Source organism: Oryctolagus cuniculus, chromosome 10 (genome assembly GCF_964237555.1).
Source record: "Oryctolagus cuniculus chromosome 10, mOryCun1.1, whole genome shotgun sequence".
NCBI lineage: Eukaryota > Metazoa > Chordata > Mammalia > Lagomorpha > Leporidae > Oryctolagus > Oryctolagus cuniculus.
Genome location: NC_091441.1, coordinates 117,804,631 through 117,926,526, shown reverse-complemented (window position 1 = coordinate 117,926,526; position 121,896 = coordinate 117,804,631). Strand labels below are relative to the sequence as shown.

The following is a 121,896-nucleotide window of genomic DNA, read 5'->3' as shown; positions in this document are numbered from 1 at the left end:
TTTCTTTCCATGTTTCCACAAACTTTTGAAGTCCCCTCTCACATTTGGAGGTGATCAGCATGCGAAGAGGTCACAAGGGGGTGGCCCCCAGGCTGGCATCAATGGCTTTTGATAAGGGAAGGAGACCCGGCAGGTGCACCCGCTGTATCTCACTAGGGGCGCCGTCTGCCCTCTGACGATGCAGCAGGAATACATCACCTGGCGCCAGGTCCCCAGCTCCGTGAGCTGCAAAGAGCTCTGTCGCATTTTGCAGTCCCGGCCCCTTGTTACAGCCACACCAAACGGACCGTGATTCGCACGCGGCTCCACATCCACGCCTCGCCACCAGCTCTGCTTTTTTAGGGCGATTTTGATTGACAACTATCTTATGAATTATGTTTTCCCCATCACCCCAACTGACAGGCCATTGTTTTGTGCAAGCACTGCTGAGTCTAAGAATTATGATGGCCTGGGAACTGACCCGGTCCTCAGTTGAGGGAGAAGAAGTAGGTGGAGCCAGAAGCAAAGCTCTCACAAGGCCAGGTTGCCCACGCGTGCCACCGCCTGGTGCAGCCCCTGGAGCTATTTTCTGTCACGCTGGGGATGATTCTCCTGTTCTTCACATTCCTTGAATAAGGAAGCCCCCACACTTTTAGAAGTCCCCTGTCCAGAGATGAGGAGCCCAAGGCACAAGGGCTTGGGGGCCTGGTGTCGCGGTCGGTGGCTGAAGAACAGCACTGCCAGGTTCCGGAGAGGACCCCTATGCCAGCCTTGCTGTCCCAGGCCTCTCCCTGCTTTCCTTACGCTAACTGCAAGCCTCAGAGAACGTGACCGAGACCCAGGACCGTCCACAGCGGAGCCAGCAGAGGCGGCTGTGCTATGGTCAGCTCCCAAGCCCATACCTGCTCCTGCATGGGCCAGGGGCCTGCTGGACACACGCTAAGGAAGGTGCTGTCTAGAAAGGACAATGTGGGTTCAAGGAGCCCCAAGGCAGAGGGAGGCGCCATGAGGTCACAACAGCAGGGAGCAGGGAGCAGCCCTCGGCCTGCAGGTGCCATCACCACACTGCAGGGCACTGGGGCTGTGGGCTGGGGACACAGCCACTGGCAGAACGTTCCCCGGGCCAACAGAAAGCGGGGAAAATAACACACGCCCTCCACAGCCCCACCAGGCCTCCCGCTTGCTGAATCCAAGGGGAAGACAGCACAGGAGGCCAGCACAGAGCCCGGAGCCAGCAGGGTCTGAGAGGCACGTGGAGGACGTCCAGAGCAACTGTCAGAGGTCAGGTGTCCTGCCCCTCCCGACCTTGTCCAGACTAAGCCTTCGCCCTGAAGCCAGGGCTCCGAGCACCCGAGCACCCCCAGGCTGGGAGTGGGGCCCAGCCACTGCGGAGGCCTCGGGCAGCCGACTCCACGCAACAGAGCTCCCGAGGTCTCTCTGCGAGGAGGAGCAACTGTGCCGGCCACCTGGGCATGCTGTGAGGCCTGGACTCTCAGAGCCCTGGTGACACAGAGCAGGTGGGAGGCCCGGGTCCACCACCTCCTGCTCCCCAGGCTGGGGCAGCCCCAGAACCGCTGCAGCTGTAACCAGGTGGGAGAGCCTTGCTCACACACACGCGGAGCGGCCAAGAGGACCTGGCGACCTGTGGTGACTTCTTTCAGCACCAGGGCTGCGATCCCACTGATGCCTCAGAAGGGGGACTGTGACCTCGAGGGACCCACTGCCCCAGGATGCGGCCAGAGTGGGAGGAGGGACTTCAACACCAAATGCCGCACCCCAAGAAGTGGCAGAAAGCTTACTAAAACAGACCCAAGAACGGGGATGATATCACATTGATTTTCTAGTCTGTAGAAGAAATTAGTGTGAATTTGCAGTTTAAAACACCCTCCTTTACCTGGGTTCAAAACCTGGCTCTGCTCCCCATCCCAGCAGCCCCTGGGAGACAGCAGGCGACGGCTCCAGTAGCTGGAGTTTCCCGCCTCGCACGTGCAGGCCTCCCAGCTCCCAGCTGGAGCTGAGCCCAGTCATCGAGGGCATCTGGGGGAGTGAATACGTTTATACAGATGCTCCTCAGCTTAAGTTGCATTAAGTCCTGAAAAACCCATCGTAATTCAAAGTCAAGAACGCACTGACAGCCCCTAACCTGCTACATGTCACAGCTTCGTGGCCCAGCATGCTGCCTGGCATCAGAGAGAAGATGGGACAGCCCCAGCCCCAGCAAACACACAGCTTTGCACTGGGAAGTGTGGTGCCCACTGCACGTGGGCCACTCTCTCACCATCGTACATTGAAAAATCAAAGTCAAACCATCGGGTGTCAGGATGGTCCATACCTGCATGGACTGGAACCGAGGACACGACCAAGCCAGGTCCTCCGCTCAGGGTCCTGGCAGACCTGAATGCAGGTGTCAGGGATGCAAGGTCTCCTTTGGGTTCAGGCCCCCTTCCAGCTCCCATGCTTGCTGGCAGAACTTACTCTCTCTCATGTGCACAGACCACTGCAGCTGCTTCTGCAAAGTGGCAGGTCCACAGGGAGCAAGACGATGCTCTTCTCCAACTTCCAGGCCCCTCCTCGCCATCTGACTGTCAGCTGCCCTCAGGCACACCTTCCTTTCTGAGGAGCTTAATTACTTCTGCAAAATCCCTCCGCCTTTGCCTAAAGACAAAGGTGGGGGGAGATCCCAACGGCTGTGGCATATCCCACTGATTGGTAACAAGGGGCCGCACAGACTCACGGGAGCAGAAGATCCAAGGACCTGGGTCTTTGCAGATCCTCTTGGAATTCTGCTACAACAGCGGGAGATGGAGAAGTGGACTTATTTTCGACGCAGATGAAATGAAACACATGACGCTCACTTATGCAGAGACTCTGAGACTCAAACGTCTTGCTCAAAACACCAGCTATCTAGATTTCCTTGTAGGTCATACAGAGAAGGGGACAAGGCCACTGGGCCACCAGGCCTGATGTGCAGGCAAATTCAGCACACACGTGCAGCAGGTTCAGAATCAGGACTGTGGTCTCCTGGCCCATGGTGATCTCACAGCGGGCAGATTCCCTCTGCTCACTTCCCTGCCCATCTGAGACTGCAGGGCAGGGCACTGCTGGGGCCCAGCAACCGTGGTTTGTTTTTAACCAGCTGTTGTAGTCTCCAAAGAGATGGAGAAAATCAGATATTCAAAAACTGAAGCAGGAAACCAAAGAAATTTAACTTGTGAACAACAAAGAAATTTAACTTGTGAACATACAAGAGTATTTTAAAATGTTTATGAGTAAATGAAACTAAAAGATCAGTTTATTTTGGTGCAAAAACAGCTGGAAATCCACGCATTTTGTTTCCTAACATGGATTTCCCGTGAACGTTTGGAGGGTCCTTCACATCCATGGATCTCAAACCACACCAAAATAAACTTATCCTTTAACTCCACTTTTGAAAAGAGATTTATTTATTTATTTGAAAGGCAGAGATACAGAGAGGAGAAAGAGAAAGAGAGAGATCTTCCATCTGTTGGTTCGTTCCCCAAATGGCCACAATAGCTGGGGCTGGGCCAGGCTGAAGCCAGGAGCTTCTTCAGGGTCTCCCACGTGGGTGCAGGAGCCCAAGCACATGGGCCATCTTCTGCTGCTTTTCCAGGCCTTCTAGCAGGGAGCTGGATCAGAAGTGGAGCAGCCGGGATTTGAACCAGCACCCACATGGGATGTCAACAACGCAGGCGGAGGCTTCACCTTCTACACCCCTTAATCCCACTTTTTTTTTTTTTTGACAGGCAGAGTGGACAGTGAGAGAGAGAGAGACAGAGAGAAAGGTCTTCCTTTGCTGTTGGTTCACCCTCCAATGGCCGCTGCGACTGGCGCGCTGCAGCCATTGCATCACACTGTTCCGAAGCCAGGAGCCAGGTGCTTCTTCTGGTCTCCCATGCAGGTGCAGGGCCCAAGGACTTGGGCCATCCTCCACTGCACTCCCGGGCTACAGCAGAGAGCTGGCCTGGAAGAGGGGCAACTGGGACAGAATTCGGCGCCCCGACTGGGACTAGAACCTGGTGTGCTGGCGCCACAGGTGGAGGATTAGTCTATTGAGCTGCGGCGCCAGCCAATCCCACTTCTAAAGTACTCTGATACATATGGTATAAATGATAGTCCAAGTTGATACAAATCGAAACAATCCACTATGGGGTTTGTAAGGATTTCCATCTGTTGAAGTATACTGTGTGGCCCATGGATTATTTATATCTGCCAAGACTTAAGTGTTCCCTGTTTGTAATGAACACAGTTAGGTTTTGTAAAATCATAAGCAATTAGAATCCATCCCTCACACTCACACACGGACACCAGCTGGGCCATGGTTGCTACATTGTAACAATAAAAACATCTTTGTGAGCCATGATTACTGGGGATTTATGGAAGTGTCTGGCACGAGACCGAAAGGTCTGAGTTCAAGGTCCTGGCCTGCCTCCTTGTAGCTCTCACTGGGCAGACCAAGTGTGCCTCCCTGCACGGGGTTTAGACACATGATGGCGCATAGCAGATGAATCACTTCTCAGAGCCCAGCTTCTCCATCCCTGCACCTGACCAGGAGGTGCTGTTCACGGGCGCCCGGGGTTCTACGAGCACCTCTTAGAGTCTGTGCCGCGAGATGCAGTCAATCAAACAGCATCACACCCCTGCGTAATAGCCCATCACTGCTGTGTCCCATTTGGTAGCCACCAGCAACACACGGCTCCCAAGCCATCTGCAACGGGGCTGATCTGAATGGAGCTGTACTGAACGGATAAAACACATGTCAGGTTTCACCGATGTCATGCAAAGGAAACAACCTAGAACATCTTCATTCTCTGTGTCCACCACGGGCAAGCACAACGCCACGCAGATGCTCTGTGAGATACAAAGTCTGCAAACGAGGTGATGGCCAAGTTCAGAGTCCCAAGCATGGCTCATAATGCGTCCCACGTGGAAGGCACTGAGGGGTCACGTTCCACCATTCTCTGAACAGAACTCAAATGCCTGAGCGTGGCTCACAGCACCCAGGGTGACCCTGATCCCTCCCTCACACCCAGCCCAGGCCCATGCTGGGGTCTCTGCACCCATGACTCCAGCCTCCTGGAATGTTCCCTCCTCGGTGACTGCTCAGCTGACTCATTCTCCTCCTTCAAGCCCAGCCCGTCACACCCTCAGCTGGGCCTCCCAGGACCACCTGATCCAAAGCATGCCACCCGGTGAGCCCTTCCCCCGCCATGGATTTCTCCCAGGTGCCCCCTGCCCTCTTGAGGACCTCATCCAAGTACCTGGTCACCTGCTGAACACTGAGTCCCCCACTCGAAGTATACAAGGGCAAGGACCTTCCCCATCTCATCCAGTGTCATATCCTGCACTCGGGGCCCAAGCCATAGCCGTTCCTCATCCAGGGTTTCCTTCCTTCCTTCATTTATTCATTCATGAATGGAGAGGAAACCACGCGCGCAGAGGCAGAAGTGCCGGCCAGGACCCGGCCAGGACCCAGCCAGGACGGCGACAGCAGCCGCAGCGTCTGGCTCCAGGTGCTGCCTGTTCCTGGCACCGTCCTGCATGATCCTGGCAGGGGGGATCTGAGATAGCATTTCAGCTCCCCTCCCGCCAGCCGCATGACCTTGCACAAAGCCCTTCACTGTTCACAGTCTCCATCTTCTCCGAGACCAGGGCTGCCTTAGACGTCAGGCAGGTGAGAGCTCTGTCACCCAGGCAGCCCCAGCGGTGGGTGTCTTCTCCAAGGGGAGGCATCCTTCTCATGCCCTTGGGTGTCACCCCACCTAGCACAGGGTTGGCTTGAGACCGGTGCCCAGACTGCTGGGTGGAAGACAGGATGCTAGAAACAAGCCCCAGGAGCACACAGCAGTGGCCCTGGGGGAAATCCGATCTCTCTCCCGTTGCAGCCTCCAACAGACACCCCATGTCCTTCCCAAGAGAAGGGAGAAGGACCCAGAGCTCCAGTGAAGCTGAGGATCCTGAACAGTCCCAGGTTGTCACAGCTTGTCCAGGTGTGCCCAGGTGTGCCGCTGAGTCTGTGACTATCAGACTCCTGGTCTGTGGGTTGAGTAGGGTATAAAAGGCCACGGTTGGGGCCAGCACTGTGGCACAGTAGCCTATGTCTCCTATGTCATCCCATATGGGCTGCAGCTCATGTCCTGGCTGCTCCTCTTCAGATCCAGCTCTCTGCTCTGGCCTGGGAAAGCAGTGGAAGATGGCCCAAGTCCTTGGGCCCCTGCACCCACATGGGAGACCTGGAAGAAGCTCCTGGCTCCTGGCTTCAGATCAGCCCAACTCTGGCTGTTGCGGCCATCTGGGGAGTGAACCGGTGGATGGAAGACCTCTCTCTGTCTCTCCCTCTCTCTGTAACTCAAACTCTCAAATAAATAAATAAAATATTTCTTTAAAAAAAAAAAAGGCCACAGTCAGCATGGAGAGCTGGGAGAGGCTTTGCTGTACTGCCAGCAGGCGTGTGCTCCCTACTCTCTGCAGGTCCTCCAGACAGGAGGCCAGGGCCACGCCCAGCCCCACGTTCTGACAAACAGGCTCAGGATCTGCAGACCGCACCTGGAGCCAAGGGGAGAGAGAGGGGCAGGGGAGCTGTGGGTTGGCACTACACAGTGTCAAAGTCAACAAAATCAGCAATTATTCTCCGCAACAAGGATTTCTCAAGACGGGCAAGGAGGGTGGCTGGGGCAGGAGTAGGAAATGACTTCACGGGGAAGGCTCTCGCCCATGTGTGAAAGGCACAAGGCTGGCCTTTGTGAGGCTCCTGGCTGCTGTTCCCACCGCTCTGAAGTAGAGGCTCGGAGCTGGCCAGGCGGCCCGTGCGGCGCCATTGTTCCCAGGACTCGCTACTGAAAGGGGCATTCACACAAACCCCGCCCACGCACGGCCCTGTCAGAGGTGTGCACGGGACCCGGCCGCACCAGGTGCGCCACGGCACCACGTCTGCCCGGCTCACCTGACCCAAAGCCGGAATGCGACCTCTGGTCACTCCACAAACGCAATCCTAGCCTCTGTTGTGTAAAGGGAGTGGGGCTATAGCGAGCAGATAGCAACACGCACACATTTATATAATCGATTAGAGAAATCTGTGAAAAAAGAAAAACAAGCCAGCTGTCGCTGGAAAAGGTGTCTCTGGGGCGGGTGTTCTGTGCAGCTGGTTACACCACATCCTGAACCATCACCAGTTCAGCGTCCCGGCTGCTCCACTTCCGATCCAGCTCCCTGCTATGCGCTGGGAAAGCAGCTGAAGATGGCCCAAGTCCCTGAGCCCCTGCACCCACAGGTGAGGCCTTGATGAAGCTCCAGGCTCCAGGCTCCCGCCCGGCCCAGCCCCAGCCATCTGGGGAGTGAACCAGTGGATGGAAGCGCTCTCTGGCTCTCCAACACAGGCTGGCTGCGGAGCCTGGGCCCACCCACCACGCGCTGTAAGAGCTGTGACATCACAGGGTGCAGGGCCAGGACCCTGATGGAAGCTAGCACGCCCAGGCCGGCGGGATGCCACCTTCTCTGCAGATCACCAAAATCCAAGACTGCGGTGGACAACGCCAGGGTGCCCCGCCTGATCACCGCCCCACCTAGGGGTCACTCCGAGACCACGGTGAGAAGCGGGTCCCCAGGGTGTCCTCTGGCTCGCGGGCCAGAGAGAACGCACCTCAACACCACGTCAAGACAATACAGCTAGAAATCCAACCCCACTCCGGGCTTCGCCTGTCCCCTCCTGGGTCCACGCACCTGCCCCTGCGCCCCCGGGCCGGGGTGGGCAGGGGATCCCGGCTCAGCCTCTATTTCTGGACGCAGCATCACTAAAAATACCTCGGCCCGCGCATTCGGCCACGGCCCCTTCTGACCCAGGCGGACCGCGGCGCCGGAGGAGGGCGCGGGGCGGGGCGGGGCCGGCCGCGCTGACGTCAGCGCCGCGCTGCGCGGGGGGGGCTGCGGGGGGCAGCCTCGCGCTACGATTGGCTGGCCCGGCGCGGCCGCGCGCGCGGATTGGCCGGCGCGGTTTTCGAGGGAGTCCCGCTCGCCGATTAAAGCGGGCGCGGCGCCCTCTGCGCGCAGAACTCTCCTCGCGGTGTGAGCCCGGCCAGCGATCCTACGTCCCCTGCCCGGGAAGATGGCCAAGGTGGCCAAGGACCTGCGCGCAGGAGCTCAGAAGGTGAGCGGGGAGCGGGGTGCTGCGCCGCCGGAGTCTTCTGGAGGTGGAGAGGAGGGGGCGCCGGGACCCCGCTCCGCTTCGTCGCTGGGTGCGGGTCTCGTGGAGCGCCCTCGTCCTCGGGGAAACTTGTATTTTGTGGCCCTCTGGGGCCAGCCTTTGCCTCCGGCTCCCGACGCCCGGAGAGGTGGACGCTGCGGCCGGGGTGCACCGCGCTGACCACGGGGTCACAGCTTCTGCCGGCTCCGCGCACACAACCCCTTCTTTACCTGGTGTCGCGTCCCCCTCGGAGCCTGGAAGGTGGACGCGGGTGGACGCGGGTGGATGGCTGCAGGAGGGCGCAAGCCGCCCAGCGCGCACGTACCCCACCTGAGCGCATGTTGGGGCGGGCACAGGCTGGAGCCCCGGAAGGCGTGGGGCTCCGAAGGGAATGTACCCAGGGAGTTGGGGTTCCCGCAGGCAGCGGTGTCATCGAAGCCTCTAGCGCTCCGCCCCTGGGCCGCGCCCCCTCGAGAGCCACTTCTCCTGCCCTCAGTTTCTTTGCTAACGCGAGGGTGACTGCCACGGTGACACTGTGGCCCCAGCTCCCAAAGCAGCCACTGCTAAGTTCTGATTACAGCTGGGGTTTGGTCCTGCAGGGCCATCTGCCACTACCTGTGGGGCCAAATGAGAGAGAGAGAAAGAGAGAGAGAGAGAGAGGTGGAGAGACAAGGTCAGGATCAAAAGCACACACGCCGGCCACTTGGCGGCCTGGCACTGCAGTTGTTCCCTTCTGTTGATGCCTGTCCCAGGGCCCTCCCCTGCCACGGATCCACCCAGGCAGGTTTCATCCTGGCCTCTCTGGAATGCACCGTGCCCCTTGCCCACTCCCGGTGGGGTCACGTCATCTCCCCATGGAGTCTAGGCCTGTGGCCGGGCACCGGGTGATGCCGGCATCATGTCCCTCCATGTTGGCAGGAGTCCCCCTGGCTTGTCACGGCTCTAGCACCCCAGCGGGTCACCTAGGGTGTCTGTCCACTTGTGGCATGCGGAACTCGTGAGACCTGTGTGTCTGGATGGCCTCCCCATCCCAGGCAGAGGAGCGGAGCTGTGGTGTCCTTGGAAAGGGGGTGAGCAGGGGGCACTGGGAGTCGGAGCTGCTCGCTGGCTGGCTTGGGAAGCGACACCCCCAAGGCCTGCCTGTGCCTTGCCTGGACGGGCCCTTGTCCTCCTTCTCCTTTGCACAGGAGACTGCAAGGATTGGATTAGGGGTGGGGCCTGCCCTTGTCACTCTCCATTGCCCACTTCCTTGGCACTGAGACTCACCTGCAGACTTAGACAAAGAATGCAGTAGGTACTGACGTGCAGATTTTTTTTTAAACACCTCTGGAGAAAGTAGCAGTGAGCCAGAAGATTGCCACTTTGTAGAATAAGTGGTGTCTTCTGCTGTGGCCCGGGAGTGCAGTGGAGGATGGCCGAAGTGCTTGGGCCCTGCACCCCATGGGAGACCAGGAGAAGCACCTGGCTCCTGCCTTCAGATCAGCACAGTGCGCTGGCCAAGGCGGCCACTGGAGGGTGAACCAACAGCAAAGGAAGACCTTTCTCTCTGTCTCTCTCTCTCACTGTCCACTCTGCCTGTCAAAAAAAAAAAAAAAAAAAAAAAGAATAAGTGGTGTCTTCAACTAGCAGTCCAGGGAAGGGAGCAGCTGACACCCCCCCCCCCCCCCCCGCCGTGGGTTTTAAGTGTGCTGTGTGGGATCAACAGCTTGCTAAAGCGGTTTCATTGTGTGTTTACTTTTTGAATCTCCAATGGTGGGGGGGGGGGTGGATTTTTTTTTTTTAATAGCATTTAGCCTCTGGATGCATAGTCAGACTTGGAGATTTTGAAACAATTTCATAGACTGTCAGAGCAGCAAGCGACCTATTTACAAAATGAGAAACAGCTTCAAACGGACCCTGTGGCCACTGCCCAGTGCCCAGGGCAGCCCCAGGAGCCCCCAGTAGCTAAAAAGTCATGAAAGCTCTTCAAGGGGAAGATGAGAGCCCAAAGTCAGGGCAGCCCCAGGCAGGCTGAGGGACAGTCTGGCCCAGAGAGGCAGAGATTAGGAACAGCTCCCGACCGCCCTGTCGTGAGCTCAGCCAGGGGCTCCCAGTGGCTGTCCTGGGGCCATCATTTGTTTTTCTGGTAGGAAAGAGAAGTTTGCTAGCACAGAGCGTTCTCTGGGAGCCGTGGAATGGCCAGCATTCCTGGGTGAAAGAGGGCCTCGAAGGCCAAATGCCATTTCCCTTGCTGGGACGAGCCACTGTCACGGCTGCATTCTAGTGTTTGCTAAGAATGCTGGTGACACAGACAGGCTGCGGCCTCGTGTCTGGATGCAGATCTCGGTGCCCGGCTCCTAGCCGTGTGCACCCCAGCGAGCTGGTGAGCGGCCGAGTCTGTGCGCCGGCCTCTCCTGAAAGTGGTGGAGGCGGCACCAGCTTTTTGCCTCCCAGAGTGGCCGAGACAGTTAGCAACCTGAGTCTGTAAAAGGCTTGCTCTCGGGGGATGCTCCCAGGGTCGTCCCCGGTGATGTGTGGGTGCTGGAAGGAGCCCTGTTTACAACTGTCCCATCTGCAGAGCACCCAACTGTCTGTGCCCGAACCTAAGCCAGCGGCCCAGCCCCGATACGCTCGGGCAGGGCCCAGCGACCCGGCCTGCCTTCTCCACCCCCACACACAGAACCTGCTCACAGGCATCAGGGGCCCTTTCTGAACCTGGGGGTGGAGAGACGTAGGCCTGGAAGGGGCCTGGAGCTGACTGTCACTCTTGAGGTGGGGACACGGAAGCCCAGAGAGGTGACCTCCTCGGGAGCGGTCACTGAGAAGGGGTGTCGACGCCTGCTAGGCTCTGCGGGAAGCCCTGTGCATCAAGGAGCCATTCTCAGGAATTTAGGCAGGCCCAGAGCAAAGAGATCCACAGCACATGTCTCCTGCCTGCGTGTGCTGCCCGGTTCAGCCCCACCCTTCCCCCCAGCCGCCCAGCCTTCCTGCCCGCCAGGTTAGTCCCACCTCTTGTACTCAGCTCTTCCTGCCTCCGCCTCCAGTTCCTGCACGGTGCACAGCCGCGGGCACGCTGCCCGGGTGAGCCGGTCCAAGATAAACACAGCTCCTCCAGAATTGTCCTGGGCTCCCTCAATCTTGAAACATATTAAGCTGTCACTTGGGGACTGTAACAGCCAAGGCGCTGGAGACATGCCCATAGGTGTACGAGCCCTTGGCTCCAAAGAGAGCCGTGTTTAAAAGAAGGGGGATGAAAAACTCTCCGTGTCTGTGTTAAAGGGTCTGCGGAAGCAGGTGCTACAGGCACTCCCTTGTACATGGCAGGTCCTCGTGCAGGTGTGCAGGTGTCTGAACAGGTGGGGCCGGAGTCACGGTTAACTTTCACCCGGGTGTGGATCCCTGGGGTGCCAGGGCTCTTGGGCTCTGATCTAGGGTCCAGTCGCAGCTCCCCTGCACATGCGCGCATGGCAAGGTGGGAAATGGTTTTGGTCTTCCCCTCCGAGAGAACCGGGCAGCCCCTCTGTCCACGTTAACTCTCCAACAGCGGCCAGGAAGGAACAGAGTGAATTCAGCAGAGACTGGGCCCAGGAAGGGGGTGCTGTCACGCAGGCTGCTGTGGGGTGCCCCTCCTTCACATTCCAGCCAGGAGCGAAGGAGGGGGGCAGCCGTGCGCTCCCCAGCAGAGACGCTATTCGCCCCGGGAGGAGAGCCACGCTTCCGTTCCCACTCACATCCAAGACAGTTTGTGTACGGCAAAGCAGAGACTGGCCCCAGTGAGTCACAGACCTAGGGGGCTCTGAGTGTCCCCAGCGTGCATCCACAGCCATGTCAGTACTAAGGACGCGTGTGTGGCAGGGCGACTGACTCACCGCAGCAGCGGCTGGCTGTGCACGTGGGGCAGGTCACTTCCCTAGGAAGGGGCAGAGTTTGGTGAGAACCGGGCTCCCATCCGCCTCTGTCCCGCTGGCCTCCCCTTGGCAAGAGGCCATCTCTCAAAGAGCGAATGATTATGGCAAACAAAGCCCAAAGCTCCACGCCCCTGGGAGCAGGCAGCAGAGTGGCTCACCAGGACCTCCCCGCGGGGAGTGACAGCCGTCCCTCTCCCTGGTCCTTTATTTGGAAACATCACCCCCTCTTTTAATCTGACAACAGCAAGAGGATTTGGCCACCAGCTGCCCCGACCTCAGCAGGTGCGGGACCGCCAGCCCCTTCCACGGGAGCCCCATGAGCTGACGGCATTTCTGCCCCTCCCAGGAGCATGTGGGGTGCCCTGGAGCACAGAGCGGTGGAGGCCTGCGAGACTGTTCTCCATCAGACGTTCATGGGCAGAGTTACACAGGAAGCTGGGTCACATGTATCAGCCATGCGGACATATTTGATAAGGAAGCTGTGTTGTCACAAAAATAGAACCGAGCATCTGATTATGGAGCTTTGTTAAAACACAACTTGCACACTGCTTGGCTCCTGCCGGCTCTTTTACATGACAAGCAACTGCCTTCCGTGTTTCCCCAGAAGGGCTGTATTTGTTCTTACATCCATTATGCACGTGGCTTCTGCCCTCCGTGAGGACAGCGTGTTTGGGCATCGGGAGGACACAGGACAGACGCGTGACTGCTCCCTGCAGGTTGGCGCCCTCGGCGCTGTACAGGAGCATGCAGGTCGTGGGACATGGAAAACACCCCAGCTGAGCCTCTCTGATCCTACACCGGCCCCTCCCAGCTGGGCCAGAGACAAGCAGTTGTTCATCCAGAGCAGAGTGTGTTGGAGAGGGCTAGGGGCACTGCTGCAGCTTCCCCCCGGGTCAGCTTCTCCTGACTCGCCGGCCTCCCAGAGGCTGCCCAGCATCCCCAGGGGCCACAGCACACCAAGCTGGGGAATCCTGCCACCCACCGCCAGCCCCAGCCACGCCGCGGAGTATTGCTAGAGTCGCCCGCTGTTCTAGAACGGACTCTCGCGAGAGGCTGATAGCGAGTCCTTTTACACAGTCACACATATTATCCTGACATTTGAAAAACAACCCTGGGGCTTCCAGGAAATTCTGGGCTGGGCTGAGCGTGGCCTCGGACTGGGCATCTCTGCGCACCTGCTCACGCCTGACTCCGGGGGCCCCCAGCTGGGGCAGCTTTAAAAGACAATGAGGTTGCTCAGGGCAGAGAGAGCAAAGGCTGCCTTTGGGTGTCCCTGTTGAGAAGCACAGAGGAGCGTGGGTTTGTTCGTGGATTTTTCCCCCTCTCTGGGAACTGTGTAAGATCTCTAGAGACAGACGCAGGCCGATCAGTGTCTAACAGAGCTGAGCAGGGTCTTGCAGTCTCCTGCTTGTTGGGGCTGGGACTTGAGGCAGGAGGATACTTCTGCAGGTCTGGGATATGAGTGGGTGGGGCCGGGAGCAAAATGCACAGACAGCATCTTTTGTGAATGAAAGAGGCGGGCGTCTGCTCTAGCGTGTCCCGACTCTGCGCCGGCCTTGAACCTCAGCAGACCAAGTAAACATTCTGGCTGTGAACTGGACTTCGGCCACAAGGTTCAGGGCTCCTGTGGAGGCGTGGTTAAACACACAACACCTGCAGGCACAGAGGTGTGGTGTGACCCATGGTTCCACCATCGGCCGGGCCTGTACACTTTGCCCAGGGGCCTCAGTCATTCGGGCCTCCAGCCCCTCATCTGCAGTTCTCATTGGAACTCAGATTGTGCGAGAACCGGTGTGTGCTGCCTGGATGTGCAGCGCGTGCTCCAGGAGCGTTCCTCCCTGCTGTCGGGGTGTCTGCCCAACAGCACTGCACGGCCGTCCCACAGCCATCGCATGCTGGAGCGTGAAGACCTAGCTCAGGTTCCCTGCAGCGCACACAGTGCACAAGATACTCAATGACAGCACCTTCTCTCTGGCGCTGAACGTGGACTTGGCCACAGCCACGCTCAGGCCATGGGGGCCTGCTCGGTGCCCTTTCCAGGGCAGCCCTCCCCTCACCTGGTGTCAGCTGCTGACACGGCCTCACTCGTGGGGGACTCGTTCTTGCTTCTCCGCGTGGGGAGTATTTATCTATCTAGTATTTATCTGTCGTTTGTGAGTGCCGAACACAGGACAAGTAGGGAGCACTTGGGTCTGACCTTCAGAGTGGTGGAATCTGTTTATCCTAAGGCAGGAGAGAGACCACGGACAGTCACTGTGTCCACTGTGCCCCATGCTGTGTCCTAGCCCCACCCCCGACACACACGCCCACCCTCGGAGCCATGGCCCAGCCCCACAGTGAAACAAGGAAGTCAGGTTAAGAGTTCTCCTCCCAGGTAGCACATTTCCAACAGAGCCCTGGGGAAGAAGACAGCAGAGGCAATGGGTAGAAAGAGGCCCCAGGCCAGGAGCCCTCTGCCAACTCAAGTCCCACCAGTAATCAGTACCCCCTACCCTAGCCTCTTCTCACAGAGCGGTGGTGGTAGACCAGTTGTCTAGACTGAGCAGGTGGCCTGAGACAGCTGCACATTGTGGTGATGGTGATTTTATATATATGTGTGTGTGTGTGTGTGTGTATGTGTATAGTGTGTGTGTGGGGGGTGGTGCTGATGTCACAGACACCAGAGGACGGGGCACACAGCAAGGGCTCCTGGCTGACGATGCCCTTAACAAGAGAGCATCTATTTGGGCCGCATGACTAAGTGGCATTTCTCGGTACTGATGCCTGAGACTGCCCACCAAGGTGACTGACAGGGGACACCTGCTGGCTGCAGAGTTGGAAGAAAGGGGGGCCATCTCCTCCCAGGACAGAGCCGCCGCCGCAGCCAGCCAGCCTCAGGGCCCCCCCCCACCCCCGCCGGTGCCCCTGTTGAGGGGATGCAGCTGTGATGGGGTCTGTGGGTCAGCTCTGGGGGCCTCTCTGTGCTAGAAGTATAGGAGGGGAACTCTGTGGGAATCGCACTGGTGGATAGAAGAGAGGGTTTGAACCAGGGGTCAGGGCGCAGAACTCAGGGTTGTCAAGGAACTCAGTGGTGCGTAGTCTCCACATCCCTCCCTCCCCAACGGAAACGTGAAGTTTCCCGTGACAGTGGATGAAGGCCAGGCTCCAGGAAGCCTCCCGGGTGTTTCCCAAGCATCCGCTTATGGAGCTGAGCACCGCCCTCAGCACGTGACCAGACCCCTCCCTGCTCTGACGTGACCCTGCTCGCAGCCCTGTCAATTCTGCTCCTTAATCACATAAAGGCTGTGGGGACTGAGTTGCAGAATGCATTGTACGCCAGTGTTTGACTGTTGGTGCCCTGTGCAACTTCATCTTCTGCATCCAAAACTCGGTCCTGAGAAGAGGTACATCCACGGAAGACAGCCAGAGGAGCCCAGACACTCCCATCCAGAGAAAGCTTTAGCAGTAGCATACACACCTGCACACACATGTACCTACGTGTACACACATGCACCTGTAATAGAGACCTCAGGCTCTTACAGGCAGCACACTGGTTCAAATCCCAACCCCGCCACTTACATCGTGTTCCTCCAGTAAACTGTATTTGCTCTGAGCCTCAGTTTCTTGGTCAATAAGATGGGCCTAAACGTTGCTTCTTAGCATAGCACTTGAGGTAGAAGGAATGTATGCTGAACAGAGTTAGCGTCACCATTGAATAAGCTCAGGAGAGTAACATGGTGAACAGAATGGAAACTGTATGTTAATGCCTCCTGCTTACTCACTTCTCTCGTGGCCACCTTCTAGAACTGCTCTTGCCCGGTGCATTTATTCGATTTTGCACCAGGGACTGAGCTGGGAAGTAGAGACACAGAGGAAAGGAACCCGGTTGCAGGAAAGCAAGAAGCTACGAAGTCATCAGAGAAGCACTGTGGTTTGCGGACAGGCCCAAGGTGCAGGAGGGGCTGGGGGAGAGCGGGAGAGGGGCGCTCGATCCCACCCCTGGGGGCGTCATCCAAGTGTCCCCTGAGCTGTTAGTCCGGGTGGCGCCTGGCAGACCTGATGGCCGCGGGCTCCCTCCCATCCGAGGTCTCACTTGGGGACCACCCTCCATCTTGGGGTGTGTGGAGAAGTACACCAGAATGCACACCCCAGGTCCTGTGTCCCTGAGTGTCACCTTTGAACTCAATCGATCATTAGAAGGAAAAGAAGCCCCGAGGCGTGGGGAGGGCAGTCAGCCTCTTGAGATCCAGGAACTGGTTAGCAAGAGCCACAGCCTCCCGTCACAATGGCCCTCGCGCCCAGTTCCGACCCCAGCTCTCAGACTCAGCCTGAAGGCGCCCCACCACCACCACGTTTCACAGCAGGTGGAGCTGGCCTGAAACCCACCTGGCCCTGGGTGATCGTTCCTGGTTTCCGTCCTCTGCATTAACCGGAGGAAAAAAGACCCCAGGGCATCCCTGTGCTTGCAGGACCTGAGGAAGGGGTGAGGTTGATGGAAGAGCTCTGCTCCCTCAGCCCTGCCTTCCGACCCAGCCACGGGCCCAGCCGTTCCTGGGGAGGGCCACACCGGTCGTCACGGCCGCTGTGCCTTCCCTGGACCTCCTCCTGCTGGAACTGCCTGCCCACTGCACATCGCAGCAACCGAAGTTCATTTTCAAGGGTGCAAAGGGCCTTTGACAGTCTAAGTCTCCCAGTGCTGGTGCACAGAAAAACAGGGATTAGAATTCTGGTCTCAGAGGGTTTTTAAGACTCCGTGTTGCTTCCGGAACCTTAACATGGGCTCAGGCTGGGCGGCAGGGGCCCTGAGGAGTACTCACCACTCCAGGAGGGGTGTCATTTCATTGTTAGAAAGCTCACTCTCATTTTAGGTTAAAATCTCTCTCTCTGCGTCTTCTTAGTCTTCTTATTGCTTCTTTGGTAGGCTTAAGCCTGCATTGGCCTCGTAAAGTCCAGGTTCCACTCTACCTGCTAAGTCACATGGTAGGTCACAGCTAAGGTCAGAGCATGCGTTTCTTGGGTCACTGCCCACCTGCTGGGGGGCCTGGCACCAGCTGTTGGCCAAGCGAGCCAGACACTGCCAGTTTTCTGGGATTCGTGCCAGCCCCTCCATTTAGACAGGGTCTGTCCCACCCCTTCCACCCTCACCCTGGTGGGAAGGCCACTTCTGTGCCACCCAGCTTCCTGCTGCTCAGAAGTGGAAGATGTGGCCAGAGACAGGGAGTGGGCAGTGTGAAGGCATCAAGAGAATCGCAAAGCCCGCTCACACACACCGGAGGAGCCAGAGCGTTCCCCGCACAAGGCACCTGCCTTCCGAAGACAAACAGAGAAGGGATGGACTCGGAGAAGGCTACAGAGGCAAAGAATAACCTTGGTACTGACAGGAGATCCCAAGTTTAAAAACAACAACCTGCAAAGGTATTGTAGCTCATTCCCACACGGGGCGCTGGAACCATCGGACCCTGAAATTGTGTCCTGACTTTTCCATCTAGTGGGAGTGCCCCATAAAACTAGATATGACAGCTGGCCCCCAAATGAACTCAACTCTCTTTAAACGATGCCCCTGCGAAGGTGGAAGGCCATCGAGAGAGGAGAAGTACTCACAGTTTGTGTTTCTGACAAAGGCTCACATGCAGAACGTACAAATGGCTCCTACACAGCAACATAAAGAGCTAGGTTTTGAAAACTGAGGCCGGCGCCGCAGCTCAACAGGCTAATCCTCCGTCTAGCGGCGCCGGCACACCGGGTTCTAGTCCCGGTTGGGGCGCCTGATTCTGTCCCAGTTGCCCCTCTTCCAGGCCAGCTCTCTGCTGTGGCCAGGGAGTGCAGTGGAGGATGGCCCAAGTCCTTGGGCCCTGTACCCCAAGGGAGACCAGGATAAGCACCTGGCTCCTGCCATTGGATCAGCACGGTGCGCCGGCCGCGGCGGCCATTGGAGGGTGAACCAACGGCAAAAGGAAGACCTTTCTCTCTGTCTCTCTCTCTGTCACTGTCCACTCTGTCAAAAAAAAAAAAAAAAAAAAAGAAAAGAAAGAAAACAGTGAGGCGCTGCCTGGCTGATACACACAGGAGGCGCTGCTCAATCGGAACACGAGGGGACGGCGAATGCTGAGGACGCCAAGTGCTACAGAGAATGGGGAGCCCCTGGAACCCACACTCGTCTGGGAGGGCGCCCCATGCCACAGCCATGTTGTCTAACTGTGTGACAGCTCCCGACAGAGCCAATGTGCACCTGCTCCATAGCCCAGTGACTTCACATCTGGGTAGCCAAGTATCCAAGAGAAAGGAGCATGGATATCCACCAGGAAAACCATCAGCGAGCATATTTAGGGCTGTTTTATTCCTAATGCCATTGAAATCTCCCTCAACAAGAGAACGGAAAGGAAAAATCACTTTAAATTTAAATAGCTTAAGAACTCTAGCATGTGCAACAGCATGAGCAGCCTTAGCCATGACAGACAGAAGTAGGCAGAGCATGCACGCTGTGTAAGTCCCTCGTCTGGCATTCAGGGCAGGAGGAGGTATCGGATCCACGGTGACAGGGAAGCGTGATGGCCGTCCCCCTACGACGGGCAGTGCTGGGCCACGCAGGGGCACACAGCGACTTCTGGACGCTCCCAAGAATCTCCCACCTTTGCGTGGTGCTCCCGTGGGTGTGTGAACTTGTACTGCAGGTGCACCTCCCCTGGAAGACCCGCCCACACAGCATCTGATGAGCAGCTGGAAAGTACGGATCATGAGGACAGCGGGGCTGAGGACCAGGCTGCTTGGTGCAGCCTCGGGGGTGTCTCTGTGATGGAGACCCTGTCCCTGGACACCCTCGCCGGCCCCTCAGTTCGCCTACTAGCTGCCTCTGTGACCCGTGGAGCAAGATGAGAGCTGGGGGTGCAGAGCCAGGTTGCGACAGGAAACGGAAGGCAAGCGAGAGAGCTGCGGAAGCAGCAGCCTGGCCAGCCCTCGAGCTGGGCGTGGCCACATCTGACCCACAGGAAGACCCTCCTCCCCAGCGAGAACTGCAGGCAACAGGCCCCCATTCCTGCCCCCGCTGCAGCCCTGACCTGGCAACACAGGGGCCTTAGGACAGACTCCAGCCATGTCCCTGGGCTGCGGAGGCCGTTGGCCTGGCCCAGAGAACCACGGCAGCCACAGTCAGCAGTGCTGATCCCCGAGAGAAGTGAACTGGGGGCCGGCGGGAAGCTGGCCACTGCGCGTTCCAAGGAGTGCGAGCTCAGAGCATGATCTGTGTCTCGGGCGTGATGAAGGTTGAGAGCAAGCAGGGCCAGTGGAGACGCTCCATGAGCCACGTCCCCCCGACTCAGGAAAGCGCTGGAATGCTTGCCAAGCACACACCCTTTGAAGCACAGGGAATTCTGAGCAGGCCGGGCCCGGGCGCGTCTCCTTATCCTGACGACTCAGGGCCGAGCTCCCTGTTTCAAAAACGCTTTGCATCAGCACCTCCCAGTTCTCTGCAAGTTCAGCCAAGTCCTTGACACGGTGCTGCCCACACCACGAGGAAGCAGCCGACCCATCTGTCTATGCAGAGTGCTGCTGGGAGGAATGGCTTTTAAAATAAGCTGTTAAAATGTGGATGGTCCAATGAATCACCTGAGTTCTGCTCTTTACCTGGCTAATAGAGAAACTGCCTCTCTTTTCCAAGCATCCCCTACTGCTCAGAGCCAAGACACCAGCAAGGCCAGCCCTGTCGTGCCCTTGACCATGGGGGCCAGCATGGAAGCCTTACTCTTGCCTGGGGCCTGCCAGCCACTCTGACCCAACCTGAGCCAGGCCCCAGGCCTGGTGGGGCCTCCCTCTCTCCTCATCTTTACAACCAGCCCATTTTGTAGGTGAGAAAACTGAGACTCACAGGGGCAGGTCATGTAAGTTGCCATGGTTACATAGGTAACGATGGACAGGAGTCAGATGCAGGAAATTCAGCCCACAGCACCTCCCTCTGTGTCTGCCATGTTCTCAGTGTGCGGGAGGTGAAAGCTGTGAAGCTGGTGTCGTGACACTGCACAGAACAGCAGCCAGGGCTGAGGTCAAGGCCAGCAACCCCGCCTTGCACAGAACTCCCCTGCGCCCTGTCTTCAAAGCATTCCCAGGGTGGGAGTGCTTCTAGAAGGGCGGTGTTCAGCACAGCGAGTCTGCAGAGCTGAGTGGTGCTCACTGCTGGGCCAGAGCTTTCACAGTGTCGACTGTATGTGTGCAATTTCCTGGTGACTCTCGCGAGAATCACCTTCCACAAGGTAAAGAAGCCGGCGCTCCCTGCAGGGAGCCCCTCTCCCCACCTGGGACGCCCCGTGCCAGGGGTGACACAGACTGGAAGGGGGGTGCTGGGCTGTCCAACGGCAGGAAGAGCATTCTTAGCAGGTCTGGTGGGCTGGGTCAGGGACTGGCTGGGCGGGGCTACCACCAATGTAAGGGAGCCCATGGGTGTGCGTGGTCGAGGCGGCCAGGTGACAGGTCCATCGCCGGGTTCAGAGAGAGCTGCAGGGAAGTGTTGACTCCGTGGGCGTGAAGTCAGAGGAGGGCAGAGAGCCACTGTGTCCACCATGGAGCGAGAGGAGGCAGAGGAGGAGTGGCCGGGGGTGCTGGGTGACAAGGGACCCAGGAACCAAGGGTGGCTCTCTCCTTCTGCACCCCATTAGGAATCAGCGTCAGAGACGGGTCTTGAACCTGACAACTTTGCCGTGCCAGGAAGCCGGCTAAAGCAGCTCTCGAAGCGTCTGTTCTCGATGTTGCTCTAGGCACTGGCAAGAGGAGCTTCCCGCCCAACCCAGAGGGCCCGGAGCCCCTCAGAGCTCAGTCCAGCAGGAGGGGGTCACAGCACCAGTTCCCTACACAGTTCAACAACTGCCATCCCAGTGGGAGGTGCAGGCACACGGCTTCCTGGGACCATCTGTTAGGCAACGGGAGAGAGAACGGATCCAGGTCAAGGGCGCCGCATTGGGGCAGGATCAGGGGCACAGCAGATCGAGCCGCTTTGCCTGGGGTGGGCAAATGGTCAAACGAGTGATTCTGAATTTACTCGAGAGAATTTTCTGGAGAGAAACCTGGCTTGTGTGGTTCCCCTCTTCCCTTTGAGGTGTATCTGGTGAGCTGCAGGAGCCGGGCGTTGAGAGTGGGCTTTTTCCACGATTGGTCTCCCGCTGATTGCTGTGCCACTCAGCGGGGGTGAGAAAGCTCAACCTATGCACAGTGGGGCACTTTCCATTCTGGAGTGTGGCTTTCCTCACCGAGAATCTGCCCCTTTATAGTCAGTACAGCTGCTTTTCTGCAGGAATATTCAACAGGAAAGGGTGCGATCTTTGAACTACAAAGTGAGTTTAGTCTTAGTCTTAAAAACACACGCCAGCAAAAAGGAGAGAACAGGGGAGACATTGTGGCACAGGGAGCTTGTTTTCCAACCAGCAAAGCCTCTTGCAAAAGGCGCAAGCCTGAATCACAGCTCGCGGTGCACCAGCCAGACGGCAGTGCTGGTTGAAGTGAATTCCTGCCCGTGCACATGCGTGTGTGCGTGTGTGCGCGTGCACGCGTGCGCAGGCTCCATCGTCACCCACACTCTCCGCATTTGGATGTGGGATTCCTGGCTCGATGCATTTGCACAGGCTGAGCCTGCAGAGCATTTAGCAATGCTGTCCCTTCACACAGCCCATTTCTTGTCAAGACTCAGACAGGCAAGACTCAAAATCCTCGACTCGGTTTGCTCGGCTCCCCCGATCCCAGAATGAACTCCCATAAAAGCGTGTTATCCTTGGAAAGATCCGGAACACTGCACATTTAGAATTCGGACGCAGACCAAGTGACATTCTTAGAGGACGACATTCTTGGGACATCAGACTGCTAAAATGCAGAGAACCGTGGAAAGCCGGGGGGGGGGGGGCGGCCTGGAGCTTACCGCTCTGCACTTGAGGATGTCCACGAAATCCAAGTGCCATGGAAGCCATTTCCAAGTCAAACTTGCAGGCAGGAGGCCTGGGACAGCAGCAGCTTGAGCAGGGTGAGGGGAGCAAGGAGTCCCCAGGGGACTTCATGTGCCCTTATCTGACTTCCCCCAAACTATTCAGTCCATCTGCAGATAAGACTCCCCCGGGAGGTGGCTAACTTGGGGCTCAGCGTGGGGCTGGGGGCAGAACACAACCAAGAAAGAAAAGGATGGAGTTGGCACCGTCAGCTGCTGCCCTCGGGGACCCTGTGTGGTCATAGAAAGTCCAGAAGTGGAAGCAGCCGAGAGGACCTCCTTCCACCGATTAATAAAGTGTCTCAGATAACGAGAAACCCAGGCTATTCTCAAGATAAAACCAAGTAGGGCTCTGCCCCCGGGGCCGGCTGTGTGCGGGTCTGCCTTTGCACACGCCACCGCTTCCGGAAGCCTGGGCAGCATCTGTCGCTAGTTCAGAGACAGCTGGTGTCTGCGGGAAATCCCAGCCCAGTCTTCCGACTCCCGCCACGGCAGTCCAGCGGGGCCTCTCACGCTCAGATCTGCCGGCGTGTTGCGGACAAGACGGCGCATAAGCACGGGTTATCGCGAGGGGCTGGCGGCCGCACAGTCTGGTGCCCTCTCCTCGGTCATGGCCACCCTGGCAGCCAGACGCTCCACAAAGACGGCCTGCACTGGAGGTTGGCCGAGCGCAGGAGCCTTGTCCCCGCTCCGCGAGCTGCCCGGCTTAGGATCCGAGCCATCTGCCTTGTCCCCTGCTGCTGCTCCAGAGTGAGCCCAACCTCGGCACCCTGGGAAGGCGAGAGGTGGCTGCGGCGCCTCCCACGCTTCCCACGTTCCGGGGCTCCTGCTGGGGGATGGAGCCCAGCTGTGTGAATGAGCTCACGGCACTTCTGTGGCCCCTCTGTCCCCTGTCCCTTGGGCCAGGCCTTTCCAAGAGTTGCAAATCCTTGAAAAATGTACTGATTTGAGTCTTATCATCTCTCAGTCTATCTTTCAATTGCCAAGTGCTAAAAATATGAAAGTGAAGTCACCCGAAAGGCAGACAGCAAGGAGAAATGGGGGCAGATAATCCTGTCTGGGGCGGCCCAGCACTCGCGGGGTCTGCTCTGTGATGCCAGGTGACAGCATGGGAAGGGGACAGCCAGGGGACTGCGACAGCAGAGCATCCCTGGAGTGTGTGCACGAGAGCAGACGGCAACAAACCCCGCTTCCTTGCATAGTGGTTTTGTGCAACACCTAAGGTATCTGCGTTGTTTAATTTATAAATCAGGCACGGCAAGAGATTGACGTCAGCAACCAGTAATACAACAGAGCGGTTGTAACAAATCCTGGAACACAAGCACCGGCCTCACTACTCTCGGGCCCCGTGGCTGTTTGGACCACGGGTCACTTGAACACAGCACCGTGGTACCAGTGTGTGTGCTAACCCCGGCAGCTGCTCATGGGCAGGCAGTATAGATGCTGCACGGCTGAGTGACTCGTGTCCTGGGTAGGGCAGGGTGGGAGGTGGCAGGGTTTCAGCACAGACTACTCCGAATGGCATGCGCTGTCAGGCTTAGGAAAAGCTTCTGGAGTTTTCCATCTCCTGCTTTTGGACCATAGTCGGCTGTGGTCCCTGAAACCTTGCAAGACGCAGCTGTGGACCGGGGACGAGAGGGATGAGGATTTCATCAGGACGTGCCCAGCACATAGACGGCAGACGCTGGGGTGGGGGGTGGTGCTGCCGGTGGCTTCCCCACACTGGCTTCCCCCTGGCCCTGCCTACAGGCACCCAGACTTTTCCAGAACCAGGCTCCAATCGGTGACACTCAGCCACCGGGGGTGGGGAGGGAAGGCGGAGGCGGAGGCGGGATCTTACCCCCAAGAAGTCCACTGCAGGGTCATTGCCAGGTTAGCCTGGTTTGTCCACAGATGACGTGCACTTCGGTGGTCTGCACTGCCCACCCCCCGGCCAAGGCAGGGCAGAGAGAAGTGTGGGGAGGCAGTCGGGATTGTTCCCTAAAGACTGGTCCCCGGGGCCTAGGAAGATTTCACACACAAACTGTCTAACAGGCAGAACCACCGAACGCTGCCCCGCAGTCCTGCCCAGGGAGGCCCTTTTGCCATCAGCTCAAGTGTCCACCCATTGTGTTTGCATCCTGTTGCCTTAAATAGGGTTGATCTTTAAACAAAGCCATGTTTCCGTCTGTAGAACTCCGAGCAGTCCACCACGGGGCTAATCTCAGTTTGTTTAGTCTGTGTGGTTCTATCTCCATTGCACAATCCGGGGAAGGAGACCTCAAGCGAAAGGACTTCACATCCACGCTTGTCCAGGCCGAGGGACAGAAACACCCAGGGGGCAGCCCCAGGGTGGAAGCTGCAGATGTGGGGACTCGTGCATGCACACACGTGTGCACACGCACGAGTGCACACACACGCAGCTCGCTAGAGCCTCTGTCATCCCACAGCCAGTGCAGGCCAGGTATGTGCTGCTCTCTGTGAGACCTGCACGGCTGTAGCAGGCGCTTGACACAAAGTCACTTCCACAGTCAGCTTCCGGGCCGTCACAGCTCAGATGGTGGAAACAGGGGGCTCAGATGACGAGCGACAGTGGCCATTGCTGCTGTGGCCACCATGGGAGGCCAGCTGCATTAAGGCTAGGCAGGGTCCAAGACAGAAGCCCCCAGAAGGGGCAGCAAGTGGGAAAACAGGGGTCTCCGGGCCACGGCCTGTAGCCCTAGCGTGGGGCAGCGGAGCGGGAGCCGGAAGCCGAGGATGAACAGAAAACCAGTTGTGCTCAAAACATCGGGAGCCCAGGCAGGCAGTGCTCCCTCCTTCCCACTTCTGAGATGACACCCATGAGGCCCAGGAGCAGAGGGCCCGGGGGAGTCCCTGGGTGCCCCGGCCGCTGCCTCAGTGGCTGGCAGGCCTGGGTCCCGTGCAGGAAGGGCGGCCGGGGCAGAGTCCACGGGGTAGACGGCGGTGGCTGTGCTGCCAGGAGCTCATCTCACGCCTCCCTGGCGACTCTGTCCCTGCTCTTTCTCATTCCTCAGGTGCCTCCAGCACTGGCAGGCGGGCAGGGCCCCGGCCACTCCCCCAGAAGACTGTGGTTTTTAAGAAAAAGCAAGAATGGAGGTGGCTGCCAACCACAGGGGTCTCATGTGTCCCCAGGCCAGGCGGGGTGCCTCCATCCCAGGGAGTGCCGGTTCCAGCTGGGGCTCCAGGTGCCCTGTGCTCTGGGCAGGATGGGAATTACTGCACTCAACCAATCAGGCAGGCACGGGCCAGGGCAGGTGCGACCAGAGTGCAACCCGCAGGCCACAGTCACACTTGCTACAGGAGGCTCCTGACAGAGTGCGGTGCCTAATGGTGGCAGCCAAGGTTTAAGTGACAAGCAGCGTCTGTACCAAGATGTGCAACCTGAGGTTTCAAAGGACGGCCACACAGTGAGCTCCGCTAAATGGCACGCCCCATCACCACCACCACCACCCACACACACCCTGTGTGTCTGTGGCAGGAACGCTGAGGGTATAATTTGCAGAGAAGTTTGGGAACCACGGGCAGGGCCCCTCGCTACTCAGAGTATGGTCCCTGGACCAGCAGCAGTGGGAGGCCAGCAGGGCTGTGCAGCGTCAGGCTCGCCCCAGGCATGGTGAGCCAGTGTGTCTCTGTGCTGGTCCCAGGTGAGTTTTATGTCCGTTGGCGTCTAGCTGGGGAAGCATGACCCTCCCTGGACACGCAGGGCAGGCCAGACCAGACGCCCTGCTGAACCAGTCACTGGCAGTCGGCTTCCTCCAGCCCAGCTCGGGCTGCGCTGGGGATTGTCCATTTTGAGTCAGTTCCGAGACACCTGCGATGGCCTCCAGGTATCTGGAAAGCACTTGCTGGCTCGGAGCGCGTCGGTTCAGTTACACTGCGGATTTTAGCGCTGGGAGATGCTCGTGCAGACTCAAACCCCAGCACTTCCCTTTGGCTCCTGGGAACCCCTTTATCAGTAGGAAGCCAGCTTGTACTGGTTCCCTTGGCCCCCTTGGCCTTGGAGTTTTAGGACTGCACGGTCTCCACCCTGGACACCAGGCAGTGGGTTACCCTGCAGCTGATCCCACTCGTGTCTGGTTGTCAGAATTGGCTGCCAGCCAGGTCCCGCTGCAGAGCCCTGCTTTCAGAGGTCTGGGGTGTGGCCAAGACTCTACAGCACTCACAGGGGCCATGGCCCACGACTCGGATTCACTTCCTATGACCACTGCCGCTCCATCCACCCTTGCAGGCTGTGTACACTGTCATCTACTGGGTGGAGCAGGATTCTGGGTCTGAGGGGCCGTGGGTGTAGACCCTGCTTCACTGTCCCCCAACCCACAGATGGAGCCAAGTGGCCCGGTGCCCCTACAGCAAGGCTGAGCATATGGGAGACTGCCTGGGGACAGGCAGGAAGTAACAGGGTCTGGATTCCAGCATCATGAGTGTGTGTGACGTCCTCAGTAGCTGGTTTTTCTCGTGAGCCAAATGCAAACCTCCTAGGATCGCCGGGGAAACCAAGCAAGATGGGGCTGGGAACACATGTTGTAAACTGTGAAGTGCGGTGCCCGGAGTACAGCAGATCCGACCAGAGTGCAGCTCTACAGAAACGCTTTCCTGGTGCTCATCCGGGCTCCGCCGCTTCCGGGGGGGGGGGGGGGGCCCTCAGTTCCCTCGTCTGAAAATAAGGTTCCTGCTCTCATAGGGGCCCCCGGGACCTTAAAGGAACTGTGGTAGAAATGCCAGATGATGGCTATCGCCGTGGGAAAGAGCAGCTAGTTTTGCTGAAAGAGAACCGGAATCATGGTAGACCCCGAGGCGCTGGCCGCAGCCCCCAGCCCGGCGCCGGCCGCGGTGCAGAGGGTTCTGCCGGGCAGCGCTTGTCTCCTCTGGCTTCAAGGTCTTTCCTGGCCTGATGCACCTCCTGGGCATCCTCGTCAGCCAGACAGTGACTGCTGGACCGCTGGCTACTGTCGCCAGACTGCCCACTATCACCTTTCCACCTCGTTTCCAGTGTCTGGATCATTCTCGGCAGTAAACATTTCATTCTACAATCTCTGGACCTCACAAGGCACCGGCAACAGCCCCAGTGAGGCCAAACAGGCAGCGATGAGCCATTCTTCCGAGGAGGGAACCATGGGAGAGGAAGCTGACCCAGCAGGGAAGCCCATGTCCCGCGAGCCCCACGCCCACCCACAGCTCCACACTGCACCACTGGCGTGAGCCCCTCAACATCCATGCCCCGGTGCCGCTCTCGGCAACAGCTTCCCCTGCAGCAGGTGCTCCCGGGAGAGAGGAGTCCCAGGATGGGGCCCTGCCCGTGCACCCCCAAGGCCTCCAACCACAGTCCTTCCAAGTCCCGGCCTCTGCTGGGCGTCTCAGCAGTGCCACTGAGCCCCATCCGGCCACCCTGGGGCCAAGAGAAAGCATCCGCGCACTCACTCCCCGGGAGCAGGGGCCGGAGGGGCTGCATTCTAGAAGCTTCTTCCCAGGTCCCGGCTCCTGGGTGGCGCAGTGCCGTGTGTCGCAGACAGAGCCCACTGTTTATAAACAGCGCCTCTCGTTTGGCACCGTTTCCGGCTGAGGTTTTCCCCTCCTTGTTTTCTCCATGTGAGGGCCGGCTGGGCCCGCCTGGCTGCCGAGCGACGCGCCTGGCGTGGAACGGGACCGTGCGTCGTGTGCGACAGCCAGCCTGCTGGCCCCCGGCTGCCTCTGCCTTCCCAGGCCATGTTTCCCTCCTCCCTCCAGCAGGTGAGAAGCCGGGGTCCCCGCGGTGCTGCCGGCACCAGGCGGAGTGCAGTACCCCAGGGCCTGGGAAGCCGGACCCTGCCTCCTCCCTTGCCGGGGCGCCGCCCGTGGCGCTCGTGTCCATTTACCCTGCTGATGGGGGCAGCTACGAGGGCCAACAGCTTGGCTCTGCCTGGCTTTGTGAGTGCCTCAGCTAATCCAGAGCTCATGTGGGCCTGGGTTTGTTTTCCACTCTTCATCCATCTGTTTATGTACAAGCGCTCTTCAGAAAGGGCGTGGAGAATGCATGATACCAAGAAGCCGTGAGTGGGTTGCAGGAATTTTTTTTTTTTTGCAACCAAATAAACTTCACGTCTCAATTCCATTTTCCACGAGATTTCGGAACCCCCACCCCCACCCCAACGCCTGCGTGAGACGAAGCAGAGACTGAAAAGCAGGCAAGACAGATCCCGGGGCCCCCCTGGAATTCTGATCCCGGAAAACGTTTCCTAAGAACCATCAGTCCGGGGTCTCACACACTGCCTTTCACAGGCAGGACCACAACATATGGTGCATAATATATGCACACAGCACCCACCGCACCTCCCTGGAACCTCGGCAAGGCAGGGCGGAGTCCGCTGGTCCCCAAGGCGCAGGTGAGGGAACAGAGACACCCCAGGCCACTTGCAGTCTGGGAGGGGCGGCGTGAGGGCTGGCAGGAGGGCCACACCAAGCCTGGTCCACAATGGGTCCCGTCCCCCGGTCCACTTGGGGTCGGTCGTGTGTTAGAGGGGGGTGGATCGCAGCGCTCGAGGTGTCGGCGGGTCAGAGGGCCGGGTCTGCCGGCGGAGGGCCATGAAGTGGTGCTGCCCGGTCCTCACAGTGACTCTGCACACGACGCCAGCACTGACCGGGCATGGACATGAGTGTAACATGTGCCTGCATCCGGGTGTCTGCAGCACGGCTCTCACCCCCCGAGCCACGGCTGTGCGTCCACACAGTGGCAGGGCAGGCGTGGAAGAGGAGGGGGCTATGAGGAGAGTTTGCGTTCTAGGCCTGGGTTTGAATGCTGACGGCGACAGCGAGGACGGCCCCGAGTGTCACCACCTGCCTTCTCCTCTCTCCTGAGGGAAGAGGGGCAGGCGTTAGGCACTAGTAGCCCTGCCCCCACGGCGCTGCGGAGGGCCTGGCTGTCGTGCTGGGCTCCTGCTCCTGGCTCCAGCTCCCTGCAGACGTTGGGATGTTCAAGTACTTGGGTCCCTGCCACCCACAAGGGAAACCGGGTTTGCATTCTCAGCTGAACGTTGCTGTGGCCCGGTTCCAGCCCCGTGGGCATTTGGGGAACGAGCCAGCAGATGACCTCTCTCTCTCTCTCTGATAGGTAGGTAGGCAGATAGGTAGACGGAGAGCGAAGAAAGTTGCCCCCTGATGTTCTGAGGGCCGCCTCTCCGGGCTCCCCATGTGCACGTAGACACCTTCCACTGTGCTTCTGCAACCCGGATGCAGGTAGTAGCACTGCCCACTTACGCTACGGTCTCTGTACCCATTTGGCAGATACGGAATCCAAGGCTCCGTTGGCCCAAGGCCAGAGAGTTGAAAAGCTGGATTTGGAATCCAGGCCTCTCAGATGCCAAAGTCTATGGCTTTCTTACTGCACAACGGGCAGTCTCTCTTGCTGCACACCGACCACCCCCAAGGGCACGAGACGCTCTGCATGTCCCCCAGGCTCCACTAGGGCACACCGGAGTCTCCTGCTGTCTCCCTGTGCCTGGGACACAGTAGGTGCTCACAGAGGGACATGCATCCTGGTGTACGTCGCATGAAGCGCTTGTTCCGCCCGCCTGCAGGTGGATCAAGCCCTGCCTCTGATCAAACTGGGATCAGTGTGTGTGCCTGGACCAGGGTCACGTGGTGCCTGGACCAGCTCATCACCACTTCCACCCATAGTGGACATTTAGAGTGTGGGAGTCCCCTGGCCAGCGGGTGCACGCGCTGCCCCACAGTGTCTCCAGTTTTAACGTGATGTGAAGTTCCTGGGGCAGGTTCTGAACCGGGAGGACTGAGGTGGGGCCCACAGGCCGGCATTTCCTGCGGTGGCCTCGTGGCGATGCCGCTTGTAGCAAGAGCCCCTCCGAGAGCCTCCTGGGCTTGAACCGAGTGCCGGCGAGGGCTCTGCTCTTGGCTTCGGCCGGCGTGGGAGGGCTACAGCGGCTGCTGCTTCCCAAGCAGAGTTCACGTGCTCACGGGGCCGCGCCTGTGTGAGCTGCACTTCAGGCTGCGACACTGCGCGATGTGCACATTTGTGCCCGTGGCTTTGGTTTAATCACAAGTTATCAACCAATCGGGAATGAATTCCGGAGAGAAAATGCTGGAAGCTTCCATGGTGCTGACAGGTTAAGGTGGGGGAGAGGCAGCCGATCCACCGGAGCAGCCAGCCGTGGTGTTTGTGACAGCTCTGGAGGCTGGGCGTGGCCACCACGGAATTTTTACTGGGCAGGGTGAGGCCGCAGTGCCCGCCCGCCCCGTGGCTGCCTTCCCTGGGTCCTCTCTCTGCCCCATCCACAGCGGCCGTGGACGGCTCTTAGCCCTGTGAGCCCCGCGCAGTCCTGAGCTGGCAGGCCGGGTCTTTCAGAGGCCGATCATCCCGTGAAGACACTGGGAAGGCAAACACTCTCTTCTCTACCTCCCCCTCCAGATGCCCCTGGGCCAGCAGCAGGCGGCGAGAGGCGTGGCTTGTCTGAGATGCAAGGGGTCGTGCTCCGGCTTTGAGCCCCACTCATGGAGGTAAGAGACTCCGGCAGCCACTGCCGGCCTTGGTTTCTTTGCTGTGCTTTGCAGGAACCCTGGTCCTCCTGAGCTGGGCCCGTGGAGGGTATGTGGGCAGCGGCAGGAGGTTGGGGCCGTCGGGGGAGGCTGCACAGCACGGGCGCTCCTCCTGCCAGGCCGCGCTGAGAAACAAGAACAAAGTCTGGCGGAAGCAGAGTTCAGAACCATGTCTCAGGTCATAGAAGGCAGCTGGGTGGAGGCCACCAAACCCAGCCCAGCCAAGACCACTCGAGAGAGATGCGGGCGAGCCTGAGCTGGACCTGGGGCATTCAAGCATCGCTGTCTGTCCGGGGTGTGGTGCACAGGGCTGGCTGCCCCTCCCTGTACCACCATCCCTGTGGGTGGGTTTTGATCTGAGTGGCCCCTGTGCAAGAAGCAAAAGGCAGTCCACGCAGGGCGCCTGCGGCCAGGGCTGGGAGGCCCGAGTGTGCAGGAGGGGCCAGGAGATCCACAGCACATGGATCCACAGCCGGGACGAGGCTGCCACACTGCTCAGGCCCCCAGCGTCCGTGTGACTGGCACCCCCAGAACTGTGTGGGGCAGCCTGTGTGACCGTCCCCTGCACCCCGGGCGGAGGCGCCTTGACCCCCAGGGCCCCGGTGTCTGCCACTTGGGCACTCCGAGGGGCAGCACGTTTGGGAGGGGTCTTCTCAGAGCTGCTGACCTCCACTGTGTGAGATCGCAACTGCAAAAGGAACTATTTTTAACAAAGTTTCTATTTGATGTGCTTGAAAGGCAGAGGGACTTACAGAGACAGAAGCAGATTCGCAAATTCTTCACTCCCCAAACGCCCACAACAGCTGGGGCTGGGCCAGGTCAAAGCCAGGAGCCTGGAACTCTATCCAGGCCTCCCGGGTGCGTGGCAGAGAGCCATGTGCTGGAGCCTTCTCCCGCTGCCTCCCAGGGTGCCCTTCGGCAGGAAGCAGGGTCAGAAGCAGAGGTGGGACTCGAGCCCGGGCAGTGCAGCCTGGGATGTGGGTGTCCCAGCCAGCATCTTAACCACTAGGGCACACGCCCAGCTGTCAGGCTGTTTCTGCCCTCCGGTTTTCATGCCCTTGGTTGCCAGGGAGATATTTGGGTGCCTAGGGTGCCAGCCAACCTGTCTAAGCAGGAGTCCCCCAGCACATCAGCCCAGGGCAGGACCTTAGATGTCCAGGAGCTGCTTCCTCGTCCAGCTGCACTGGTGGGAGGTCAGACCTGCCTCAGGGCTCCGCCGGGTCCCCCCCACCCCACGGGCTTCCTGCCTCTCCCGGCCCAGCTGTGCCGCTCACTCCTCACATGTAAACACAGGCGCTGGCCACCACCTGTCTCCCCACGCCCAGCTCCTAAAAGGGCCAGGCCCGCAGGGTCACTGACATCAGTGACGTGCCTGGGTCCAGGCACAGGAAACGTGTCTCATGTCGGCCCTGCGGGGCTGCACGGCCAACTTCTCAGCTGTGGGCTGGCACGGGTCCTGGGGAGGCTGCGTCTCTCATTTCTCAGCCTGTAGCCCACCAAGCGTGGCCTTGGCCGTGAGCCTGCCAGCACGTTCCAGTGCCATGTTGTCCGTCAGGGTGCTCAAGAAAGACGTGTGACCGAGAGCCACTCCCTGTGCCTCCCCCCAAGGCCGTGGGGACCTGGTCAGGCTCCAGTCCCCTCTCCCTCTCCCACCCCAGGCCGTCTCTCTGCCTGCTGCCTGAGGCTTTCCAACCTCAGCACAGGGACCTGGGGATCTGCTAATGCTAGGCCACGCGGCGTAAGCTGTTCAGTCCACCCGGGAGCCAGCAGGGGCCTCCCTTCCTCCCTGTCACCATCAGAAATCTCTCCAGGCTGCGTGGGGCATGGGGAGAACCCCCAATATGCACCAACACGTGTGCCCCGCAGCCGTTCCCGGCGTCATCTGCCCACAGGTGCGAGGCTCCTGGCGTGGACGAGGGCAGGAACTGCTGGCTGGGATCCATCACCCCCCTTGCTGAGCCTCCCCCGAGCTGACGGTCACTCCCGACTTGCTCATTTACTTAACAGCTGACACTGCACGCAGTGCGGCATCTGGGGCACAGCACAGGGAACTCCCGTACCTAACCCCCAGCAGCCTGGCGCCCAGTGCTTGGTTTTACGGCTATCAGAGAGAAGCATTCGCTCTCTAGGGAGCCTGAAGCTGTCCCTCTCCCAGCCCCCAGCAAAGCCCTCCAGGGACCCTGTCTGCTCTGCGGGCTCCCTCCCCCAGCCCAAGTCTCGGGAAGATATGGCCCCAGTGCACTGAAACTTGGGTGCTTAAAAGCAGCTGGAATTCCGAGGCCCCTAAATCTTGGGGGATAAATCCAGTCCCGCTCAGAGCAGGGGTGAGCAGATGGTTCTGGTAAGTACACTCAGCTCTGGCACCCGGCTCCCGGAGCAGCCACAGACAAGACGAAAGCGGGTGGCCACGGCCGGGTTCCGACGGCACTTGGTGGGAGCAGACCGAGGGCTGGGCGCAGGCTGCAGCCGCAGGGCGTCTCCAAGCTGGTGAACTGGCGATGGCCGTGCAGCCGCTCCTTTACCAACCACAGTGCCACCCCGTACCTCCCGCGGGCACACAGCTGGCCCGCACAAAGGCAGGCAGTTTCCTGGCCCGAAGCCTTTTCATCCTTTGCCGGGAGTACAGAAGCAGGTCCGGGAGCTTGCCGTCACAACAGGGGGGAGCCTCTGCCTGTCACTCGCTGACCTTCCGTGTCCGCCCCCAGGAAGATCTGCAAGTCATGCAAGTGTAGCCAGGAGGACCACTGCCTGAGCTCCGACCTGGAGGACGACCGCAAGATCGGCCGCCTGCTCATGGACTCCAAGTACTCCACGCTCACGGCCCGCGTGAAGGGCGGCGACGGCGTCCGCATCTACAAGAGGAACCGCATGATCATGACCAACCCCATCGCCACGGGCAAGGACCCCACCTTCGACACCATCACCTATGAGTGGGCTCCCCCCGGGGTCACCCAGAAACTGGTAAGCCGGCCGCCTCCCTGCCCAGGTACAGGTGAGCCGAGCCGAGGCGGCAGGAGGGCGGCGCTTGGTTATGAGGTGCTGACTAGCTGGGCCTCAGTTTTCCTTATCCATGCAATGGGCTCAGGTGTTCATAGCAGTGCTGAGGGCCTCCCAGCTCGAGCCTGGGGGCGTCGCACCTGCCCTTCAGAGCAGAGGTTGCTGGATCACTCACAGTGCTCAGAGCACTTGTCTCCATCTGCTGGGTTCCCCTCACAGTGGCTGGGAAGAGCCGCGGCCAGCCTATAGTGGCCGTGCCCTCCACTCCCTAAAACCCGAAGCTTCTTACTCTTCTTAGAAGGGAACGGGAAGCTGGTGTCCAACACCTGGAGAGGAGGTCCCAGCGGTGCCGGGCAAAGAGCTGGAGAGGCACTGCACGGGCCTGGGGCGGGCACATGACTCACACGGGCTCTCGCCGTGGCTGCTCCCCGGAAACCCTGGGGCCATGGAAGTCCCCATGCCCAGGCCTCGCCCCAGTGGACTGCACCTGCAGCCCCCGTGCAGAGCCTGTGCCCTGGCCCCGAGCTCCTCCAGCCCCACTCTGCTCAGACGCCACCTGGGGAACTCACACAGTGCAGCCAGGAGGCTTAGGGATGACCTGAGGCTCTGCGGCCCGGGCCACACTGCAGTGGCAAGGACTGGGTGACTCCTGCAAGCCCGTGAGGTTAGGAAGTCCCGCAACTCCAGAGAGCGGCTCAAGGGAGTCCTTTCTGGAAGAGGAGGAGGGCAGTCCAGGGGGCGTGGGGTATTCCCATGCCTGTAGGTCTCCCTCACCCAGCATGGAAGGACACACACTCCCTCCTCATGTCCCGACACCGGCCTCAGGGCCTTTGCATGTGCTCTGGCTTCTGCCAGCAGTGTCCTCGCCCTGCTGTTTCCTGGCCATTCCAGTCCCCAGCAAGCTCTCCCCAGCCGCCCCCTGTACACACAACCCCACCACATTTTCCCACCGATTCTTTAGAAGCTTTACTAGTGCAGGTCTAAGTGGGCGTGTCCCAGAGAAAACCCATCCAGAGGCGGTGAAGAGGCCAGGGTTCCGCTTCCTGGGTGTGTCCTCACTGAGAAGCAGAGAGCGCTGGTGAACAGTTCCCTGCGCTTTGCTGAGCTCGGCCTCTGTGTGTGTTGGGGGGCGGGGACTGTTTCATAAGGGAGCCAGAAGGAATGATCCACCGCCCTCCCGAGCATGTGCAGCCAGGCGGGAGCTGACCACCGAACCTACCATCCGCCATCCCGCCCAAGCTGACCGAGGGCTGGGAAACCCCTTCTCGGTGGAAGCTGGTGGCCCTGAGCCGGCTGCTCACTCTGTCTCAGGCACTATGCACACTCTGGGCATGCTAGCAGCTTCCCTGCAGGCCCATCTAAGGGCCCAGCACTCTCAGGAGGGCACTGCCTGTGGAAGGAGGGGAAACTGAGGCTCACAGGGTTTGGAACAGATGACCCACCCACGTAACTAGCACAGCCGGGTCCCGAACGCAGACCCTGTGTCTCCAAAGCCCGGGCCCTCCCCCCAGGCTGGGCTGGCGAAACTGAAGGGGGCCAGGGAGGCAGGAAGGAGCAGGTACCCTGGGTTAATGGCTCTGGGGGGACGGCTTACAAGCACGGGGCGGGGGGGGGGGGGCTTAGCCAGGTTTGGGAGAACAGGAGTGAGAAGAAAATAAGAGGGAGGGCAGCCAGCATCTCCCTTCCCCATCCTATCCATGCCTCGGCCCTCCCCAGGAATGGGGGAGTCCTGGCCCTGGGCCCAGGCTGGTGGGGAGCCCACATCAGGGGCCACTCGCTCACACCCCATACCCTCCCACACCTCTGCGCCTGAGAGATGGTGTTCCATTCAGAGCAGAGGCAGGCAGCTGAGTCACGCCCACACCCCTATGTTGCCATCCCCCTCCCAAGGCCATGCCGTCAATGCTGATGGCCTGGAGGGCCGTGTTCAAGGGCATCCCGAGAAGCTCATCGAGGCTCACTTAGCAATGTCTGTCCTGGCTGGGACTAGAAGCCCAGCCAGGCAAGACCAAGCAGCACAAAGCACACACCCACCGGTGGCTGCCGGAAGTCTTGGCCTCAACAATGGCGAGACAGAGCCGGCACCCAGCCAGCTGCACCAGGAACACGGGGCCCAGGGAAGGAAAACACCCTTTCTCCAGTGCTATGGCCAGGAATCCGTTAGCTCTGCAGCTACAGACACCCAGAGCCAGCCCAGGGCCGTGGACGGCTACAGGCTGCACGGGGTCAGCTGGTGCCAGTCAAGCCCCCTGCTCCTGGTTCCCAACCTGCCCACCAGGCGTGGCACTGAGCAGGCAGAGGTGCAGCCTAGACAAATGGCAGGAAGCAGGAGGCTGCTTCCGTGGGCCCCGTCCTGCAATGACAACGAAAAGAAGCCCCAGAGACCGGGGACACTTTTCCTCTCTGAGCAGCACCCATGCCCTGTGGGCAGAGGGAAGAGCTCACTGCCCATGTGGCCGAGGTCACAGTGGCTCTGTGCCTCGGTTTCCCCTGGGGGCAACCCCAGGCCTGAGGTTCCTTGCAGCGTTGTGCCATGCACAGCCGCCCTCGATGTGAGCTCCACAGGAACCCAGGGCACCTGCCCCTCCCCCTTCTCTGAAGCAAAAATTCATTGAGCACAAGGCCCAGGAGGTCCACAGTTCCACCCCCAGGGGTCCTCGTGCCTGCTCCCCAAAACCAGACGACTGGAGCTCAGCACCTTCAGTTTGTCTCAAGTTGATTCCCACAGTTCCAGAACGAGTCCAGCCCCAGGAGATTCGGGGCAGGCGGGTTCCCAGCACTTCGGGGTGGCAGGGGCCACTGGGCCAAGGGGCACCAGGCTGGCTAGGGGCCAGGGTCAGGTGCAGAAATGAACACAGCCATGCAGGACCAACAGTCTGCCTGTCACAGCTCCTTCCTGTCCCTAGGGGTCCACGCAGGGACAAACAAAGCCTGCTTCCAGGACAGTTACGTGTAACCGACTTCACACTCGGCTGTCACGTCCACGTGGAAACGCGATGTCGATCCCACTCCTAGAAGGTTCTTTTGTGCCCTTTTAAAATGCTGAAGGCTGAGATCCTTGATGCCCATGGTGATTTCTCTTGCCAGTGCTATCTCAAAGCAACAGCTGTGGTAGTCTCCCCCCTCCCCCAGAACTAAGAATAAGCAATAAAACACCACTGGTTGTTCCCGGCCTGTGGAGGGTGCCGTGGCAGATACAGACGGGGTCTCTCTCATGTCAGAACCATTCAGGGTCACACCCTAGGTTCCAGGTGGACTCTGCGGTCATCCCTGGTCCACTGACAGCGTCTCCTTCCCACCTCCTCCCCAGGGAATGCAGTACATGGAGCTCATCCCCAAGGAGAAGCAGCCCGTGACGGGCACTGAGGGCGCCTACTACCGCCGGCGCCAGCTCATGCACCAGCTCCCCATCTATGACCAGGACGCCTCCCGCTGCCGCGGACTGTCCGAGACCGAGCTGCCCCTCATGGAGGAGTTCGTCAAGCAGTACAAGAGCGACGCCCTGGGCGTGGGAGAAGTGGCCCTCCCCGGGCAGGGCGGCTTGCCCAAGGAAGAGGGCAAGCAGCAGGAGAAGCCCGAGGGGGCGGAGCCCGCCGCGCCCACCGCTAACGGCAGCCTGGGTGACCCGGGCAAGGAAGTGGAATACGTGAGTGTCTCCCATGCCTGGGGTCGGCTGGGGGCTGCGGGGCGGGATGGCTGGGCGCTGCGTTCACCCACACAGGCAGGCAATCACACGCACCTGCTGCCTGTTCATGCCGGCCCAGGCAAGCCGACATGAAGTCAGAGAGCACAGATGCACGTCACAGCTTAGAGGGAGGCTGCCTCACTGTGCCTGGGGCTGAGCACAAACTTGGAGGCAGCAAGGGCCAAGCCAGCCAGTGAGGAATGAGAGGAGGTCCCAACCCTTCGGGCGCTTAGGAAAAGATGGGACCCCCGCCCCCATAGAGGCGTGAGCAGGTGCACAAAGAACTCTGGGTAGGAATAGGCATGGTGCAGTCAGAGACCCACTGACAGCGTGGCCCATCAGGGTTGGTGAGCTGGACAGACAGGAGCAGGCCTCCTGGACGGCTGTGCCATCCCCCTAACCCCAACCATCAGTCAAGTACCCATGCAGAGTATTATCCGCCAGCCCCAGGCCATCAGAGGGCGCTGTCCCCAGGGCAGGGAACGCCCTGGGCTGAGGACTTTATCGTAGGGGCAACAGCTATTTAAATCCCGGAGAATTCCAAACTGGAAGAACTCTGTAAGTCACTGGGGCTTTGCCAAATTGCCATTCCCACGAGGGAGGTTCTGATTTGAAACATGTTTTACCCTTGAGCCTGGAACTGGGACAAAGGCCGCCCGCGAGCCTGCCCTCCAGGGAGCTTTGGGAAATGCGTGCGACACCCGGGAAGCATCTAAAAGGCTCCGGTGACAGCCAGCGGCATGCTCCCCAGCAGGGGAATCAGCAGAGGCTCTGAGGGAGGCAGCCTGGTGTGAAGCCAGCTTCCTCCCTGCCCAGCCTCAGACCTAGAGCAGGAGCTGACCATGCTCTTGGTGCAGACACAAGGGTGTGGACTTGTCTGTCTCTGAAGCAGGTGTCATGGATGTACACAGTAGGTGCTCAGTAAATGGCCTGCAGGGGGTCAGGGTCCAGCTCCGCATTTGTTCAGCTCCTGCTCTGGCCCCTGGATGTGACACATTGCCAGGCTCTGCGTGGTGTCAGCAAACCCATTCTGTAGGTGAGGAAGCTGGGAGTCAGAGAGACTGGGTCCCTCTTCTAAGACCCCTCAGTTCCAGGGGCAGAGGCTGAACCCGGCGCTCCTGCCGTGAGCTGCTGAGCCACAGAGCCCTGCCCTTACCTGACTGCTGGGCCGTGTCCTCCGGGCTCCCAGATGGGCTAACAAGCCAGGGGTGCGTGCCCCTGCAGCCCTGCCGTCCCCATGGGCGGTCACAGGCAGTGGACTTCTGCCGGCCGCCCCGTGAACTTGAGCTCCTCTTGTTTCTCGTAAAAGGGCCATGTGGAACAGTCAAAGCCACGCGACAGGCAGCAAGGCTGACCGTTGGCCTGGCGCAGGGCAGTGGGCCCCGCGAGGAGGCGTTCGGGCATTCAGTGTGAGAATGCAGGGGTGTGCAGGGAAGAGAGACTCAGCCCAACACCTGCAGGGAGGAGAGGGCAGCCTGGGGAGACCTGAGTCCCCATCATCACTGCGGGGTGTGTGTGTGTGTGTGTGTGTGTGATCGTGGGCGTCACTCTGGGCAGGCCTGGACGCCTCGGTACCCACCTGACAGTCCTCACCATCCGGGGGTGTGAGCAGCCAGGGCCACCGTGGGCCACGGAGCTCGGAATGGGATTGTGGCCACTGTGTGCTCACTCCCAGTCCACACTCACTGCAGCCCCGGGTACCCCCAGCAGGCGGATGGTGGCGAGGTGTGAAAGGTGTGAGCAACACTGGTGTGAGCAAAACTGCGCGACTTTCTTTAGAGCAGGACTTGTCAGACTTCACTGGGCTCGCACAGCGGGTCTCAAAGGCTCGTCCACTCTTGGCCGCCCCTGCAAAGCTCCCAGAGGGCCAGCAGGTGGTCCTCACAGGCCCCAGAGCCCCTCCGCTGAGCCACAGGGGCTGTTCCGTGCAGCAGACCTGAACAGCCAATCTGCACGCGGCCCAGCCCCAGCCCCAGCCCCAGCCCCAGCCCCAGCCCCAGCCCCAGCCCCAGCCCCAGCCCCCAGGCCTTCAGAGAGGCCGGACAGGCCTGGTGACCCCCCGCCTGCCTCAGAGCAACTTCCTGCAATCAAAGCTCGTCCAGGCCCGGGCTCGGTCTGCCTGCATCTCTGTGGCAGCCGTGAGCGGGGCTGTGGTGTTACGCCCACTTCCCAGAGCAGGAACCCGAGCCGCAGGCAGGGGGACCGGCTGGCCACTGAGCCGCGGGGCTCCGATCCAATCCCAGCTCCCTGGAGCCTGGCCCGGGGCCGAAGCCGAGCGCCCCACCCTGCCAAGGCTCGTGTGTGCTTGTGTCTGCCGGGGTGAGGGGCGCCGCACGGAGCCATCATGCCTTCCTAAGCGTGTACCAAGCCCTCTGGGGGGACGCCCCCGCCACATCCCGCTTCTGCCCACGGAAGGCTCCCCCAGCGCCCTGTGTTTCACGCCAGGGTCTGTTCAAAGCCCTCACTGCCCACCTCCCTCCCAGACGCCATCTGTGGTCCTCACACTCCCCCGGTGTGCAGACGACGCTTACTGGATATTTTCTCGGAAATTCAATATTGAGATTTCCCCAGGCCTAGTCCTCTGCCCAGGAATTTCCGCCCTTCCCCACGCAGGGAGAGAGCCAGGACACAGCAGTTAGGTCCCTCAGCTCGTGAGTGTCTGTGGAGTGCACTGGAGAGGAGGGGAGGTGCCCCTTGCAACAGGCGGGCAGCTGTGTTCTGGGGCCGCAGATCCCACAGCAGGAGGCCTGGAGCAGTGTGGCTCCCGCACCCAACTCCCTACAATAACGCAGGGGTGGGGGATAGAGGGGCTGGGGAGGCTCTGGTCCCCACCCTCCCAGCCCAGGTCTGCCGCTCACATGGAAACTCCCGGCGGCTGGCGGCTGGGCCGACACAGGGACATACTTGTGGGCGAGGGACGTCCAAGGCCCTGTGCGAGCAGATGTTTGGCTGTGGGCTGGGCCGGCTCCCTTTCCTGCCAGCGCCACTGGGGAACCTAAAACCACAGCCCCTGCCCGGCCCTCCCGGGTCTGCTCTTTCTGGGTGGAGCTGGTGGCACACGGACAAATGCGGGGCGTGACAGCCCTGCTCTCTAGCCCCGTGTCACCGTGGCTCCCGGGTTCCCCGGCATCCGCCAATTTCTGCCTTAAGGGTGGAGACATATTGGGAGGAGACCTTTTTCCAAGGAAAATTCCCTCTAGCCCACTTGGGACGATATAAATACTCTGCTGTGCAGCCACGTGGCCCTCACGAGGGTCCTCCCCGCACCCCCCCCCCCCCCCCGGAGTGTACCGCCTAATATCCAGCTGGCGAACTTGGAGCCGGCTGGTGCTGTGTGTCCAGGGCGATCAATGAACGAGCAAGGCTCCATGGGCGGGTCTGGGCCGCTCCGCAGAGCAGCCGCCGTAGCAGGGAAGTCTCCAGAGAGAGCATCACACTCTGCACTGTGCTCCATGGAAGCCGCTGTCCCGGGGCAGGCGGGGGCTGGAGGGAGCCCCCGGCCAGATGCTGTTTGCTGACCCTTGAACCCAAAGAACCGTGAACAGTCGTTTCGGCCTCGCGCTCACCAGTGCACTGCTGCCGCGTTTTGCTTTGCGGCTGCAGGTGACGTGGTCACGAGGAGAGAGTTCACGCCGGGCGCCCTGCCAGAGTCTGCCTGTTACGCCGTGTAAGCCCAGGAATTTTTGTACCAAGTCTATCATCCCCCAGTGAAACAGTGTTGCCATCTACCTTTGTAGTGGTCACAGCCAGAATTATTTTTTTAATTGAAATGTATTTCAGATATGGTAGATATTTGGGGGGGGGTGTCTGTTTCCCTGGGGAGCAGGGTGTACATCGGATTAGAATATAAAGTGTATTTCCTGCCTCGGATCACCGGGCCCCTGCCCAGGAGTGGGATGCGCCTTAAGACTCCGCCCTTGGGCGTGGCCAGGCAGCGTGCCTTTGTGGGAGGAGGCACAGGGCCCTCTGGGATGTGACCGCCCCCACCCCGTGGGCACGGCGAGGGAGGTGCAGCCGGAGACACCTGCCCTTCCACCTCGCAGAACAGCCCTGAGTTAAGAGCCTGCCCAGGAAGCACCAAGCCAGGGGCTTCACCACGGAGACCCCGCAGGAGCCAGGGCCTGACAGGCGTCACAGATGAGGCTCTCACAGGTGGGCGACGGGTCGGCGGGCCGGACAGACAGGCAGTGCCAAAGCCAGGACCCCAGCCCCGGAAGCCAGCCTGCACGGAGGACAGCTGAGGACGCCTGCAGGCACATGAGGCCAGAGACAGAAGAGACAGCAGCAGTCCCGGGTCTGGGAGGGGAGTCATCCCCACAAGAGGCGGCCACAGAGGCTGTGGAGAAGCCGGGTTGGATGGCGGCCAGCACCTGCACTCAGGGCCATGCTTATGTTTACGGCGCCGCCGCAGCGAGGCGTCCACGGGTGCTCTGGGTTTAGACTGGCCTGGCTGTGGATGAGAACCCTCCAGAAGAAAAGCAAACAGTACAGCAGGGGAAGGACCCCCGGCCGCTCCGGCCGCTCCCGAGACACAGCTCCTGAGTGAGCCACGTCGGGCCTGCATGCTCCCTGCCGCCCTGCGTCTCGAGGACACGCGCGAGGCCTGGAGTCTTCCCGGCGGCTGCGTCTCGGCTGCAACCACAGCCATGTGTCAGCCCGAGCTCTCGGGGAAGAGAGCTGTCTGTCACCACCGCTCCCGCGCCGAGCCAGGGTGTGTGGCAGCCGGGAGGGGTACAGCACGGATGCACGTCCGTGTGACATGTCCCACCGGCCGTGGGTGTGCCAGGACGCAGCCCCAGCCCACGGCATGGAGCCCGCAAGCCGGGGCCCTGTTCACGGGTGGCCACATGGAGCACCCTCCAACCAGCCTGGGAATTCCCGTCGGTCCTCACCGTGAGGGATCCGGTGGTGCTGCCATCCGTGCAGAGTTTGTGTCGTGTTTTGGCCCCGTCCAGCTGCAGTTCTCAAACTGAGGCCCCGACCGCTCCCCCTCGCCAGGGGCTGATGAATTCCTGTGCCTCACCCCAGGCTTGTGTGTCGGACACGGGGACAGGGGCAGCCGCCCCGGGATGCTGAGGCTCAGAGCTGGGAGCCGCTGTCCCATCAGGGGTGGGAACAGAGAGGGACAGCGTCTCTGTGCTGGGGTGGGGAGGGGCAGACTGAACAGTCTCACAGCCCCACCCCCAGACCATGCACAGTTGGACAGAACTGGCACGGGAGGAACCAGTGCTCGCCCATGGGTGGAGTGAGCCCTGCTGGCCTCGGGAGGGAAGCCCTGGCCGCCAGCCCTGCCTTCAGTGGCCTTTGAGAAAGTGGGTCGGCCCCCAGAGCCTTTGGGTCCCAGCCCATACAGCAGGCTGAGAAAAAGGGTAATAGGAGACTTTAGCTGATCATGACGGTCCTGTAAAAAGCCCAGGAATCCCATTAGCTCCCATCATCCACACAGCAGCCCTGCCGTGCTACGTTGCCTCTGTTCCTCTGCCCATTTGCCAGGTAGAAAAACGGAGGCACAGGAGGGCAGGTAAATTGCTCAAGGTCACCCAGCTACGAACCCAGGCAGCCCGGCCTGAGATCTCCCCTTGGCCACGTGTTGGAATTCAGAACTTGTCACCAACCTTGGACTGCGTTGGGAAATTCAGTGTGCACTGAGAAAGACCAAGCTCACGAGATGGAAGACTCGGGGCCCAGCAGAACCGACGCACCCAGGACAGCCTCAGATCTCAGAGAGGACCGGGAAAAGGCCCAGGAACTAGCTGGGTGCCAAGGAGAGAGGATCGGTCCCTGTGAGGTGAGGCTCAGGGCACAGGAAGTGACAGCCACACGGTTTGATGAGGATGGCGGCGGCTGGCCAGGGGCCGGGACGCCCTAGTGAACGGGCGGGGAAGGGAACAGGCTCCCGGACAGGGCTGGACGGATCACTCCACATGAACGCAAGCGTCCATAACGAGCTCCAAGAGCGCAAGTCCTTGCCCCTCTCTGTGCTGTGGCCCGCGCCCACCCCCCAGAGTCCATCAGAACCCCACCTCCCCACCTCAGGAGCCCGAGTGGCCGCTTGGGGCCTCCGTGTGAAGTCCGCACCAGCACCCCGGGCTCAAAGCCACAATCGCCCCAAACAAACTGCTTTTGGAGTGCGGCCAGGTGCCTGCTGATGCTCCCCAGACAGACCAGGCGCACGGCTCTCCCTGCCCCCTCCCCCTCCCTCCTTCCGTGCGCACATGGTGGCAACCGGCTTCCTGTGCTTGGAGAACCCCCCTAAGACCCTTCAGAGCGGGAGGAAGGCGGCTGGAAATCCCACTCGGCAAGAGAGCCTGGGACGCGCAGGAAGCTCACTTGGTCCACAGGCGGCCCGCGCCGGGGAGTTTCCAACTCCCGGATTTGCTGAAAGGACAGTGAAAGGCAAGGGACGCGGCTCTGCCTCCCGGTCCTGGCGAAGACCCAGGGAGGAGCCGGCAGGTGGGATGCAGAAGTGTGCACTCAGGGGAAGGGAACGGAGCTGGAATTCTCTCTCAACGTCAGGGCAGACGCGTGCTTCCCAGAGGGGGCCTGGGGCTACAGAGTCCACGTGCGGACTCCCCTAGAAAAGTTCCCACGAGGTTTGTGTTGAGAAAACGCAGAGCACAGGAACTGAACGGAGATGTGCGGCTTTAGCAGAAGTCTGCTCACAAGAAAATGGAATTTTCATTTGGGAGACAGCATCTCGCCCCACGGGACTGCCAGTGGGAAACTCATCCTCAGCTCACGGACATGCAAAGTGACGGCAGCCAGCCTGGCCCCGGGCCAGCGACGGTGGCCCTCGGCTGTGACAGCCCCACACGGCAGCAGGACGAAGGCTGGCGCTGCTGCCCACAGCTGCGTCGTCCCAACACAGCCGTGCCGGCTCTGCCGTCTCGAGGAGAGCAACAGTGGACCCCCGAGCAGAGGGCAGACAACGCGTGCTGAGGGCCGGCGCCCACCCCCACCAGCCACCCCCTGCTGTCGCCACAGACCCAAGAGAAGCTTCTCACGGCGTCGGATTCGGCGGCCCCACTGCTGGGGCCTCTGGTGCCAGCATTCCCACGGGCAGAGTCCCCGGGCAGCACCGAGAGTCAGGGCAGCAGGGAGCCCGCCGTGTGGCCGGGGAAGGGTCACACAGCCAGCAGCAAAGCCGGGAGCGAGCAGCTGGGCCAGCCTAGCTCTGGTCCCTGCCTCTCCCCGGAGCCCTCAGGACAACAGAAGCTGAGGAACAGGGGAAGGGACCCACCTGGCTGGGCTTCCTGTGCCGCCTGCCGTCCCCCACAGGACTCGCCAGACCTGTGCCAGGCTAGAATACAGCCCCCTGCCCCTGCCCCCACACACTCCCCACTACACCCCAATCAGCACCCATAGAGCGCCACGGAGCTACAGACGGAGATTCAACCTCTACCTGTGCTTTGTGGCAGTGCTCCTGGGCAAGCCATCTCCTGCCAGCTGAGCCTCACTTTTCCCATCTGGAAAATGGGTGCATTCCTTCTGTCCCTGCCCCACCTTCCCACCAGCTGGCTGTGACATCAGACAGAAGCAGGGTTCCTCCTTCACAGAGGCCTCCCCTGCCCAGGCGGCCCCTGCCTGTCGCCTCCGTCTGTTCTCTTCTCTCTTCATGGAGCTCCTGGCGCTGTGTGATGATGTCATCACTTTGCTTCTGCACTTCCTGCCTCCCCCACTCCCACGTGGCCACGGCACCCTGAGGCCACCACACTGCTGGTGTCAGGGCCTGGCCCGCACCTCACATGGGGCCTGGCACACTGTGGACGCTCAGTGTGAGAGAGGCCAGCAGGGCCAGAATCCCTGACCGCGGGGAGCTGTCCACACAGCCAGCTCTGAAACCCAGCCCTCTGCTGTGACCCGTCTACACTGCGTGTGAGGGGAGACAGGTGTGCCACGCACGGTGTGTGCCACACTCGCCTAGCACGCCATGGTGGGCAGCAGGAGCGCTCACGGCTGTGCCCTGCTCCCAGGGTGCTGTGTGCGGCGTGGACAGAGTACTCCAGGGGCTCCGGGCTCCGAGTCCATGGCTTACAGAAGCAAAGATCCTAAAATCCAAGCCCCGAAGGCGAGCAGGGAATGGAACAGATGCACCAGGCAGCCTAGCGAGCAGGTGCAGAGGACCTGCTGTGAGACTGGCATGCCAGGCACTGCCGAGGGCCCTGGGCCCGACCAGGCTGACCTCGTGGAGGGGACAATGAGGACCTGCATGGGCCTGCAGGCCAGGCTGGCCGCCATCCTTGGGGGCCAGTGTCTAAGGCAAGGCTGTGCAAGCCCCAGCAGGGGGTGTGTGGGGTGAGAGCCAAGCACGGGTTCCACGTAATCCATGCAGATCCTCTGCCCACAAGGAGGGGACACACAGGGTGTTAACCGTGGGCGAACTTGGCGCACCTCAGCCGGGTGGGGAAGGGCTGGGTCCATTGGCGGTGGCAGGTGCACCTCCAGGGTCTTCCTCCCAGCACTGCCATGGCACTGGCGCCAGGCCGGTCCTCACTGAGGGCCATGATATGCAAGGCTGACCAGACACTGCCCAGGGCGGAGAGCCGTCCATGGCCAAGTGCAGCCTATGGACACAGGCCACTCAGTGCGACACGGCATCCTGGGTGGGAGCCGAGGCTAGCAGAAAATCTGAGAACATCCCAGTCCACTTGGACGTGAGTTCACGGTCGCCTGTCAGCCTGGGTCAGTCACCACACCAGGTCAGCCCTGCAAGGCAGTCTTGGGAGGTCCTGGGAGAACAGAAATCAAAGAGAAGTTAATTCAGGTGCAAAACAATTGAAATCTATGCGTATTTTTTTCCAAATGTACATTTCCCACCAACTCTTGGAAGGCCCCTCGTAGACATGGTTTCAACAAGCTTTTTGCTAAAGGCTTTTGATCCTGTTTTCCGCCAACTTTGTGAATGAACTTGTGTGAACCGTGAGGATCAGAGGGTGCTGAGCAGTACGGGAATTCTCTGTGCAGCTTTCGCCACTTTCCCGTAAACGAACAACTGCTGAAAGCCGACGAGCCGACAGAAAAGTGTGGGGCTGAGAGCGGCACGCGGAGCGCCAGGTGGCCCGGCCAGCGCTCCTGTGACTCAGGACGGAGGGTTCCACACCGAGCCCCCGCCCTCGCCACGGCCACTTGCAGAACCGGGCACCTGCGCGGCCTCAGGGAAAGCTCCCTGGCGGAGTCCAGCCACAGCAGGGCACGGCTGTAGTGGGGGCCAGCGCCCGCTGGGAGGACCCAGGCCCGAGAGAGATTCACAGACACGGGCCACGGTGCGGCAGCACTTTCTTCTCACCAGCTCTCCTGTTTGGGGAAAGAACGGTCATGTCTGGTATTGAACTCCTGATGTCCACGTAGGTGACTGGTGTGGCCGGTGAACGACGTATTTCTAACCCTGCCCAGGGCCCGTGTCTCTCAGGACCCAGGGCAGCAGCTGTCACCACGTGGACAGAACCCCCGTGCGGCTCTGGGTCACATTTCTGAGCCCAGGGGGGCGAGCCTAGTAGCCCACTCTACAGAAGGCAACGTTGAGGCACAGAGGCACAGTCCTCTGCCCTGGGGTCACACAGCAAGCAGGAGGCGGGGCTGGGACTTCATCCTGCGGCCCCCCACCCACACACACACACACAATGACGACCTCCCATCCTCCCCACCCCCCAGGTCTGCGAGCTCTGCAAGGGAGTGGCGGCCTCCGACAGCCCCGTGGTCTACTGCGACAGGGCGGGCTACGACAAGCAGTGGCACCCCACCTGCTTCGTGTGCGCCCAGTGCCGGGAGCCGCTGGTGGACCTCATCTACTTCTGGAAGGACGGCGCGCCCTGGTGCGGCCGCCACTACTGCCAGAGCCTGCGGCCCCGCTGCTCCGGCTGCGACGAGGTGAGAGCCCCGGGGGGCCCGCGGCGGGGGTGCGGCTCCATGGACCCCCCCATCCCGAGCTCCCGTCATACCCTGTGGGAGCGGCCGTCCCTGTTTCACAGATGTGGACGCCGAGGCACAGGCAGGATAAATGTCTTGCATCTTCCTAGGGTGACTGGGTCCCAGTCGCTCCTGTAGATCGGCCCTGGGGCATGTGACCCGGCGGGACCAGGGCTCTGGCCCTTTTCTGCCCCTCTCAGAAGCTAAAGCTCCTCCCTACACAGGGCTGTGTCCCAGCTCACAACAGGAAGGGGGAGGGGGAGGAGCGACCCTGGTTGCCATGGCTGCCCGCTGTCTCTGTTGAGTGACACGTGGGCGTCACACGTGTCCCCGCCCCTCCCAGATCATCTTCTCCGAGGACTTCCAGCGCGTGGAGGACCTGGCCTGGCACCGGAAGCACTTTGTCTGCGAGGGCTGCGAGCAGCCTCTGAGCGGCCGGGCCTACATCGTCACCAAGGGGCGGCTGCTGTGCCCCACCTGCAGCAAGTCCACGCGCTCCTGAAGCCCCCATACACGCAGCCACAAGCCACAGGACCCCCAGAACCAGAGCCAGGCGCCACAGCGGCCGGCGGCGTCCACGCGGATCGGCTGAGGTTTCCAGCCCAGACGCGCCCCGCGGAGGCTTAGGGGGCAGCTGCGCCTGTGTCTGTCCCAGTCTCAGCCGCACCCCGCGGAAGAGCCTGGCGCCCCGAGGGGAGAGCAGTGACGCTTCAAGCAGCCTGGGATCCCAGCTCTGTCACTTGTTGCCTCTTTTCCAAGCGGAATCTCAATTTTAAATAAACAGCTCTTTTTTTTTTTTTTTGGCATGATAAGCATATCAATAAAAGTTTTATGAATGCGCCTGCACCCTTATCTGATTCTTCACTACGCCAAGGCAGTGATCCGGCCGCAGCCGTGGGACCCCAGGACCCTGCAGGCTGCGGCTCCCGAGGGCATGGCGAAGGCTGCTCTCCCCTCGGCCGGGCCCCTGGGAGGACAGCTACTCAGGTGGAAACTCCGCCCACCCCTGGGCGTGGCCACTCTCAGCTCACTGCTGGCCACCCCCACGCATCGTGTGCGTGGCACTGCAGCCTGTGGCCTCCTGGGGATGGGGGGAGCTAGTCTGTAGCTGGGACCCCAAATCAGCAGCCTGCGGAGCCAGACCAGGCACTGCTGGCAGCCGCCGAGCGCCACGGGGCCCTGCTGACCAGTGCAGGGGTTTCTGTCCATCTGTAGAAGTCGCCAGCGGAGCCCTGAAGGAGCCTCAGAGCAAAGACCTTGGGGGAGATTGGATCTCCATCCTGTGGTCTCTGTGAGCAGTCACGGCCCTCAGTTTTATTCTCCTCCCACAGTTTCTAAGAGAAAGGAAAACCAAGCCGTCTTTTGCTACAGGGCTTGAGGACCAAAGCGCACGGGTGCCAGGCACCCACAGCTCCTCACACTGGTCTCACTCAGGCTGCCCACCTGGGTCCAGGTCTCCGTCATCTCACAGCCTGGTTTTGCTCGCACCGCCTCTAACCTGGGCTTCACCAGTGCGGCCAGAGCGGCTGGGACACCCTTGGAGCCGGGCCTGGTGGGGGAGGGTCCCACCTGGGACACCCTGGAGCCAGGCCTGGTGGGGGAGGGTCCCACCTGGGACACCCTTGGAGCCGGGCTTGGTGGGGGAAGGTCCCACCTGGGACACCCTTGGAGCCGGGCCTGGTGGGGGAAGGTCCCACCTGGGACACCCTTGGAGCCGGGCCTGGTGGGGGAAGGTCCCACCTGGGACACCCTTGGAGCCGGGCCTGGTGGGGGAGGGTCCCTCCTGGGACACCCTTGGAGCCAGGCCTGGTGGGGGAGGGTCCCACCTGGGACACCCTTGGAGCCAGGCCTGGTGGGGGAGGGTCCCACCTGGGACACCCTGGAGCTGGGCCTGGTGGGGGAGGGTCCCATCCGCAGCCTCTCTCTCCAGGCCTCTGGCTCCATCTCCAAGATAAGTGGCTAGCGAGGCATCACCCTCACCCCACCGCCCAGCCAGTTACAGAGCAAGTCCTCTGACTGACAGGTGCATCCTTCCAGTCCTGGCCCCTGCCCCGTCCTGGCCTTGGCACCCTTTGCTTCCCCCGATTTCTCCTGGACAGCCCCAGGCTCCGGCTGACCAGCCGTCCACCATGTTTTGCTTGGCAGGGGCGGGCTTCCAAAGGCCAGCTCCATCCACTGAGACTCCGCATCGCGGGCTGCCCGTCTCCGGCAGCTTCCGCCCTCACTCACTCCCCGAGTCCCCGCTGGGCTCTGCAGAGTCCAACTCTTGTGCCAAACACAGCAGAAAGAGCGGTGGCCCTGCCAGAGGGTTTCAGAGTCTCTGGGACACACAGGCCTTGGGCAAAGGCTCCCACAGCTCAGCGCAAAATCACAGCTGCCTCCTCCATGGGGCTGCCAGGCTTTCCCATGTTAACACAGGGGCTGCACATGGGCCTCAGAGCGTGGGACGCCTGCCCCTGTGTGGCACTGCCTGGGCTCCCTCCCAGCTCCGAGTCCCAGCCGCGCCCAATTCTGGTTCCCTGCTGGCACCCAGCCTGGGGGCACTGGTGATGGCCCTGTGCTTGTGGGAGACTGGGACTGCGCTCCCAGCTCCCAGGCATTCAGGGAGGGAACCCACGGGTGGAGTTTCTCCCTTCTCTGCCCCTCCAGCTGAGGAAGAAGCAAGATTTTTCAACAAGGAGTGTTTAGAGCTAAAAGGGGATTCTCATGGGGTTTATCCCACATGGCGGCCAGCTAGCAAGCAGCTACCGCTCCCTTCACCCCCATTTTCTGGAACCTTCTCTGGCCTGCCTCTGACCTCCGAGCTGTCTGTTACCCTTTATCTGCCCGCCCGTAATACCCCTGATCCTGCAGTGTTTTCTCGGGGCTCTGTTTATTCGTAAGCGGCTCCCGCCGTGAGCTGTGTTTAGATTCCGGCTGTAACGGACAGAGCTGGGTGGTGTTATGGGGTGCAACGCGATGTGCTGGTAGCTGCTCACCATGTGGGGTGAGCTGCGCGTGTCTTGAGGAGTTCTGACTTCATCTCCTGTAGCCCTGACCCGAGACCTGGCAACCCCAAAGAAGAGCAAGCACCCAGGTCACACGAGAAGCGTGGAGCCAGGCGGACGCTGCCAGCCGCCTGCTGTCGTAAGTCTCCTCCCCGATTTCCCACTGTGCATTCGCTTTCCCAGCATGCCGTGCAGCTGGGGCAGGGCTGGCCCCGGGGCTGCTGCACAGGGAAGGTTTTCGTCCTGATCGCAGAGAGGTTCCGGTGAAGGGAGGCCCACTTCCGCTGCCTTTTCCCTTTGACAGAATTTCCAACTGGAGACAGAAGTCCTGAGAGCAGAGCCAAGAACCGCCTGACAGTGTTGCCGGCGTGAGCGCCCCTAACGCTGCCAAGTCTTGGGGTGCAGTTCCCACAAACAGCAGCGGTTGCCCGCACAACCGTCAAGATCAGGAGATGGACAGACATGTCGGGCGCTCCACGGGCACCAGCTGTCCCAGTCGTGACTCGTTCAACACGATCGCACTCACCATCACAGTCTGCTCAGCTTCTCCCCCATCTTCAAGTCTCCTTGTTCTCCCTAACGTCCATGACCTTGACCTCTTGGAAAATCAAAGGCCAGGCCAGCACCGCGGCTCACTAGGTTAATCCTCCGCCTTGCGGCGCCGGCACACCGGGTTCTAGTCCCGGTCGGGGCGCCAGATTCTGTCCCGGTTGCCCCTCTTCCAGGCCAGCTCTCTGCTGTGGCCCGGGAGTGCAGTGGAGGATGGCCCAGGTGCTTGGGCCCTGCACCCCATGGGAGACCAGGATAAGTACCTGGCTCCTGCCATCGGATCAGCGCAGTGTGCCGGCTAAGACACGTGGGGTGTTTATGATTATATCCCATCAATCAAATGTCACAGGGTTTTTCTTGGTTCTGCTAGTGTTGTCATTGCTTTTGAACCCTTGCTTATTCAAGTACGTGTCAGGTTTTTCCATTGTAACAAAATTCTTTTCCTCTGTATTTTTTTTTAATTTTTAATTATTTCAGAGAGAGAAAAACAGATAAACAGAAAGAACTCCCATCTTTTGGTTAACTCCCCAAATACCTGAATTTGTCAGCTTTGAGCAAGGCCAGAGCCAGGAGCCAGGAGCTCATTCCAGGTCCTCCATGTGCGTGGCAGGACCCTGATTACCTAGACTGTCACCATTGCCACCCAGGGCGCACATCAGCAGGGAGCCGGCGCCAGATGGCAAACCCAGGCCCTTCGGTATGGGATGTGGGCACCTTAACCACCCTGCTAAAGGACCACCCTCCCTCCGTGTTATGTCGGAAGGCACTCGGGAGTTGGTCACCACCCTGCTCCTTGTCACAACCGCACACCCTGGTGCTCAGGACCCACAGATGTTTCCTGAATGAGTGAATCACCGCATTGACTGTGGCCAGAATTTTCTAATTCAACCATTCTCTCAATGTCTGTTAGCATCCTAAGCTCCACCCTCCCGTGGTCAGCAACGTTTTACTGTACCAGTGCGTTGTGGACTTGTTCACTGCATCGCTTATAACCCATCACTATCCTTGTTTTGGCGCTCATGTTGTCCCCAAGTTTGGCCAAAAAAGCTCCCGGGGTCCAGCGACAATGCCCCCACCACCCCACACCTTGCACACCACGCCCATCTCAGGCCTCAGCCATCTGTCCAGGAGCCCTCTCCCCTGGAGCTGGCTGCTGTGGGGTTGGGACTCCTGGGACCGCCAGAGACCCCAGGGAGACCAATGGCAGGCCCAGCAGCCAGTGCTACGGAGCCGTCGCCTCCGGACTTCCGTGCCCCCGGCGCTGCTCCCGCTCTCCGAGGGAGGCCTCACCCCCTCCTCACTGTCAGCATTTCCCATCTCCATTTCTCACCAGTGGGGATTCGCTCATTGCAGCCAAAACCAACCTAACCGGCACGGAGGATATCTCGTGTTGCACCTGGGGCGAGCTACATCCTCCTGAGGCTTGACGCTTCCCAGCTCGCTGGCATATTTAACTGACAGATACAAACCCACGCATGTGTGGTGTGCAGCACGTTGTATATGTTCAATGCAAAATGAAGAAATCAAGTTCATACACTTGAATGAGAGAGACAGAGAGAGAGAGAGAACATTCAAAATCTACCGTCTTGGCAGTTTTTCCATCACGTCCGTCCCAGGGACACGAGTGACAGTCATGTGAGGGGTGGGCTCACTGGGTCTCGGCTCCCAGGGTGAGAAGGTGACACGGAAGACGGGCCTGTGCTGTGGCGTGAGGGTCAGCCACTCGTGGCCCCCTCTGCCCACGGAAGGCCACACAAGCGCATCCCCTTGTTCTCAGCCACGGTATGCATTGGATCCAACCCCAACGCACGGAAGCACGGCGCTCTGCCGCCCACAGCGCCCGGTTCAGAAGGAGAGAAGCTGCCCGCCTCAGCCTCCGGTTCCGTGCTCACGCTGGGAACACGTCGGTTCATGGAAGAAGGGATTTGGACTCACGGAAGGAAGCAGTATCCGGGTCTCTCTCACTGCCATCAGTTGAAAGGGGTTAAACCCACACAGGAGGCGAGAGAGGAGCGACCTTCTGGAACCCACTCCCCAGTCTCCAAGTCCACGGCCACGTCAGCTTCAGCAACAACTGGACCCAGAAGCTTGAATCCCAAGTGAAGACTCCGCCTCTTCCCTCCCTTTCCCGCCCTTTCTCTTCCCCCGGGTCGGCTCCATTCTCGGGCAGCCTCCTGGGGAAGCAGCTGCAGGGCCACCAGGAGCTGCCGGGCCCACTCTCCTCCCAGGAGCCCATGAGACCAGGGGAAAGGCAGGGTCTCTCCCAGGGACTCCCAGGAATTCCTGACTGGCCCATCCCAATGCCTGTGCCCACAGCTCTGGGGTGCTCGGGCTGACAGTGCCTGGGTCATGGGCCACCTAGCCAAGGTTTGCAGAGTAAGAGGAGGGCCTACAATCAACAGTCACACAGAAATCCCAGGGAGCAGCCCCCACGGGACAGGGAGCCCCACCAGAGGTGGAGGTGGAGAAGCAGAGCCCGCTGAGCACACAGGAGCTGCCTCAGTTCCCACAGAGCCACGGGGCGGTGCAGGTGCACACAACAGCAGGTCCTAAGCACGGGGAAGGCACGATCACCCAGCCCGGACCTGCAAGTCCAGGATGAAGCCCCTCCCAGAACAGGGCACAGGGACTCCCAGGGCCACCTGCAAGGAGCCTCAGCCAAGAGCCAGCCCAGACGCCAAGCGCCCAGACTCCTCTTAAAGTCACCGCAGCGCCATGAAAACACTTGTCCATCTTGGGGCTTTCTTAACCCCCAGCAAGGAAAGATGCACATCTCAGCCTAAATCCAGGGGTTTGCTTGGAAGGCGACGCCTGCCTCGCCAAGAGCAGCCCCTCCATTCCTGGGGTCTGTGGAAGACGGAGGGAACCACCTCACCCACGGAGGACGCCTTCACAAAAGGTCAAACACGGCGCCGTCCAAAATACAAGAGTGACACGAGCGGCTCATGACCCCAGCTCCCAGCGTGCCGGCAGCCGCCCTGGCTTCTAATCCGGTGTGTGAATTACGAAATATGGCCGCACGGCATCGCGAGCCTTCGCCCTACAAGGAATGGTTTGTGCTGCGGTTGACAGGAGAGCTCCGAGCCGTCCGTCTTCAGCTGATAAGGGGACGGGGAGAGGAGCAGATGGGCAGGCTCCCTGGGGACTGCGAGCCAACGCCGGATGGGGAGCAGGCCCCAGCCCCAGCAGGAAGCTGTCTGCTCAGTGCCTTGCCTGTGTGGTCCCCGGCCACGGGGGAGGACCGGAGCAGGCAGGCCCTGAGCGTGCTGCCCGTTCCCGCCTCAAAGGCCTCCCTTCTACCACCTCTGCCTTCCAGGCTCAGCTCAGCTGCTCCTTCCTCCAGAAAGCCCTCACGTATTGCCGCCCATGGTCCTTGAGGTTCTCAGGGTACACTCCTGGGTCCCAGGAGAACCTCAGTGTGTCTCTTCCCAGGATGCCCCGCAGCTCATAGCCAGCGGGGCTGCAGGTTTGGCCCTCCCCTCTCCCTCACCAAACAGCTCCAGCCCGCTGGGCAGCATGGCACTGTCCTAACAGCCCGGGTGGCACAGGACTGCCCCACGTACGTCCTGGCTCACACGCTCCCGCTTCCAGCAAACACCGTGTTCCCAATCTCTGCTGAAAAACCAGGATGATGACAGCTTCGCCTTATCAGGCTGTCCCGAGAGCTGACGGCGTGATGCAAGGTCAGAGGTTAAGAACAGCTCCCGGTACACGGCGAGCGCTCAGCAAGGAGCAGCCACTGTCCTCGTCATCGTCATGTGTGTCACCCAGCAGAGACCCCGGGAGGAGGCCCTGACTCAAGCCCAATCTCCTCTACTCTTGCAAACAACATATTTTTTTTAAAGATTCTGCAAAATAACTCACAAGTTTTCTTGTTTCCCATCTCTGAGACCTCCTAAAGATGCCCAACACGACGTCCCCACTGAAAGAGACATCTGAGATCCTGACACACTGCTGTTTCGCAAGTGTAGACACATTCCCCTGCTCCGCGAGTGTAGACACAAGTCCCCATGCTCCTCAACGACACACGTGTCCCAGGAATGCGGAGCAGCCAGCTCGAGCCCCGGTCTCTCAGGGATCCCCCAGTCCTCATGGACCACCTGGGAGAAGGCAGGGGACCCACGAAACGCACCCTGGGGTTAAGGCTCCGAAGTGCAAGCCCCAGAGCCCCCAGTGCACTGACACCACTGAGGCAGCTGAGTGTGAGGGCGGAGCTTCTCAGACGTGAGTGCTGGGAAGAATCACCAATCACTGGGGAGCGAGCTGTGGGTCGGGGGCGGGCCTCAGACGCTGCACCTCCTTGAGCCCTGGGTCAGGCCCCTGACACTTTCCGACAGCCACATGCGGAAGAGCAAGGCCAGAGCAAGCGGGAGGTGGGCGATCACCTGACCCCTGCCCGAGAGGTGGGGACACTGAGGCCAGGAACAGGAGCAGCTCCCCAACACTGCAGGGCCACGAGCAGAGACAAGGTCACCTCACCTGGAAGCCGGGCCCTTCCTGACTCTGCTAGCCCAAGGGTCAGACCCCACCACCTGCAGAAGCCAGGCTTTGGTCAGCTCACCCAGGCAGGCCAGGTGCCCCAGCAGGGGCCGAGCACCCACGAGACTGCCTGCTCCCTTGGTGTCTGGACACCGGCTCACATGGCCGAGCCCAGCACTGGCCCTCAGGCAGACCTTTGAATCCCTGTAACCTTGGGCTGGGGGCCGCAGAGCCAGCAACTATTTCGGACTTCGGAGGAAGACGTCAGGAAGGAGCTGGTCATTGGACAGGGCTGTGTTTCGGAGACGGCTCACTTACACAATCAGGAAGGTCCTGGGAGAACACCTGGCAAGCAGCCAGCATTCCCACCACCAAGTCCTGCCCACACCCCAGCAACTTCACAGGTGGTCCCAGCCTTCCCCTCAAGGCAGGCACCCCAGGAGAATCCTCGCTGCCCCAGCCAAGCAGGCTACACAGCCTGACAGCACTGGGCAGCAAAGCCCTGGCCGGGATCGCACCTGCTCCAGCAGAGCCTGTCTCCAGAAGGCATGGGAGGGGACAAACAGCCGGCAGAAGTGGACCCACCCCCGGGCAAGCCCCAGTCTGCCTGCCATCTGTGCCCTCGGCTCTCAGCTCCCGGCTCTCTGCGGGGATGCCCGCCTGGCTGCCAGGCGCATGGTCCTCACTGAACTCTGCCTACCCCGGTCTGAACGGCTGGGCGCTCGCTCTCAGAGTACCTGCAGGGGTGCCCCTGCATTCTGACAGACTCCCTGCCGCACTGAACTTGGCTACCTTGCTTAGCGCTCCTCCGTCTCCCGTCAGAATTCTGCTTTATGGGAAGACAAGCGCCTGGGCTCCCCCCATCCCCTGTGACACCCTGGGTGGGATGCAGGGTGCTCACTTCCAGGCTAAACATCTACCCCCGGCTGCAACCTGGGTCTTTCGAGGTGAGGAAGGGTCTGTGTCCTGCCAGTGTGCAGAGCCGAGTGCTTCCTTAGCTCCCTAAGCTTCACCGCACGGTTACGGCGGGCGGCGCGCCCCACAGCCTTTCTCCCTCCTGCTCCGGACCAAGCTGCTGTTTGTGTGGTCGGCACGCACAGGGAGGCGAGGACCCACGGATCAGCGACTTCAGGCAGAGACGGGGTGTGGGTCACGGTGTTCACAGGACAGGAAACGGCAAGGTCACTTTCAAAGCCAGGGCGGCCAAGGCCCTCAGCCTGGGGGACACTCCTGGGCCAGCCTCACGCAGGCACTGCACTTGTTGGGAAGCAGTGTCATTTAGGAATTGAGTTCAGGTGTGGCTGGATGCTGCCGAATGACGCCGCGGTCCGAGCACCTGAGCCACGGCTACACCCACGCCCCCACGCGTTTCAAATAAACCAGCTTTTTTCCAACCCCAAAGGGAGGGCTTCAGAGCAGCCTGGGCCTGGCAGACAACGCCGAGAATAACAGCAGCAGCACCTGCAGCCCCACGCCACACGCCGCCTTCTGGAGCCACCGAGCAACGGCGCGACGAGCCCCGGATGCTGCCCCTTGGCAGCGAGAGGCCCAGCGTCCACGTCTGGCAGCCCAGTCTTCGAGCTGTGCTTCAACAATCAGGGTCGCAAATGCCTCCAGGTGGGGCAGCACCTGTGTGCAGGGCTCGGGTCAGGCTCCCCACCCCCACCCCCACGACAACGCAGACACTCCCTCCCGGTCTGCCCCAGGGGCGACTGTTCCCCACGGCCCAGCAGAGGAGCCCCTCGGCAATGCACCTGGCCCTATTCAGCGCAGCCCATCTCCCTGGGGGGTGACACGGGTGCCAATTTCACATTGGGGTCCAGGCTCTGTTCCCTTCAGGAAGCTTGTTCCCACTGCATCCGTCAGAGACAAGCCCAGCTCCAGACTTGAGTCTTACAACCCAGCATCGTCCACACTCGGAAACACTCCCCAAGGAAGACAACTCAAGTGGAGAGCAGAGCTAACCTGCGTCCCGTCCGTGTCACAGGTGACACTGAATGGGGGTGGGGGGGCTGCTTTCCGCCGAGAGTCCTTGTCCAGCTATGACACAGAACGAAGCCTGGACAACAAGGCAGGAACCAGGTGCTGGCCCCAGCAGCCCTGGGGCAGGGAACGGTGACGCCCAGGCCCCCCACCCCTGGGAAGGCAGAGGGGGAAGAGCTGTGTGGGAGCACCCAAGGGAAGACTCACCTGGCTCAGGTGCGCCCTCTACCAGCGGTTCCTGCGGAGCCAACCGGAGCAGCGCCCAACACTTGCAGCAGTGAAATTTCGTGCATGCAAACTCCTCCCACACAAGGAAAATAAGTCACAGTAGGGCGGCAAGAATTAGCGGGCAGGGGGAGAGCTGGAGCCCCCACCCCGTGAGCCTCTCGTGGCAGCATCCAAGGCTCCCAGGAGCCAGCGCGGAAAGTCCCAGGCTCACCCCCGGCTAGTCCTGGGACAGCAGGTCCCGCTCAGCCAGGTCCACTTCCTCCTGCGACGTCCCCAGGGAAGGGCAAGAAGACACAGCAGGCAGCCTGGCAGCAGGGTGGGACCACCGAGCAGGAAGGCGGAGCCCCCGCCGGCTCTGGGACTGCGCAACACCGACGCCGCCGACCAGGCAAAGACGGCCGTTCACCGGCCCGGTCAGCCACCTCTCGTCCCTGTGTCACGTCCGGCCACTTAGGAAGGCAGAGGGGTGCGGAGACTCAGGTTCTGAAAGTTCCCAGCCCAAGACAGGGCAGCCCCGTGGTTTGCCGTCTGCTGAGGCCGGAGGCTGCAGGCGCCCAGGCAGCCACAAGCTCACACAGCGAACCAGGAAATCGAGAGAACACAGATGGACCCTGACGACCTCTGACCTCAGGAGGGCCCTCAGCATGACCTCTGACCTCCAGAGGGCACGCCCCCAGCGACACCCGGAGCTCCCAGCAGCCTCACATTCTGGCTGTTCGGGATAGAGGATGGGGGAGTTTCTGTCCCACCCCACGTGAGGTTCAGGTGTCGGGAGGGAATCGGACTTGAAAGGGACCCCGAGTAACCCCAGGCGGCCCCTCTGTGTGACCCCCCAGTCCCTGGGACGAGAAGGGACGGACCGCACGCACAAACCAGTCACAGCTGCTGGCTCTCACGGCCGGGGAGGACCCCCTGGTGCTTTCTCCCCAGGCCAGATAAGCCCCGTAGCCTGCGGAAACACAAGCTGGCAACAACTCTGTGTGTTCCCTTGGCCTGTGTCAGTCTGAGTGAGCAGACACTCGGTGTGGGGTGGAGGAAGGGGCCGGTTCCATCGCTGTCACTCACACTGCCTGGAAGTGGGGTGTCGGGGACCCTGCCACGGCCCCCGTGGGAGCTGATATGGAGGCAGGGGTGTGGCAGATGGAAGCCCGTGGCCAGCAATGTTAGAGAACAGGTCGTCCAGGGCCACGTGGGGGGGTGGGGGGTGCTGCAGACCTGGGTATTTTTTTTTAACAGAAAAAGATTTTTTAAATTTTTAATTTTTTTCTCAGAAACATTTTATTTAAGGAATACAAACTTCATGCATCACATAAATACAGCTTCAGCCACATAGTGATTCCTCCCACCCTCCTTCCTCCTCCCTCTCCTAGTCCCATGCTTAGTTTTTACTAAGATCTGTTTTCAACTAACTTCACACCATACAATTAACTCGTATGTAAAGAATTCAACAAATTGTACAAAAAAACTGTTCCTCAACAGTCAAGACAAGGGCTGTTCAGTCACTGCATCTCGAAGTGTTAATTTCACTTCTATGGATTGATTGCCTTTGGGTGCTCTATTAGGTACCACAAGTCAGGGAGGACATGTTGGGATTTTTTGGGGACTGGCTTGTTTCACTAAGTATGATGTTTTCCAGGTGCATCCATTTTGTTGCAAATGACCAGATTTCGTTTTTTTCTTTTTTAACCGCTGTGCAATATTCCATGGTGTACACATCCCATAATTTCTTTATCCAGCCTTCAGTTGCCGGCATCTGGGTTGATTCCACACCTTAGCTGTTGTGAATCGAGCTGTGATAGACATGGGGGCACAGGCACCTTTCATATGCTGATTTCATTTCCCTTGGGGGAATTCCCAGGCGTGGGATGGCTGGGTCACAAGGTTAGGGCCACTGCACCGCGCAGGTGCGCAGAGTAACGGGCCTTGCTCGAGAGCAGGTAGCTGGGAGGCTGCAGGACTAGGGCTGCCCGCGGGCCCCTCCGGAGGTCTCTCTGCTTTACTCCTCTGAGACAGAGCGCCCAGGAACCCAGAGGAAAGCAGCAGCTATGAGTCAAGTTGCTGTCCCTAGGTTTGCTGTTTTTCCATCATTTTGGGGTCGAAGTCCAGGGAATTTACTTAAGGCAAAGGATGCTTTCCATGTTTCTTTTGTTTTATTGTAATTCTTCACCGTCTCCTCGCTGTGACAACCAGCCAACCCCGGGACAGGCAGAGTGTGGCGGCCGCTGCACAGACACAAGAGACAGGTACAGGCGGGCAGGGTGCAGCAGCGAGGACACAGGTCAGAGGGTCTGGGTTCCGATCCTGACTCTGGCCCCACTTCCAGCTTCCTGCTCCTGCACACCTGGGAGGGGAGGCAGCAGGTGGTGGCTCAAGTACTCGGGTCCCCAACACCCAGATGGGTGACCGGCCATGGGCTCCCAGCTCCTGGCTTCAGCCTGGCCCAGTGCTGTCCGTCGTGGGCATTCAGGGGGTGAACCAGCAGATGGAAGGGCTCTGTCTCTGTGCCTTTCCAATAAAATTTAAAAAATAGGTTTTAGAAAAGGCCCAAGAAATAAATACAGCTTCCGTGCTCACACAGGCCACGCGATACAGGGCCTGCCCAGGACATGGAGGCGTGCAGGAACTCATAATCAAGACGCAGAAAGCAAAGACCTAAGACCCCGGTAGAGCGGCCCACACCCAGGGGCCTTGCCGGGGGATGTGGGGTCTTCTCATAGCTCACTACCACAGCCGCAGAGGGAGGAAAGCTCGGGGCCCAGAATCATCTGCCGTGTGCTGCTCCAGGAAGACGGGACGCCAAGTGACAAGGCTGAGCCTGCCATGCAAAGCCCTCCCTTCTGGAAGGTTCCCCAGGAACTGCCGGTGCTGATCATCCCTACGGGGGAGCTGGACACTGGGTACCCAAAGCCCGCACAGGGCCAGACAAGATGTTCGTGCTGGTCCCCAGAGTCTCACCCCGGGATTCTGCTCTCTACAGGAGCCACGCCTGAGGACGGGTTCAGCAATGCCTTCCCCACTTGGCCTTGGAGTTGACATTGGGAAGACAGTGCCCCCTACTGGGCTAACTCCTTCTTGTGCACCCAGGGAGTGGATGTTCATTTGTTTACTGACCGCCTACCCCCCAACCTGGGGGGTGACCTTTATGGAGCAGGGGACGCTCTGCGCTTTGTCCCCACCCCCTTGAACAGTGCCAGGCGCGTGCGGGCATGGGAGGGGAGTTCCCAGGCTGCAGCTTGCTGCTGTTTCCTATCTACTGCACTTTATTTTCTGTGTGCGCGACACCCTGGCACTAGGGGCCCTGCTCACGGGCCAGGCTGCCCGGTCCTGGGTCTGTACTCAGCTGTGGCTCCTACAGCCCCAGGCACTGTCCTCTGCTCTGAACCCCTCCAGGCTATGAGGGACCACCTCGTCACATCAAGCCACCAGAGTATGCACACACTGCAATTCTGAGCCCGTTCCTCCCCAAGAAAACCACAGCAAAGACCCTGTGCCGATGCTTCCTGCTGCCAACAATCCCAGGCCCCTCCACCCCACTCCCAGCCCCCGTGGCATGGCCTGCCCCTCCTCTTGGGAACTGTGGGCAACATGCCACTTCCCAGTGACGGTTGTCTCCTGTTGTATGGCTCTCACCAAACCTCAATAAGGATAACAGCTCTAACACCCCCCCACCCTGAGCAGAGCCTGGCACCCTGCCAGCATCGAGTGAGGATAGCAGCCGCACCCCATGGTCCCCCACCTCCACCCCAGAGCCCAGCACACAGCATGCGCGTGAGAAGCATCATGCGGATAAATGAATGAGTTTACAGATCAGCGATGGAGCGCCAGGTACTTGCACGGCCCGGGGTAGAGCACAGCCCATGAGGGCAGAATCTGTTCCAGACCTCCCACTGGCCTGTGGACGGCCGTGTCCTCCCTGTATGTTCACATCACCACTGTCTATGCCCACATACGCTCTACATACAAGGACGCCAATTGTACGGGATCAGCATCCACCCTCATTGTAAGTTCGTGCACTGGGAAGACCCTATCTCCATCTACGACTACAGTCTGAGATACTGGGGTTTAGGGATTCTACATAGGAATTTTGGGGAGCATGGGGCACAGTAGTGAAACCACAACTTGCCACAACATGGCAGACCCTTGAGACCACTGAGCTAACTGCGTAAGTCAGACACACAAGGACAAGCTGTATGGGACTCTAGGGACATGAGTTCCCTAAAGGAGCCAGGCGAAGTAGACTGAGATGCCTGGGGCTGTGGGTGGGGGTTACTGTCAGCTGGGTGCAGAGCTTCACTTTGGGACAGGGGAGAAGCAGTGGAAGTGGAGCGTCGTCACGGCTCACAGTACCAGGAAGGTGCCCGACGCAGCTGAACTCCGTGCTTAATGGTGGCTAAAGCTGTGGATTTTGCATTCTGTTCTACCACAAATTTACACAATGCCTTTTTTTTCTTTTTTTATTTTATCTATTTATTTTTTTATTTTGTGACAGGCAGAGTGGACAGTGAGAGAGACAGAGAGAAAGGTCTTCCTTTGCCATTGGTTCACCCTCCAATGGCCGCCGCGGCTGGCGTGCTGCAGCTGGTGCACTGCGCTGATCCAATGGCAGGAGCCAGGTACTTATCCTGGTCTCCCATGGGGTGCAGGGCCCAAACACTTGGACCATCCTCCACTGCACTCCCGGGCCACAGCAGAGAGCTGGCCTGGAAGAGGAGCAACCGGGACAGAATCCGGCGCCCCGACCGGAACTAGAACCCGGTGTGCTGGCGCCGCAAGGCAGAGGATTAGCCTAGTGAGCTGCAGCACCAGCCCACAATGCCTTTTTAAAAACATCTGCAGAAGAGGTGAGTACTGGAGTTTCTTCACTCTCTCTTCTGAAAGTCGCTACAGCAGTGGAAGGTGTTTCTGTTTTTCTTCTGTCCTGCAACGTGGGGATTTCCATTTTCTGGAGTTTTCCTCTTATTTGAGCTACGCACCTCAGGGCCAAGACACTGACCACTATTCCGAGACAAGCAGCAGGTTATTAAAGGCAAAATGAGAAACAGAAAATGGCTTCCGGACAAGTCCTTAAAAAATGAGATTACAGTCAGCTCTCCAGCTTGAATTCGGGGCATCAATAAACAGGCATTTAATTTCAGTCGTTTGCTGGAAACTTCCAAGATGGTCAGCGGGCGTCCTCTCACCCCAGGGAAATATCATCTTCAGCGCTCGTCGGGCTCTGGAGCAGATGGCACTGCTACATGAGATTGCTCCACGAAGTTCACAGAAACAGTTCAAAGTTAAGTTCATTTTGGTGTCCAAAGCACAGAAATCCATGCACAGTTTTCCATAAAATGTATTTCCATGAACTTTTCAGTGACCCCCTAGGAGAGAGAGATTTCAAATTTTTTTTGCAGTAAACTTATCCTTTTTTTTTTTTTTTTTTAAGATTTATCGTTTATTTGAAAGCCAGAGTTACAGAAAGACAGAAAGGTCTTCCATCCACTGGTTCACTCCCCAGTTGGCTGCAAAAGCTGGAGCTGTGCCGATCTGAAGCCAGGAGCCAGGAGCCTCTTCCAGGTCTCCCACGTGGGTGCAGGGGCCCAAATACCTGGGCCATCTTCTTCTGCTTTCCCAGGCACATTAGCATGGAGCTAGATTGGAAGTGGAGCAGCCGGGACTTGAACCAGTGCCCATAAGGAATGCTGGCGCTGCAGGAGGTGGCTTTACCTGCTACACCACAGCACCAGCCCCTAAACTTACCTTTAATTCCATATTTTCAAGCACCCCTTGCAGCTCCCTTATATTCTCAGAGTTCAGGACGCCACGGCCCTCTGTGTGCAGCATACAAGAACAAGCCATTTCCGGCTGCAGGTAGCGCAAGCACTCCCATCCTCACCTGATCTTCCTGACGGCAGCAGAGCCTGACGGACCCATCACATCCCCACTGAGCAGATCGGAAGACTGAGATCCAGGCTTCCTTCAGGAGGCCACTGACAGCTCAGCATCCGCAACGTCTGTGCACTATCACCCACTACCTGACCTCAGTAACGCAAAGTCTGCGCACTATCACCCACTATCTGACTTCAGGTCTGTCGTTGGCTCCACTGGCTCAAAACGGACTGCCCTTTCTTCCCATGGGTGAAATGAGTGGGGGACGTATGTGTGTGGCAGAGTTTATATCCCAGACAGCTGTTTTGTGTAAGTTTCGAGTACTTGCCTTACGAGCTTTATCAATAAAACGGGTGACTTCAAGCAACAGGGCTCAGCGCTGCCCATCTGCAGAACGGATAGCATGACCGGAACCCAGCAGAGCTCATGCGAGCCGGGGCTGGGGCCCAGGTGGGAGCACCCCAGGGTGTGGGCAGCGTGTGGGAGCTCGAGCTGATGGCCATGACAGACGGACACCCAGCTGCTCACCCCTGCTGCTCTGTCCGACAACAACCTCGGCAAGCTGGCCTGGAGTCTCCTCTCCCTGTCTCACGTCTCAGGGGAGGGGAGACCACAGCTCTGAAACAGTAACCAATTCACTGCTTTTGATGTCCAGGCTGTTAGAGAAAACTCTGACTTCAAAGCCCCAGATCTCCTCCAAATCCCCCGACTCTGCCCTCCCCACCGCCCTCGGTCTTCTTATCTGCAAGAGGGGCCAGCCCACCCCTCCCTCCTCCAAAGCTTGCTGCAAAAATCTTCGGTGGAGAGTCAAGTGCAAATCCAGCAGACCCTGCCTTCAAGCTTCCTTGGGGAGGGAGGTCCCCAGCCACGCACCCTTCGGTAGGGACAAAGCAGGTGCCCATCTAGAGGCAGATGCACAGGTCGGGCAGAGTCACTGCGACTGCGCGTGCCCAGTGCAGCTTTCTCAGCGCACGTGTTTCCTGGCCCTGGGAGCCTTACTCTGACAGCCTGAGAACTGGGATGCCAAAGGCACTCTGGGTTTGTCTGTGATTCAAGAACTGAAAGTTCGCCCAGGTGCCGGCAGCAGCTGTTGCAGACGAACAACATGAGTGCCTTCACACAGCCTGCCCGTGAGCGCCCCCAACTGGGAGGGCAAACCCAGCAGCTGTCCCAAAAAGAGCATGCCAAGGGCCGGCACTGGGGCACAGTGGGCACAGCTGCTGCCTCCTGTGACACCGGCATCCCACGTGGGCACCGGTTAGAGTCCCAGCTGCTCCACTTCTGATCCATCTCCCTGCGGATGCTTCTGGGAAAGCAGCCAAAGATGGACCAAGTACTTGGGCCCCTGCCACCCATGTGGAAGACCTGGGAGAAGCTCCTGGCTTCCGGCTGGCCCAGCCCTGGCCATTGAGGGAGTGAACCAGTGGATGGAAGACCTCTCTCTCTCTGTCTCCATCTATCCTTCAACATAATTCTTTCAAATAAATAAAGAAATCTTTAAAATAAAAAAAAGAAAGAAAGAAAAAGAAAAAATGGCAACCTATGACCTTGACCTGTCAGTTCAGAGCTCAGCTGTCTTTGGCATCCATACTCGGGCAACACCGCAAAGCATCCTCAATCGCTCACTGCCTGCACGGCGGCCACCCTGCCTCCCACTTGGATTTTTCCTACTTCGCTCAGCAGAGATTAAACACTCATTAGTTTTCTACTGGATCTGGGAGGCAGCGTGGATCTGACAATGACTCATGTCTGGAAAAAATGAAGAAACCCCCCCCCCCAACCCCGCCCGAGGCAGCCATTCATGTGGCTGCAGATAAGGAAGCAAAGAGACTCATTAAGGCTTGGTGTCTGACGTAGGGTCTGCTCCGAAACCTTCCGTTACCAAACGCCCAAAGGGAGGAGTTGCTGTGTCTGTCCCCATGACTCCGCGCAGGGAGCCCAGCAGAGAAAGGAGCCGAGGGCCAACAGAGATGCAAATGAATGGCCCCGGGTTTGGGGCAGAGGAGCCGGGTGGGGTGGCAGCCACTTCCTGTGCCCCCTTCACAGAAAGCGTCACTCACATTCTCGTTCCCACTCAGCGCAGCCTCCGGATGGTGGAGTGTCAGTTCGCACATCTGTAAATGGGGATGATAATGCTGGCTTGCAGCGTTATCCTGAAAATCCCGAAAGATGCGTTTGTTGAACGACCACACACCTCTGCTTGCAGGAGTGTGAGCTCCGTGCCCTGTGTGCCCTCTTCCCCACCGCACGCAGAGAGACAAGGAGTTCTCGCAGTGTTGAGTCCACGTCCTGGACCCCACAGGCTGTGACAGGAGACACACCGAGTCTTAACGTCTACCTTCAACACGCGCTGGCCATGCTGACCTGGGCGAGGTTGTTAACCTGAGACTCCCGTCACTGACTCCTGACAACAAACCTCTGGGTGCAGGTGCTCCTGCCGAGCCCACGTGGCACGCCGAAGCAGAACAGGCTTAAAGATCTCCAAGGACAGGACAGGCGAGACCCAAACCCTAGGACCACAAACAGGGTTCCCTATTGTGTGGTCTAAATGGACACGCACAGGTCCACGGTGTGACCACCACACTGTGATGGAGGCCAATGACAAAGGTGGAGGGCATTGTCCCCAAGGCCACCTTCACTTCTGGCCCAACTGAGCACTCAGAGCGGCCTCCAAACTCCCTAGCGGAACTTCCGGAACCTGGTGAACTACACTGTGCTCCCGTATAGTTCCTTTCAGGGAAAGCACGCGGATGAAACTCGGCTACAAGAAATGCATGGGACAGAGGCTAGGAGTGGCATCGGGGTCCTCCTGCCTCCAGTGTGTGATGACACACATGGTGCACTGCCAAGCGGGGACACTCCCCTGAGCCTCCACGGTCAGAGTGCTTACTGGGGTTCCCTTGCATCGGCATGGATGGGTGGATGCACGCATGGATGCAAAGACGGATGGATACACGGACACCAAGGTGGAGAGGTGGGTGGATGGATGGACAGATACATGGATGGATGAACGGCCACGTGGTTGCTCTAGTCTCCAGGTCAACTGACCCTGCATGACCCAAAGTCCCACCACTAGGCACACTGTTGATCTCTCTACTGTGGTTAGTCCCACCTGTTCCTACGTGGCTGTGGTCCACGTCCTGGACAAACAAAAACCACTTCTCAGGAGCCCAGACAGCAGCCAGGAGAGTGCTCAGTGCACACACACACACAGAGCTGCATTTGTGCCTACAGAGAGTGCAACCTGTCTAGAAATGCACAGAAATAAAAGTGTGGGATGAAGCCTCCCTGCCCGTGAAAGTCAAAACTGAATACAATGGGGTCCAAATATTTCACTCTGTGTAGTCTCATGATAGTTCTCTATTCTTTTTCAGAGGTTAATTGATTTATATTTAAAAGTCAGAGTTGGAGAGAGAGAGAGAGCGAGAGAGAGAGAGAGAGAGATCTTCCATCTACTGGTTCACTCCCCAAATGTCCAAAACAGCCAGGGCTGGGCAAGGCAGGCTGAAGCCAGGAAACTGGAACTCCATCCAGGTCTCCCACGTGGGTGCAGGGGTTCAAGCACTTGGGCCATCTTCTACTGCTTTCCCAGGCCATAGTAGAGAGCTGGGCTAGAAGTGGAGCAGCCAGGATTTGAACCAGAGCTCACCTGGGGTGCTGACGTTGCAGGGGGCAGCTTACCCACTGTGTCACAACACCAGCCTCTATCATGCTCTGTCTTTTCCAGTGAGACTACCTCTGCGTGTCACCTGTGAGAATAATCACCTTTAAGATTTGAGAGAGGAAAGAAAAGAGACTCCACCCCCGCCCCCCGGGGCTGCAGGCTGTGGGACGGGGGCAGAGCCAGGTCCGAATCACCGAATCACCGCATCGCTCTAGAAATAGGAGGAGATCTGCTGACTCGGGCCGGCGTGGAGTGCCATGGGCTGGCCATGGCACAGGAATGCAGAGTTGGGAAATCCTGAGGAAAAGTCACCAAGTGGGGACATGGGGGGAGGGGAGGGAAGCAGGTGCATCCCGGAGAGGAGGGGTCATCAGACAGGGTCAGGGCGACCTACCTGAGTGCCACCAGGAGACACATGGGGCCACGGCCAGGACGCAGAGCGCAAGCCGCACAGCGTGGCCTTGGACACGGGTGAAGGGCGGTGAGGGTTGGAGAGGTGGGGTTCCTCTGCATGTGTAGCCTCCTCTTCCTGCAGCCCAGGAGGCAGCAGTGCCAAAGCCACACGTCCCTCCTGCAGGTCCCATCCTTGTGCCAGTCACCAAGAGCCCCCCAGAGCTCACCCCCACCCTCGGCTGCCTGATTCACACCTCACTAGAGAGGGTGATAGGGTGGCAGAACTCAAAAGGACGGGAGGGAGTTGGGGGGAGGAAGGAGCAGGAGCTGTCCCTCCCCCCCCCCCCACCAGGTGCCCCAAGTGAGCCAGCCTGCAGCAGAGAGAGGCTGGAGGGGCTGGCACAGAGCTGAGAGGCTGTCAATGGGGAATGCAAGAATTCGGACTGCAAATATCCGGCGAGCCTGGAACAACAGAGTGGGGTCAGGAAGGCAAAGCTTCAGTGGGGGCCGTGGGCGGGAAGCTGCGCACCCCAGGCCCAAATCCCAGCACGCTGGCCGGCGCCCGGGTGTCTGCCTAGCAGGTGCGGGAGGATCAGAGCAGACTGACCCACTGGCCTGTGCTGGGGGAGGGCAGAGCCACCAGGGCCCCTCGCCTGGGGAAGACAGCGAGCCGCTGGTCCCAGTCCAGTGGAAAATGGGGAGGATGGTGATGGCCACTGAAGCCATGTCACATGAGCACGGTGGAAAGAGCTATGTTTAGCCAGGGCAGGGGCAGGCGTGGGCCAGGGGCGCTGTCACAAGGAAGAGTAACTGGCACTTGTGTCACAGGTGAACCCAGGGCACCAGGCTCTGTGGGAACCAGGGTGGCGCCCACTCAGCGGTCAGAGCCGTCGGGGGTGCGCGGGTCAGGTTCAGACAAGCTGAGCTCCCATCACAGGGCACAACCACGCACAGGGGCAACAACCTCCTCTTACAGGCCACCCCACAGGTCTCCACGGCCCTTTCTTCTGCACAAAGTGGACTTTCTCCTTGGGGGGCCTCCAGAGGGGACACCCTGCCGCTACGGCCGCTGCTCAAAGCGCCCCAGCAGCTGCCATCCCCTGCATTCCTTTGCCTAAATGAGGTTCCCGGGCTTCACGTCGGCAGGAGACCAGAGGCCAGGTGCCGCGGCGTCCAGAGCGTAAATAAATGCATGACGTCATCACCAGACTTTGCCAAGGGCTCCAGCCCAGCTTGCTCTGGGGACAGCCACCAAAACAGAGCCGAGCACAGGGCCTCAGGCTGTCACCCAGAGTGGGAACAACCTCTCAAGGACACGGGAGGTGGCCTCCGCTGTGCCACCCACACTTTTTTTTTTTTTTTTGACAGGCAGAGTGGACAGTGAGAGAGACAGAGAGAAAGGTCTTCCTTTGCCGTTGGTTCACCCTCCATTGGCCACCGCAGCCGGTGCGCTGCGGCCGGTGCACTGCACTGATCCAATGGCAGGAGCCAGGTACTTCTCCTGGTCTCCCATGGGGTGCAGGGCCCAAGCACTTGGGCCATCCTCCTCTGCACTCCCTGGCCACAGCAGAGAGCTGGCCTGGAAGAGGGGCAACCGGGACAGAATCCGGCGCCCCGACCGGGACTAGAACCCGGTGTGCCAATGCCACAAGGCAGAGGATTAGCCTAGTGAGCCGCGGCGCCAGCCACCACCCACACTTTCCTGCACTGCAGGCTGTACAAGGGGACCACAGCCTGAGCAGGGAGGAGACTGGGCTGAGAAGGGGAGGACACGGGTGTGACCCTGGAGGGGGGCGGGGCTCCCTGTGCCCACCAAGCCCCTCCCTCAGATGTGAGCGCTCACTGCCTGCTGGGCCCTGTGCTGTTGACTGGGCAGACAAAGAAAGGGAATCCGGAGGCAAAGTTCTCTCTTATAGAACAAGAGGCCTCGGCAGCCAGAGAGGCTGAGTGACTTGGCCAGGGTCACAGAGCACTGGCAAAGCCGAGAGCCACAGCTGAGTTCTTGGAGATGGCCCAGAAGCGCCAGGGTGGCCCCCTCCTCACCAGGAACTGTGCCTCCGGGAATCGGAACTGGTTGAAGAAATGACGCAAGCTGAACACCTGTAAGAGTGGGTGGGGAGGCTGCCGCCGCAACTCACTAGGCTAATCCTCCACCTGCGGCGCCGGCACCCCGGGTTCTAGTCCCGGTCGGGGTGCCGGATTCTGTCCCGGTTGCCCCTCTTCCAGGCCAGCTCTCTGCTGTGGCCAGGGAGTGCAGAGGAGGATGGCCCAAGTGCTTGGGCCCTGCACCCCATGGGAGACCAGGAGAAGTACCTGGCTCCTGCCATCGGATCAGCGCGGTGTGCTGACCGCGGCGGCCATTGGAGGGTGAACCAACGGCAAAGGAAGACCTTTCTGTCTGTCTCTCTCTCTCACTGTCCACTCTGCCTGTCAAAAAAAAAAAAAAAAAAAAAAAGAGTGGGTGGGGAGACCCTGGGGCACAGCCAACACCACCAGGGCCTGGGGACTCCAGGGACAAACCTACTTCCTTCCAGGGGTTTCTGTCTCAGGATGACAACAGACACAGGGAGCTGAGCAGCAAGATGGGCCCCCGGGAGGGAGGGAGGGAGGGAGGGAGGGAGGGAGGCGCGGACACTCGCCCACCTGCAGCCTTCAGCCTCCTTTACAGGGAAGGGTTCCCCACGGAGGCGCCAACTGGGGGTGGGGTCGCGGTCCCGTGGCCGGCTCCAGGGTGATCTCGGAGCTGAGCCCCAGTGACGCCACCAGCAAGTCTGCTGTGGAGATTCCAGCCACCCCGTGTGGAGTCCGGCCCACCCAGAGCCAGCTGCTCAGATGCCTTCTCTAAATAGAATTCTTGTTTGCTGAATCCCCTCCCTCCCCCCTTGCCTGCCTGCGGCCAGCTGAGAGGCCAAGCTGATTAGTTAGGAGCTAATTTTTACCTGTGTGCACCTGTCAGGGTCAGCGCACACAGGACCTAAGGAATGCAGGCAGGGGCCTCTGATGAGCCAGCCTGGCCGCTGAGGACACGGCTTAGCATGGCCGGCATGCCCGGCGGTCATCAGCGCTGACTCACAGAGAACCTGACCTCGTTGCAGCACCAGGTCTCTACATCCGGCTGGTTGCTTCGAGGAGGTCGCGGTTGAGTGCCGGGGTGTGTGCACACCTTTGCCGTGCTGGATAATCCCCCTGAGTAGCAGAAGGGGAGCCGGCCTCAGGCTTGGAGTTTTTGCCAGAGCCAACAGGTAGCTAAAATCCAGCGACCGTCGTCCCACTGAAGCCGGCATGAGGCTGGTCGCTCACGGACAAGCGGAAGGCAGTGTAAAGAAACGAGGAGTGAGCGTGAGTGAAGAGACAGAGCTGACACAGAGCAGGGACCTTTCTGGAGGCTGCGACAGCACCACTCAGCGTGACACAGCACACAGGCAAAGGCCAGAGCGCAAAGAGAAGGCAACCTCGACCCTAACCAACGGGGAGGAAGACGTCCAACCTTCCACGTCTCCAAATGCAGAGGCCAGCGTGTTTCTGTGGGGGTGCTTTCCTGAAAATGGATTCCTCAGTTACTTAGCCTCCAACGACCACTTGGCTTTTCCTTCATCCGCTTCCCTCACCATCATTGCCACCATGATGACCTCCATGATGGCCACCGTCATCACCACCACCACCACCACCATCCTCACCATCACCCATCCTCACCATCCTCACCATCCTGTCACCGCCATCACCATGCTCACTGTCACCATGCTCACCATCACCATCCTCACTGTCACCGCCATCACCATCCTGTCACCATCCTCACCGTCACATCCTCACCATCACCACCCTCCTCTTCACCGTCACTACCACTCCCACCACCACCGTCACTGTACTGCCATCAGCAGCACCCCGTCACTACAGTATCATCAGCCGTGTCACCATCGTTAGCTACTAGTATTCACTGAAGTATCTGGTGATCCAAGCACTGTGCTTACCCACCATCTGGGTCATTTCGACAAATCCCTCACTAGTGGAAATGCTGTCATCCAGTCTTTTATTACAGCTGATAAAACAGCCTAGGAGAGGTGACATGACCAGCACGTGAGTCACACAGTGAATCAGCGACAGATTCGGGATCTGAACAGGTCCATCACTAGGGTCCCAGATCTTAGTCACACCTCTCTGCTGTTGGTTCAGTGCTTGACCTGGCTTAGAGTTCAGGTTCCCTTCCTGGACTTCCATTCCGCTCACCCACCCTGCCTGCCTGCTGGCTCCCCTGCTCCCCAGGAACCAGGCCCCCTCTCCAAGCCACCAGTGTAGTCTACGTGACATTCAAATCTCTCCCCCACACTCCCCTGCCTAGAATCTCCCCACGGGGATCCCGCACCCAGCAGCGCGCATCCACTCCTCACACCTCTCAGGATTCCTTCACAGAAAGCTGAGTAACTTCAGACAGGAATAAAAGGTCAACGTGGGGAATTCACTGGAAGCAAACAGCCAGCCACTGAGGGTGGGCGTGGAGCCTGAGCCACAGCAAGGGCTCTCTCAGAAGCTGGCCAGAAGGGCTAGGGAGGAGGAGAGTAAGCAGTGAGGGAGTCAGGCAGCTTGGTGCACTCCAGTGGCTTCCAAGCAGAGCCGCAGGGAGCCACAGAACTGCATCAGGAGCCCTCGTGGGTGAGTGCTTGGCCCCCACCCCCACTGCTTCCATCTGTTTGTGAATCCCGAAGAGTCAGGCAAGACTGCCTCTTTAAGGGGTTTTACCTCTTTAGAGTCATGAGTAAGATAAACAGAGCATCCAGCCTGGTTCTCCCACTCACCAGGAAGGCACCATGTATCCCACCCAGCCTCAACTTCCATGTCTGTAAAATGGCCACATCCAGCAGCTCTAATCTAGCCACACTCAGGGAGACATGAGATGCGGGCTGTTCATGTAACCCTGTGTAAACTCAAAAGCAAGCTCTGCAGATACCGTTCCTGAATCACATTGGTTCAGCAGGCGTTACAGTGAGCTAAACCCAGCCCCAGGCCAGTGGTGGGGCCGCCGGGTACTGACAGGAGAGGGCCTGGCTCAGGGGAGCAGCCATCCTAGGAGTCAACAACACCCATTACTAAATGCACTTCCAGAACCAGGAAGTGGGAGGAGGAGGCCGAAAATTAAAAGGGTGAGAGGTGGGATCTGTCCACCCTCCAGTAAATAGATAATGCAAGAGAACATACACTGTGTGTGTGATGCTATAGAACGTGTGTGTGTGTGTGTGTGTGTGTGGGTATGCTATGTTATAGAACATACATTGTGTTTAATGTAATACAACATACAGTGTATACAATGCAATAGAAAAAAGGTAGCATGTGATGCAATATAACATATATAATGTGTGTATGATGTGATAGAACATTGTATATATAACATATGGTGTGTGTGATGTAACAGAATATATGAATGATACAAGAGAACATTCTGTGTGTCTGTGTGTAACAGAATATGTGTATGAAGGTATGCTATAATGCTATAGAACATACACTGTGTATAATAGAACATACATTGTGCATATGATGCTATAAAACATAGGTCATGTATGATGCAACAGAACATACACTGTATATATGATATGATAGAACAGAGGCTGTGTGTGATGCATCAGAAAGTGCTGTGTGATACAACAGAACATACACTCTGTGTGTCTGTGTGTGATGCAATAGAACATGTGCTGTGTGATGAAACACTACATACATTTGCATGATGCGGTAGAAGACGTGTGTGATGCAATATAACACATTGTATATGATGCAGAACATGTCATGATTGTGATGCTAAAGAACATATGTCATGTGTGTGTGATGCAGTGGAACATACATTTTGTGTGTGTGGAACATATACTGTACGTGTAGAGCTATAGAATGTATGTTGTGTGTTATGTCCCTAGAAAACGTCTCCAACACTAACCCACAGAGACAGACGCTGAGCCTGTGTATCCACTCCCGACTCTCCCTGCGACCTTGTACCAGGTCTCTACAGACCGGGTCTCAGGTCTCCACCCCAGCGCCCGCCGACCCTTCCATCACAACCCACACAGAAATCCTCTCAAGACCATGTCCCGCTTGCTTCTCCTCGGCAGGAACCCAGCTACCATCAGACCGGGACCTGCCCCATGGGCCCCTCCCTCCACGTGAGGCGGGTGCAGGCTGCTCTCCACGTGGACACAGCGTTCAGGCTTTGGTTCTGACACATCACACACCTGCCGCTGCCCACCTGCGCTCTCTGGGCTCAAGCCCAGGGTTAACCCATCACTTTCCAGGAAGTGGTGGAATTGGACCCAAAGGGGAGAAACATCTAGAAAGCAGAAAACAGACACATCCTATCCCTGAAGCCAGAGACTTGCACAAAGAGCAGGCTCACCTTTGAGACCAGTAGAAGAGGGCCCTCGGTGTGGCCAGACCTGAGACTGGAGCCACAGCCTTGAAGAGGGGCCCCATCCGACTCCATTCCAGACAAAGCTCCCAAGACCCACAGCCTCCTCAGGGGCTGGCAGGACAAACCGTTTTGGAAAAACTTCTGCAGAAAGCAAATCATCACATCCGTTGGGAGTCTTACGTCCCCCTCACCTGCCCTCCCTCCCGCTGGGCTAAATCCACTCAGCCCAACCTGACTTTGAACTTGCCCCTGCTCAGTGGGGCACAACAATTTAGATGGCTGCCCATCCTCCGTTCCAAGGGCTCCCTGTTCCTTCCCAACTGCCCAGCGCCCTCCCCAGGGGCTGGATGGTGAGCACACTCTCATCTCTGCAAATTTCTATCATGTGCATCACACACCCCAAATCAGTGGTAGCTACCAAACCCTGCTTGGGGAGCGCTGCCAAGAATGGTCAACATGCATCTGTCAGTTCCATCCCTTCCCACCCTGCGGGCTGTGTGTGCAGGTGCATGCCCCAGGCCACAGCTACAGAGGCTCAGTGGCTGTCAAAGACGCCACTGAGCGAGGCTCTCCTTGACAAGACTCGGAGCCAAGCAGGAGGGAGAAGACACTCAGCAGACACTCACGGGGGACAGTCAGCCTTGCACGATGGGACGTGCAGAGCGGACCCCCGCACGCTCAGCCTAAGTGCCTGCCTGGGGCCCCCGCTGTCCACCGGTCCCCTTCTCACTCTCCAGTGAAGAGTCTGCAGCCCACACCCTGCAGGAAGTACCGCGTGGCCCTCAAAATCCATCAGCATCTCGTCTTCCTCCACAGGCTACCCCCACGAGGCGGGCTGGCCGTTGATGGCCTTGATAGCTTCAGACCAAATCAAGCCAGTGTAGACAGAGAACCAGTGCTGGGCCCCGGCATCCTCAATGGGACACTCCCACCCTGGCTTCTTTGCCACGTTGACGCTGCACGGGTCCAGTGAGGTTGGCTGGAGGATGGCCAGCCTCCTGCCCTGGCCCTGGCCATTGGTCATTTTGCTGCCTGGATTCCCACCCTCTCTCTGCAAAGGGCCCTGTCTGAGGGAACCAGCTCCCGCTACCTCAGCCAGGTGGTGTGCACGGGGCTGTCCCACCCTCTGTGTCAGCGTGGTAACTCCTGAGCCAGGCACTGCCTCGCCTCAGACGATACTGCACGAGGACAGGGACAGGGCCGAGGACAGGGACAGGGCTGAGGACAGCTCCGTGCGGCCCCAGGTTCAGAGCAAGCTCAGCCACCATGGGCGTCCTGTGCACGGGTCCTGTTCCGAACCCACACGTCCCGTACCTCCCTCATCCTCACTGCCGGTCTCAGCAGGGCAGCTGCTGGCAGCCCCCCCATTCTGCAGATGAGCAGACCGAGGTAGCGACAGCTGAGCCCATGTGTCAGGACCAGGAAGAGGCAGCGCTCAGATTTATTGAAAGGTAGGGGGTGTTTTCTGATTTATCATATACAAGGGGTCTTCAAAAAGCACACAGTAAAGGCGGATTATGAAAAATGTGCATAAGTTTCAAATCTTTTATATTGAAATAAGCTTATTTTTCATTTCATTTTCCCATAAGCTCTGGTAAGTGCCCACGTGTCACGTGTTGTATGATGTATGTTCTAAGTGGTCCCAGTTCCATCCGTGAGCGGCAGGACAGAGGCTCACGCCAGGCTCCAGCTTCCCCTGCCCCAGGCTGACGACGTGAAGAGGAGCTGGAACAGGGCCGGGGCCTGCCTCCCGGGCTGAAGCTGCCTCCACGCGCAGCCACGGCGAGAGAGGTTACCTGGGACCTGTCTCCCTGCAAGGACGCCAAGCCAGCCCCGCAACACAGCAGCTGGGTCCCCAACTTCTACCCAAGAACAGCCCGCATCCTCCGGGCTGCTGCTCAGCTCGAAGCTCCCCAGAGCCATGGCCCAGAGACAGGCGTGCAGCTCTGCCCACGCACAGGCACACACACACACACACATGTGCACTCACATGCATGCATGTACAGGTGCACATATGAAGACAGAATGCCACAGGCTCACACACACACACACACACACACACACAAGCACAGGGGTCCACAACAGAACTTCGTCCTTCTACCCAAGATTCAAAACCAGGTGGCCTGGCTCTGCCCAGCCCAGTCCTATGACTTTGAGCAAGGGATTTACACCGGCTGGGCCTCAGTCTCCCTGTCTATAGAATGGGGACATTATCCCCTGCTGCCTAAGAGAACTGTGAATGTTTGGGTTCCAGCCGCTGGGAAACCATCAGAACAGGGCCTGGCTCCTGGGGGAGGCGTCACAGTGTCTGCTGTGCCTCCCGCCCCTGAGGACTGGCACAGGAGCATGGGAGGGGAGTTGTGAGGGGTCACGACACGCCCTGGGTGGGTAAGCACTGGGGGAGGCGTCCTGGGGCGCAGGGAGGTTACGAGACGTGAGCTGTGAACGTGAGGTCTCTGCTGGGCATCGGCACAAACCAGGCAGGAGTGGAACAGCTTCTGATCCCCAGGGCGGCCTGGCACAGGGGCCCGGAGAGCAAAAGCACCAGGACTGTGCTCCCTGCATGCAGCCCAGGCCAGGGGCAGGGCCCAGGGCGGACACAGCCCAGGCCAGGGGCAGGGCCCGAGGCGGACGCAGCCCAGGCCAGGGGCAGGGCCCGGGATGGATGCAGCTCAGCCCAGGCCAGGGGCAGGGCCCGGGATGGATGCAGCTCAGCCCAGGCCAGGGGCAGGGCCCAGGGCGGACACAGCCCAGGCCAGGGGCAGGGCCCGAGGCGGACGCAGCCCAGGCCAGGGGCAGGGCCCAGGGCAGACGCAGCCCAGGCCAGGGGCAGGGCCCGGGGTGGACGCAGCCCAGGCCAGGGGCAGGGCCCGGGGCGAACGCAGCCCAGGCCAGGAGGCGGGCCCGGGGTGGACGCAGCCCAGGCCAGGGGCAGGGCCCGGGGCGGACGCAGCCCAGGCCAGGAGGAGGGCCCGGGGCGGATGCAGCCCAGGCCAGGGGCAGGGCCGAGGCCTCCACATGGTGGTTTCCTAGCGAAGCCCCCGAGGGACAAAGCCTGTGGCGCCTGGGACCAAGAACACCTTCTGAGCCAAGTTCCCCACTCCCATCTTACAGGCGTGGAAACTGAGGCTCTCGGAGGCTGACACAGAGAAGTCAGATGGAAGCCATCCCTTGCTCCCCACGTGCAAGGGAGCGCCAAGGAGCAATCCCGAGAGGTGGAAGTCATGGCAGCCGGAACCCCGTCTCTGCCAGGTCCTCACTGTCGCCCCGAGGCACAACACCGCCCCCCACCCCAGTTCGTGCAGCCTCTGAACCTGCTCGATTCACCCTCCTCCCCGAGTCTGGGGCTGGGGCTACAGCTGTGCGGGGGACTCCGACCTCTGTTCCTCAGAGGGAGTGGAGTCCTGGGGGCTGCACCATCACGGGCAGCCCCTCCCAAAGCAGAGGCTGAGCAGGTGGGAGGGGGGATTTGGAAGCTGACAGCACCCCGCTGTGGGCCCCCAGAGCGCAGCCCCAGGAGGCTGGCGTCCATCCTGTCTCACTCCCCTGTTTGTTGAGAGCTGCCCCAGGGGCGTCCTCTCCCCTGCTTCGGAGGAACCCCCCACCCCCAGGGTCCAGGGCTCACCAATGCACTTGGAACCCGAAGGGACTGAGGCCCAGGTCGCAAGTCAACCTCTCGTCTGCCTCCCCTGCTACTCCGGAGCGTGCGGGCACCGGAGCCGGATGGCCCAGGCCCAGATCCCTGCTCCGCCCTGCAGGGCAGCTTCCCGTACGTTCTCCCGGCGTCAGTCCCCTCCGCGGCCAAGTGAGGGGAGTCCTCACAGGTAGCTCACAGGACCCATCAGGGACACACACAAGGACTGAGGGCAGCCCCTCTCCCTGGGGAGGGATCGGAAGGGGGCACATGTGTTTCAAAGCCAGGAGTCCACAAGGCAGGACCGGCACCTGACCCAGAGGCCTCCCCAGGGCCAGCACAGGGAAGGGTCTGCTGGAAGAATGAGAGAAGATACCAGAGCCAGCGTGTGAACCCGGGCTGCGAACTCCCAGCAGGCATCCCCAGCCTGACCCTAAACGTTGCTAAGGTGCTCCAGTGTCTTCCCTGGGGAGGGTACACACCAGAGGTGCAGCCTACAAGTAACAGAAGACATTCTAACTCCGTTTCTGGAGCCACCGGCCTGCTGAGGAGGAGAAAGGAGAGCTTAGAGGTGGCACTGAGCTGTCAGGCACAGGCGCCCCTGCTGCTACAGCGAGGGGGTGGTGTGTGTGTGCACCTGCTGCCCCCTGGTGGACAGTGTCCGAGGCAGCAGGAGGCTTTGGAACCATCAAATTGTCTTTCCCACTCCAAGCAGGTAAAAAACACTAGGTAGAGCTTTGAAAAACATCTGTGCAGTATTTTTGTGAGATGCTTCCCCAGTCAGGGTCTCGTGTGAGCCCTGAAATGACCCGTGGGGCAGCTACAGATGATCTCCCAGAAGGGACTGAGTTTCAACAAGCAGACGCCCGACGTGAGCTCAGAACCAAAACTGAAGGCTGAGGGGCCTGATGTAGGAACCCAAATATCTTAACTCCAAGCACCAGTTTCCTTCTATCTCTGAGAGTAAGAACGCTCTGAGGACAACGGCTGAAGCTACGGCAGCTCAGCCATGGTGACTCCAAAATTCCAAGGGTGATACGGAATGTGCAGGAGAGGCTGGTGCAGCCAGCCCCGGCTCAGGGACTGGTCTGGAAGCTCTGCCTGTGTCCCGCGACCTCGGACTTGGCTGGGACCCAGCCCTGCCTTCCCCTGTGACCCTGGTGTGAACATCTCTCAGCTACATGGCAGGCACACCCCCCATGCCCCACCCCGAGTCCTCACCACAGCCCTCAGGGTCCTGGGGACCTCCGGGCACAGAGAGGCCAGCAGTAGTGTTGGAGACCACACGGGGGCAGTCAGGGCTGGACATGAAACCCAGGCTGGGAACACTCAGGCCACACACAGAGGCTGTGCCGCAGGCACCGGCGTGGCCCTCCTGTGTGCCGGCCCCCGAGATCCCTGTCTTTCTCTCTGATCATGGCACTCGTTAGCAGTCAGAGAACAGTGATGCATATTGGCCTAAAAGATGTACACACACATACATGTGCACACACACGTATATGCACAGGTACACGTGTGTGCACACAAACATGTACACACCTGAATTTCCAAACCACACCCTGGCTTTCAGCTGGGAATTTCAGCTCCATTAGCTGATGAGAAAAGGAGAGAATCACCCTAGGCCTGGAGACACTAAACAAGCAGCCCTGCCCTCCTGCAGACTGCGCCAGGACAGAGGAAGGGAGCCCCGCTGCGGACGCCCAGGGCCCCTCTGCTCCCCATGAAGAGCAGAGAGCTCCGCCCCCAAAGGACCCCTCAGCAGTCCATGTGTCAGCTCTAGGCACTGGTCACCCCGAGCAAGACAGAAGCAGAGCACCAGGCCAGACCACGGGCTGCCTTCCGGGAGGAGGAGGAGGGACCCTCCAGCTGCAGCCCCCGGCTCCAGGACCCACAGGGCACCGCCGTGAGGGCGAGGACCCAGGGCGACTCAGCTCTGGCCGCCCTCTGCTGGCTGATGTCAGGTCTCTGGGTCCCGAGCGAGATGTGATGGAGAAGCCAAGCAAAGAAACCTGAGACTGTGGAGGGGAACCGAGTCGCCCAGATCGCGCGGCTGGTGGGGCTGGGCTACAGCTCAGATCCAAGCTCCCTCCATGCAGTCAACACCAGCCCCGTCCTGCAGCCGCCTGGCCGTACTCAGCAGTGCAGGCTCGGAGACGCAGGTCCTGCCACACAAGGCCCGCCACCAGGCGAGGCCCTGTGTCAAGCCGTCCAGTCCTGACCACCCCGGAGCTGGACCTGGGAGGAAACGGGCCTGGCCAGGGGGTGAGCCCCCCGGAGACTCAGCTCTGAGTGCCTGTTCTCGTCATCTTTCCTACCCACGCTGGCGGCACCCCATTTCCCAGATGTGGAAACCGAGGCCAACGTCACACAGCTGCTAGGGGCAGGGCCCCAGTCGGCCATGCCGCAGCAAACCCCGCACACAGTGAGGGCCGGGGCGCTGGGAAGGACAGAGGACAGGGACCTGCAGGGAGGGGCGGGCACCTGGGGGAAGGAAGTCCCCCCCCGCTACCTGGGCAGCCACTCTTCCCGCCTGGAAAACACATGTACACACGTGTGCCCCGTGCATACACCATGTGCCACACAGACCCACGCATCCCCCACATGCGTATATGCACACTATGCACACACACAGCTCCAGTGTACCACACACCCCACATACACACATGCATCCCATGTGCACACACACAGCAAGAATACACACTCCCAGTCATCCACCACATCCCCCATGTGCACACATAGACAAACACCCCATACCTGCACCACAGTCCCCATGTACCCTCACACACCCAGTACACATACACCACACACATACCCCACACACCAACACATGCCACACACATCCCATGTGTACACACATGTATACCCGTGTACATACATGCGCACACATCCCATATGCACACACATCATTACACACATGTGCACAATCACACACATTCTGTGTGCACACCCCCACACACCCTGTGCACATACGCACACTCTCATACATCCCATGTATACACACACTGTGCACACATGTGTACACCCACATGCACCCCATGTGCACACACCCATGTACACACACATGCACGCCCACATTCTATGTGTGCACACGCATGTGCACACCTCACACACACACTCCAGGAGCACATATCAGACCTGCAGGCAGGAGGCCCAGGTCAGTCCCCATTCCTGTTCCTAACAACCAATGGGCAGAGGCACAGCAGCCATACACTTCCCACCCACCCGGGAAAGCCCAGAGAGAAGACCCAGGCCAATCTCTCCTCATGCATGTAAGACATCATTTGGGACAATGCATGCAGAAAATTCCAGAACACCATCTGCACATACCAAGCGCATTCTGTCCGCCCCTCATGTGGACAGCCTGCCCAGTTCCCAGCCCTGTCTGAGTTGCCCAAGGCTGCCCTGAGCTGGGGGGGGCAGGGTTGTGGTCCTGGCCAACCAATTGAGCCACTGCATCTCCTGGCCAGCGACTGGTTCCAGGCTGCTCATGGGCCCCAGGCCAAGCCGCTGAGCGCCTTCCCCAGGGCTGCTGCGGGTGCCGCTGGGAAATGAGCATGCAGCCTTCTCTCTGCTGGGGCGAGGGAATCCACGAGCTCCTGGTGGCTGGCCACCGTGGGCAGCGGGCAGCGGAGAGGGAGCCTGCCCAGGGACCACATCCAGAGGGAGCACAGCTCAGAGAAAAAGGGCAGGGGGCCGGGGGCTGGGTTGAGGGACATCTTTCCAGACCCAGATGCACCTGCACCCATGGCTGGTAGACCTCACGGAGGCACAAGAGCTACCCCAGAATTTCTGCCAAAAGTGACTTCCGGCCACTGACAGCCATCACCTCCTCCTACAGAGCCTGACTCTCGCCCACCTGCGTCTCCCACTCCTGCGTGCCCGGCCTCCCACACTGCCAGGAACCTCAGGGCGGGCTACAGGTCTCTGCACAGCCCTCAGCTCCCAGCATGGGGCTGGCCGCCCCCCGCACAGGCCCAGGGAACACAGCAGCCGGCAGACAGCAGGGCTGGTGTTGTCCCCAGGCCTGCACGTCAGCACCACCTTCTGAGAACCTGCACTGAAGCCGGCCCGCCGCCACAGGCCCTGGCGGCCAGTGTTGGGGTCAAGGGATCCCTGGGCTTTGCCCCAGTGGCTTCAGCTAGGTCTGCACAGTAACAGCCATTGCCGGCCATGGTGAAAACCCAAAACGGCGCCTCCCTTGGCCCAACGCCCCGCTGGGCAGAGGGGCACTCGGGACCAGGGAGGCGGCCGTGGGGACACGTGGGCAGGTGCAGGGCCTCCCAGGCCCGAACATGACAGAGCTGCAGGGGGAGAGGAGGTGGGCTCTTCCCCTGGGAATCCTTCCATCAGGCTCTGACCCCGCAACCAGCCAGTGTCTGGGCCCAGTGAGCCCCGACCCAAAGCTGTGTCTCGCCCCGCCCCGGCCTCTGCCTTGTTCAGCCTGTGCACTTGGCTGGAGGCAGCCAGGGCCAGAGCTGACATCTGAGCGCAGCAGGTGCCCCAGGCTCAGGCTTCTCAGAGCCCTAGGTGCTCATCCATTCGCGTCTTCATCAAGACCCCCTGCCTCCGAGCCGTCCCCAGGGAGTGCGGGCCCAAGCCCTTGCCGGGACCACCAGCTGCCAGCCAGACCCGCCTACGTGGGGTTCAGCCAAACAAGCCAAGCGGCGACATCAGACAGAACATGGCCACGCAGCCCCTACAGGGGCAGAGCCAGGTCAGTGTCCACGTCTCTTGTCAACAGGCCCTGGGGGGTAGCCTCAGTCTCCCCAAACCCCTCCCCCACCAGCCTTCTTATGTCCACCTCCCTGGGACAGGGTCAACAGTGCAGACACCCTGGAGAGGGTAGCCTCGTCCATTGCCGCCAGGGTCAGCCTCGGGCAGTCACTCATCCGCCCCACTGGGAGCCCCTGCACAGGACATAGGCTCACGCCTTGCTCAGTGGGCGGGCTCAAAGCCTAGCACGCCTGTCCGGAACTGCATCTGTCCAGCCTCCCTGTCTCAGACCCCTCCCACGGGCAGGCACCAGGTCTAGGGACTGGCAAGCAGGTGCGTGGTCACTCCAGCATGGTACTGAGCTCTCCACTCAGGCCCAGAAATGGGGGCACGCAATCCGAGTGCAACAACACCGCCCAACCCTCAGCCCGCAGCTACGGGGGCCACCACCTTCAGGGGTCTTCAGCCCCGAGTCTGGAGCCCTCCCCCACCCCAGGCTCTGAGACTCCCAGGTGAGGCCCGAACCTCACCAAACGGGACTCACCAATCCCAGCTGCGGCTGAACTCCACACCCACGGGACAGGGAGAACAAGCGCACATCTTGGGTGTGCAGGGCAGCAGGGGCAGTGAAATGGGGCGTCTTTAACCCTGGCAGGAATGCCCAGCTCAGCTCACGCAAGGAGAAGCACCGACAACCCCAGCGTGGGCAAGGGAAGCGAGCTCAAGACACAGGCCCCACGGCGGCATCGGCTTGGGCTCCGATTCGACTCGTCTCGCAAAGATGAGCGTGTGCTGCCGACGGCCCGGGAGTCTCCGTGCAAGGCTGTGCTGTACAGTCGGCCGGCGGGACTGCGTGGAAACACACCCGGGGGCTGCACGGGACCGCCCGCCGGAGCCCAGCGTCCCCCCGCCTCGGCCCGCTGAGGGACGTCAGAGGATGGTGCAGCCGCAGCAGTGCCGCCGAGGGAAGTCGCCCACGTCCACCTGGTGGTCGGTGCCACAGATGTAGTAGACGTAGGTCTCTCCCCGGTACCAGCAATGGACTTCCGTGAGGGGAACCAGCTCAATGGTCTGGCGCTGAGGAAACAAATGGCCACAATCTTCAGTGTCCTGCTGGGGTCACTCACCTGCTCAAGAGCCTTCGATAGCTCCCTACCGCCTGTGGGAGGGATAATGTTCATCCTCCACAGCTGGCATTCAAGGGCTCTGCACCACTGAGTTCCACCCAGCCCCAGTGCAGGGCGCCCTGGGCCAGACCCCATCTTCAGCCCCCGGAGCTCGTGGCTGCTCTGCCGCCACCTGGTGGCCATCAGCTCATGGCACCCGAGGCAGGTCTGGCCCTGGCCACCACCTTGAGTCCAGAGCTCTCCACCTCCAGCCCGAACAGCCGAGATTTAGAATCCAAATCCCACACTGGAGACCCGCCGGCGGCTCCCAGATCCTTCAGCACAAACCCAGACCTGTCGCGGGGCCTGCCGTCCCTCCTGCCAGCCTCTGTGGCCTCACGGGGCCCTGTCCTCCAGCTCTGGCCACACTGACCCCCGTCAGCTTCCAGCACCGTGCGCCCCTCCTGCTGGCCGCTCTCTCCTCCCCTCTTTCTCAGGAAGGAGGCCCCAGATGCCTGGACAGGCCCAGCCCAGCCTGGAGCCTCCCTCCCAAAAGCCCAGGCCATTCTCCCCCAGGCTCAGTCCCTGAAGCCCCCCGCCCAGGCCCTCCGCACCTGCTTCAGGATGCGTGCCCGGGAGCCCAGGGCGGCACTGTGTTCTGCGATGCCCCTCTGGGAGGCCCGCGCAATCTCCGGCAGGGGGAAGTCCACAATGGGGTACACCTGGGAGAGAGAAGGTGGCCACCCACTGTGCAGGAGCCTGGGAGAGCCTGCAGCCGCCCTGAGCCAGACTGCGGAGGGAGGGGTCCTGGGACACAGCACAAGCCTCGGGCACTGGGTCAAGCTCTGCCATGGTCCCGGGGAATCCCAACACAGAGGCGGGGTAACCAGGGGCAGCCCCAGCCCCTGCAACCCTGCCAGGCTCTGAGCAAGCCCTCACGGCCAGTGCACCGAGTGCCAGGCACCTGGTGACCAACGCAGGTGCAGGCCCTGTCAGTGAACCATGTGTCTTCCCCCCACCCCTGCTCCCGCTGTGTCCCCCTGGGCCTGGGCCTGGGCTGGGGACACTGGGGGGGGGGGGGGCGGAGGAGGAGAGAAAGATATGCATGCCTGGCCACTGGGTAGGGGGCAGGGCTGACAGTGAGGGAGGGCACCACCAGACCCAGACGGGGGCGGGGAGGGAGGCTGAGGGTGAAGCCCTAGGCTCCAGGGAGCTGGTGACACTGGGGCAGAGAAGAGGTTATGTGGCTGCCTCTCAGCGAGGGGACAATACCAGAGGCCTGCGCACACGTCCCATCCAAGCCACATCCTCTAACAAGGCTCCCAGCCGAGCCAGAATGAGAATGCATTCAAATTAAAGCAGTCACTTGCAGAATGTCAGCAAATGTGCGGGGCCGTGTGCCAATAAAGCTTTATTTATAAGAGCAGGGGCTGGGCAGGGCCCTGTCTCACCTCTCATACCTGAGCCCCTCACTCTGCCTGGCTCCCAGCCCTGCCCCCTCCCTCGTAACCACAAGTCCAGGTCCACTCCCCCACTGCACAGGGTCCACATCCCGGAAGCAGCCGATGTCACATGTGCAGAGACCAGAACTGCCCAGACAGCTGGACCACACCTCACCCCAGTCCCCGGTCCCCCCTCTCCGTGCTGGCCCACAGCTGGGAGCACACAGCTGGGACTGCCCACCGAGTCCTCCACCCGCTACCATAAGGCAGATGGGGGCAGCTTTGGTTTCTCAGCTCCCGAAGGAGGGAGGGTCTCCAGATGTGCAGAGGTGGGCGGGGCTGTGAGGAGCGGCCCGCCCCCTGCTGCCAGCAGCCCAGTCCTCTGTTCCCACCCGTGCGTGCCACGCCCACCGCAGACCCAGCTCCACAGCGCTGCCCCCCTCACCACCACGTCCTCGTCCTGGAAGAGGCTTTCGCCCTTGGCCTTCGCAAGGAGCTCCACGGGGCAGCTGAGCCGGGGCTCGGACACGAACTCAAACACGCTGTTCTTCCTGGGCGGGAGGGGACAGGGCACCAGAGGGTTAGGAATGTAGGCTTTGGGGTCACACAGACCGGGGTCCGGGGGTGGGCAGTGGACCTGAGTCGGCATTCCCATCTTTACAATGGGAATGAAAGGCGCTGTCTGCCCGGGGCCACAACCGCCGTCCACTGTTTGTCCACAAGGCACTCAGCGAGGCCCGGACCCGAGAGACACCTTTCAGCGCCTGCGCCTGGGCTCGCTCAGGAGTGGAGAGCAGCCCTGCTGGCTCTGATCCGGGGGGGGGGGGGGGGGGAGCAGAGGGGGCGGGAGCTCAATCCTGGCCTCTCCACAGCTGCCAGCACCCTCCCAGGGCGCGCCCCTGCTGCTTCCTGCAGCCCTGGCCGACCTCCCTACCCACCACCCCCGCTGTCTCTGGTGCAGGCCCCATGCCCAGCAGCCCCCGCCCCTCCGCTGCCGCCCCCCCGCCGCGGCCCTGGGCCCGAGGGGCCGCCACGCACCACACGGTGACGAGCTGGACGAAGTGTAGCAGCTTCTTCTCCCCCTTGCAGGTGGCGCAGGTCTTGCTGGCGCGCCCTGAGCACGTGCCGCACCTGACGGGGTGCAGGGGCCTGCAGGCACCCGGAAGCCCCAGCACGAACCCGCCCTCACGAGGCGATCAGAGGGGGCCTGTGCTGGGCTTAGGCCGTGTCACCCCCACTTTGGGCAGGGCCCCAACATCCCTTTGGGGACCACCCTGCCCCCTCCACTGCCCGGGCTCTGGGGCCCACCCGAGCCTTCTCAAGGAGCGTGGGATCCCTGCCGGCTGTCCCAGCCAATGCTAGGAGGGGCTCCCGGCCTGGGGGTGTGCCGTCAGGACAGGGGCCTCCTTCCACCCTGGGGTCACTAAGCCTGCAGGTGGCGGGGGACAGCCCACCCGAGAGTGAAGCCAGCGCAGAGGACATGGGGAGGGGTGGGGTGGCCTCACACCAGGTCCCGCTCTGCAGGACTGGACACCTGCTGGGCACACGCTCTGCGATGGGCAGAAGCAGCCAGTGGGCGAGGACGCCGCCCCGCAGGTGGGGGCGCTGGCTCTTACCTGCGCCGGCCGGAGCCGGAGCACAGCTGGCACCGCCGTGGCCGCCTGGCTCTGCGCTTGCCTCCGCTGCAGAACAGACACCGCACCTGCGGGCACAGCCAGGCCTCCTGCGTCACGCTGGCCTCGCACACCTGGCTCGGACCCCTCCCTCGGCCCGCAGCCTGGGCTGCGTCCCCTGGGGCTGTGTTTCCCAAGGCCCCGTTTCCAGGAGACAGCTGCCTCACTCTCCGCCTCAGCGTGGAGAGGAGCCCCCCAGGGCCGACCCACAGAGAACCCTGACCTTTGACCTAAGCCTCCAGAGCTAAGAGGCAACGGATGTATGAATTCCTCACCACAGCCCAGGGGCCGCTGCAGGACCAGCCACCACCACGGGCCACCAACCCTGGTCACGCCCCAGTCTCCTTCCCCACGCAGACAGGGAGGCCTCTGGGGCACGAGGGAGCCCCGACTCAGCGAATGCGGGGCCATGCAGAGGAAGCAAAAACACGAGAGACCACCCAGGCCTAATGCTCCACTTCACAGACGGGAAGACAGAGGCCAGAAAGGGAGGGGGACTTCGCGAGGGGAGTGTGAGCGCAGGAGCCCAGGCCACAGCCCAGCCCTCTACACACACACACACACACACACTGTCACCTTGCCCCCCTACACACACTCCATCACTCATACACACTCCATCACTCACACACACACACACTGTCACTCACACACACACACTGTCACCATGCCCCTCCACACTCCATCACTCACACACACACAGTCACTCACACATACACACTGTCACTCACCATGCCCCTCACACATTGTCACTCGCCGTGTCCCCCCCCCACTGTCACTCACCATACCCCCCCACTCACTGTGTCACACACACACACTGTGTCACACACACACACTGTGTCACACACACAGTGTCACTTACAATGCCCCACACACACTGTCACACACACACACTCACACACTGTCACTCACTGTGCCCCACACACTCACTGACTCACTGTGTCACACACATACACACTCACACACTGTCACTCACCATGCCCCCCACACACATTGTCTCACACACACACACTGTCACTCACTGTGCCCCATACACTCACTGTGTCATACACACACACACACACACACACTGTCACTCACCCTGCCCGCTCCATGGCATCCACTGCACTTGTACCGCCCACGCCCGTGGCATTTGTGGCATTCCTGAAAGTGAAACGCCATCTGTGGACTCAGTGCCACCTCTCCCACCACGACGCCATCATCATCTCCAGAAGGGCTGCAGGTGAGGCCGGGCTTGGAGAGGGCGCTGGGGGGGGGGGGGTCCAGGAGGCCTGGAGAGGGCGCGGAGGGGGGGTCCAGGAGGCCTGGAGAGGGCACTGGGGGGGGGTTCCAGGAGGCCTGGAGCGGGCGCGGGGGGGGGGGGTTCCAGGAGGCCTGGAGAGGGCGCGGGGGGGGGGGTTTCCAGGAGGCCTGGAGAGGGCACGGGGGGGCGGGTTCCAGGAGGCCTGGAGAGGGCGCTGGGGGGGGGTCCAGGAGGCCTGGAGAGGGCGCGGGGGGGGGGGGTTCTAGGAGGCCTGGAGAGGGCGCTGGGGGGGTTTCCAGGAGGCCTGGAGAGGGCACGGGGGGGGGGTCCAGGAGGCCTGGAGAGGGCGCTGGGGGGAGTTCCAGGAGGCCTGGAGAGGGCGCGGGGTGGGGGGTTCCAGGAGGCCTGGAGAGGGCGTGGGGGGGGGGTTCCAGGAGGCCTGGAGAGGGCGCGGGGGGGGGGGTTCCAGGAGGCCTGGAGAGGGCACGGGGGGGGGGGGTCCAGGAGGCCTGGAGAGGGCGCTGGGGAGAGTTCCAGGAGGCCTGGAGAGGGCGCTGGGGGGGGGGGTCCAGGAGGCCTGGAGAGGGCGCGGGGGGGAGTTCCAGGAGGCCTGGAGAGGGCGCGGGGGGGGGGGGTTTCCAGGAGACCTGGAAAGGGCGCGGGGGGGGGGGGGTTTCCAGGAGACCTGGAAAGGGCACGGGGGGGGGGGGGTCCAGGAGGCCTGGAGAGGGCGCTGGGGGGGGGGGTCCAGGAGGCCTGGAGAGGGCGCTGGGGGGGGTCCAGGAGGCCTGGAGAGGGCGCCTGGGGGGGGTCCAGGAGGCCTGGAGAGGGCGCGGGGGGGGTTCCAGGAGGCCTGGAGAGGGCGCTGGGGGGGGTTCCAGGAGGCCTGGAGAGGGCGCTGGGGAGAGTTCCAGGAGGCCTGGAGAGGGCGCTGGGGGGGGTCCAGGAGGCCTGGAGAGGGCGCCTGGGGGGGGTCCAGGAGGCCTGGAGAGGGCGCGGGGGGGGGTTCCAGGAGGCCTGGAGAGGGCGCTGGGGGGGGTTCCAGGAGGCCTGGAGAGGGCGCGGGGGGGGGGGTGTTCCAGGAGGCCTGGAGAGGGCGCGGGGGGGGGGGTTTCCAGGAGGCCTGGAGAGGGCGCTGGGGGGGTTCCAGGAGGCCTGGAGAGGGCGCGGGGGGGGGGGGGTTTCCAGGAGACCTGGAGAGGGCACGGGGGGGGGGGTCCAGGAGGCCTGGAGAGGGCGCTGGGGAGAGTTCCAGGAGGCCTGGAGAGGGCGCTGGGGGGGGTCCAGGAGGCCTGGAGAGGGCGCCTGGGGGGGGTCCAGGAGGCCTGGAGAGGGCGCGGGGGGGTTCCAGGAGGCCTGGAGAGGGCGCTGGGGGGGTTTCCAGGAGGCCTGGAGAGGGCACGGGGGGGGGGTCCAGGAGGCCTGGAGAGGGCGCTGGGGGGAGTTCCAGGAGGCCTGGAGAGGGCGCGGGGTGGGGGGTTCCAGGAGGCCTGGAGAGAGCGTGGGGGGGGGGTTCCAGGAGGCCTGGAGAGGGCGCGGGGGGGGGGTTTCCAGGAGGCCTGGAGAGGGCACGGGGGGGGGGGTCCAGGAGGCCTGGAGAGGGCGCTGGGGGGAGTTCCAGGAGGCCTGGAGAGGGCGCTGGGGGGGGGGGTCCAGGAGGCCTGGAGAGGGCGCGGGGGGGAGTTCCAGGAGGCCTGGAGAGGGCGCGGGGGGGGGGGGTTTCCAGGAGACCTGGAAAGGGCGCGGGGGGGGGGTTTCCAGGAGACCTGGAAAGGGCACGGGTGTGGGGAGCAATCCGGACCAGACTAAGTTACTCGAATTAGGACTTATTCTATGCATCTGCTCTCCCACAATATGGCGCTGGGAGAGAAGTAAACAGCTTCCGCACAGCTGCCTCCAGTTCAACCAATTAACTGTAGGACTTGCTCCTGATTGGAGAGCAGCGTACTCAGCCGAGTTGGGATTGGCAGAGAAGGACTATAAAGGAGGAGAGAGACGGCATGCACCAGGAACATCTATGGGGAACATCTAAGGGAACCCGTGCAGCCCCCGAGAGAACCGGCCGGCGGTGTGCCGCTCCCCTGCGGAAGTGGGGAATGCGGCCAGGGGGAACTGCCCTTCCACGGAGGTGGAAGGGATAGTAGCCAACCCGGGAAGAACCAGCAGCAAACCCGGGGAGGGCCGAGCAGACGAAAGAACAGCGCAGGGTCCTGTGTCGTTCCCCCACGAAGACGGGGAGCGACATAATGGTGCCGTGACTCGGATATGAAGCCCAGGCAGGGTTTAGTGTTGCTCCTCCACGAAGAGGGGGAGCGACATAATGGTGCCGTGACTCGGATAGGAAACCTAGGAGGGAAGAAATGACTCGGATAGGAAACCTAGCTCGGATAGGAAACCTAGGACGGATAGCAAACTTAGGAGGGAAGAAACGGGAAGAAATGGGAAAATACCGGAGAGAGAAACTAGCAAACAGCCTAGGGAAAAGCCGGACGAAAAAGGAGCCGGAAGAAGCTATTGAAAGCCTAGGCATAGACTCGGATTCGGACTACGGGGGGAAGCTGGGAGAAATCTCTAAGGTCGAAAGCGAAAGTGAAAGCTAGAACAAACAGACTCGGACGCGGACTGTGGGGAGAGGCCAGGAGAAATGAGGGAGGAATATCGTTGGAGGAAAGCTTGGGGAAACATACCGGGTAGAGAAAAATGTTAGGGAAATTGAAGCCGCGGGGGGCAGGCCGAGGCGGAAACGAAAGCCACTTTGGGGTTCTCAAGTTAGCCCGGGAATAGGGGGCGAAAAGTTGAAACTAGAAGCTGAGACGTAAGCCAGGTTGGGATCCGTCTGATTAGCCCGGGGAGCAAAGGACGGGAAGCCAAACCGTAGGGCGGAGACGTACGCTGGGTTGAATTCGCCAGGCTAGCCCGGGGAACTTAGATTGAATCCTAGTGGCGGAGACGCAAGCTACGCCGTGTTACTCGCGGAAGCCGCCGCGTGCAGAGAGAGCACGGGGCGTGAATAGATAGGGAACGCTGGCGTAGGCCGTGGTTCAGACGCGAAAGGGTTAAGCGTGGAGACCGCGGACCGCGCAAAGCCGGGAAGCCGCGCAGAGAGGCGCGCGGGCTGAAGCGGCGCAGAGCCGGGAACCCGCCGGCGGGGCGAGGTGCCGGAAAGCCGCAGGGATAAGAGAAACAGAAGTTTGGAAGTGAAGTAAAAGAGAAATGGGAATGCTGGAAGATAGAAGTGAAATGGGAGAGGTAGGAATGCCCGGAGATAGAGAAATAGAGAAAAATAAGGCCTCCCCTCAACATGCCAATTAGAAGGCTTGGATTCGGTCTGCCTGATTTAAGGCGGTAAGCGCCAGCAAAGCTCGACCAGAGTATGAGCTGCAGGTCACCGAAGATAGGCACGAACCAACACTAATAAGTCTCCCCCACAATAAGGCAATGAGAAGGCTTGGATTCGGTTTGCCTGATAGGTTTTGTAAGCCCCTGCGGGCAGAGCAGAGCATGCGCTGCAGGGCACCGAACACAGGCATGCATCAGCGCCTAAAAACCTCCTCACAATGGCGAAGAGAGGACCCGGATTCGGTTTTCCTGATTGATAGGACTTGTAAGAGCCTGTGGCGGCTCTAGCAAGTAGAGCAGAGTGTGTGCCGCGGGACACCGAGGACAGGCGCGTATCAACGCTAAAAAATAAAAAGAAAGGGGGATCTGTGGGGAGCAATCCGGACCAGACTAAGTTACTCGAATTAGGACTTATTCTATGCATCTGCTCTCCCACAATATGGCGCTGGGAGAGAAGTAAACAGCTTCCGCACAGCTGCCTCCAGTTCAACCAATTAACTGTAGGACTTGCTCCTGATTGGAGAGCAGCGTACTCAGCCGAGTTGGGATTGGCAGAGAAGGACTATAAAGGAGGAGAGAGACGGCATGCACCAGGAACATCTATGGGGAACATCTAAGGGAACCCGTGCAGCCCCCGAGAGAACCGGCCGGCGGTGTGCCGCTCCCCTGCGGAAGTGGGGAATGCGGCCAGGGGGAACTGCCCTTCCACGGAGGTGGAAGGGATAGTAGCCAACCCGGGAAGAACCAGCAGCAAACCCGGGGAGGGCCGAGCAGACGAAAGAACAGCGCAGGGTCCTGTGTCGTTCCCCCACGAAGACGGGGAGCGACACACGGGGGGGGGGGGGTCCAGGAGGCCTGGAGAGGGCGCTGGGGGGGGGGGTCCAGGAGGCCTGGAGAGGGCGCTGGGGGGGGTCCAGGAGGCCTGGAGAGGGCGCGGGGGGGGGGTTTCCAGGAGACCTGGAGAGGGCACGGGGGGGGGGGGTCCAGGAGGCCTGGAGAGGGCGCCTGGGGGGGGTCCAGGAGGCCTGGAGAGGGCGCGGGGGGGGGTTCCAGGAGGCCTGGAGAGGGCGCTGGGGGGGGTTCCAGGAGGCCTGGAGAGGGCGCGGGGGGGGGTTCCAGGAGGCCTGGAGAGGGCGCGGGGGGGAGTTCCAGGAGGCCTGGAGAGGGCGCGGGGGCGGGGGGTTTCCAGGAGACCTGGAGAGGGCACGGGGGGGGGGGGGTCCAGGAGGCCTGGAGAGGGCGCTGGGGAGAGTTCCAGGAGGCCTGGAGAGGGCGCTGGGGGGGGTCCAGGAGGCCTGGAGAGGGCGCTGGGGGGAGTTCCAGGAGGCCTGGAGAGGGCGCGGGGGGGGGGGTTTCCAGGAGACCTGGAGAGGGCACGGGGGGGGGGGGTCCAGGAGGCCTGGAGAGGGCGCTGGGGGGGGGTCCAGGAGGCCTGGAGAGGGCGCTGGGGGGGGTCCAGGAGGCCTGGAGAGGGCGCCTGGGGGGGGTCCAGGAGGCCTGGAGAGGGCGCGGGGGGGGTTCCAGGAGGCCTGGAGAGGGCGCTGGGGGGGGGTTCCAGGAGGCCTGGAGAGGGCGCGGGGGGGGGGGTTCCAGGAGGCCTGGAGAGGGCGCGGGGGGGGGGGTTTCCAGGAGGCCTGGAGAGGGCGCTGGGGGGGTTCCAGGAGGCCTGGAGAGGGCGCGGGGGGGGGGGGTTTCAGGAGGCCTGGAGAGCCCACCACAGGAGACCGTGGCTCCGTCTCCGCTCAGCCCAGTCTGGTCAGCCAGGTGCTGGTGCTGTCCTCAAGGCTGGCGTCCTGACCCACACCCTACGGCTCCCTGCAAAGCTAACACCCAGCCTGAAGGCATGTGACCTCCAGCCCGGAAGTCGTGAGAAATGGCTGCGTTCCCTGAGAGGCAGTGCGCTGCGGGCTAGGGGGCAGTCACTGGTCAGAGCAGGTTCCAGCAGAGGACACAGCCGCTCCTGCGTGCCCTCGCCTTCACACCCTGCTGAAAGCTCAGAGCAAATGCAAGTCTTGGCTCAGGCGCCACAGCGACCCGCGGTGCTGGTGACAACGGAAACAGCTCAGCACTGCCTGCCACCAACGCGGTCCGTCACGTAGAGGAAGCTCAAACTGCTCCCTGCCGGCTTCCTCGGACAGCCCCAACCGCGCTCTAACTTTTGCTTCACGTCAGTTTCATTCAGTGCCCCAACTGTCTACTGACGGGCCAAAAATGAAAGGCAAAGATAAAGATAACAAGAGATTTTTAAGTGGCTGCCGCTGTGGCACAGTAGGCTAAGCCTGCGACCCATATGGATGCTGTTTCATGTCCCGGCTGCTCCACTTCCAATCCAGCTCCCTGCCAACGCACCTGGGACAGCAGCGAAGGATGGACCAAGCGCTTGGGCCCCTGCACCCACATGGGAGACCCGGAAGAAGCTCCCGGGCCCTGGTGTCAGATCGGCCCAGCTCTGGCCATTGTAGCCATTTGGAGAGTAAACCAGCGGATGGAAGACCTCTCTCTCTCTCTCCCTCTCTCTGGAACTCTGCCTCTCAAATAAATAAATAAAATCTTTTTAAAAAGAGAGAGGAGACTTTTAAAAGCCGACGCCCAGCTGCCCAGGAGCCTCTGCTGCTTGTGTTGGGCGCCGGTGACCGTTCTGTGACCGGCCACTCCTCTCGCCGTGGGGTCACACTCCCTGGCCTGTGAGAGATTTTCACGGGCAGCCTCCCACGCACCGTGTTCTTAGATTCCGTCTGTTCCTCACCAAGGCACGGGCAGCCCGCCTCTTCCTGGGGGTTTCCTCTCTAAAAGGATGGAGGCAAGGCTAGTGCAGGGCTGGGAAACCCACTCAGCGAGCACAAACACCCCGAAATCACCTACCTTGACCAGGGACGAGTGAGGCACCTGCAGCTTCCTGGTGTCTTCCTGGAACAGCGGGGGCGCCGGGACCTTGATGTCCCAGAGCCTGGGGGAGGGGCCTCTCTGCGGGCCATCCACCGCCTGGTCTGCCCAGCAAAGGACCGTGGTGAGAACAGCCCCAGGGAGGCAGGCAGGAGCTGGCATTCATTCAACAAACAGCCCAAGACTCTGCCGGGTGCCGGCATCAGGCAAGGGGACTGGGAGACAAGGATCCCTGGTGAGGCCCCCAGGTTGGGCAGTGGCAGAGGCTTAGGTTTCACTTTGGGCTCTTCTGCTTCCTGCTGTGGGGTCCCGCACAAGTTACTTAACCCCTCTGAGCGTCAATTCCTTCCCCTCGGAAAGGATGCCAAGGCGGCACCTACCACACAGAGTGGGTGGGCAGGAAACAGAAGGCCAGATGCAACCAGTGGGGACAAGCGCTGGCTCACGGAGAAGGAGCCACGAACAAGACCTGTCCCACCCACCCCCTGCACAGCCATTACCTTCCTCCCCCTCCCACCGTGTCCACCACCGGACAGGACAAGGCCCAGTGACCGGTTGGGCTCTTGACACTTGGCAGGTGGATGCCAAGCGCACAGGCACCCACCGGTGCTCAGAGGTCAAGGGCAGCCTCTCTCGGGCCGCCTCCAGCCCCTCCCAGGTAGGGATCATTTGCTGACGTCAGCTCCAAGGCTCGCGCCCACCGTCCTGTGGACGGGGCTGCAGAGGCCCTGGCTCGGGGCACAGGAGCGCCCCATTCAGCACTGGCGGATGACTCACTCACTGGTCAAGGGCTGGAACGTCCACTCGCTCACCCTGGATTCGCTGAAGGTCTCCAGTCGGTACTGAAGGGGGAAAGGGTACGATCAGGCCTCTGCCGTGGGAGGACAGAGCGCCGAGCAGAGCGGGCAGCCAGCAGGTGCCGGGGCAGCAGCCACGCCCCTGCCACCTGCGCCGCAAGCCTCCCCTGCCAGGCTCCTCCCTGGAGCCACTCAGGTGCCAGGAACTCGGACACAGCACTTGTGCGAGGCGAGCTTCGGGCAGCAGTGGCCTCTGCGAGGCACGGCACGTGGACTGCCCGGGGCCACGTCCCCACCAGGAGACGCTGACGTCGCAGACGCTCAGAACGGGATGGGGGGATCCTGAGCACTGCTCAGCTCCTGCCTTTCCATGCAAGTAGAGGCCCAGAGAGGGCGGGTGACTTGCCCCAGGTCACCCAGCTGCTTGGCAGCCTGCTCTCACCACGACCTGTGAATGTCATCGGACTTCCAAGTGACAGCGCTCACCTGAGGGCAGCTGTGTTGCTAACACTGGGAAACGGGCACCAACAGGCACCCTGGCTGGCAGAAGGAGACACAGGTGCCCACCATGGTCTGGGTGTCAGAGGGAGGATCTTTTGAACCAATGAACCAATGATTCTTGGGCTCAGTCGTGATGTAGGGGGTGCAGCCAAGGCAGGTCGTAGCACCTTCCTCTGAGCAGGGACACGGCTGGGCGCTGCGGAGCCTGGGTGTGCATCTGACTCTGTCATTCCTGCCTGGGCACCTGCCTGCCTCCCCAGCCCGCAGTGTCCACTCCGCACACCGGCGGCACTCAGAGCTGGGAGGATCTCCAACCACGGATCAAAAATATTCCTGTAAAAACTGTGTGTACTGCACAGGCACAGGGTATCTTCTGACTAGTCTGTAAACAATGCAAACTCACGTGTTTACATAGTGTTCACGTTGCGTCTGGTATCGTCAGTCATCTAGCGGTGATTCCAGGCCATGGGCCAGGGGTGCTGTGGTGAGCGGGTTAAGCACCTGGGACCCAGTGCCACCTCTGCTTCTGACCCAGCTCCCTGCTAATGCACCTAGGAGCAGCCCGTGAGGGCTCAAATACTTGACTCCCTGCCACCCACATGGGAGACCCAGATGGAGTTCGTGGCTCCTGGCTTGCGGGCACTTGGGGAATGAACAGGCAGAGAGATTTCCCTCTGTCTCTCTGCCTTTCAAATGAACAAAGATTTTTTTTCTGAAAAGGCAGTTTTACATTTAAAAAAACACAAAGCATACAGGAGAATAAACCGTGCACCATCTTGCAGACAGGGCTGGAGCCCCCGGGGGTCCTGGAGCCGATCTCCATGGATACCAAGACGATGGGTTGCAGAGAGGACTCTGCGTCTCCACTGTCCCCACACACTGCCCCCCAAGTCTCCTTTCTCTGGCTGACGTCACCAAACACCGCCTCCCCCACCTACAGGCCCCGCCCCCAGCCCCTCACCCGACACAGGTTCTGCTGCTTCAGCTCCCGGATGACCAGGTCGCCGGCGGCTGCGTGGCCATAGCAGCATTTGGAGCTCACAAAGCTGAGCAGGGCTTCCTGGGCCACCTCCTCCGTCACTGTGGGGACCCTGCTGGGCACCGAGCAGAGGGGGGTTGTGGGAAGGCCCCCAGGGGCTTCACTGAGGCCCAGGGAAGGGAAGGGGCTGGGGGCACCACAGTGGCAAAGCCCCCAGGAGCCACACAGGGTGGGGAAGGGGCGAACTCTCCCAGCCTCAGCAAAACTGCTTCGGCTGAAATGTGCTCAGAGATACCAAAATTCAAAAAAACAGCTGACAGCTGAATCAGACCATTCTACAGGTAGAAAAAGCAAGGTCATCACACAGGGGACTTGGCCTTGACCAGAGGAGCTCTGAGTAACCTGCACAGGAAGACCCCCAGGGACTCACCATGGGGACAACCGTGGGAATGGGGGGGGGGGGCTTTCCTGGCCAGCTCACTGAGTGCCCCTCCCCCACCCTCTGAAAATCCCCTCTCCCCTGAGGCTGCCACCTCCTTAGCAAAGCCCTCCCTGTCCCAGGAATTTTGTGGATTTCTCCGTGGCAGCACAGAGCATGCCTTGAATCCTGCCCCACAGACCCTGCTGTCCCCTGCACTGGCCAGGCCCGCATTCCTAAGCATCTGTGGACAGGCAAGGGACAGACGCTGCGGGCTGGCCTAACAGGAGGCGGCCACGTGGGGAAACACGGTGTGCACTGGGCTTCGAGGTGGGCAGCCCGGGGGGTGCTTTGGGAGACACCTCTACGGCAGGCACTGGCCCCCTGAACTGTCTGGGAACCCCTGCACCCCCACGCCTTCTCCACACAAGGAGGGGGCGACCTCTCTGGGATCTGGACCAGCGTTTGGCCAAGGTCTCCGGGGAAGGGTCAGAGAGGGAGGAGGACAGCTCTGCCCATGACACACCGTCAGTCTGACAGCCCCCGGAGGCCGCCGTGGGCGCCGCCTATGGGAGTGGGTGTGGGCTCCAGCCTGAACACTCCCGGGAGGCTGTGCTTGCAAATCCCCGGTGGCCTGGACGTGGCCCGGGCTGAGGGTTTGCCGGACTTGACAGCATCAACGGTAGGTCACCAGGCTTCGTAGGCAACACCCTGAAGGGCTCAGCAGAATGCAGAGCCCCAGGCCCTGGCCCTGTAGGTCGGGGGGGGGGGGGTCCTGACACATGCTCAGGGCTGCACTCCCCCAGGAAGGCTCCCACAGGGCACCGGAGACGCAGGGAAATGGAGGACGGGGCCTCCGGGCAGAGCCTCAGCCTCACCTGTATCTCAGGAACCAGGACCACGACCTCTGTTCCTGGGGCCTCCCTGGGGTCTCTGGAGGTGGGAAGAACACCTGCTGCCCTGAGGGAGGGAAGAGGTGGGGCTGAAGCAGGGGGCACCGGCTGGCCCCCTGCAGGCACAGGTGAGGACCACAGATGACACGCGGAGACATCCGAACTCCAAGAACCAGCACGTGGATGTCAGGTCATGAGGAGTCCCTGGGCCCCGGGGGGTTACCTCTCCCTCACCCCTGCCACAGTTTGGGTATGGTTTGTCCCCCAAGGGCTCACGGGCTGGAGGCTTGGCGCCCAAGGTGGCCCCTTGAAGGCAGGGGCCAATGTGTTCCTGGGACAGCGATGTGTGCCACACACATAGCGAGCCTGGCCCTGACTAGAGACGCGACCTCGTCTGTGTGTGCTGCCTCTCCTGTCTCCCGCACCCCGGCCACTGCGATGCCATCAGACGCCAATTCCCCGTCAGAGCCCAGCACAGAGTGGCACCACCAGAACCGTGCTCTCTTCTTTATAAAGTACCCGGCCCTGGGGACTTTGTGACAGCAATGTCAGCCACGCAGCCCAGATAAGCGGCTTCCCTGGGAACCCCAGGGGACCCAGCCTGCTCCAGACACAGCCCCGCCCATCGGGAGCCCCGAGCAGAGGACTCACCATCACCTGGCAGGAGCCAGTCATGGCCGGGTAGTCTCTCCAGGAGCTCAGCAGGGGGCGCCAAGGGACTCTCGGCCTCGAAACTGAGTTCCATCTCACCTGTGCACAAACAAGACCGGGAGCGCCGAGCCTCAGAGGGCGGCGGGTGAGTGGACAGCCGCTTCCCAGGAAGCCAGGTGACATGGAGGGGCGCTCCCCACAGCCTCGTGGCTTCGCTAAGATGCTGGCACTCAACACTCTCGGGGTACAGATGCATCTATGGGGCCTTTCCAGCAATGCCAAGGGCAAGGACAGCAGCTGCTGTTTGCAAGCGCCTCCTTGTGGCCGTCGCCACCACCACCACCACCATGCTGCCCCAGCTTCAGGGCACCTGCTCCAGCCTCGGGGCCGACGCAACCACGCATCTCAGGTGGCCACGTGGATTCTGAGCCTCTCCTCAAGGGGCACTCCCACCACGAGAGGACCACCCAGGGCAGGCGACCGCACAGCTGCACCCTCCCAGACCCCTGACCCTGGGAGTTAAAGAAATCTGAGATGTGGGGTGGCAGGTCCCACAGCCTCTTCCACCGCACACCTCTGCTCTGGGAGCCACGCCACAGACCACGCCTGGCCTGTGCAGCCTCCTCCCCGCTCTCCCCTCTGTAGCTGCTCCTCCTCAAGTCACTTCTCAGGTGGCTCCTTGCTGGCTGCTGCTTGGGTGACCCCAGCGCAATCCTAACCCTACCCCCACTCTACGGATGAGCAAACTGAGCTCAGGAAGGCTGTGGCTCACCCAGGACTGGCACCAGAGCTTACGCCCCTCCCAAGTGTTTTTGCACAAATCACTAACCACCAGCTAGTGTCCCTAACACCGTAGCCTGTCCTGCCAGGTGGGACGTAGACACGACGGACCTGAGCCTCCCCCAAGGACGGACGCCTGATGTGAGCACACGCTCAGATACACCTGCCATGCCTGCGGCCTCACCCCGCCCACCCACCTGCAGGGACTTGGGACCCCACTGGACGTGAGGTACAAGGGGCTCAGACAGGTGGCTTCAGCCTCCCTGGGCCGCACAGCCACAGTGCTGGGGCCGGAGAGAGGCTCCTGGGTGCGGTTCAGCCCCCACCTGGCCACCGCATGAGACTGTTCCCATAGGCTTTCATGCTGGGGACAGGAGGGCTTCAGCTCCGTCTCACTGGTGGCCAAGGTGGCCTGAGAGGTGGCCGTGAAAATGTGGGCAGTGGAACGCCCAGGAGAGGTGCTCCCTGCTGCCCCGGTCAGCCAAGCACACAGGGCCAGGCATCCTGCTGACCCCACCTGTCCCACTGTCCTTGCCATCCCGCTGACCCCTCCAGCCGCCGACCCCACCGCTCTGCCAGAGGGCAGGGGGACTCAACGCTGTCAGCGCTCGACCTCCGCAAAGATAAAAAGTAACTTCCTGCTCTAAGTTTAATAAAAACGCGGACCGGAAGAACCCGCAGGTCCAGCTCCAGATGAGGGCAACGAGGCTGATGTGGCCGTAGGGGGCGGGGGCAGGATCCTGGGAAGGCCGCTGCTGTCATGACAAATGGGCAGCCCCTTCCTATCTACCCTGAAATCCGTAACTCCCTGTCCTGTGACAGCAGCAGCATCGCGTAGGCAGGTGAGCAGGAGGATTGCAGACCTGGAGGGCGCCTTTCTGAGCAGGAACATGTCCCTCTGTGAGCACAGGATGTGCTAAGAACCAGGCGGGAGCCGGGCGATGTCACCCCCGGCCGCTCGTCCCTGGACATTCAGCGTGGCTCCCGGGGCTGCCTGTATCTGCTTCCCACGGGCTCGTTGGCATCTGACGCCGTCTTAGCCACCAGGACCCAGGCATCAGGCAGCAAAGATTCCAGACACTGCAGGCCACACAATCTGCATCTCACTCAGCCTGGCCGTGGGGGCGTGAAAGCAGCAGACAGCACACAGGACAGCAAGTGTGACTCTGTCCAGGGGAGCCCCACCCAAGCCCTGGACTGCCTGCACCGACTCAGACACGCACCTCTGAGAATGGTTTGCAGAATCTGAGATTTTCTAGGCCCAAGGCCCCAGCACGTCTCAGACAGTGCCTGGGAAGCCAGCTACCAGAATGAAACATCGGGGTCAGGGCTGGACTGGCCCAGTGGCGGGCGTGGAAGCCGGGGCAGGGAAGTGCCGCCTGGGCTCTCCGTCAGTAAGCCCTGGTGTCGTGTGAGTGGCCCACGCTGCAGAACTCAACCCTCCCACGCGTGAAACGGAGCAGGCGACACTGCTGCACACCTCACCAGACCCGCACCTGGCACGCAACACTTGGCACGAGCCTTGGACCCGAGAGGGGAAGAGTCCTGCTCTTTCTCTGTGTTCCTTCAGACCTAGGAAAATGCTGGAAGGTCAAGCACAGGAAAGAGAGCACCCCAGCCCTCCCGCGGGGACAGCCCCGCCCTTAGAAGTCTCTGCTCTGCAGGGGCTTCCATGCACCCCTCTGGTTGAAGGGAAGCCAGGGAAAGGCTATGTGGCCGCCGTGTTCTTCTGCAAACCAAAGAGGCAGCTGGGGTACCCAGAGCACCACCGGTCAGCTGGAGTCACACTGACCCCTCTGGACTGTTGGTCAGAGCTCAGTTAACCTCGCCACTATGCTGTGTACACAAAGAAATGAGGCCGGCTGACCCACCGGGGCGCGCGTCATTTCCTGAGCAGTGGGTACAACAGGAACCGGGACGTCACTGGGCATTGTGCAGCTCCACCAGCCCACAGCGTCACTGTCCCCATGACGTTGGGGCTGAGCAGCAGGGCAGGGGCCCAGCTGGCCACGCAGCCTGTATGCACGCCTGTCCCATGCACGGTTCTCAAGGGAAGGCCTTGGGCGTGCCCTCCTGCACACTTCGGGACACCAGGCTTCTCCTTCGGAGATGGAGTTTGGATGAGCAGCTCCCACATCCGCACTTGCCTACAACTAGGACCCTCACTCCCCGTCCGGTGACCACAGTCCCTGCGCAACAGCCCACGCACCACGTATGCAGCTGGGGAGGCTGGCAGGAGGCCTTGGCTGTCTCCCAGCAGTTTCCCGCTTGGCAGCCATGAGCTGTGTCCCTTTTGCATACAAAGGATTTTTCCTCCAAATTAGTGCACAGCCCCTTGCATTTTCTCCCTTTTAAAAGGTCAGTCCCTTGACGTCAGATGACAAGAGGGACCCAAGCCCTCCGCCCTGACTCCGGGTGACACATCCTAAAGCCCTAGGTCACGCTCAGATGGGTGCTCACCGACACTTCTGTTTCATGTCTTGCGTGGGAGCTGCTTTTGGCCAGGGCCCCCCCTCCTGCACCCCTTGAGGAGAGGCCCCCAAGAGTACGGGGTACACAAAGCCTCACCCAGGGCGGCTGTGCCGTGGACGTGCACAGATACCACGGGGACTGCATCACAGCCAAGACGGGGCAAGAGAGCGGCCCGGGCTCAAACGCTGGGACACAGGCAGGCGAGCAGTGGCTGGGGGCCAGGGCCTGCCGGAGGAGGGCATGGGGACAGTTTATCAGGGACAGTTTCCACGCAGCGGGAAGAAGCGAGTCCAGGAGAGGCTGGCACAAAGTGTGGCTATACCTGCTTGCCACCCCACGTGCCCGAGACGGTGCGTGTTCTATTACGTGCATTTTGCTGAAAGTAAAAACAAGTTGCAGGAGACAGTCAGAGGACTATGAGCTAAAGACAGAAGACCTGCTTTGCTGAGAAAAATAAACACCAGACTCTCCAAAAAGTTCAAGAAAAAATGCACATTATGAAAAACCCGCAGCAGGTGCTGTGGCATAGCAGGTAAAGCCACCACCTACAGTGTCCCACCTGCTGCACTTCCGATCCAGCTCTCTGCTGTGGCCTGGGAAAGCAGCAGAAGATGGCCCAAGTCCTTGGGCCCCTGCACCTGCGTGGGAGACCGGAGGAAGCTCCTGGCTCCTGGCTTTGGATCGGCCCAGCTCCAGCCACTATGACCATTTGGGGAGTGAACCAGCAGATGGAAGACCTCTCTCTGTGTCTCTTTGTAACACTTTCAAATAAATAATAAATCTTTAAAAAAGAAAGAGAAATGCATCCATGGATTTCAAAATTGCTTTGCTATAAAATCAGCTTGTAAAACACAACTTACAAATACACTTATCTTTCCATTCCCAGAGCCCCAGTGGCTTCGCAGGCCCTGGGCATTTGCCTGGTCCCCGACAGCAGGAACCCAGGCCCGCACAGCCAGGTGGGACTAGCCTCGGGGGCTTCGGGCAGGCTGCTGCATTTCTGACAGCAGAGAGTGGGACAGGGTACCAGAGAGGGGTGGGAGCTCCAGGCCCAGTGAGGCTGAAGGGGGCGCAGCCCATTCGGATGGACAGACCGACAGGCATCCTCCCCGAAGAAGGCAAACCTAAAGCCGACAAGCCGTGCCGCTGGCTCCCATACAGCTGCGGAAACAGGCACCCGGGTCCGGATTTCAGCCCAAACACTGAAACCTCTCTGCAGGAGACCCTGAGTGCCACCTGAGCTCGCACGTGGCCAAGGACAGACGCAGTGCCATGAGAACCGCAAGGGGTCGCAGGCAGGCCCCGCCCTCTCACCCTGCTCCCTGAAGGGCACGAGGCCAAAGCAGGAGGCTCACTGGTCACCAGGTGTCCTGGTAACAGCCTCTGACGTCCAGGCTCTGAGATGGTACCTGACAGCTTCCCAGGTCAGCGTTTGCACTTGACAGCCAAAGAACCCTGGGCCAACCCTGCGAGATGGCACCATCCCCAAATTTTCTCCCAAGAAAAGGAACTGAGACGTTGAGTGACTAAGGCAAAGCTACCCAGCAGTGAGAAGGCAGAGCTGGGATTTGAACCTAGATCTGCCCCAGCCCAGTGCTGCTAAGAGAAACTCCAGTTACAAGTGTCAAACAGCATCTTGAAGACAGAGCCACGGGGCCGGTGTCGTAGCACAGCCGGTTAAGCACCCTCTGTAATGCCAGTGTCCCACATGGGTGCTGATTTGAGTCCCGGCTGCTTCACTCCCCATCTTGGGAAAGCAGCAGAAGATGGCCCAAGTGCTTGGGCCCCTGCACCCGCATGGGAGGCCCAGATGAAGCTCCTGGCTCCTGACTTTGGCCTGGCCCAAACCCAGCCATTGCAGCCATTTGGGGAGTGAACCAGTGGATGGAAGACCTCTTTCTTTCTGCCACTCTGTCTTTCAAATGAACAAACCTTTAAGGAAAAGAAGGCAGTGGAACCTTAGCAGAGGACATGAGCACAAGTCCAAGGACACGGAGCGTCCAGGACCCCAGCGACCAGAGCAGCCCCCTTCAGACACTGGCTGCGACACACCCATCACCCTTCCACTTCACGGTGGAAAGGAGCCCACCAAGTGGAGCGCCCTGGGCCGAGCCGGGTGAGCTTCGCTCTGTGGTTCCACTCTGATACCCGGGGCCTCGAGGCCCCCACGTTAAAGACGACCACCGATGCTGGCCCTCGGAGGGCTTCGAGGTCACCACGCCCAGTGACAATGACGATGGGCAAGGGTCATGGGCCTTGGGTGAGTCTGCAGATCCTGCCCCACCTCACCCCAAAATCACACCCACGCAGCCTTTTGCCCACAGTCTCATGGTCCTCAAATCAAGAACTCCTGCCCCAACCTTTGTATGAGGGGAAACTGAGGCTCTGAGGGATTAAGTGGAGCCCAGAGAGCCGGCGCCACCCAGACCAGGTCGGATGCTCTTTCCACGCCACGGCACGGCCCATTCCAAACTCAGGATCCAGTGTTTCCTTTTGTAAACATAGCTCATTTCTTCCTAAAACACCATTTCCTTCTTTGTGGTTTTAAAGAGCGCTAGCGCTTGGAGTCCGTTTTATTTCTGTTCAGATAATGGCCTGGGGTCGCCTGGGGCACGTCTCGGGAGCCGGAATGAATGAGCAGGCTCTTGGCCATGGGGGGATCTGGAGTGATGAGCCGCAGGGACCTTCAGCAGGCTGGCTCATCTAACGACAAGCATGAGCCAAGAGTCCTGACACGCGCGCTCACGTGCGGCCTGGGGAGGGATCTGTGCAGCACACAGAGGAAGGGAAAAGACAGAAGTCTGAGGCAGGGCCACTGTGGGCCACGTAAGAAAGGCCACCCCAGCCTTCTCCCCTGTGCAGAGCCACGGGACGAAGATGGGGTCGCAGGCAACAAATGGGCTCCCCGCACCCCAAGAGGAAAGAAGCAAAGGAGACGGGGAGGTCTGGATGTTGTCATAGCACCGAGCTGACCTACAGCCGCACCGCGCCCAGGCACACACAGGCTGCGTGAGGCACCAGCCGCTCAGGTGGCACCCACGCCCTCTCCACGGCTTCACTTACTGTCGGCTTCACCGGCAAAGCTGTCCATGGTCCAGACGTCCGGCCAGGGTGGCGTCTGCTTTTGCAGTGGCCTGGCCTCAGGAAGCTGCAGGACTGACCTCGTTCAGGCCCCTCCCCAACGGCACCCGCTGGGACTTGATTTGAATACAATAGAGGGAAACACAGGGTGTCCATCACAGCTGCACGCTGCACCCAGCCCTGGGGCTCTCCGTGCTCCTGGCAGGAGCATCCTTACTCGCCCGAGCTCCCAGGATGCTCCTGGCTGCCCGTGTCCTTGATCAGCCCTAGGAGTTGGGCAGCCATGTGTGGTCAGTTTTCCCAAGGTGGTAATTCACACCCTGTATGCCTGAGTCTCAGGTCCAAGCACCCAGCCACCATGATACAGGGTGCATGCTCAGGGCACAGGCTTCCAAGGACTGTGGGGGGCTCACAAAAAAGGAACCAGCCCAGGAGGCTACCTCCCCAAGGTGGGGGAAGAGAGGGGTACACAGACAGTGGGACCAGCAAACCATCTCTGCCATTGGAGTTCATGGTTTAGATTCACCCCAAGCAAAGACATGATCCACTTCCAAGGGTTGGGGCCAAAGGAGCTCCAAGCCCCAGTGAGAAACTCTCGGGGAAGGGTCTTTAAAAAAAATCCATGGGTGTTCCCCGGAGGCCAGACGGGTGTGCTGCCAATGGGGGCCCCACAGCCGCAGGCTCTGAGCAGGAGGCTGGTGCTGGAGAGCTCAGCGGTCCCGCCGAGTATCGTTCTGCTACTAAACTACACTCTGCCCCCAGAAGCCACAGTCCTACTTGCGGTCTCCGGCAATCTGACTGTTCTAGAATCTTCATCCACGGCACACGTCCTCACTGCACTGAGGTGCTGGGAACCGGCATCACCATCCCCTCCTTCCTACGGTACAAGATATTCCGATTCCTGGGTAGGCTCCTGCATCCACCCGCGGGTGGACACACAGCCTGCCCTCGTCGTCCAGCTACCCTGAGGAAGGCTGCTGTGACCCCGGGGGCCAGCAAGCTGCTCGTGCCCCTACTTCCACTCCTTTTGGGTCTGTGCACAGAGGTGGAACGGCGGGGCCAGGTGTGGGCCCCACCCTTCGTTTCGGAGCTGCGTCTGTTGTGAGCCACGCAGGACTCTTCAGGGAAGGCTCCACGTCACCTTCCCACCCACATGGCACAAGTGCTCCCAGTTCGATCACTAACACTTGCTGCTTCCTGTCTACACAGCACTGTATGGTTCACAGACTTAACGTCTCCACCAGACAACGGCCTTCAGAGGCACACAGAGCTGAAGCGACTGGCCCAAGCCCACCCAGCAAGAGGCCAGCTGCTCTCTCCCTTCTTTCCCCAGGGCACAGTCTCTGAGCCTCTGCTGGAAGCCAGGCTCCGCCCTGGCCCTCTGAGCTGTCCATCCATCTACACCGGACCCGCCCAGCACCCCTGCAGGAGCCAAGGCTGCCCAACAATGGGCAGTGCCCCACAGGGGCTGGCAGCCACGATAACATTGTTCCCGCCTTATCTGCAGCCTGCGTGGAGGAGACAGCGGTGCCCACGTGGGGACGGCGGACGTAGTAGGTAGGACGCTCTTGACACAAACAACAACTCATGCAAGGTGGGTGGGGTCCCTGGAGCACTGCACCCACGCACCCTCCTCCCTCAGGGTCTGGGCGTGGGCTCCTGGCTGCAGCCAGGAAAGAGGGGCTGCGACCTCTGGGGGCTTCCCAGTTCCCAAGAGCAAAGGGAACCACTGTCAGATCCCAGCCCTCACCCAACTCAGCAACCAGACGCCAGGAGGGGCCCAGAGAGGGTGAGGGACTTCCCCGAGGTCACACAGCCCAGGTATGGCAGAGCTGGGATTGTCACACGCTCAGTGGGCACCGTGGCCCTCAGTGTGCCTCTCAGTGTCGCTGTGAGGAGGTTTCCCTGCCCCAGTAAAGCAGTGGCTTTGCCCACAGTCTGGCCCCAAGAAACCAAATGAGAGAAAGTGGTGGAAATCTGCCTTTGGCCCCTGTGGGGGAGGGGCCGCCCTCCACCCTTCTTCCTGGGAAGCGACAGGCACATCTCCCCTACTACAGCAGCGCCACACCTCTGCAGGTGCCCCCACCCCATTCCGGAAGCTTCCATGGTCCTGTGGCGCTGGCTGCTTCTCCCGGCTTCCCGCTCTCACCGCCCTCCAGGCCTCTGTGGTCCTCTGTGAGCAGCTGGGCTTGAGTGAGGTCCTCCAGTGGGCAGCCTCCCCTCCACGCACTCAGCAGAGCACACCCCGGCCGGCTCCTGGACAGTCCGACAGCGCTGACTCCTCGGGGAAACCCAGCTCTCTTCACAGACCCCGAGCTGCCCCTGTGTTGCACGGGCCTGGTCACCTCCCCCAACAGGTGCATTCCTGACCCTGGGGCTTCCTCCTAGGTCCCCCTCAGAACCAGACACTCAGTTCCCTGCTCCTGGCCCTGTGCACCTCGCCTGAGGCTCCGCCCAGAGGCCTCTCTGCCTCCATCAGGGCCAACTCGGAAAGGGCCGGCTCCCCAGGGCCCCTGCAGAACGGACTGGACCTCAGCTGTGGCTGTGTCATAGCCTGAGCTCTCCTGCCGCCGGTGCCACTGCGTCTGCTCCATCACAAGGATGCCCAGGCCACCCAGCCAGCCTCCCACGTGCAAACCTCCTCCTCCTCGGAGCCTTCCTCCCACAAGGGCTGCCTCCACCAAGGTCACTCACCTTGTCCCACAGGCCAGGTCAAGACCCCAGCAGTTTGTGACGAGGGCAGGAAGGACATTTGTCATCCTCAGAGCCATTCCCAGGGCTGCGCGAGGTGGGGGTGGTACCCCAGGACTGGGGTTTCAGGGCTCAGGGCCCCCATCGGTGCCCACATGCTGGGTGACCTCATCCGGCATCAGAGCCCACGGGCGACACTGGCAGCTCCCCCTGCCAGCCCTGTTCCCCTTCCCGGACATCCTGGTCTCCTCCTCTTGTCTCCCCCATTCCTGGGACCCCTGTTAGGGTCAGCCGCCTGGGTTGCCTCTCAGTCTCAGCATGAGCTCTCGCTGGAGCCCCCACCCCTCCCACCCAGGGCAGTGCAATGGTGTCCTCCCTGTCCCCAGCTCCTGCTGCTGCCTCTACCAAGCTGTGCCCCACAGGGAAGAACAGCTGAGCCCTTGGAGCTGGAAGGGAGACATCGGCAGCCAGTCCTTGTCACAGTCTTGGAAAGGTACCTTGTCCAACACACGGTCCCAGCCCTTGCTCCCCTTCCGTCCTGACCAGTTTCCCTGCTGGCCCTGGGCCACACCTGGCACACCCCATCTCGGGCCTCAGGTCTCCATGTGACCCCCTGTGTCAGTCTGAATGCCCCTCTGCACCAGCACAGCCCAGCCCCCACTCCACCGTCCTGTTCCTGTCCCCACAGCACTCGGACTGTCCCCAGGGAAACACCTCACTATCTGTGCTGCCCAGGGGCTCAGTGTCTGTCTGGCAACCCTCGCCTCAGGACATAGGTTACCCCCCCCAAAAAATTGCAAAGCCAGATCTGTGTCTGCAGGAGCTGGAACAGGGCCCGGCGAACACTGCCCAGACTGTGAATATGTAATAAATGAAGGATTGAAAACAGGGCGGCATTTGGTGCAGCGTTTACGACACCTCTTGCAGACACGTGCATCCCACATCTGAGTGTCTGCTTCGAGTCCCGGCTCCTCCACTTCCGATCCAGCTTCCTCCTAATTCTCACGCTGGCAGGCAGGGTAAGGTACAAAGATGGGGACCCGGATGGAGCTGAGGACTCCTGGCTTCGGCCTGACACAGCCCTGGCTCTGGCTTTCCCCAGAGATGAGCTCTGCTTCACCGTGGAACAACAGAAGGAAAGACAAAGCCCACGGCCACGTCCACACGTGGGTTTGTCCCCGCTTCCAGCCAGAGATCCGTTCTCAGGGAGCCTCTGGCCGGACAGCAGGAGGGAAACCCAAATGCCTGCCGAAGGGAGCCTCTCTGTGCGCCAGGAGCACTGAGCTGCAGCCCCAGGGATGGCTCCGGCCCCAGCCCAGGGCCACGGCTCCGTGAGGCGCTTCTCAGACAGCACCCACGGGGCCCAGGTGATCCAGATGGAACCAGCGAGGCTGCCAGCTGCACCGGGCGTCAGGGGAGGCTTTGGCTGGCTCCCGGCAGGCAGGCGGGCAGAGATGCTAATCTCATAAGGCAGAGGCCGCGCCCGCAGCTCCACGCACCCCCCTCCCAGCCCTCTAATCAGATCCATCTGTCTCCCAAAGCAATTTGGAATCTGAAAAGGGCAGTCTATTCGGTCACTGAAATTCAATTCCCTCGGGATGCACCGCCAGCCACCCAGGTTGCGGATGGCACCGGCTCTGCCCAGGAGTCGGCAGCACCAGCTGTTACCGGAAACGCTCCGGCGACCCACCTGCGGCATCATCACTGGTGGGGCCGTATTCTGGGACCACAGAAGTCCTCTCTTCCGACCTTCTCACCAGACACACGGGAAGCTGAGACCCAGAAAAGGGAAGGGACATGGGCAGGGTCCCACACAGGGGTCCCACACTCAGGGTGTCTTCTGTGACAAAGGCCAGAGCTGTGGGGCACCAGGTCAAGCTGCTGTCTACTGTGTTAGCATCACATATGGGTGCTGGTTGGAGTCTGGGCTGCTCCACTTCCGGTCTAGTTTCCTGCTAATGTGCCTGGGAAAGCAGTGCAAGATGGCCCATGTGCCACTCACAGGGGACCTGGAACAAGCTCCTGGCTTTGCTGTGGCTCAGCCCTGGCCGTTGTGGCCATTTGGGGAATGAACCAGAGGGACTTCTGGAACCCCATGGGGAGCAGGGGGCAGTGTGTGTTCGTCCAGCGCCGGAAGCGAGCTGCACCCCTTGGGGCAGAACTGGACAGCCCCAGGGCCAGCGAGTCCTCAGCAAGGCCCATGTCCCACGACCCCAACCTAACATCTATCTCCCCACAGGCCTTTCTGCTCCCCTCCTCCAGCCGCACAACCTGGAGAGCTCGGATCACCCCAATTGCTGCCTCCCCTCTCCACTCTCACCCTAACCTCCACCTCTGTGGCGACTGCCCCATCCAGGCTGATCCACACACCGTGCATCGCCCAGCAGCTCGGCACGGCTGGGCCAGCCATCAGGAGTTGTCCTAAACCCCGCAGCCGACAGGGGACCACCAGGGACAGGGGAAGTGGCGGGTCCTGTACCAGAGACGGAAGAGCAAGAGATGAGGAGGTCATGCACTCACTCGGGCTCCCTGTGGGGTCCCCAGTCACTCCACCCAGGCCACAAGGCCCCTCCTCCTGGCTCTCCCTCCCCCTGCACCTGCCTTCCCCTCCCCCTACCAGGGCTGCGGATGACCTGTGAGCAGGAGAGCAACCCCTGGCCTGGGAAGGCAGCGACGTGACCAGCTCCCAAGGCCTCTGCGTGTTCTCTGCTGCTACCCCTGTAGCTCAGGGTCGCTAACACAGCCACGTCCCACAGCGCGATCTCAACACCCACTCCCACGGGCCACAGCCCCTACCCTAGCACACAGGGCCACACAGGAAAGAAAGGAGAGGGACCAGAAGTCTCTCCGCACTGCACTGTGATCTGATGCCTCCTCTTTCACACCTCCTGTGGCTCCCAAGGACCATGGGGACACACACACATCCCCCACCCCAGCTCCAAACAGCCTTCCTCAGCCTTTCCTAGCTCCAGCCATTGCGACCACCTGGAGAGTGAGCCAGTAGATGGAAGACCTCTCCGTCTCCGCTCTTTCAAATAAGTGAATACGTCTTGAAGGGGGGGAAAAGTGAATGGCTGCCTGCCTCCGAATGCCCATATGTAAACTTCTGTGATTTGCATGTAGACACACACTGGCATCTTTAAAAAGCATAAAAGGAACCGCGCCTACACACCGCTCAGCACCTCTCATCAGGAACAAATGCACGCTGGCCGTCCTGTGCCCCTGCTCACGGCTCCCCCCCACACCGCCCACTGGGGTCAGCGAGCTGCTGCCTTCACGGCCCACGTTGCATTCAGCACGCACTTAGCTGGGGCCAGCTCTGCGCTAGATGCCAGTAACAGAAGACCAAGATGGTGTCCACACACCTTCTGTTTTGTAATCACAAGTCTATGTTTGGATGAGATCCTTAAGATTCTTCGTACATTTTAAGGAAACTGATACATGCTAAAAAAGCAGCGTAGAACAAGGCATGGCGGCCCCCAAGCCCTCAAGGCGACGGTGCAAAGTGAGGGTGCCCTCTGCACCCACAGCCCTGCAGCCCTGTCCCTCTAACAACTCTGAGGTATGAAGGAGTCAGGACAGGCAAGGTCTGGGTCAAGGGCAAGACCAGGACTGAAGCCAGCTCCCCCCAGACCCCAGGAGCAGGCAAGGAGGGAGGGGAAACAGCCCCTGCCTGGGTCCCAACTGCTTCCTCACGGGGTAGCCCTGTGCAACCTCCTAACCCCCTGTGCCTCAGTCTTCACATCAGGAAAATGGGGCTGGTCCTCCTGGAGAGACTCAGATGAGAGCCCGTGCACATGTGTGGGCAGCGCAGGGCCTGGTATCCCCTGTAATCTCTCCACGTGGATGCCAGTGCCATCCATAGGATTGCTTTTCCTCAGGCGGTACTGGGGGACAGCATCGACCCCCAAGGACCCCTGCCAGGCACCCCAGAAATTGGTGAGTAAGAGCTTCTGGTCTCTGCCTGGCTGATGGGACGAGGAAGGGGCGCCCAGCCTCCCTACCAGGGCAGGGCCAGGGCCAGGGCTGTCTGCTTCCTGCTGGCCGGCAGCCACGAGGTCAGGCTGGGTAGGGCGCATTCTTGGGCTCCCCAAGGTAAAAATAGCTCTGCTTTGTTCTGCGCTGCAGCACGCTCTCGGAGCCTGGCAGGCTGCCCACGGCACGGGCAATGCCCAGGCTATTTCAGGCCGCCCCGCCTGTGCCTGCGAGAGCGTCTCCTCCTTCACACCCGCAGGCCCGAAGGAAACTGTGCCTGCTCGGTGCCCCTCCGTGAACCACGGTCATGGCCGTCCACACCGCAGCAGCCATACTCGGACCCAGCCGCCGCGATCCCGGTCAGGAACCCGGCACCTGCAGGCCACGCGGCTGCGGGAAGCCTTGAGTACAGCAGCCCTTGGAGACCTGCTTCCCAGAAAAACACACTGCGGCTCAGAGGAGTTGCACACTTCAACGCCAGCGCCGCGCTGAGATTCAAACCAGGGTCCCCTGACTCCAAAACGCACGCTCACGCCTGCAGCCCCTTCCGCTGACACCTGCTGCGTAGTCACAGAGCCTCCTGGAACCCACCCCACCCCCGTTCTGCTCTCTGACAGGCACTCGTGCTTGGTGCCACCCTGTGCTCTGTGTTCTTACCTGGGTCCATCTGGTCCCCCAGCCTCTCTCCATCCATTGCCTCCCCTCCCCCACCGCGCCCTGCTCTAGCCCCACCTCCTCCAGGCAGCCCTTCCTTGCCCCTCCCCACCAGGACCATGGCGAGCTCTTTCATCCACTCCCACTGGTCTTTTAGCAACTGAAGGGTAGCTGACGGCGACACTGAGCCCCAGGAACCCGGATGTTTGATGACAGGCAGTGAGCCCTGCCTCACCTTCGTCCCGGGGGAGACTTTCTCTCTCTCTCTCTTCCAAATGTGTATGCCATACAAAGCACAGAGCGCAGGGCCCTGTGTGCCGGACACACGGACATGTGGGAGCTCCAGGGGAACTGGTCTGTAGCAGAATCCCGGTAGGCACCTGCTGCGTGCAACACTCCCACCTGTGGTCTCACACAGCCCTCCTGACACCACACACCTGAGTCCCAAGTATCCGTTCAGAACCCTGACTTAGTCTACCCTGGTGCTGACAGCCACACCGCTAACTCCAGCCCCTGCCCCACACCTGCCTTCAAAGACAGGATGTGACAATGTCCCCTGGGCTGCAGGTGGCCCCAGGCTCCAGGGACACCGAATGGGGACAAACCACCCACAGAAAACTGAGACTAATGAATCGCTTTGGAATCTCTCCAAGCGCAAGAGAAGTACCAGGCACCATGCATGCTCATGTTGCTGCCACCACTTAGAAAGGGGTGTGTGTGCTCCCTTCAGAGGCCACCTCAGAGACGGGCTCCTCGTGGGAAGATCGTGGTGGCATTAACAAGGACATCCCGTGCCAGCCCTGCTCCACAGCTCCGCAGTCATGCTCCCTGGCTCATCATGCATGCAGGCGTGCTCCGAGCCTCACCACACCCCCAGCACCAGGATCTGCATCAAGCCCATGTTACAGATAGGAGGGCCAGCGCTCATGGAAGTGAGACGACAGCCTGCCCCGGGCTCCTGGTTCCCATGTCCCGCCGAGGTCTGCGAGATCCATGCCCGAGCTTTACCGGGCTGCATTGTTCTGCTTCCTGGAGCCCTGCAGATGGCCCACCCCTCACATCTTACACAAGAAGGAGCAGAACCTGGGGGGAACTGCAGGGCACACACCGAGCCCAAGGGTGCTGCTGGAATCAAGGCTCCTCCCATAGGACTCGGATCTCTGGGCCCTGGGACTTCGTGAAAAACCAAGACAAAAGGACAGAACAGCGCAGAGAATCAGGAAGCTGTGGGCAGGAGTCAGAGTAGGGTGGGAACCACAGCAGTGGGGTGGGGTGGGGTGGGGTGGGGTAGGGGTGTCTGGGCAGCAATGTCGTTTCCAAGTCTGCTGAGTCAGAGAATTCCAGCCTCCATCAACGCGGGGATGGCCACCAGGGGGCGCTGGGAATGTGCTTTGACAAAGCCCTGGCCAGTAGCAACCCCTCCCTAATTCCCCACCCTGGGCTTCCCATGGGTACCCCAGGGGACACAGGAGGTAGAAGACCCCCAGACAAGCTTATCATTTTTCTTAAAAAAATTATGCCTCTTCTAAGAAAATTCTGTTTTCTTGCAGCTATACGTGGGGAAGAGGGAACTCTGCTTCTAACAGGTGAACAAATTTCTTCCTGGGTTAGAAAGAGAGATTCTTGAAGACCCAGATGACCTGACGCAAGGCACTGGCAGATCCGGGAGCCTGCGGCTGCTGCCGGCCCAGGAAGCACTCACAGCCGTGGGACAGAGTCGGGAGGCCATGGGGACTTCTGCACCTGCTAGAAGGTGACACGAGGTCAAGGGGCATGGGGAGGTGACCTCTCTCATGGCCTCACACTCTTCTTCTTGCAATTTCAGGTTGCAAGGGCTTTCCCACTGGAACGGGCAGCCATGTTGCTCAGCTCCTGGTGTGGGATTCCCACCAGAGTCTTCATGAGTAGATTCCCTTCCCTTAGACTTGGGAACCACACAGCCCACACAGCCACACATGGAGGCCCTGACAGGGAGCACCCACCAACATACCCATCCATCTGTCCACCCACCCACCCATTGACACATCCATCCACCCACCAACCATGCATCCATCAGTCTACCCATCTACCTACCTACCCATCCACCCATCCACTGATGTATCCACCCATCCACCCACCATTCATCCATCTATCCATACACCCAGCCACTAATGCATCCTTCTATCCATCTACTCATCCATCAATCCACCCACTCTACCCATCCACCCATCTACCCATCCATTCATCCACCTACCCATCCCGCCTCCAATATTCCTGAGCAACCGCCTTTCGCCAGGCCCTATGCTAGGTCAGCTTTCTACACACACTGAGCCCCCAGTGCAGGAGGAGAGAGCACATGTGACCCAGGAAATGCACCTCACAGCGAGGAACCCAGCAGGCTCATTGCACAGATGAGAACACTGAGGCCGTCAGCAGCTATTTGCACACTGAAGATTACAAACCCCGAGAACAGCAGAGACAATGTGAAGCCCACTCTTCACCCCTGACTCCATGCCCCGGCCCCCGACGGCCCAGTGACCTCACACTCTCTGTAGCCTGTGGAAAGGAGCCAAGGGCACTGCTCTCACACAAAGCAGGTGAAGGCAGGCAAAGGACACCGCGGACAGGTGACCAAGATTGGCTTTGACTCAACGTGGACATTTCTCGAAAAGGCATCTGTGGCTCTCACAAGTCGTTCCTGGATAAGAATCCTCCCCCGAGACCCAGAGCCGCCACTGTTGCTGGCACTGAGCTCCTATGGTCCCCAGCCTCACTGAGCTCTGCTGCAGATCAGCCTTCGTGTGGAAGGCTAACCCCCCTCCTCGCCACCAGACTCTCCCCTCCCCTCAACTCTGAGTCCTTCCACACCCCTGCTCTGGAAGGTGAGCAGCTGATGGTGGTGACCTGTGACAGGCACTTCCATTCCCAGCAGAGGAAGAGGGAAAAGAGCGAAGAAACAGAGAAGTGAACTGGAGGAGGAGAAAGACGAAGAGAAAACGTAGGGAAAGCAGGCTGGGTCGTGGCGCAGCACGGTAAGCTGCAGACTGTGACGCCGACATCCCATGTGGGCGCTGGTTCAATTCCCGGCTGCTCCACTTCCGATCCAGCTCCCTGCTAACGAGCCTAGGAAAGCAGTGGAAGATGGCCCCTGCACCCACATGGAAGACAGAATGGAGTTCTAGGCTGGCCCAGACTTGCCCATTGCAACCATCTGTGGAGTGGACCAGGAGATGGAAGCTCTCTCTCTGCCTCTCCCTCTCCCTGTAGTTCTGCCTTTCAAATAAATACAAAGAATCTTAAAAAGAAAAGAGACTGGTGAAGAAAGAAAACCCCAGCTACTGAAGACCCTGGGTCAGCAATTAGCTGCCACCCCTCCCCCAGTCACTACCAAGGGTGCAAAGCAGCAAGCAAGCAGGTGTGGGCAGGAGGACGACGGGCTCCTGGAACAAAGGGCTTCCCCCCACAAGATGCTCCCAACACCGCCACCCAGGGAATGGGCACACTGACTCAGGCAGATCCCAGCTGAGAGCAAAGTGCAAGTCAGAGGCTGGGGAGACCAGAGAAACAAACAGCAAGCACTCGCCTCTCCGCTGCCGCCTGCGACGTCTAGAGAAATGAGCCCCGTTAAACCTCAGCCCTCTAATCACAGCAGGGCAGGGGTGACTTCGGAGACCACCCCGGCAGGAGAAGCAGAGTCTTGGCTGGCTCCACATGCCGTCTTTCTGCCTGCTCCCCCCCACCCCACCCCCAGCCCCTCTCGGGCCCTTGGTTCCGGTGGCAATGACGAAATGGATGAGCAGGAGAACAGAGATCCTTTATCCACTAACGCCCTTTGCAGCCAACTTGATGGAGTCGCCATGGCCGCTAAGTTGAGCTTGAGGTTGAAAGCAGTGAGGGGAGAGGTGGCAGAGGCTATGCCGGTGAGCAAGGCCCCAGGCCACCATCTGCGGCTCTAGCAGAGGGCTGGAGACACAGCCAGGGACCACGACTCCCAGCTCTGAGGCCAGAGACGGCCGAGCTCGGGCAGCCACACCAGGCAGCGGCTTACTGTTGCTCCCTAAGGTGGCAGTCGTCGGAAGCAGGGAGAGGGCGGGTAGGTGGGAGAGAAAAGGGGGCTGAAGCCCCTCAATAGCCATTCCTGGGAGCAAGGCATTCATGCATTCCTCAGCGTGCCACCCCCGCGACCCAGAACCTCCCCATAGGGCCCCACCTCCCAACACAGCTGCACTGAGAAAGGAAGCCTACGGCACAGGAACGCTGAGATGCAAACCACAGCAGAATGGGAAGAAAGCTCCTGGCGACAGAAGACAGCCCAAGTCTTTGGGCCCCACCACTCATGGGGGAGACCGGGATGGAGTTCTGGGCTCCTGGTTTCCGCTTGGCTCAACCCTGGCTATGGTGGCCATTGGGGGGGTAAACCAGCAGATGGAAGCTCTGTGTGTCTCCATCACTCTTTCAAATAAATATCCACCCTGCACATATCTAACATGGGCCATTTCTCCCCCTTGAAAGCAAGAACAATATTGAATCTAAACACTAACTGGACATTTGTGACACCCGTATGACGTATTTACAGATGTGTGGGCCACCATTTCTCAGCACAGAAATATGGAAAGCCGGGGGGAGGGGTGCCTCGAGTCTCCAGGTCCTCCAGCTCAGCTTCAGATCCAGCTGCCAAGTGGGACAGGAGTCTGAGGCCAAGAGGCTGGAAACAGACCCTGGAGGTGCCTGCACCTGCAAGGGGGTTCTACTGGCTGATCTCTGAGGAGGAAGGAAGCAGCCAAGGAGGAGGAAGCCCAGAGAAAGGTCAAGTCCAAAGGAGGAGTTGCGCCTCTGAAGCCCCCAGCCTCTCACCCACAGGGAGCAGGCTTTCCTCATGGCAGCCCTGCAGTCACAGACACAACCCCCAGGGGGCGCTTCTCCCGCCCCATTGGGTGCCAGGCAGAGAGCAGCAGCCGCAGGTGCCTCCAGTTAGCAACAGGGCAAGGCAGGAATGGTAACCTTCTCCCCCAAAGAAAGGATAAACGTTTACTGAGATGGCTGTGTAGCCTCAGGATGAGCAGTACACACCGCAGGCCCACAATACATCACATTGTAGCCCACACCCTTGTCCAATCAGAAACAAAATACAATTTTAATATACACAGTCCTCCTTCAGGGAACTGGTTCCAGCACCCCCGTGGGTACCACGATCCTTGGATGCTCCGGTCTGTCATATAAAGCGGCGGAGTGTTCGCACAGAGCGACCTCCTGGGGGCTTTACATCCTCGCCAGATGCCTCCCGGACTCCAAGTATTCCAATACCCAGTGTGATGCAGTGACGTCATGTGCATAACCAATGCTGTGCCTTTTAAGGATGATGACAAGGAAAATGTCTGTACATGTTCAGTGAAGGTGCAGTGCTTTTCACAAATATATATATATTATATATATAATATATATAATTTGAAAGTCATAGTTACCAAGAGACAGATGCAAAGAGAGAGAGAGAGATCTTCCACCCCAACGGTTCACTCCCCAAATGACCACATGGTCATGGTTGGGCCAGACCAAAGCCAGGAGCCTGGAACTCCATCTGGGACTCCCACGTTGGTGGTAGGGGCCCAAACCCTTGGGCCATCTTCTACTACCTTCCCAATAGCATTGGCAGGGAGCTGGACAGGTGGTGGAGCAGTTAGGACTTGAACTGGTGCCCAGATGGGATGCTGGCCCTGCAGGACGCAGCTTGACCTGCTGTGCCACAATGCCAGCCCCACAAAGCCTTGTTAACTTCTTCACCCTGCAGTCAGCTACATCTGTGGATGCAGAACCCACAGGTGTGCAGAGGCAACAGTGGGTGCATGTGAGGGTACTGCAGGAAGCTCAAGGACAACTGAATTAAAAGACAAGTGTGGGCGCAGGTACTCAGTCGAGTGCTTAGAACTCCAGTTAGGGCGCCTGAGCCCCGTATCAGAGTATCTGGGTTCGACACCAGGCTCTGGGTCCCGACTCCAGCTCCCCACGACTGCAGACCCTGGGAGGCGGCGGTGATGACTCCAAGGACAGAGTCCCTGCCACCACCGTGGGAAACCAGGGCCGACTTCCTGGCTCCCAGATTCACTGCTGCCCCACCCCCATCTTCCCAGGGTCCCCATCTTGCAGGCATTTTGGGGCCACCAGGAGAAAGCACACTCTTTCTCTGTGTGTCTCTGATAAACATTTTCTAAAGATGAGCTTATTTTGGTACAAAACAACCTGATACCCAGGCATAGGTTTCTTTTATTTATTTATTTATTTTTTTTTTTTTGACAGGCAGAGTGGACAGTGAGAGAGACAGAGAGAAAGGTCTTCCTTTACCGTTGGTTCACACCCCAATGGCCGCTGCAGCCAGCGCTCCAAACTGATCAGAAGCCAGGAGCCAGGTGCTCCTCCTGGTCTCCCATGCAGGCACAGGGGCCCAAGCACTTGGGCCATCCTCCACTGCCTTCCTGGGCCACAGCAGAGAGCTGGACTGGAAGGGGGCAACCGGGACAGAATCTGGCGCCCCGACCAGGACTAGAACCCGGTGTGCCGGCGCTGCAGGCAGAGAATTAGCCTATTCAGCCGCGGCGCCAGCCCCAGGCACAGGTTTCTAATATCCATTTTCTGTGGGCTCTGAGGGCCACCCCTCCCGTCTAAGACTGCAGAATGCTTTGCAGCAAAACCGCCTCAGAGTGAACTCGGTTTTCCAAGGCCTTCCTGCAGTCCCCGCCAAGCCCAGGACGAGCGCGCATGCGCGATGGATCTTCTGCTGGATCCTCAGGTTACGGGGGCTCGGTGACATGCGGGCTGTGTCTGTCACACCCCAAGAAGGACAGACCTAGCGTTTTTGAAAATTTGCAATTTGGATATCTCAGAAAACACAGCAGCTGTGGCCTTTGCTACTCACAGTTGAGTTAATGTCTTACGACAGGAAAGGAACCCGGCCATTCTGGGGTGAGCACTCACGTCCACCCCAAGGCGAATGGGCGGCTGCTCTCCACCGTCGTCCCCAGGCTGAGCAGTGACCAGACGTCTCCCAGGGCCAGCTGCAGGCACAGTGGGTTAGGCCGCCACCTGCCACACAGGCATCCCAGACCAGAGAAGTAGTTTGAGTCCTGGCACTTAGGACACAGTAGCTCCACTTTCCATTTGGCTCCCCGCTAGTGAGCCTGAGAGAGCAGGGGACAATGGCCCAAGTGCTTGGGCCCCTGCCACCCATGCGGGAGACCTGGGTGGAGTCCCTGGCTCTTAGCTTAAGTCTGGCCCAGCCCCAGCTGTTGCAGCCATTTAGGGAGTAAACCAGCAGATGGGAGACTTCTCTCTCTCTCTCTCTCTCTCTCTCTCTCTCTCTCTCTCTCTCTCTGTCACCCAGCCCTTTCAATAGAAAAAAAAATCTATTATTTTAAAAATTAATCTTCTCTAGGGTTAGTATCCAAAAATGTTGATCTTTAACCTAGCATTACCAAAAAATACCATCAGGAGAAACCACTCTCTCTCCTTACCCCTATTAAGCTCATCACTTTCAAGAATTCCCACTCTATGCAAAGGTACAGCTCAGAGCGGCCTCCAGGGCCCAGGAACACCACCCCTGTTCAACACCGCAGTGCCGAATGAGCAGTCAGCGTCATTTTCCTTTATTGGTCATGAATTAACCTTGAAAACTGATTTCTCCAGCTAAATCATCTTCCCATGCTTTGACCATAAAATCCGACAAAACAATACTCCAGAATTTATTTGTCATTTTCTCCCCTAGTGAAATGTTGGCAATACCCAGGATCACGTATTTCCTGAGTTTCCTCAACACCACAAGGTTCTTGTTATGTTTTATGATTATAAAAAGAAAGCAAAGAAAAACTATTTCTAATATTCTCATAACCTAAGTAGGTCCCTGATTCTGTATTGCAGACACATATGTCAAAGAGAACGGCACCTGTTGAGACAGAGAGAGAAGGAAGGAGGGAAGGAGGAGAGAGGAGGGAGGGAGCCAGCCTCAAAGAGTTCCCAGCAGCCAATGCTGGAGCGAAGCTAGCAATAAAATAAGTAGCAATGTTGATTGATGACAGCCCAAAGAAGCAAGTAACTAAGCCCACAGGGATATAAAAAGGATGGAAGAAATAACAAGCCAGGGAGAAGGGCCAAGTCTTCCTTACAGAAGAATCCCTCCTAACAAGTGCAGAAGCAGTCAGGAAACGCAAACCCCAGGGGAACAAGACAGCAAAGATCGCTGCTGACCCCCTGCAGAACCCCAGCAAGGGGTGAAAGCCCAATTACAAACAGGACATTGGAGAAGCTTGAAGAATTTTCCCTGAAACATCTATTCATCACCCAAAGGGACAGAGCAACGTCCCCGTGGGGAAGGCGGGGAAGCCAAGGCAGACACAACCCCGACCACAAGTTTAAGGTCAGCATCACCAGGCGTTCAGGGGGCCAAGGCCACCAAACTCCAGGCTCGCATGTGGAAAGGGGCACCTCCTCGCGGCGGCATGCCTCCCCAGACCCCCAGCCTCACTCTCTGGCATTGGCAGAGAGCACCAGGCAAGCCCAGAGGCAGGGTCCTTCCATCAAAGTCACAAAGCCAAGGAGACACGAGGGACTGCCACGGACTGGACGTGAGCAAGGGCGTGGGGTGAGGGGAAAAGCAATGAGATCTGAATGAAGCCTGCGGTTTCCTTAGGAGCCTTGCTCCAGGGCTCGTGTCCTCCTCTTGGCAAACGTGCGGGGTTTACCACTAGGGAAGCCGCACACGGGATCCGGGAACACGGGCGACGGCTCTCCTCCATGTCGGCATCCTCCCTGATGCTCAGGGGCCGTGGGAATAGAGGGGTCAAGAAAAACGTTATCCTCTCCTGCCTGCCGCAGCCGCCTCTCGGAGCGACCCTTCTGATGTGAAAGTTGGGATTCCTTCTGCTGATAAAAATGTGTCCAAGTAGGGCTGTCGCTGTGGTGCAGCAGGTACAGCCTCCCCCTGTGGTGCCGCCATCCCGTATGGGCGCCGGTCCATGGCCCAGCTGTTCTAATCCAGCTCTCTTCTATGGCCTGGGAAAGCATTGGGAGACGGTACAAGTTCTCGGGCCCCTGCCCCCACCTGGGAGACTTGGAGGAAGCTCCTGACTTCAGATAGACCCAGCTCTACCCATTGCAACTGTTCGGGGGGGTGAACCTGCAGATGGAAGATTTCTCTGTCTCTCCCTCTCTGTAACTCTGCCTCTCAAATAAATATATCTTTTTCAAAAAATGTATACAAACACAAGAATATTGTGAAAAGTTCATGGAAAAGGGAATCAAAAATTAAGCTTATTCTGGTGCCAAAAAATAGAAATCCATACAAATGAAGGCTTTGCAGAAAGTTCACAGGAAACAGACATCTTGAAAAACAATGCATGTGTTTCAATACTTCTGTGTACCAAAACAAACTTATCTTTTAATTCTGTTTAGTCAGGAACGTTTTGAAGTCTCCTTGTGCATTTGGAATTTAGAGATATTTTGGTTATCAGACAAGGTCATCGGTATGAAAGTGCGCACCTACCGCACCCGGCTAGAATAAGTCGACGCCAACCAGGCACAGTACAGAGCCCCACAAAGCTCCTGCAGGTGCCAAGCAGGGGCTGTGGGAAGAGGCAGGGGCCAGATGGTTCTCGGGGTGCACCTGTGCCAGTTTTCCGGACAGAGGTGGAGTCCGACTTTACCTCCCACCGTGGATGCCCCCAGCGAGACCGAGCTTCCTCTCTGTGAGAAACCAAGAAAAGAAAAAAGCGCCTGTCCCGAGAAGCACAGAAAGGGAGGATTCTTTATCCTGACTGCATCCCGCTTGCCGCGTGTTCATGCCTTGAATGGAGAAGGAAGCAGGTGAAATCAAACAGGTTCCACCAGGCACAAAACCCAGGTCCAGACCGAGGAGGGAACTGCTGTTTACTGAGCTCTGACGCTGAGCCCAGCACTATGACCACCTGCATGGACCCTCGCCTGGACACTGAAAGCAGGCCTGAAATTATCCTTAAGGTGTGAGGAACTGGGCTCGGAACAGTAGGATGCATACGAAGCGTTAGCAAACGGTGAAGGGGCCCCGCGTTACAGCCACAGTTTGAGTTAGGCTGTTTACCAAGGAGTCCCAGGTGGGGAGGGCAGAGCCAGGCTGTGGAGCACATGTGCCTTTGACTGCTGCAGCCCCGGCCCTCCTCCCCGTGTCCCTATGACAAGTATTTCCCGAGTGTCTACTTCATCTTTATCCACACCCTTGCCTTATTATTTGCAAAGCCTTCTTGTGTTAGCCATTGCCTTTGGTTTTTAATCTCATATGGTGAGCACAGCAGATAGCTCTGTGTCTTACAAACAAGCAAACTGAGAT

At 60.0% G+C, this 121,896-nt stretch overlaps 2 protein-coding genes and 3 long non-coding RNA genes across 7 annotated transcripts; 2 read left to right on the top strand and 3 right to left on the bottom strand.

The window, feature by feature from the left end:
* The first annotated feature begins 5,602 nt into the window (after positions 1-5,602).
* LOC138844153 (uncharacterized) lies at positions 5,603-6,393 on the top strand. The gene is made up of 3 exons (XR_011379679.1): positions 5,603-5,671; positions 5,883-5,987; positions 6,153-6,393. It is a non-coding gene; the product is annotated as an uncharacterized lncRNA (long non-coding RNA).
* Positions 6,394-7,995: 1,602 nt separating this feature from the next.
* Positions 7,996-47,960, top strand: LMCD1 (LIM and cysteine rich domains 1). Its single transcript, XM_002720619.5, has 6 exons — positions 7,996-8,140; positions 30,399-30,487; positions 33,232-33,487; positions 36,834-37,169; positions 46,860-47,075; positions 47,458-47,960. The coding sequence occupies exons 1-6, from the start codon at positions 8,099-8,101 to the stop codon at positions 47,614-47,616; spliced, it is 1,098 nt and encodes a 365-aa protein (XP_002720665.1). The 5' UTR covers positions 7,996-8,098; the 3' UTR covers positions 47,617-47,960.
* On the bottom strand, positions 46,440-47,279 carry LOC138844152 (uncharacterized). The gene is made up of 2 exons (XR_011379678.1): positions 47,147-47,279; positions 46,440-46,502 (listed from the first exon to the last, which is right to left on the bottom strand). It is a non-coding gene; the product is annotated as an uncharacterized lncRNA (long non-coding RNA).
* Positions 47,961-61,780: 13,820 nt separating the features above from the next.
* Positions 61,781-65,404, bottom strand: LOC138844151 (uncharacterized). The gene is made up of 2 exons (XR_011379677.1): positions 65,269-65,404; positions 61,781-62,700 (listed from the first exon to the last, which is right to left on the bottom strand). It is a non-coding gene; the product is annotated as an uncharacterized lncRNA (long non-coding RNA).
* Positions 65,405-82,629: 17,225 nt separating this feature from the next.
* Positions 82,630-104,329, bottom strand: SSUH2 (ssu-2 homolog). Of its 3 annotated transcripts, none has more exons than XM_070051230.1 (12): positions 104,235-104,329; positions 97,920-98,018; positions 97,254-97,335; positions 95,940-96,072; positions 94,462-94,522; positions 93,660-93,784; positions 87,296-87,358; positions 86,162-86,247; positions 85,584-85,676; positions 84,991-85,096; positions 83,718-83,825; positions 82,630-83,074 (listed from the first exon to the last, which is right to left on the bottom strand). In XM_070051230.1, the coding sequence occupies exons 1-12, from the start codon at positions 104,260-104,262 to the stop codon at positions 82,928-82,930; spliced, it is 1,131 nt and encodes a 376-aa protein (XP_069907331.1). In that variant the 5' UTR covers positions 104,263-104,329; the 3' UTR covers positions 82,630-82,927. The 3 variants fall into 3 exon arrangements, with proteins under 3 accessions (XP_069907331.1, XP_069907333.1, XP_069907334.1); XM_070051232.1 differs by having other exon boundaries at positions 82,780-83,074; positions 95,940-96,069; XM_070051233.1 differs by having other exon boundaries at positions 82,940-83,074; positions 85,584-85,659; positions 94,458-94,522.
* Between the last annotated feature and the right edge of the window lie 17,567 nt (positions 104,330-121,896).

Coding starts and splice junctions, on each gene's coding strand:
- LMCD1 (XM_002720619.5), top strand. CDS start 8,099: ATGGCCAAGGTGGCCAAGGACCTGCGCGCAGGAGCTCAGAAG. Junction 33,488..36,833: donor CCGGGGTCACCCAGAAACTG/GTAAGCCGGCCG, acceptor CCTCCTCCCCAG/GGAATGCAGTACATGGAGCT. Junction 37,170..46,859: donor CGGGCAAGGAAGTGGAATAC/GTGAGTGTCTCC, acceptor CCCACCCCCCAG/GTCTGCGAGCTCTGCAAGGG.
- SSUH2 (XM_070051230.1), bottom strand. CDS start 104,262: ATGGACAGCTTTGCCGGTGAAGCCGACA. Junction 85,097..85,583: donor GTCCAGCTCGTCACCGTGTG/GTGCGTGGCGGC, acceptor CCTCCCGCCCAG/GAAGAACAGCGTGTTTGAGT. Junction 83,075..83,717: donor GGGCACGCATCCTGAAGCAG/GTGCGGAGGGCC, acceptor TTGTTTCCTCAG/CGCCAGACCATTGAGCTGGT.